The sequence below is a fragment of the Mesoplodon bidens genome (genome assembly GCF_964165515.1).
Source record: "Mesoplodon bidens genome assembly, chromosome: 7".
NCBI lineage: Eukaryota > Metazoa > Chordata > Mammalia > Artiodactyla > Ziphiidae > Mesoplodon > Mesoplodon bidens.
Genome location: NC_138164.1, coordinates 108,213,908 through 108,329,815, shown reverse-complemented (window position 1 = coordinate 108,329,815; position 115,908 = coordinate 108,213,908). Strand labels below are relative to the sequence as shown.

The following is a 115,908-nucleotide window of genomic DNA, read 5'->3' as shown; positions in this document are numbered from 1 at the left end:
CAAGCATGGAGAAGGGGGCTCACTGGTCCAGGGAGGGAAGTTTACCCTGTGGGTGACAGATTCTCTGGGAGGCAGGGATCTCTTCTAACACCCTGGCAACTGCTGTGCTGTCCGCAAGGATGGGGACCTCATTTTCCTACCCCAGGACTGCCCACTACGCTCGCATTGCTGGGAGTCTCTCCTGTGTCATGATGAGGCCTAGAGATCCCAGCCTGGGTCCTGGCTCTGATCCAAGGGCCCAAGCTGTCCCCCCGCCCCACCCCCTTCGCTGAATGGAGCCGTAGGAATAGATCCCAAGCCTTGGGGATGGGTGGAGGAGCTGGTCCTTGCTCCTGAGACCAGTGTCACAATCCAGGCCCCCAGTCCCTGATGGTCATATATGGACTGGGAAGATCCCAGGTGCCCCATCCCAGGACTGACCCCCAGAACCTACTGGCCATACATGGGTTAGAGAAACACCGGGTGACCCCCCCCACCCCGGCTTGGTCCCCGTCCATTAAAGGCTCTGGCTCAACCATTGCTCTCTCCAAACATAGAGCTGTGAGACCTAGGGAGGGGGTCAGACCTGACCCCCAACCCCAAACACACACACCTTCTGGAGTTTGCTACCTCACAGAGCATCTGACACAGAGCTGGTCTGAACCTGAGCTAGGGGTCTCCAGTCTCCCCACTGGCCTGAACTCCCCTCCTGGCACGTCAAGTGACTGCTGGGCACTGAGCCCCAGGGCTATAGGGTGAAGAGACCCCTCCCAGGCCTCTGAGGGCAGCTGCTGCCTCTCTATAGGCTGGTGGGGACTGTCTCCCTACGGTGAGGGTAGCAGCAGGACGCCCCTATAGAGCCTCAGGAAGAGCCCAGTGTTCAAAGAGGAGGGTTCAAGAAGAGGGAGGGGATTTATTTTAATCTTTGCAATAACTCAGCAAGGAATGCCTGCCTACTTCTTTGATGAGGAAACAGGCCCAGAGAGATTAGATAACGTTCAGGGTCACAGAGCCCGTGAACAGGATTCTCAGAGAGGTCTTCTGGCCACCGTCTCCCTCCACTCCCACCAGCCTGTACACTCCATGAGGTGAAGGAGAGGTCACATCTGCTTTATTTGCCTATGTACACCCAGTGCTCAGCAAACAGCAGGTACGCAGTTCATACCTCTTGAATGAATCCTCCAAGATTCAAATCCAGGTCTGAACCCCAAAGTCCACGCTCCTTCCACTACATCAGTGAAATGTAACTGACACTTGTTATAAAGTGTGACATAAATGTTGCTTTCACACGCAGCTGTGAAACTGCTCCCTTTGCTATTCCTATCAAGGTAGTATCTCTGTTACTGCCAGTCACAATAGTAGTTCTATAACTGCTAGGGGTCGCAAAGAGAAATTAAAAATGGGGGCTTTCACGCAAAAAAAGGGGAGAAAGGGTTAGGAAGAGCCGGGCCTGTTCTGGGTTCACAAGGAGCAGAGAGCCCCCAGGGCGGGGGTGGAACGGAGCAGGGTCCCATCTGCCCTTCCTGGGGCACAGCTGTCACCGGGAGCCAGACATCCAGGGCAGGCCAGGACACAGCTGTCGGGGGCGGAGCAACATGGGAGGGTGAGGGCAGGGGGCAGGGCCGGGGTGCTGTCCTCCCCAGGGGGACTCAGCTGTCCTGGCCTAGGCATCCCGCAGCTGGCTGGAAAGGTGCAGCTGCCAAGGCACAAGGAGGCTGTGGGCTGGGGTGGGGGGTGCCCGCCTGGAGCCAGGTGGTAGTTAACCCCTTTCTGCCTGCAGCCCACAGCCAGCGGCCAAGTGTGACGAGCCAGCTCGGGTGTGACTAGGGTGTTGGCTTGGTGAAGGTCCCCCACACCTGTGCAGTCACGGCACTCAGGTCTCCAAGTCTGCCTGACACTGCCCCTACTCCATAGTACAGATGGGTAAACTGTAGACCCACAGAAGGGGAGGGCTGCTGGGCTGGATGACCCCCCCACAAAGAACACCCAAGGTCTCCTTCCCCAAGCTCCCCAGAGCATCACGATGGGCTTGGACCAGGACTCATATGTGGGCAAGAGGTCCAGAGCAAGTGCAGCATTCTTTTGCTCAAGTATCCCACGGAGCATGGCATCCTCACCAACTAGGAGGACACGGAGATCTGCGCCGCAGCTTCTACGACAAGCTGTGTGTGGCCTGGGAGGGGCACTGGGCACTTCTCATCAAGGCCCCACTCAACTCGAAGGCCAACAGCAAGATGAGGACCACTCAGGTCATGTCCAAGACATTGAACCTTCCTGCCACATGGGTGACATCCAAGCCTGTGCTGAGGCTATATGCCTCTGGCCGCACCAGTGAGGACCAGGCCCCCAGTCTCACCCCTATTGTGCTATAACCTCGTGTCCAGAGCCCTCTGACTTCTGGGCCCCCAGCCTGGACTCACTACTCCAAACCCTGGGCCCCCTCTCCACCTCTGGACTCCTGACGTCTGATCTCCAGCCCTGGGCGAGCACCCATAACTTTTCATTGCTCTCCACACCCCATGTCACAGCCAGGCCCCCAGAGGGCCCTAAGGCCCTGCACCTGAGAGCCCCATCCCTGATCCCCACACCTCTCCTGCCACGTCCCCGCCCCTCCTGTTCCTTGTATCCAGCATTCAGGACACGGGTTGTCCCAGGAGTACAGGCCACATCCTGGCGCCCCCTCCCCACCTCTGCCTGAAGCCCCTGTGTAACGCACCCCCCACGCATCATGCTGGACCCCGGGGGCGGCAGCACCCCCATCTGAGGGCTGTGTGCTGCCCCTTGCTGCCCAGCGCCTGGGCCGGGAGGGCCGGGACCTCACTGACGACCTCATAAAGACCCTCACTGAGTGCGGCTACTTCTTTGTCACCACTGATGAGGGGCTGGGGTGGATGAGACACCCCCCCTGCCCACTCCCCGTGACAGCGCCCTCCTGTGCCAGGCCAGGACCACCCAGTAGCACAGGGCCTGGCGCACCAACCTTCTCCTGGGCTCTGGTACGGAGGAGGGCAGGTGGCACCCGCGGGCAGCTGCAGACACCTCCAGGTTGGCTCTCACACCTTGGCTCATGGCTGCACCCCCCAATCCCATTCTGCCGGCGGCTCCAAGCCCTCTCACCTGGTCCCTTTCCTTCAGGGCCTCCTCCCTCCAACCTTGGGGTGGCCTACGCTGAGCACAGGGCAGCCCTTCCCTGCCAGCCTCTAGCAGACGTTCATCTTCTCAGAGCAGGGATCCCGAAGGCCCCAGGACAGGCTTCCATTTCACCTTGTCCACTTCTGCACAGGTAGGATCCAGGCAACGCAGAAACCGTGTGCATGCGCACGTGGCAGCAGGGGCCCCGCGGGTGCTGCTCTTCCACCCTGGGCAGGGGTGGGATTCAGAGGGCCTGGGTCAGAGGGGGCTAAGCTGGGCTGCAGGCTTTGGAGCCAGGGCTCTGGCAGGAGATCATGCGGGGACATGCAGGGAAAGCTGGGGTCTGTGGCCCCGGACTTTGAGCATGATATGACTGTGGCTGCTCCTCCCTTGGAGAAGGCAGGTCATCACCATTGGCCCCACCCCTGTCCTAAGACCCTCTTCCAGCCCTCCACTGTGGGTGAGTCTCTGCTCCCACAGGGCGGACATTCCTTGATATTGGCCTTCTCAACTCCAGTCCTTGTGTTTCTGGGCAGCCCCCTGCATGGGAGAGAAGGCAGGCCTCTCTCAGGAGAAAGCGCCCTTACTGGCCAGGCCCTGAGAGGGAAGACAGGACCTCAAGACCAGGCATGGATACCACCAGGACCAACGAGACAACCCACGACTGCATCGTGAAGGGTGACATCGACATCCACAAGGACCTGGACGTCAATGACGTGCCGTCCGGGGGCATGACCACATGCCAGGGCACTGCAGGCGGATGCAGATCCTGTCCTGGCGCCCAGCACCGTGAAGTTCAAGTGTGAGCGGTCGCTGGCAGAGCAGGGAATCACCAAATGCCAGTTTCCTTCCTCGCCGCAGCCAAGTAACAAGGCGCCTGCACGGGGCTGTCCAGCCTCCCAGCCACCTCTGCAGCACCTCCCCTACAGTCCCAGACCCTTGACCTCGGGCGGTAGAGAAACTATCTCTGCTGCACTTGGAGAGGGAAAAGCAGAAAAAACGAGAATAAGCCTGCTGTGTTTGAACTGACCACTTTCAAAGCCTGGCAGTAGAAACGTCTGGTGGCCAGGTTTCTCACACTGGGGAAACGCAGTCCCTTTCAGACCACCTCAGGCTCTGACCGAAACTGAGGCCCTCTCGTCCGGCAACTGTGCCTCTGGTTCCATCCGCCCACCGAAGGGGTGGCACTCCAGTCAGTGCTGCTTGAGTGACAAAGTCTGAGCTGCAGGTGGAGGGAGGGGTGGGAACAGCCACCTCAGAGGGCCAAAGAGGGAGCCCGCCACGTGGGAAGGTGGTGTGGAGGGCACAGACGGGGCCCCGCAGCGGGGAAGGGGAAGGAAGGGCCCCCAATCCTTCCGCCTCTGGCTGTTCACCCTGCGGCAAGGGGGTGGTCATTCCAAGGAATTCCTGCCTGGAATTAAGACAGCCTTCAAGGAACAAAGAGCTCCGGGGTGGGGAGGGGGCGGAATTCCCTCACACGAGAAGTCTGTTGAATGATTCTGATTCAACAGCATTTGAAATGCTCTCTCCTTTCCCAAGGACTGGGAGGCCTTTCTTCACGCCTCCAAGGTAAGGCAGCTGCACAAACCATGCCCTGGCTGTGTCCCCACCCACGGGGCTGAGGCCACAACATGCTGGCACCCACGAGACAGTTGTTATCCCTACTCCTCTCTCCCCGGATCACTGCCCCATCAGAGCGCGCAGACTCAGTAGGGCTTGGGTCTCCATCCCCGCCGCCCTCTCTGCCTTCCGGCAGATGTGAGCACCAAGCAGGAGCACCAGGAGGCTGGCCCCTCCAGTGTCCACAGGAAGCGCTCTGAGCCCTGGCTCCTGGCCCACTTCCTGCCTCTGCTCCCGGCTTCCCCAGGCCAGGCATGGGCCTGGGAGAGAAGCGCACAGCTCCATCTGTCACACTCGAGGGGCCAGAGCCTCCCCCAGCTCGTAACTTTCCTGCCGTCAGGCCTGACGTGAGTTACCCTTCCTTTGAGCCTTCGTCTTTCGTGAGTGGAGGGAAGAGGGGACTGGAGTCTTTTTAAGAGACACAGAATATCCTGAGTAACCCAATAAAGTAAAAGGGAGGAAAGAAACACCAACACTCTCGTCTGTGCAACTCCCACAAGTGTTCTGGAATTCACCTTTACCCACATATGTCCAATGTCACGCCTGGCCTGGGACTCTCTCCAGCGGCAGAGCAGGTGCCCCTCAGGAGAAGACTTTTGACCTCTACCCAGGGCTTTTGGGAAGTGGCACAAACACATGCATTCGGTCTCAGTTCCCACGTCTGGCTCCTCGCTCCAGACACCCTGAGGTTTTCTCAGCCCAAAGCTTCCTTCACAGGAAGAGGTGTGGGGCGTCACAGCTACGTGCCCCCCAGGGTCTAGGCCCAACGCTGGGATGGTCTGAGCCCACGCTGCCAACGGCACCCCAGCAGCAGGAAGCTGTCCCAGCAGCTGAACAAAGTGTCTTTTATTTGTGACATACAAATACAACCAATGCAAAAAGAGATCACTTTTTCCCTTTGATTCCAGTGATAACAAGTTGCTAAAGGAAAAAAAAAAAAAAAAAAAAAAAAAAATATATATATATATATATATATATATATATATATCAAGGAGTTTACCTTCAAAGTTTCCTCTAAAAAAAAAAAAACAAAGAAAACACACCAGGAAGGGTTAAAAAGAACCATACACATGTCATATACACATCTGACATCAATGAAAATAACCTGAAATAGGGTGGATACAACTAAAAAACAAATCTCAAAATTAATATTTTAACATGTCCCAAACCAACCAAAAAGCCTGGTACAAAAGGCCTGCTATGTTTCTTAGAACCAAGACCTTGGGGAAATGGAGAGACTGGTGGTTGAGAACTGACAGGGTGACCCGCGGGTCTCAGGCAGCGCCTCCCCACCCAGCCCGAGCCCCCAGCAGCCCTTGGGAAGTGGCACAGGCGTCTGGACAAGCAGGGCCCAACACCAAGTGCCCATCTACCAATGGGGCTCGGTGCCAGGTGTCCAATGAGGGGAGACACGCACGCTTAACTCCCTTTATGTGGGATTTACGCTGGGGTCCTCTTGGTCCCCTTGAGTGGGAGGTATCAGAAATCCATGATCTAAGACAATAAATATTTATCATTCTCTGTCCTGTGACAGAAAGCAGGGATCACAGGAGAAGCTCTTCCTAAATATGATTCTGTCATTCCATGATTCTTGGAAGGAGCCCTCCAACGCCCTTCCAGCAATGAAAACTCTCCCCCTTGGGTAAAATCTCCTGGGAGTCAGCAGGGTAGGGGCAAAGGCGGGCTTATTCCAGTGTAAAGCTGCAAGGCCCTCTCCAAGGGAGTGCCACGTCCACTGCTGGCAGGACAAGAGCAACACGGAGCGCCCAGCAGAGAGGCTGTGCGCACAGGCGGGAGCCTGGGCGAGAGGCGAGAACGGCCCCGGGGAGATCGGGGAGATGGCCGGCACAGGCAGCCCGAGTCAGGGCAGAGGGTGGGGCGTGAGCAGACCGAGGAGGTCGGAAGGACGGACAGACCTCCTCCGGAACAACCTCGCAAAGGCAGAACCTTTGAGACGCTCCCTAAGGCAGAGCTCAAGGTTGTCCAGCGGGAGGCGGTAGGTGCTTCTTCCTGGATAAGGATTTGGTCATTTTCTTCCCTGGAAGGGGATAACGGTCTGGGGATGAGGGCAAGTCTGAGCTCTGACCCTGCGCCCTCTCTATCCCAGGAGGGGAGAGGAAGCTTCTCCCGCCCCCCGCCCGCCCGCCGCAGGGGACACCAGAGAGAAGAGCAGTGTCCAGCCAGGCTGGGGAGTGCAGGAAGGGGCTGCTGCTGGCTGGGGGCTCTCCAAAGGGGGCAGTGGCGGTGGGGGGTGCCCACCCTCAGAGAGCTAACAGCACCAAGATATGAGAGGAAACGGCACCGAACAGGGCAGGAGCCAGGGGCCTTCGGGGGGAGACAAGGGGCTCCTGATGCTACTCCCCCGTGAGAGTAAGAACAGGGGTATCGAGTGGGGTGAGAGGTGACGGAGAAGAGCAGGCAGGGCTCCAGCTCTTTCCTGTGAGTAAAAATCTCGAGTCACTGCCATGAGATCAAGAGGCTAAGCTCAGGGTGCAGCCGGGTCCCAAAGCCCAGAGAAGCCCCAGTCCCCACGGCAGGCCCCATTCACACCTGCTCCTGGTCCTCTCGGCCCCTCGCTGACAGCAATGGCGAGAGGGGGCAGCCTTTCTCCCAGAGTCGGCTGGCCCCCTGGGACGACTCCACTCCAACTGGATCCGCGAAGGCACAGCCAGAAAGAGCTCCCTCGATTCCCTGTGTCATGGCACAAGACACCTTCCTGAGGTCTCCACTGGAGCGTCCCATCCACGAAACAGGAGTCTCTCTACGCCCAGATCTTACACTGAGCCCATTCCTCTTTGGGAACCAGCCAGACCCTGACCCAGGGGCTCCAGGACTTTCATGAAGGTGGGAGTAAACACTCCATTTGTCCAGCAGTGTCTGTGGCGGGGAGGGGGACTTGTCAGGAATCCAGCTGTAGGGAAGTCAGAGAACCCACGCTCAGGGCCGAGAGCTGAGTGAGAAGGCAGCCACCGTGAGAGGATGCGCCTCGTGCCCCGGCCTCCGCCGGCTCTTCCGGCAGCCTCCTCTCCTCTCTGCTCCCTCCGGCACCCTGCTCTTCTAGGAGAGAGCAGGAGGGGCGGCGCGGACCACTCCTCCCCAGGGTTGGGGCTGAGGAGGCCACAGCTCTGAGGGCACCTGGCAAGCGGCTTGAAACCGGGGAGAGAACAGGCCTTGGAGAGAGCTTGGGAGTTCAGTGGCAGCAGCCACCACAGTGCCCGCCCGAATGGGAGTGCTGGCTGTCCCCAAACTTGGTCCTCCGGCTCAGGATCTCATAGGAGCAGTCCTCCCCACAGCAACCCGACATGCTTGGGGAAGAGTCGTCGATTTCAAATCTGCAGGCAGGCAGGAGGAAAGGGTTGGCTGTGGGCAGCTGATCGCCTTCCTCCCCAGGAGTCAGGGCTCAGGAGCAGGGCAGGGGACCAAGCCACAGGCGCTCCCACACCATCTCCCCAGTTGCCAACCCCAAGGACCTCAGAACTGAGAGCTCAGTGTCAGGACGAATGGGGCCAGGATGGGGGAAAGGACACTGGGGCAGGCAGCTGCTACCACCCAGAGGGTCCCACGCCGGGGCCCAGCTCCTTACTGCAGCGCTTCTCTGAAGAACTGGTAGGCACCATGATTGTGCTTAAATACCGTTAACATAACTTTCTTCATCTGTGTGCTGAGAAGGAAGCAGAGAGAACCTTCCAGAAAGAGAAACAGGTGCTAAATCCCGCTTGCTCTCTCGTGTCTCTGCCTGCTGTCTCCTGTTTGCTCCTAAGAAGTATTCCTGAGGCCCGACTCTAACCTGTCTTGGGCACCCACAGCACTGGGTGCCGCCCTCTGTGACAGGGCTGATCAGTCCCCCACCCGACCGGCTTCTCCTCCAGGTCCTCTCTGCACCCCATTACGCAGGCGCGGAACAGGCGCTCAGAGGTGTCTGCCTCCTAGAGCCCAGTGTACAAAACCTGGAGTCATGGCAGGGCAGGGAGAAGCTTACGGAGAGGGTTCTAGACACCTATCTTCCAGAACAGTCCCATGAGCCCTGTCCCCACGGGGACGCCCCAGAGGCAGCTCCCTCCAACTGAGCGGTGCACGGACGGCCCTCACCTGTTGGCCACGAGCTGCAGGATCTGTATGAGGAACTTCCCCAGGCCTTTCCGCCGCACCTTGCTCTCCAGCTGCACTTCGTAGCTGGGGGAGGAAAGCAGGGTGAGTGTGGAGCGGCCGCAAGGCCTGCCACAGACCCAGATGGGCGTGCTGGGTTTTGCCACTGGCTGGGGTGCCTCCTCCCCTCGCGCCCACCCCCAGGCCAGGGCCCCTACCAGTACAGGACTTCATCCCCGCACTCCACGTCAAACCGGAAGTGAGAAAAGGCTACGGGAACCGAACTGTTTTCCCAAGCGATGAGGTACCAGGCTCGGTCATCTGTCATTTCCTCGCGTTTCTCTCGGTCCTTCCAGCCCCACTCGCTCTGCTCATACCTGGGAGACGGGGGTGGGGGTGGGGGTGGGGGTGGGGGGCAGTCAGGACAGGGACTCTGGAGCGGAGGGCCAGGCTCCCTGCCCGGGAGGGCGTGCTTACATGGTCTGCATATTGGTCTTGGTCAGGTCGAAGGCCCAGTCCACGGTGGCCGGCTCCAGGCCAGACACTCGCTTACATTCAATGGACACATTTAACCTGAGAAGAGGAAAAGGAGGCGTCTGGAGCCGGCTACAGGCCCGGCACCACCCGCTGCCTTGACAGCCTGACAATGAGGCCCGCCTGGTCTCAGTTAATCTACAGACAAAAGCCGAGCCCGGACGTGACTACAGAAGGTGCCTGTGAAGGAACTAGGCCGTTCAAGCCGAGATTAACAACTGTCATCACCAGCCCACCACCCTGACCACAAGCCCCGTTTCCTGCCTTCCCTGCACAGCCCGTATCAGACTCAGCACTTTGTAAACTTCTGTCCCTCTCTGCTAGCTCTTTGCTCTCTCCGCCCTCTCTTCTGTAGTTTGTTATAAACACTGGAGTCCTCTCTGTTCCCTCAATTCCTGCCCTTAGGCGTTTTTCCAGTGGCTTTCATTTGGAATCAAGTCTTCACTGGGCTCCCAGGGGACCTCTTCCTTCTTATCTACCCATCTTGCCTGCAAAAGCAGCTGGATGACCTCAGGCCCTTCAAGAAGACTATGGCCCACATCCCCGAGGAGTCCTGCCCACTGCTTCCTCTGAGGACACAGTGGGTACTCTCAGCTGATCAAACAGGGTAGATGGGGATTCACCCCATGCTCTGTTTTCCTAAACTAACGAATGATGTAGGTGTTAAGGTATCGACCCTTTTTTTTTTTTTGGCTGCGCCACGTGGCTTGCGGGATCCTAGCTCCCTGACCAGGGACCGAACCTGAGCTGCGGCAGTGAAAGTGCCAAGTCTCAGCCACCGGACTGCTAGGGAGCTCCCTCAATCTGCTATTTAGGTCTAAATGAATTAAATAAATTAGTTAAACTCCTTGGCCAAACTGTGAAATCATATTCTCCAGGTAGTGCCACATTCTGAAAGGACCGACTCGACTCCTCAGAGGACATCATCGCTGGAATCCATGGTCACCTCTGCTGTCTGGTATGTCATATGAGCTGCACATGTGTGTGGCCTTGTGAATTCACAACTTCCTGGCTCTGAACAGCCTTCCTTTCCTTCCAAGAACTGACCATGTAGTGGTCAGAAATGCCCACACACAGCACTGCAACTGTCTTAGCTATAAATTTTCTCAAGGCTGGTTTGCAAGTATAAATTCTCCACTAATCTGAGTTCCTTAAGTACATGAAAGTAGGATCACGGCCACACAAATCACACACAATTCCAGGCACCAAATGAGCCCAGAGTCAGCTGGCAATGCCTGCTTCAGAGCTGGTCCACATTTCTGGAAGTCAGTGGGAATGTGGGTTAGGGAACATTGAGAGAGATCACAGCAAGGAATCTCTAAACTCTGTCAAAGGGCTTCCCAGAGGCTGAATGATGACAAAGCTTCTAGAGGAACCATAATGCATCTGATCACAGACAGAAAGAATAAATTAATATGATACTATGAAATTCAGACACAGCTATGAAAGGCAAATGTAGTATCACCTACTATAGTCTTTCCTTCATAATTCATGCGTTTACATTTGTCTTATCTTGTTCATTAAAATACTCACACCAGCTGCAACTTACAGAGCTGGATATAGTTTCTGTCCTCCTTAAAACAACCCTGCAAGTTTGCCATCATTGTTCCATTTAACAGATAAAAAATGAGGCTTGAAGAATATGTTGACTTAACCAAATACAGTTAATAAGAGGCACTGTTATGATTCAGACCCATATAGCAATGATTCTGTAAAATCATAGCCCCTGTTTTTCCCTCAGCCAACAGCATCTCGGGTAAGACAGATAATGCTACCTATTTTACAAACCAAAGGAACAGAAAGTGGAAGGGGGCTTTAGTCTAGATTCTGCAGTGAACTGGATTAGTAAAAAGAACAGTAGTAATAACAACTAACGCTGACCTAGCCTTTCGTATGTTCCAGGCACTAACACTTTACATCTAATCCTCCTGACAACTCTATGAGGAAGGTACCCATTTCTGATTCGAAAACTGAGACACAGAGAAGTTAAGTAATTTGTCCAGGGTCACAAAGCCAGTAAGTGGCTTTTAACAGTTATACTATAGACCCAGGGAAAGAACGCTGGACTGGGAATTAAAAGCTACCCCACCCCCACCCCCGCCCGCGGCCAGGGAGAAACTCCATAAGCTCAGACATCTCATTCAGCTTCTCCGAGCTTCGGTTTCCCTCTGCATAAAATGAGGGAGTCGGCCTAGATGATTTTTCAAGTTTGTTTCAGCTCTATGGTTCTTTGTCGGAGAGAATAACAAGTCCCACAGAGACATCAGTCTGAGATTAGGCAATCTTTGCACATTTGCAGATTCCTTTGTCTCCCTAACTGGGGGATTTTATACCAACAGGGTACTAGCCATCTTTTCTGCTTTTTCATTAATGAAGAATGAAACAATTTGGGTCTGAGGAAGCCTACTCTGGAAAGGTGAATTCCTGAAGAGACTCAAGGAGACAAGTTAGGAATGCTGAACACTCACCCATTCCGATCATATTTCTTGAACACTGGGAAAGCCTCTAATGGGTCTCCAAGCTGTGGAGGGAAAGAAAAGAGGAGTAGCACAAACATTCACCTAGCAGAGTCACAGGCTCCACCCTGAAGTACCACGCTGTGTGGACCCAAGTGGAGGCTCAGCTCCCAGGGCCAGGAGCCGCCCTTATATACAGACCCTCCATCTGCCTTAGCTCTGAAATCAAATGTAGGAGGGAGGCTCTGGGAAGAAGGCCCAACAGGGTTTTAGCTTCATTTGACGGGGTAAGAAGAGACTTTACTGCCTAATTCTAATACCGGCCTCTGGGCATAAAACCTACTCAGCACCCACCTGACCCAAGAGAGAAGACAGGTCCCTTGCTCCACTCATGTAATTGTTTTTTTAAATGATATATTTTCTTCTGATTTTAGTTTTGGCTACATGCGATAAGATTTTTTTTTAATTAATTAATTTATTTTTGGCTGTATTGGGTCTTTGTTGCTGCACGCAGGCTTTCTCTAGCTGCGGCGAGCTGGGGCCACTCTTCGTTGCGGTGTGTGGGCTTCTCATTGCGGTGGCTTCTCTTGTTGCGGAGCACGGGCTCTAGGGTGCGCGGGCTCCAGTAGTTGTGGCTCACGACTCTAGAGCACAGGCTCAGTAGTTGTGGCGCACGGGCTTAGTTGCTCTGCGGCGTGTGGGATCTTCCCAGACCAGGGCTCGAACCCGTGCCCCCTGCACTGGCAGACGGATTCTTAACCACTGTGCCACTAGGGAAGCCCCACTCACATACTTTTGAGAGGCCCCCAACTAACCTCCCCTGGTCAAAACCCAAAATGAAAAATCATGTCCCTGCGCCACATCCTTTTAAGCGTGAATGTTTACTGAGTGGACTAAAAGAATAACAAAAACTGGGACATGAACCGGGGCAGGAAGGATGACTAGAATCTCTCTGGTTCCACTGGAAAGCTGAGCCACTCCCAGTCAGGCCCACCGGGTGCTCAGAATCTCAGCTACTCCTCCCCCGACTGCAACCCCTCGAAACCAGGCTGCTGCATCCCTGGCACAACCTGTGGTACCTCATGGGCAAGCAATAAATGTTTGAAGGAAAGAATAAGAAAACTATACCACATTTTACCAGGGGCGTTTCCTCCCCAAAACCCTAGGAAAAATTTCTGCAGACCCTCTTCTAGTGTTAAGGAAGGAGACCCACGGAGAGAAGACGCCACTTCCACTTCAATCCACACTTCCCTGCACGCCCGGGCCAATCACTGGCCCTCCTCGCAGCTCTCTGCCAGCCAGGCAGGCTAGTTTTCCCCGGCAGCAAGGAGGCAGCAGAGGTATGGACGCGTAGTAACACAATTCTGCCACAGGGTGGCGCCAAAAGAAATCAAATTAAAAACCAAGTTGCAGTTCCAGGAGGGAGGGACTAGGACGGAGGGGAGAGTCACCCTGTTGGCGGCGTCCACTTTGGCACAGACAGCATCCATGGCTGCTCGCTCCTCCAACCGCTTCTGTTTCTTCTCCTTTGCTTTGCTCGACTTCCTCTGCAACAGGGAAAAGCAAAGTGGGCTGGAAGGCTGTGACCAACCAAAGACTTGACTTTGACTTTCCCTTTGGAGACCCTAAGGGTCAGTCCCCAATCCACAGCAGAAACTCCGGATCCTGGCTGCCGGATCCTGCTTGGTAGGTTAGGAAAGACCCAAGCGCGTCCCAGTCATGAGACCCTGGGACTGTCACTAGACTTCTCAGCTTCCCTATCAGGAAGGGTACTGACCCTTGGGACCACTGGGTCACTGTGAGGACCCAGTGAGAGCACGTGACAACGCCTGAAGCAGAGCCTGGCCCCCCAGCAGCGGCCTAATAAATATTCACTCATTCATTCCCTCCTAAGGTAGGAACAAGTAATTTTAGACACATTCAGGGCAGGTTTCTGGGAGGTGATGGCATCTGAGGTAGCGGCTGACAGCTGTTTCTAAGTATAAATTCATTCAGTAAGCCTGTTCAGTGTCTTCTGGATTCAGAAAACAAAGATCTGGTCTGGGGGCAGCCTCTTTGGGAGCTGAGTCTCCTTTCTAAGTTAGGGCTGGGCACTCTGGCTTAAGGCGACGGAGCTGTTCCCAGAAAACGGCTGCTCAGCCAAGGCCAATGAGTGGGAGACACATGGAGCACCTAGTAGAGACAGGGCAGAGTGAAGGGCCCCAAGGGGTTCACCTGCGGACAGAGGCCATACTGACACGTGGCCAGCAAAGCCAAGTTGCAGGACACATAGGCAGCAGAGGAGGAGCAAAGGGAGGCTGTCCTTACACAGAGAAGCAAACTGCAAACCGCCCATAACTCCAAACGGAGCAGACCCTGTTTGGAGGCTCACGTGAGGTTTTCTCAAATCTAAATGGACCCTCTTACCCTCTTGTAAAGACTGGTAACACAGGGAAAAGAGCCCAAGCTCTGGGGTCCAACAGACCTTGTCCAAAGCCTCCTCCTGCCCTTTGCTCCCTTCGGGTCTTAGGACGAGACACAACCATGCTTTGAGCCTCCTTCCCTCATCTGATGAGCAGGGCCCTTAAAACCTCCTTTGAAGTATTAAGCCCATGAGGGTTACTGTGGCCTGTGCTCAATAAATGACACTTCATTCTCACTCCCAAGGAGGAACAGAGCAGCACAGGCATCCGGAGGTGCCTGCCCACCCAGCCCGAGTCCTGAAGGTACCCCAAAGGCACTGGGGAGGTGGCTCTGCTTTTTACCAGCCGCACCGCCTCTTCTGCCCCCACCCCTCACTTCCCAGACCTCACCGGAGAGAGGTTTTGCCACCTCCGATCCCACAGGAGCCCTGACACTGGCCCAGGAAACGGTGAGTTGAATACCCAGCTGCTGGATAAATTCTACCCTCGGTTCCTCAAGGCATGACACTGCTTAACTCCTATTTCAAGCAACCAGAAGGCAAGAGCTCAGATACCAGGAACTCACAGGGATGGCTCTTCTAGGCATAGACTCGCCCAGCACCAGCTGTTTACTATCTGCAGGCTGAGCGCTGTGTAGAAAGCCGAGAACTAGCGCCCATTTCTTACCTCCCTAGAGGAACAAACAGAAGAGAATAGGCTGTCTTCATAACACTGGGATCTCGCGACGGAACTAGCCCCTCTCCACCACGAAGAGGTTTTAGATCATCCACCCTTTTTCCTCTGGGAATCTGGGTTTCAAGACAACACTGAGAGATACACTCATCTTGCAAAACACCTTCACCAACATTATCTGGTTCAATTCTCAGGGCAGAAACCATCACCTCCCTTTACACAAGAAACTGAGGCTCAAAGGGCTGGCGCGACTTGTTCGAAGTTCCCCAGAGAGTAAGTGGCAGAGGGGAGACTCAACCCCAGCGCTGGGTGCAGATTCAGTGTTTGTCCCACCAGCCACTCTGCCTCCCTCCGGGAGAGCCTACACCAGCGTCCAAGGCCTTCTCAGCTCCGCCAAGGTAAGTAAGGTCAAGACAAGACCTCAGGAGCCTCAAGGCAGCCACTTGGTGATTCACCTCTCCTTACCCTTCTGGCTCAGTAAACAGCCGACGTGACACGCCTGCACAGCGCCACCCCCAGACCCTACGTCCACAATGAGGTAGGGGTAAGGGACAGGGAAACTTGAAACGGAAGGTCGCCAGGGCTGTGCAATGGGGCAGAAAGAATATGAGCTTTGGCATCAAACAGGCCAGGCCACTGTTCCTCCTGCCACCCCCCGTGTGTGAAAGGAACTCCACCTCCAGGAAAATGGGAACACAACTGCTGGCCTCACAGAATAGCCAAGGACAGGTCAGAAGCCAGCACACAATCCCAGTCGGTGCCAGCTGCCTGCCTCCTCCCTGCACGTTAGCTCTATGGCGCAGAGCTGAGGGATCAGAGGTGCTGGAAGGAGAGTAACTCCCAGGACCCAGAAAGCACTGAAGTGTAGGTTCCCTCCATAGCCTCTCATTTCTAAGCACCAGAAGTCATTCCTAAGCACAAGCAGCAGGAGGGCCAAGCCCGGGCCTCCAGGAGATTCATGGGCTCATTCATGCAGGGGAACAGGTGAGTCAGGCAACTCTCAGTGACGCCTGGGGCCGCCATGGCCAGAGACTGCGATAATGAAAGAGCCCCTTAAGCGCTTCACTGCCTGCACACGGGGTATGAGGCAGGCTGCGGCAGGCGGGGCCAGACGGGCAGGGGCCCTCCCTCAAACCCAGCACACGCTAGGAAAAGCAGTCTCCTACTGTTCCAATTAGCTTTGTCCTGCCTTGCGGAGGTAAGACTATCCTGCAGGGACACAGGAAAATTCTCCTAATTAAAATGGGAAATAAGCACAGTGAACAGTAAAGCTCATTGTGGTTAAGTGTCTTTCCCAAGGGAGCTTTATATAATAAAGAGTGTGGGATTCTGAGTCAGGAAACCCACATTTGATTCTCAGCTCTTCCACTTAATAGCTGTGTGACTTTGAGCAAGTTATTTACTCTCTCCAACAAGTTACTCAGTTTCTCTGAACCTTAATTTCCCCATCCATAAAATGGGGCTAACAATGCCTATACCTCACAAGACTGTTGTAAGGACAAAATGATACAATGTACTAGATATAAAAATTCCTTACTGTAAGGACTTCTGTTTACAAGGACCTACTAACGATAAACACTCTGCTAGTGCTTTAATAAAGATGATTTATTTTAATCTTTGCAATAACTCAGCAAGGAATGCCTGCCTACTTCTTTGATGAGGAAACAGGCCCAGAGAGATTAGATAACGTTCAGGGTCACAGAGCCTGTGAACAGGATTCTCAAAGAGGTCTTCTGGCCACCCTCTCCCTCCACTCCCACCAGCCTGTACACTCCATGAGGTAGAGGAGAGGTCACATCTGCTTTATTTGCCGATGTACACCCAGTGCTCAGCAAACAGCAGGTACGCAGTTCATACCTGTTGAATGAATCCTCCAAGATTCAAATCCAGGTCTGAACCCCAAAGTCCATGCTCCTTCCACTACATCAGTTAAATGTGTATGACACTTGTTGTTACAAAGTGTGACATAAATGTTGTTTTCACACGCAGCTGTCAAACTCCTCCCCTTGCTATTCCTATCAAGGTAGTATCTCTCTCTCTTTTTTTTTTTGGCCGCACCTCATAGCTTGTGGAATCTTAGTTCCCTGACCAGGGATTGAACCCGCACCATCGGCAGTGAGAGCGTGGAGTCCTAACCACTGGACCGCCAGGGAATTCCCTCAAAGGAGTATCTCTTTGACTGCTAGTCATAACAGTAGTTCCATGACTGCTAGGAGTCACACATAGAAATTAAAAAATAAAAAACGCCCAGATGGGGGCAGGAGGCACCTTTCAGAAAAAGGATTTGGCAACCCTTAGGTTTTCAGTATCAATGCCTCCATCCCACAAAGAATCCAGAATCCAGGGGAAAAACCCTCAGTTTCTGGCAAAGGGAGACAGAGCTCTAAATTCTAATTCCTAAAACACATGTGGCAGCAAGGGTGAAAGAACTGTGAACAGTGCTCCAGCTGATGCCGCTCTCTCAGCCCGCGGTCAGGCTGTCAACTGGAGCAAGGCCCTCTTCTGGAGGGTAATCATTAGGAACCATGACGCTCCTGACACTGAGGTGGGGAGACCACGGCCCCCACCCATAAGGAATGAGTATGATGAGAGGGTTCCAGCTCTGCTTCAGGGAGGAAAGGTCAACTCTTTTGCAGAGACTAGGTAGGGGCTGTTCTGAGAAACCCATCTGTGAAGTATGAGTAATAAGATCAGGGCCCTTAAGGGAGCAGCAAGGATCGCAGGATCTCTGAGGCCTGCTATTTCAACTCAACCAATGAGGAAGTGTTGAATGAGAATGGCATGTTATGCTTCTTGTGTTCTGCTCAGTCTGGAGTGGCTGATGCTGGGTAGACGTTTACCAAGTAATACCAGGGACTCAATATTTTATTTAGTTTCAACAAGACCTGGGGTCTGGGACCTTTCACTAAAATCTAGGTTAAATATGCCTAAGGTTTCCAGACTTGATTTTCTATACATGAAGTACACAGTATCCAAAAGTCCTTGTTGAAACATGATGAATGTGTTTTGACATGGATTACATAAAGTGCTTTGACATGGATAAGACAACTATTTTTGTCTAACAAGTTGATTTATTCAGTCAATAACTATTTGAGTGGAGAGGAAAAAAATCTAGATTAATAATAGTAGGGGCAAACCCAATGAGTTAAAAATAGCACAAATCTATTTTAGATGACTAAAGGCTGAGAATACAGGCAAAAATAACAGCCACTATTTAAGAGGCACCTATGTAGCTATTTACATCCACTATCTGATTTTATCCTCACATCTGTCCTAAAGGGGAGGTATCATCATTCTCATTACATCGATGAGGAAATTCAAATCCACAAAGGCCAAGTCACTGGCACAATATCATGCCGCTAGCCAGGGAAGGTGGGGCTGGAACTGAGGTCTCTCTGGCTCCAAAGTCAGGACTCCCTAAAGGTGGTGGAAATTTCATGTAAAAACTAAGATACAGGGCTTCCTTGGTGGTGCAGTGGTTGAGAGTCCGCCTGCCGATGCAGGGGACACGGGTTCGTGCCCCGGTCCGGGAAGATCCCACATGCCGCGGAGCGGCTGGGCCCGTGAGCCATGGCCGCTAAGCCTGCGCGTCCGGAGCCTGTGCTCCGCAACGGGAGAGGCCACAACAGTGAGAGGCCCGCGTACCGAAAAAAAAAACAAAACACACACACACACACACACACACACACACAAAAACGAAGATACATGGTACCAGGGAGGGCCAGTTACATTTTTAGGAGAGTGACTGGTGCTACTCTAATTGGGACTTAGGAAGGTGATCTCACTGAAACATGCGAATAACTTCTGCTCGACCCTCTATCAGCACATGCCAGGAAGGGCATAAAACGCACCTCCAGGCTGCCTTGTGCAAAACAGGTGGTCACTATCCATCCCCGGCTGGGGCCGTCACCAGTACTCTTCCATCGTCCCCCTGCTCACCTTCTGCACAGCTTCCCCACCCAAAGCCACCTGAAGTAGGAAGACTACTAACAACCCAAGTAATAAGACCCACTTCGGTGCATCTGGGAGGCCTTGAAGGCAGGCCTCTGTAGAAAGGAAGAGAATGTTTTTGGAGCAGAAGGAACCTGGTGGAAAGATTTCGAAAGAAACTGGGGAAATCAGCTTCGCTGAGAAGCCGAGTAGCGGGAAGCAGGCGGCCGGGGATTCGAGAGCCCTGCGTCGGGGTTTGGCGCCCAGTCACTGCCCGTGTGACCTTGGCTGGGTGCCTTCTTTTCTCTGGGCCTCGGTTCCCTCCAACCCAGTGTAGGCCTAGGATATGGGAAGCCGCGAAGCCGGTGACAGCGGGGTGATGGGTGACCCCTGGGGGCGGGGGGGATACCCAGGGACCGCGCGGGGGTAGAGGGGAGGCCAAGAAGATAACACGTCCTAGAGGAAGGCAAGGGCGGGCACGACGCGAGAGGCGGGGGGCACCAGAGGGAGTGGGACCCGGAGACGGGGCTCCCCAGGAGATTCCCGGGCTGGGCCGGGCGTCGGGACACTAGACTGGGGGAGTCGAGTCATGTGGGGGCTGGGGGTCACGTGAGGCCGGAGGGGTTCGGGGTCACGTGAGAGGGGGTTCAAGGAACAATGGGGGCGCAGGGGACGGGGTAAGCGGGGAGCCCTCCCGGCCCTCGCGTCTCCTCTCCCTCCCTCACTCACCCCCATGGCGGCAACGGCGGCGGTGGCCCTCAGCTCCTCCTTCTCACACTTGCCAGCAGGGAGGCGGCAACGGCGGCAACGGCTGCGGCAGCGATACCAGAGCGGCGGCGGTCCCCGCACGGCGCATGCGCCTCGCGGGCTCCCCCTCGAGCACTGGCGGGCACCGCGCCGGCGCAGAGCCCGGGGAGGGGACGGGGAGTGGGGGGAGGGAAGGCGCGCAGGTGGAGAGCCGGGGAGGCGGGCGGAGGGTCTCGCACCCGAAAGAGGCGGGAGGCGAGGAGCAGCGTCGCTCTAGGAATGACGTAGCCCGGGCCCGCCCCCTCCTCGGTTGGCTGTGTCTGTAGCTATGGCAACGGCCGCGCCGCCCCGAGAGAAGTGCGCCGTTGGGCAGCTGGGTGGGTGGCAGCGCCGCCTCTGCGCTCTGTTCCGCTTCTTCCCCGCCCGCCTGGGTCAGCCTGCGCAGCAGCCACCTTCCCAGACAACCAAACGCGTCACGACCTCTGAAATACCAGTCCCTCCTACAACCCTCTGGCCCAGAGGAAGTCTTTGGAAAATTCCCACCTTCTAGATCGTGAACTCTTGAAATTCCTTTTCTAACCAGAGTCATTCATCCTTCTTCTAACCATTCATTCACCCTCCATTCATTCGCTCTCTCAAACACGGACTAGCACTGACACCTACGCTGTGCAGAGCCCAGGGGGCACAGAAAGGAGCAACATGCCATCCCAGTCCAAAACTTACTGTTTAGAGGTGAGACAAGCATGTAACAACTGTTTACTGGAGAGTGGAAGGTGCTGTGAAAATGAGACATTAGGCGTCCTGAACAATATTAACTTCAGTCTATCCCAGCAGAGCAGTGTGACCCCCACTTGACCCGCATCAGAATCACCTGGGGAGGGGCTTCCCTGGTGGCGCAGTGGTTGAGAATCTGCCTGCTAATGCAGGGGACACGGGTTCGAGCCCTGGTCTGGGAGGATCCCACATGCCGCGGAGCAACTAAGCCCGTGAGCCACGACTACTGAGCCTGCGCGTCTGGAGCCTGTGCTCCGCAACAAGAGGCCGCGATAGTGAGAGGCCCGCGCACCGCGATGAAGAGTGGCCCCCGCTTGCCACAACTAGAGAAAGCCCTCACCCAGAAATGAAGACGCAACACAGCAAAAATTAATTAATTAATTAATAAAAACTCCTATCCCCAACATCTTCTTAAAAAAAAAAAAAAAAAAAAAGAATCACCTGGGGAGCCTGTGCACTGTGCACACCCCGGGACCTCCCCTAGAATCTCCAGGGGTGGAGCCAGAGTCTTCTCTCCTAGGACTTCCCAGATAGGGTCGTACTCATGAAAATCGGAAAACCGCTGCCCAAGACAAGCTTCACAGGCTTTGTCAGGTTTTGCTCATTATCCCATCATCAGTGTTCAGCACAGGGGTGGCCCCCAAACAGCCACTCAAGCAACAATGGCACTAACCATATGCTAGGCGCTGTTGCAGGCAGCAAAGAAAATACCAAACAGAAAAGGCACTGCCGTCACAGAACTTGTATTCTAGAAGGAAGAGGCAGATAATAAACTAAATGAATGAACCGGTAAAATACGTAACACGTTAGATGATATAGGTTCTATGGAGGAAATAAAGCAGGGAAGGCAGATGGGGAAAGTCAGGTTTATAGTTTTAAACTAAGATGTTCAGGGAAGGCAAACAAAAGGTGACATTTGAGTCAAGATCTGAAGGAGGTGAGGCTACCTGGGGGAAGGGCACTGCAGGCTGGGGGTACAGCTAGTGCAATACTCCCCAGCAGGTGCATGATTGGAATGTTTGAAGAACTACACGTAGCACAATGTGGCTGAAGCAGCGTGGGCCGGTGGGAGAAGAGTGGGAGGTGAAATCAGACAAGTCAGGAGAGAATCATTTAGGGCTTGTATGTTTTAAAAGACTTTGGCCAGGGCACTTCCCTGGTGGCGCAGTGGTTAAGAATCTACCTGCCAATGCAGGGGACACGGGTTCAAGCCCTGGTCGGGGAAGATCCCACATGCCACAGAGCAACTAAGCCCACGTGCCACAAATACTGAAGCCCACGTGCCACAACTACTGAAGCCCGCATGCCTAGAGCCCGTGCTCCTCAACAAGAGAAGCCACCGCAATGAGAAGCCTGCGCACTGCAACGAAGACCCAACACAGCCAAAATAAATAAATAAATAAATATATTTAAAAAAAATAAAGACTTTGGCCAGGACTAGAGCAAGCTGGGATGCCATTAGAGAGTTTGGAAGGAGTATTAGGACTGGCTTATGTGCTCATAGGACCTCCTGGCTGCTGGGTTGAGAAAAGAGTGTAGGGGCAAGGTCCAAGGAGAGGCAGTGCAGAGGCCACTGCTACAATCCAGGCGAGAGTGATGGTGCTTGCAGCAGCTGGTTGGCAGCGGAGGTGGGAGAAAGGTTCAGGATGTGGATGGATGCGTGTTGAAGGTAGAGCCAACAGGACGTGCCTATGGACTGGATGTGGGGTGTGAGGGAAAGAGGAGAGTCAAGATAACTTCAAGGTATCTTGTGCTACTGGAAAAATGGAGTGACTTCAACTGAGATGTGAACAACTTTGGAAGGAGCAAGGTGGGTGGGGGAGGGGAAGATCAGGACTTCAGTGTTGGCCCCGTCGCGTATGAGACTTCACACAGTTCCCCGACCAGGGATCAAACCCATGCCCCCTGCAGTGGAAGTGCGGCAGTCTTAACCCCTGGACCACCAGGCAAGTCCCTTGAGATGTCTCTTTAGATATTCACATGGAGATGTGGAGTAATCAGAGTCTGGAACTCAGTGGAGAGGTTCAGGCTGGAGTTACAAATTTCAGCGCCATCAGGTCTGGATGGTATTTAAAGCTGGATGAGACTGGGTGAGACCGCGGAGGGAATGTAGGTGGACTAGAATGAATGACTCTTTGGCCTACATCCCATTCCGGGGTCAGAAAATCTGGTTGCTAGCATGCCGGGGGGCCAGAAGAGGGAGCTAAGGGTGGGAGGAGGGTGGCCCAGGTAGAAAGAGGGGGCTTCTGAGCTTGCCCTTGAAGGAGGAGGAGGAGGGGAAGGAGGCAAGCAGATCCCAGGGGAGGAAAAGGTATTTGCCAGCCAAGGAAGCATGAGGGGTGGGACAAGGGGATTCACAGAGGGAGGAGGGGCAAAGTGCAACTCCCCACCCTATTTTGGCTTCTTTTGTCTCTTCACCCACAGTGAACTTCATGGTCAGCTGTTTCAGGGAACAGATGCCCACCACTGTGATGCCCTGTGCCCTGTCTCTTCTGCCACTCCTCACTCTTGGGTCCATCCTCCCCAGGCTGCAGGGATTTGCTGGACACCAGACAAGGCCCGGGAGGTGAGCCCAGTAGGCCCTTGGGGAGGTGACATCACCTAGGCCCCCGAGAGGCCTGAGAAGGCCCAATGCCCTATTCCTGCCCCACAGCAGTGTCCTTCTCCCTGGGGGCTGCCCCCAATTCTGGACTCTCTCCTGCTCAGGGCTTCCTTGGTCTCATGGGGTGGAGGACAGAGCCTGCTTTGGAGTCAGACCAGCCTGGGTTTAAATGTCCTTTGTGCTACTTCCGTCCTCTGTGACTTTAGTCAAGGTGCCTCGAGTTTCCTTATTTATAAAGTGAGACCACCAATAGCAGTCATCTTCATCATCGGCATCGTCTTCCAGGCGAGGTGGTGAGAATTCATGAGATTAAATGAGATGAGGGAATTCCCCAGTGGTCCAGTGGTTAAGACTCCGTGCTCCCAATGCAGGCAGCCCAGGTTCGACCCATGATCAGGAAAGTAGATCCCACATGCATGCCGCAACTAAGAGCCTGCATGCTGCAACTAAAGATTCCGCACACTGCAACGAAGATCCCATGTGCCGCAACTAAGACCCGGCACCGCCAAATAAATAAATATTTAAAAATAAATAAATAAATGAGATGATGTTGCAAGGCACCTGGCATGGCCTGGGGCAGGAAAGGAACCCCCTCCCTGGGACAAAAGTACATCTCCCACCCCTACACACCCCCCACCCACCCCCCACACCCCCCCACACACGCCCCACACACCCCCACACACCCCACACACCCCCACACAGCCCCACACACCCCCACCCACCCCTACACACCCCCCACCCACCCCCACACACCCCCCCACACACCCCCACACACCCCCCACACACCCCCTTCACCACCCTCCGTCCCTTCTCTGCCAAACCTCTGCCCCTAGTGCCCAGGCTGTTGTCTAGGCCGGACTCATTAGCTACGCCCTCCAGCTCCTGTGCATGCAGGGAACCCAGGCGACCTTCTCCACCCTCCTCTGACCTCTCAGGATGGGGACACTGCCTCCCCTCTCTCCCAGGCCCTGCACCCCTCCCATCTCCTTCCTGGACTCCCCTTCCTTCCACGACAGCCGCTCCCCCAAACACCGTGCTTTGCCTTCCTCACTCCACAGCTCTCAACTGCTCCGGACTATTTATTCACTCACATGCTCGGCGGAGGCCTGGGGGCTGCCTTACACTGTAGTCTTCCGTGCTGGGGAACAGCCTTGGGAGATAGCCCTGCCCAGCAGGTGGCCTGTCACGGCACTCACAGCACAGTGGGGGATGGATGGGCAGACTTTGCACCCTGTGATCAGCTGGCCAAGGAGAGTCCTTCCATTTCCCAAAAAGAAGAAAAGACAAAAAGACCAGAAAAGAATCTGAATGCACTTCACCCTCCCCTCCCTGCCACCTGCAGAGCTGCTGAGCCTCCTCCCCTCAGGGTCCTTCCCTTCAGTCGCCCCGCCCTCCCCCAGCCTTCCTCAACCCTGCTCTCCTGCTCTCCACCTCGCTCCACCCAAAAACCTTTGGAGAAAGCAGCCTTCCCTGTCTCTACCTCCTCCTCGCTTCTGACGCGGCCGCTCTCAAGCCGCTGCAGCTGCAGCCTCGCTTCTGTTCCCACCACCGCCCCAAGGAAGCCTCTCCCGAGGCCTGCAGCAGCCTTGCTACCTGCAAGGGACACGTCCCAGTCCTGATCCTTCGGGGCCTCCTTGCCACATCTGGCCTGTTCTTCTCTCCCCTTTGCTTGAAACACTCTTTTTCTTTGGCACTTGTGACCGCACACGTTGCCCTTTTTCTAACATGCGCATCTGGTGGGCCGGTTACAGCCCTCGAGGCTGCAGGCTCTGTTCAGGGTTAGGGACTGCATGTTTGGTGTTGCCCGCTTGGCAAGGGCCGCATCTCCCCGCCTTTGGAAACTCTTTTTCCTCCTCACCCCTGGGGTCCCAGCTTAGATGCAGGAAGCCTCCTCTCACTCCCCTCACTCCTGCTGGCCCGGGCGCACTCCCTGGGTCTCCTGATGCCTTGTTCTCCCCCTGCTGCACCCTGCCATCTCCCCCACAAGACTGTAGGCTTCCTTCAGTTGAAGGCTGTGCTTCTCTCCCCCGCTGCTGTTAGCGTTGCTAGATACAATACACAATACGGGGGCAAACTGAAACTCACTCTGCATCTGAAATTCAGATTTCACTGGGTGTTCGTGTTTTTGTGTGCTAAATCTGGCAACCTGAACTTCTGAACTCCCAGGACCCAGCTCAGTGCCTGATGTAGAGCAGGTGCTCAGGAAATGTTCATTGAAGGAATAACGGTGCAGTGGTGGTACCAGGCACCGGTGCTGTGGGGCGCAAAGGAGAGGTAGCCGGCTCCCTAGAGGAGGTGACACCCGAGCCAAAGCAGATGGAGATACTAGGTCATGGCATCAACCAGCCCTTCCGTGGGGATGCCTCCTGTAGTGGGTTGAATAGTGTCCCCAAGTCCAACCCCTGGTGCCTGTGAATGTGACCTTATCTGGAAATAGGATCTTTTCAGATGGAATTAAGTTAAAGATCTCAGGATGAAATCCTCCTGGATTCAGGGTTGGCTTCTAAATCCAAGGACCAGCGTTCTTATTACAGAAAACAGAGGAAGATTTGAGACGCACATCCAGGGGGAAGATGGCCATATGAAGACAGAAGCAGAGATTGGAGGGAAGCAGCTGCAAGCCAAGGAATGCCAAGGGTTTCTGGGAGTCATCAGAAGCTAGAAGAGAGGCACGGAATGGAGGCTGTCTCAGAGCCTCTAAAAGGAACCAACCCAGCTAATAACTTGGTTTGGACTTTTGGCCCAAATTAATTGTTGTTGTTTCAAGCCATTCAGTTTGTGGTAATTTGTTATGGCAGCCCTGGGACACTAATAGACTCCCAAGGCTCCATCTTTCCCAAGTTCAATGCGTAAGACTCTTCCTTCATGACCCTTTGCCCCGTAGTCCCTTCTGGTACCAGATCTCTTATCCGGCCTGCGGTAGCCAGCCACCCAAATGGCCCCAGTGACTTTCTGGTATTCATGTCCTTACATAGTCCCCTCCAACACTGAGTAGGGCTGACGTATGTGACAATAAAATAATTCTGAAGTGACAGGGTGTGATTCCCAAGGTCAGGTTATCAAAACTTAAGACCAAGCTTCTGCCTTGGTCTCTTGCATTGCTCCCTCTGGGGAAAGCCAGCCGCTATGCTGTCAGGGTGCGCAAAAGCAGCACCATGGAGGTGAGGAACTGAGGCTTCTCACCAACAGCCAGTCCCCACTTGCTGGCCAAGTGAGTGAGCCACCTTAGAAGATGATTGTCCCACACTAGTCAAACCTTCAGAGGACTGAAGCCCAGCCAACATCTTGGTAGCAACCCCACGGGAGACCCCGAGTCACAACCACGCAGTGAAGTCATTCCTGAGATTCTGACTCCCAGAAGCTTTGGGTCCTTTGTTACACAGCACCATTGTGGCATTACTGATACAAGGCAGTTAAACGTCATACTTGTTACTCTCAACTTCAAGACCCACAGGCCCCACCCTTGGCATTAGAAGTCAACAGAAGGCAACAACTGGTGTCTGGATTTAACAGTGACAGTTGGCCTCATCAGCCTCAGGGCTTGTTAGGAGGCCAGGTAGTCATCTAGTCTGTCCCTCCTTGACAGTCAAGGCCGCCAAGGCCAGAGAGGGGCCCAAAAGTGGGAAGGGAGTGAGATGTCCTGACTTGGAGGCCCACGGCCTCTTAAGGTCTTGGTCCAGGTAAGTCGTGCCCAATCTGAACACACACACCCCTGAGCCCAGAGGCTGTTGCCCCATGTAGTAGTTTTGCAGGGCTGCTGGCACAAGGCACCCCAGGCTGGGTGGCTTAAACAACAGAAGTTTATTGTCTCACAGTTCTGGAGGCCAGAAGTCCAAAATCAAGGTGTTGGTAAGGTTGGTTCCTTCTGAGGGCTGTGTGAGAAGGAGCTGTCCCAGGCCTCTCTCCCTGGCTTGTAAATGGCTGTCCTCATGATCACGTGCTGTTCCCCGTATATAGCTATCTGTTCCAAATGTCGCATCGTAATAAGGACACCAGTCAAACTGGACGAGGGCCCACCTATTGACCTCACTTTGATTATCTCTGTAAAGATCCTATCTCCAAATAAAGTCGCATTCCGAGGTACTGGGGGTTGGGCCTTCAACATATGAATTTGGGGGAGGACACAAGTTAACCTATAACACTCTGGGGTCCCCTCTTTAGGGTCCTAGTCATTCCATAATTTGTTGTTTCCTGGCCTCTCTCCTTCTCTCTGCCTCTTCGCCACTCATTCTGTGCCCATGACAGGCATTACTATCCCTCCTGGCATCCTTTCTGCTGAAGCAAGGTGCAGACTCAGCGTCCTCATCAGCAGTCTCCAGGCAACCTGTCCACCAATATCAGCTGGTTAAGACTTTGTAGAGGAGAGGCAGGAGTCAGAGGAGATGATGGACAATAAACGCTTGTTGAATGAATGATTGCATACATCTAACCTGCAAAATCCATCCACTTGTCTGTCTGTTCCAGGTTATCTGTCTCTGCACTGGACCACTGGGTCCAGTGAGCCTGCTTTCCACCAGGAACTGCAGCCCTCTTTGCTTGTTTTCATCCTCGGAAATGTGGGCACCTGGAGGCTGTGACTTCAGGGCTATAACCCAAGTCTGCCGGGGAAGAGAACCTCCCTACCTGCTTCTTCTGTTTGTAGTTCAGCCAACAAATATCTTTGAATACTCTAGTGCACAGAGGGTGCCAGGGGGATGGGGAGGGCAGCAGAGGGCAGGGTTGCCTGTCTACCCAACAGCCATATTTCCTTCTTCCTTGCTAACAAAGCCCCAACTGCTCAGGTGATGGGTGGAGATCCCTGTATGTCATGGCAGGGGACTGGCTTAAGGGGCACAGGCCTGCTCAAGAATTCCTGAAAAAGGTTTTGCTCTTTGATGAAAGAGACATGCCAAGGAGAAAGCCCCTGCTCAATGTCCCTTCCCTCACACTCTGGAAATTGTCCTCCGAGGGTGGGATGCTCGGAGCAGCTGCAGCCATCTGGGGACCATGAGGGGGAACCTTCTGATGCATGGAAGAAGCAGAGTTGAGAGATGAGAAGCACCTGAGGCCTCGGTGACCACTGAGCACTGTCAGTGGTGACACTGACCTCCACACTTCTTAGGAGAAACAATAAAATGTCCACTTTGCTCAAAGCACCATCAAATGATGGTGCCTCTTGGAGCAGCCAAATGCATCTTAACTGGAAGGATATGGACACAGGGATATAAAAAACAGACTCTGGCATCAGCTGGCTTGAAACCAGTCCCAGTTCTGCCACTTTCAAGCTTTATGATCTTAGGCAGATCATCTTCTGAAGCCTCAGCTCCTCATCTGCAAAATGAAGATAATTAGAATACCTACCTCACAGGGCTACTGCGGAGGAAAATGAGATAATTTCGGCAAGCATTTTGCACACTGTGGTTGGAACCTATGAGCATTCAATTTGTTTGTTACTCAGCCACTAATTTATTCAACAATAGTTATTGAGCATTTACTATGTACTTGTGCTGATCTAGGGTCTGGGGAGTATAGCTGTGAAAAAAGAAATAATAGGCACTCACAGAAGTTGGCATTCTCTATTATTATTGTAAATCTTTGCCTACAAGGAGATCCTAATACGTTGGTAAAATCAGGGGAGATTTGGCAGAAGTGATTTCCTGGGACGTGGCAGTGTAGGTACCTGTGGAGTGAGAGGGGCTGGGGGTGCACAGGTGAGTAAGACAGATGCCCTGCCCTCTCAGGACTCACAGCCTCAAGGAGGAGACAGACAGGTAAACAGGTATGTGGTCACATTAGAGTGTGATCAGTGCTGAGATGGGGAGGAGCAGAGGTCCTAGACAGGGTGAAACTGAGTTTCATTTTGTGAGGCAAGTGGGAATTAGTCAACAAGGAAGGTGGGCATCCCAGGTATCAGGAATCGCATCTACAGACTCCAAGAGAACTAACTGCAGGTTGTTGGGCGTGGCTAAAGCCTAAGTTCAAGTGGGGTAATGTTGAGAGATGTCTTATTTCAGAGGCTGTGGTTGCAAGTGACAGAAAACTGAAATCACCCAGGCTCCAGCAATCAAAGGAAGGTACTGGCTCACGTGACTAAAAAGTACAGAGGTTCAGTGGCTTCAGGTAAAGTTGATGTCACTGGGAAACCAGTTTTTTCCCATCTCTTTGTGGTGCCCTCCAGGCTCAGCTTCCTGGCCTTCATCCCATATGTGTAACATGCTGATTGGGCCAGCTTAGGTCTCTAGTCCACTTCTGAACCAATCAGGATCTCCAGGGCCTTGGGAAAGGCTGACATTGGGGTGGGATCAACTCCACAGCACCACATGGATCCCCGAAGGAGAAAGGCAAAGGGGGAAGGGATATCAGGAGGCCAGATTTTGAAGGAGATTATCAAAGGATAATGAAAAGCAGCGGATTGACTTGATTAGATTGGATGTGAGAAAGATTGCTCTGGCTGCTGAATAAAGAATAGATTAGAGGGGGCCAAGAGACAAGGCAGGGGGGCCTGCTGGGAGGCTGTTTCATTCACGGGGTGAGAGGGAGTGGCCGTGGGGGAAGAGACTGACACACATTGGAGGCTGTTGGACTCGGAAGTGCAGCAGAAGGAGGAGTCCAGGGCGTTCCCTAAGTTTCTGTACTTCGTCTGGGACTGGTGGGAAGAGGTGGGCAGGCAGAGCAAACGGGTAGTCAAGAGGCGGAGCTCCATTTCGGACAGGCCGAGCTTGTGGTGTCTGACAGAAAACTGAGCACAGACGTCCAGAAGGCAGTTGGTTGGGTATGGGGGTCCAGAGCCAGGGGCAGGGGTCGGGGCTGGAGATGGAGGTTGCAGTGTCCACAGCCCGGGGAGTTAAGGATGTAGCCTGGGACTGAAGGATCTACAGCAAGGGTTTGGAGACAGAGAGGATGGGCGCCAGGTGGGAGCTTATGTCCAGGAACAGGGGTAGCCCTCTCTGTGCGTCCTGCCCAGAGGTGGATTGAGTCCAGGTCCGTCAAAAGTCCTTTGGGGGCTTCCCTGGTGGTGCAGTGGTTGAGAGTCCGCCTGCCGATGCAGGGGACACAGGTTCGCGCCCCGGTCCAGGAAGATCCCACATGCTGCAGAGCGGCTAGGCCTGTGAGCCGTGGCCACTGAGCCTGCGCGTCCGGAGCCTGTGCCCTGCAACGGGAGAGGCCACAACAGTGAGAGGCCCGCGTACTGCCAAAAAAAAAAAAAAAAAAAAGGCCTTTGGGTTTAGAGATGACAGCCACTAGTGACCTTGGCAACAGCAGTCTCCGTGGAGTGGCAGAGGGTGACACAACACTGCAGTGGGTTGCAGAGTGAGTGGGAGGTGAGGACAAGGATGAAGGGGTGTGAACAACTCTTTTAAGAAGCCCAGCTTTATCTTTATTTTTTAAGTTTTTTTTTTTGGCTGCACTGTGCGGCTTGAAGGATCTTAGTTCCCCGACCAGGGATTGAACCCATGCCCCCTGCAGTGGAAGCCCAGAGTCCTAACCACTGGACCACCAGGGAATTCCCTAAGAAGCTCAGCTTTTTTTTAATAAAAAAAAAGAGAGAGAGAGAGAGAGAAGGTAGCATTAGCTTTCAGTAGCTGTAGCTGAAAGGAGTAGCTAAAGGTGAAACTTGGGATGGAGGAAGGGGTGTGTGTGTGTGTGTTGGTGTACATGGGGGATGGGAGTGTCTTGGGATGGAGGGCCTTAGGCAGGTTGACATGCCGAAGGGGAGAGAATAATGAGGGAGGAGAGGTAAATGAGGACCAAACGTGTGTGTGTGTGTGTGTGTGTCTCGCTGAGAGATGCAGAGCCTGGGAGGGGGGTTGGCCTTGAAGGGGGATGGTACACCTACAACTGGAGGTGCGAGGGAAGGAGTGAATCTCTGGGTGCAGGAGCAGGCCTTGGAGGGGTTTCCTCCCAGAGGCCTCTATTCTCTCTGGAAGCGGAAGGCAAGGTCATGGGCTAAGAGCCATGCAGCAGATGGGGTGGTGGAGGAGGAGCATGAGGGGGGCAGGTGGGGGGAAGCAGGAAGGGTGATTGTAGCCAAGCCAGGAACCCTGGATGTGCCCTGTCACAGCAGAGCTGGCCAGCAGAAGCCAGCAGTCCCAAGGGACTGGCCAGGTATGGGGCATGCAAATAGGTGGGCCGGGCCAGGGTCTGCAGGGTGGGTGGGGTATCCTGGGGCACCAGGTAGGGCTCAGCAAGTAGTGAGCAGACCTGTTCAGCTGGATCAGATACAGGCTCGAAAGGCCTTGAGTACTGGGCTGGGAGAGGAGAAGCTCCAACTTTGTCTGGAAGGTAACAGTGAACCATGGAAGGTTATTGAGCAGGAGTGAGACCTGATCAAAGCAGTATTTGAGAATCTGTATCCAGCTATGTTTGTGTGTTGGATTGGCGAGATCAGACCGAAGGCAGGAACTTGAAGCGGTAGACAAGTCAGAGGGAGGCTGTCAAGTGTCAAATGTCTCAGAGGAAGAGTTTTAGCTCCAGAGGCCAGAACCAGGAGCTTCAGGTGGCAATGGCCTTCAGCTTGGTCCACAGAGCATGGGCAGCCTCACAGAGAAGTGAAGGGTGGTTTTCTAGCCTAGCTAGGGGTGTTCAAGAGGGGACCCCTGCTTCAAAAGGAAACCAGCACTGATGGAGACTCCAGTTACATTCCATGTGAGATGATGTTGGATCCTCCCAACAATCAGATGAGGTCAGCGTCATGGTTCCGTTTGAGAGAGGGAGGGGCTAAGCCTCGGAGAGGCCAAGTGCCTCACCTCAGGCCACACAGCAAGCAAGAAGCAGAGCCAGGACTCACTCCAGGTCTGAGCTCCTTGACCTGCAGTGCTCCTGCACTTTCCCTGCGGTTCCCCTCTCCTCTGCCATTTCTCTAGGGGTTTCCACTCCACCCGACTTTGTTCTGGGAGGTTCTGGGTGGCTCTGGGCCCAGGAGACGTGCTGGGGATTGGATCTAAAGCTCAGTTGGCCCCAGATGATCTTGACTGCATGCACTTGCCCCAGGAGAATGGGCTCCTCAGGGTGCCGTGCTCAGACTCCCTGGGAGGACGTTTGTGGCCAAGCTGAGGTGGGACCCCTTGGTCCACACTGTCACCACTAGAGGGCGCCAGCTATTGCCCAGGTGAGCGTGAGGGGAGGTTCCTTTCCTGGCTTCCGGAGAAACAGAGGGGGCTCCCAGGTCGTGAAGCTGCCCCCTCGTGGCTCCAGGGAGCCCCTGTCACCTTCTCGTGTCTCCCTGACCCTTCCGCCCTAGCTCCTGCTCCGCTCAGGGAGTCAGCTTTCGTCGGCGTGGGTGACAGGAAGCCTGGGGTCTCCTTGCTGACCTCCCGCCTGCTTCTGCTCTGCCCGCCCCCAGCGCCACTCACAGATGTGCTGGCCTGGGCTCCTTTAGCGCCCCACCCCCCACCTCACGTAGCCACAGTGCTGAGGCGATGCCAAGCACCGGATCGTCACCTCTGTCACCTTCTCTCAGCCTCTTCACAGCCCCGGGTGGGAGGGTGGGCCAGTTCAGGAGATAACTAACTGGGCCCAGGAGGTCAGTGCCCTGGGCCACACAGCCTGCCAGTGAGCCCCAGGGGCCTGGGAGGAGTTGAAGTGCTCTCTGGGCAGGCTGAGGGCGTGAGGGAGCGCCCCCATGCTCCTTTCACACTGTATCCCACCTTCTCCATTTCTCCAGCTTCATGTCCCCCTGGCCTCCAGTCCGACTCCCCCGCTGCTCAGCCAGGTTTCTCCTTAGATCCTGCCACCCTCCCTCCCCCACCCAAGGGCCCGCCTGCCTGCCACCCTCCCCAAGCTGAGCCCCTTGGCTCTGGCCACTGAGGGCCTGGCCGGGGTCCCAGGCACCACACCGCAGCGGCCAGCCTTGCCTGGCCAGAGCTCAGGACAGTCCCAGTCTGTCTGGCAGGGCTACGGGTTCAGGATTGGCTGGAGCTGCCCCCGCCTTTGGGAGGAGGGAGAGGGGAGGCTGGTGGCCTGTTCAAGGTCACCCTCCTTTTCTCTCCCAGCATCCCTGTTCGACCTTCGTCCCCTGTGCCTCACCTCTAGGAGTCAGGAGGCAGGATGCCCAACACGCAGAGGACAGAGGAGCCCAGCGAAGAGGAAGGCTTTTGGGGCTTCTGGCATTTATTTATTCAGCAAATTTTGAGTGGCTCCTATATGCCAGGCACTGAGCACACAGCAGTGAACACAGTGGAGCCAATCCCTGCCATGCCGCCCTGCAGGGAGACAGTCGAGAAATAAACAATCACACAAATAACGTAAACTGGTGTCCCCAGCAGTGTGGCAAAGGCTCTGAGCGCCTTGGTCTGGCTTCCCGGGGGATCTCAGGGGTGAGGAGACCTGTCTGGCCCAGGGGTGGGGGGTGGGGGGAGTGGGGGGCGGTAGGAAGGCTGCAGACACAGCCGGGGGCGTTGGCTTTGTGGAGGCCCGTGCGGGGCCTCGGCCAAGCCTCAGTTTCCTCAACTGGAAAACGCAGGAAGTAAATGTGCCCGGATCACGGGGTTGCTGCCCAGCGGCCTGCAGCCCTCAAAAGGCAGGCACTGGCAGCCTCCCTGAGGAAGGCCGAGGGGGAGCTCCTCAGTGAGAACGGCGGGGAAGGCACTCCCGGAGGCCGGCAGCAGCCCACAAAGCTCAGAGGCGGCCTCAGGGAGGTGAGGGACCTCAGTACTAGTGCTGTACTACTGAGCTTCCCTGGCCCCTCGGCCTAAGGCAGGAGGGGAGGGGCTGGTCCCTGGCTGCCTCCTTTCTCTCCCCTCCCACGCCTCCTGTTCTGGGCCACGTGGCACCTCGGTGCCCCTGGCCTGGGGGAGAATGATTCCCGACCTGGGGCTGGGGGAGCGAGGGAAAAGTGGGTGGCACGTGGGGTACCGCTGAGACCAGGTCCTGTGGCGCACCCGGTCCATCCCGCCCCACAGCCCCAGGGCAGGGAGGGGGTGCTGTCTCTTTAAGAGCCTTCAGGCTGCTGGGAGCAGATGGCCAGGCCGGCCGGGGCCCCTTGTCCTTTGTGTGGCTTTGCACAAAAGAGGGGGCCAGCTGGGGAGGGGGCGGCTGCAGCAGGTGGGAGGGTGGGGCCTTGCCCCTCCCCCTCCTAACCCTGCGCCGTTGCCCCTTGGGGAGGAGGCTGCTCACTAGGAATGTGCCTCCCCTCTCTCTCTGGACACTGTGGACCCCAGAGTCATCCCCAAATTCCTAGGATACCCCTCCCATGTCGCGTCCCACCTCCTAGGCGGAAGCCTCATCACACCAGGGCCTAGGGACTCCCCCCCCTCCTCTCTACGCCAAGGAATAAGCCTCCCCTCCCTGCCCCCTCCTCCAGAGCAGAATCTTCTGGCCCTGAGCTCCAGGCCCTAGGGAGAAGCGAGAACAGAATTAGGTTCTTATTGGGGGGAGGGGTGCTAAGGAAGGAGGGACGCCTGTGGCTGGGGGTACCTGGGGCAGCCCAGGAGGAGGCTGGGGAGGCCAGAATAAGCGTGATGCTGAGGCCTGGGGATGGGGTGAGGTGCTGGGCCCTGGACCCTAAGCATGAGGATGGAAAAGTGGCGAGGGGGAAACGGGGGACCCAGCTGAGGCCCTGCCTCAAGAGGGGCTGGTGTGGGCAAAATGGAAGACTCCATCATAGGAGAGGGCTGTGAGCAGCGATGGCTGCCTGCCAGGCAGGAGGGGACAGAGATGAGAGGCTCCCTAAAGACTGGAGGTGCTGGGGGCAGGGTGGCCACTCAGGAGGAGTAAGGCTGCGGAGTCTCTTTTCCATTTGTAGCAGAGCCCTTAGCTCAGACCTGCCCTTGGCCCACTCGTTCTCCTCTATCCAGACCTCCCCACCCTGGGGCTTGGTGCCCAATCCATGATTTAAGAGGAGGAAAAAGGCCCCATAGCTGTGACCGGAGGTGTGGCGGGCAACGTGGCTGCCAGCTGGGTGGCCCCAGTGTGGCCCCATGTGGCCCGACAGCACCGCAGCCGGGTGGGGTTGTGCCTGACTTTGCCCGGCCGCCCGCAGGAGCCCCCAGGACCAGGAGGCCCCAGCCGGGTCGTGGCCCGACCGCAGGACCCCGGCCGGCTGGCCGCAGGCAGCGGGTGGGGGCGGGGATCCATCCCTGGCTGGGCCCTGGGTTGCTTCTAAATTTAGGAATCTGATTACTGAGTGGCCGAGGAAGGGAAGGGAGAGGAGGGTGCGAGTGCAGGCTCGGCTCAGTCTGGGCACAGCGGGGCGTGCCCGGGTGGAGGTGTGTCTAGAAGTCTGGGGCTCGGGTGGGAGGGGCGACGGGTGGGAGGGGGCTTCGGCCTGTGTGCGCGGCAGCACGTGCCTGCGGCGGCGGGGACGGGCACCGGCGCAGCTTGTCGCCGGTGTGTGTGTGTGTGTGTGTGTGTGTGTGTGTGTGTGTGTGTGTGTGTGTGTGTGTGTGTGTGTGTGTGTGTGTGTGTGTGTGTGTGTGTGTGTGTGTGTGTGTGTGTGTGTGTGTGTGTGTGTGTGTGTGTGCTGGCTCTTTGTGTGCCTGGCAGGGTGGCTGGGTCTGGCTTTGAAAGTCTCTGCCCACCCCCCTCCCCCACCTCCGTCTGTGCCGCTCTACCCGCTTCCCGGTCTGTCACTCTGCCCGTGCTCGTCCTGGGGGAGGGGGATGCTGGTCCCAGCTGGGGTGACAGTGAACCCAGTAGGGAGGACACCCAGCTCCTCCCTCACCCTGCAGTCCAGATCTTTCCCTACACTTCCCACTCCCCATCCCGCAACCCCTTGTGCCACTGTTTTGGGGTGCGCGCTGCAGCAGTTAAAGGGAACTGAGGTGACCCCTGGGGACCCACAGATGCACCAGAAGCCAGGCTTTGGCCCGGTAGCTCTTGGAGGAATTCATTCCTCGCCTGTCCGGCCTCCCATCCGCTCTGGCCCCCAAGGGCGCATGAAGGGGGGGGGGTCCCCCCTGCGGAAGGGGGGCGGGGAGTTCCTTGGCAGGAAGGGAAATGGAAGGAAAAGCTGGGCTCCACCCGGGCGGGCGGGCAGGCGGCCTCAGGGCCCCCGGGGCAGGCGGCGGTAACCCGAGCCCACTGGTGTGTGGGGCTGGTGTGCGCCTGGGTGGGGCTGACCCCCGGCTACTCCTCGGGGGTAGGGGGTGGTCTCCCCCAGGGGCAAGTCTGGGAGCTCGGGGGGCCCGCAGAGGAAAGCGCTCTCCACCCGGGTCCTGACCCCACCCCCTGGAGGTCTAGCCCCGGCCCCCAGGCCCCGCCCCCCGGGCCCTCCCTTCCACCCCAGGGCCAGATGTTCAGCTGGCGGAGGCATCGGCTGGGGGAGGGGTGCTGAGGCCGCAGCCGGCACTACTTCCCTGCCAGCAGCTTCATTGTGTGCGCGAGGAGCGAGCGGCGGCGGAGAGCGGGCGAGCGAGCAGCAGCCCGAGCGCGCCGTGGAGAGCGAGCGCGCCGGGGAGGGTGCGAGGCGGCGCCCGCGGCTGCGCTCCCCCGCCTCCCGGCAACTCTGCCCCAGCACCGCGCGCCGTGCGCGCCGTCCCGCCGCCGCCGCCGCCGCCAGCGCCGGGGCCCCGCCGGCTGCCGTCGCAGGCAGGGGTCTGGTCCGGGCAGGGGTCCCCTCCCGGGGACTGGGGCATCCTGGTGCAGCCGGGAGGCGCGGAGCCCGCCGGGGGCGGCAGTCGCGCCGCAGCGCCCGCTCGCTGAACTGCGTGGGCAGGCGGGCATTGGGGCTCCAGGGCGCTCCGAGGGCAGAGTGCCCAGACTTCTCCGGGGAGCCCCAATTCCGGGGAGCGTCCAGAGCGAGCGCGCCCCAGCCCCACCGGACCTTGCGCTCATCCCCCGCGTACCCCACTTCTACACAAACTTTTCTGACACCCTCACCCGGGGGGGTCGCGGAGAGCGCTGGGCTGCCCGCTGGGCTCCTGCCCCGCCGGACCCTAGCCACGCTTGACCTCCTGCCTCTCGTAGCCTCGGTGGCGACCTCTCCAGGCCGGGCCGGGCACGGCACCCCAGGCGAGCGCGGCAACGACCGCTGCTCTCCGAAGGCTCCCGCGCCCCCCGGGGCAGCTGGGCGGGGTAATGCCCTCGGTGATGGAGAAGCCGAGCGCGGGCTCCGGGATCCTGTCCCGCAGCCGGGCCAAGACGGCGCCCAACGGCGGACAACCCCACTCGGAGGATGACAGCAGCGAGGAGGAGCACTCGCACGGTGAGCCCGGAGGCCTAGGGTTAAAGGCGCACCGGCCCGGGTGGGGCGCGGAGCAGGGCGTGGGGGAGAGTTGCCGACCACGGGGGTATTATACGGATGGTTCCTGCCTTGCCTGGATTGGAGCCTGTGCCTTGCTTCTCCCCCAAGCCGGCACAGGGAATCTGGAGGCTGGGCCCCTAGCTGCCGAGGAGGCGGTCCTGCCTGCCCCCTCCCTGCCCTCAGTCCCCGAGGGACTCAGGCATCCCTCCCTTTCACAGCTTGGGCTCCTCGTACCTTGCCACCTTGCAGGGGACTGAGGTCTGACTGGGGCAGGAACTGGAAAGACACCTCCACACCGAGCTGTGGGGCTCCTGTGGTGGGGAGGAGCCTTGGATTCTCTGCAGGAGGGCTGTGGTCCAGGTCTAGGGGCAGCCCTCCAACCCCCCCCCCAACTCCCCCCCCCCCGTCAGAACAAAGGGCTCTGCTGGGCCTGGGCTTGAAAACCGGCCCCTGTCCTCTCCCCCACCCCCCCATGGCTATGGCTAGGCAGGTCTCTCCCTTTTCCAGTTCCTTCTGTGGCTGAGGGTAACTGAGGGGAAGATCAGGGAAAAGTGAGCCTCCTGGAAGATGGGGGCCCTGGGTGGTCAGGAAGGAGAACTCCAGGCCAGCCACCTCCCCCGCCACATCCTCCCGTCCTCCCTCCCTCCCTGGAGTCCTGACTGCCTCCCCCCGCCCCCCACCGGCTCCACAGACAGCATGATCCGCGTTGGAACCAATTACCAGGCCGTAATTCCGGAGTGCAAGCCTGGTGAGTGGCAGGACAGGCTGTGAAGGGGAGGGGACTGGAGGGCCCATGGCTTGGCCCTGAGCCCCACCTGGGGGAACCCTTGGCTGGCGCCCACTGTAAGGACAGGCGGGGGTGGGTGGCCGGCCCTGTGGCATGGTTAGTTTTCCTGCTCTGCCTTCCTGTCTGGGTCTCTGTCCCTCCTTCCCCTCTGGGCCTCACCTCGCGGGCCCCACTCCTCCGCTGCCCTCTGGCCGTGGGTCCAGGCCAGCGCCACCAGGCTGATGATGGCTTCCCTCCTCTGCTCCGTTGCCTTTCAGAGAGCCCCGCACGCTACAGTAACAAGGAGCTGAAGGGGATGTTGGTGTGGTCGCCCAACCACTGTGTGTCAGATGCCAAGCGTGAGTGGGGTGGGACCCTGGGCTCATGCATACCCTTGGGACCTGGGGCCTGGGGTTCATGCCAGCTGGCAGCCAGCTCTTCTCAGAAGTGGGCTGGAGGCTGAGGTATGTGGGTTCAGCCCCTGCCCTGGGGCTCAGGCTCAGGGGCCTAGCCCCTGGGGGCATACCCCTTTCCGGGCAGGCCGCGCTTAGGGGTTGTAACCCCTCCTCCAAGACCTGGCTCCTCCCGCCCCTGCAGTTGACAAGTACATTGCGATGGCCAAGGAGAAGCATGGTTACAACATCGAGCAGGTGAGCCTTGGCCCCACAGGGATTTGGGGTGGAGACGGGACAGTGTTGCAGGCAGCTGAGCCTGAGTTGTCCCCTCTCCTGGGCCAGGCACTGGGCATGCTCCTGTGGCATAAGCACGACGTAGAGAAGTCGCTGGCTGACCTGGCCAACTTCACCCCGTTCCCAGACGAGTGGACGGTAGAGGACAAGGTGCTGTTTGAACAGGCCTTTGGCTTCCATGGCAAATGTTTCCAGCGGATCCAGCAGATGGTAAAGCCCTCCACCCCCGCCAGTGCTCCTTGGCCCCTTCTTTCTGTTAAGCCTGCCCGAGGCCCAGAGTCTTAGGTGGGCCCCAGCCTCTGGCGTTGCCCCTCCAGCTGCCTGACAAGCTGATTCCCAGCCTGGTGAAGTATTACTACTCTTGGAAGAAGACCCGCAGCCGGACCAGTGTGATGGACAGACAGGCTCGGCGGCTGGGGGGCCGAAAGGACAAAGAAGACAGGTGGGGGGCTCGGGGAGGCTCTGGGTGGGGGTAAACTGAGCTCCTGGGGGCCCTGGCCCCTGCCTTACCCGGCCTTGGCCCCCGTGTAAGCAGTGATGAGCTTGAAGAGGGACGAGGAGCCGTGAGTGAGGGGGAGCCGGACGCTGGAGACCCCAAGAGAGAGGTGAGGTCCCAGAGCTTCTCTGGCCCTGCCCGCCTGCCCGCCCTCTCCTTGGGCTCTGCACCACCCACCTCCTCTCCTTTCCCTGGCAGCCTCTGCCCTCTCGGCCCCTGAATGCCCGCCCAGGTCCAGGAAAGAAGGAGGCCCAGGGGTCTCAGTACCGCCACCATCCGCTGCGAACTCGGCGGCGCCCTCCCAAGGGCATGTACCTGAGCCCTGAGGGCCTCACTGCCGTGTCAGGGAGCCCGGACCTTGCCAACCTCACACTTCGAGGCCTCGACTCCCAGCTCATCTCCCTCAAGCGCCAGGTGGGGGGGCCCGAGGAAAGAAGGGGCCAGGCAAAGGGGACAGTCGGCAGCTGGGAACTATGACTGGGGGCAGCTGAGGCGTAAGGGAGGTTGTGTGGATGCCAAGCCTGCATCTGCCCCACCCTCTGGGCTTCTGGGTAACGTGGCGTTCTTTTCTGGACATTAGAAAAACAAACAAGCCTGGTCTTTGAAAAGGGCCAAACCCCAGTGTCTCCCCTACTGAATGGTTGTGAGGGAGAGATGAGGTAGATGATGGGTGGCAAAGAGCTTTGTTGGGAAGTAGGGCCCTGGTGAGGGTTGGTATTGATGGCCTCCCTGGCTTGGAATTTGATGTCCCTTCCTTGCCTTGCCTTCCCAGGTGCAAAGCATGAAGCAGACCAACAGCAGCCTCCGCCAAGCCCTGGAGGGGGGCATCGATCCACTCCGCCCCCCTGAGGTGAGGCTGCTCTTCAAGTCTGGGTGCAGGAGGGGGTTCTTTCTGGTGGCACAGCAGAAAGGGGAGTTTTTCTTGGGTAGCAGGGCCTCTGTTCCCATATTTTTGAGTCTCAAGGATATATTACTTGCTCTCCAGGCCAACACCAAGTTCAACTCCCGCTGGACCACGGATGAGCAGCTTTTGGCAGTACAAGGTGGGTGAGACTCGGGAGAATAGAGGGCCCCAGGAGTCTCTCCTGCCCTCCAAGGAGCTGGGGCGAAGGGGAAGGATCAGGGAAGTAACTCGTTCTAAGGGGGTATTCACACCTGCTGCCCTTTTGACCCTTGCAGCCATCCGTAGGTACGGCAAAGACTTTGGGGCTATTGCAGAGGTGATTGGGAACAAGACTCTGACCCAGGTGAAGACCTTCTTTGTGAGCTACCGGCGCCGCTTCAATCTGGAGGAGGTACTGCAGGAATGGGAGGCCGAGCAGGATGGGGCCCCTGGAGCCCCCCCGGTCCCCATGGAGGAGGCTAGGAGAGGGGCTCCCTTGCCAGCCCCAGCCCTGGAGGAAGACGATGAGGTGAGAAGGGGAGAGAGAGCAAAACACTTCAGAGAACAGAGGAGAGGAGCTGCCTCCGCCCTTAGACTGGGCTGAGGGTGTGCTTGAGCCTGGTTTCTCACTCTTCTCTCGCCCCTCTCAGGTCCAGATTACATCTGTGTCGACATCAGGACCCCGATCGGGGCCCCCTGCGCCACCCCCTCCTCCGCCTCCCACCTCACTGTCCCAGCCGCCGCCACTGCTGAGGCCACCTTTGCCCACGGCTCCCACCCTGCTCCGCCAGCCACCCCCACTCCAGCAGGGCCGCTTCCTCCAGCCCCGGCTGGCCCCCAACCAGCCCCCACCACCTCTCATCCGCCCTGCCCTGGCTGCCTCCCGCCACGGTGCCCGCCCCGGCCCTCAGCCCGCACCCACCCTGGCTGGAGCCCCCCTGGAGCCTCCAGCACCCTCGCTCTGAGCCCCGAGGCCCTCCGCCAACCGGAGGCTCCAGAACCCCTTTGCCGGACGTCCTCGGGGACCTCCAGCTTCACTGAGGACAGAAAAGACTAGAGCTCCCGCCAGGTCTTTCGAAGACCCAATGCTGCCGATGGGGGCACAGCCTGGACCCCCGCGGGTTCTGCACGTCTTTCTGGCAGCCAGCCTGTCTCCACCCCCACCGCAGCCAGGGTCTGGGGCCTTCTGAGCTGGCCCGAGGGTACTTTTCCTGGCTGGGACTGGAATGGCTGCCTCCTAGTCTGCCAGGGCCTGGCCTAGGGGTCCTGCCCTTCGAGTGTAGGGGGTAGTGACCATAGCCTGGGGGTGGGGGACAGGACAGTTGAGTGTGTTGGCTGTTCTTCCTCTTCCCCTTCTTTTAGCAATAAGTCTGGGGTGAGGTGGGGAGGGAGCTGGAGGGGGGAGTGGGCAGAGAGGTTCCTTGGGGCCTGACAGCAGCAGAGGCTGGAGAGGTGGCTCTCAGGTCTTCGGGGGCCGGGTGGAAAGCGCTGAGGAGCCCTGGGGGTGCCCGCTGTGCCCACTGCCCAAAAGCTTAGAGAAAGGAGGGTTGGGAACATACGCAGACACGGGTTTATTTTTCAATGTTTTTAAAAAATAAATAAAACCTTCAAGCTCACTGAATCCTCTTTCCCTTTTGGTTTAAGGGTCTTGGGCTGCGCTTCCTGTCTGTGCCATGAGGGTGGGGAGGGATCCCGCCCAGCACCGGCCTCTCCCCAGGCCCCAGACGGGAATCGGTTCTCCCCTGCGAGGCAGGCAGGCTGGGCCACATCTTGCCCATGGGGACTGGGTCCCTGCCCGGTAGGAAGAAACAGGAGGAGGCAGCTCAGATTCCAAACATTCTCTTTATTACGTGTTTGATCCAGAGGAGAAACTAAGTGCAGGAAGGGGGGCTGGGTGGGGAGGGGCCACCTTGCCTGGGAGCCGCCCCCCGCCCCCACCCCCTTTGGGAGCCAAGCCTTGCCCTCCCGGCCCCTCGGAGCACCCGGGCTGTTCCATAGGGCAGGAGGCCGGAGGGGAGAAGGGAGGGGGAGCCCTTGGTGGGAGCCGGAGCCCGCATTCAGGGCTTGGGGCAGGAGGGCTGAGGTTGGCGAGGCCCCTTCCTGGGAACCAAGGGCTCGACTTGCCACGGAGCCAGGCCTGGGAGTGGGGTGATGAGTAGGAGTGGAGTCATCATAAATCAAAAAAAAAAAAAATAAAATAAAATAATAAAATAAAAAATAAAACCCATCACAAAAAATGTACAACTCAGGTGAGGGTAGAGGCAGCCTCTGTTCAGGACCCCCTCCCCCAATTTCTCAAGAACAGAAACAGCAGAGAAATAAATTAAGGGATGCAGCGGCTGCCACCAGCCAAGCGCCCATAACCAGCCACTCCCACGCTGGCTGCAGAGGTTAGCAAGCTGGGAGTCACTTGGCCTATCTGTCCCCCCACCCTGTGGAGGGCAGAGGCTCCCGGCCCTGCTGCCCTGTCCAGCCTCCCGCCAGGCGGCCGGCCCCGGGGGCCCCGGGCAGTGTCTCCTGAGAGGAGGGGCGACAGTGTGAGGAAGAAAAGGCAAGGCCGAGAGATGAGTGGTGAGGAAAGTCACTGCTATGGAACTAGCTGGTGCCCAGATTAATGCCAATGAAGGGGAGCAGTGGGGAGAGGGACGGCGAGGGGGGCTGTGCTTTCAGACAAAGGCTCTCCCAGAACGGAGAATGCCCAGCGTCCCTGTTCCGGAGACTAGCAGCCCAGGCGGCCCCCTGGGGGCCGAAGAGCCCATCTGCCCTGCGGTCCCCTCCCCTCTCCCAGCCCTGGGGTCAGCCCCGCCTTCTACCCAGGAGGGGGTGGGAGAAGATGGCACAGACTTTTTGAGGAGGGGAACAAAAGTCCCCACAGCAGCTTGTGGAAGGAAATGCCCAGCCTCTGGGGAAGGAGGGGCAGAGGATACAGTGTGGAGGGAGGCCGAGCCCCGCGCGCCTAGCCTGCCGGCCCCAGAGCAGCCGCCAGTCCCACCGCTTCAGGGCTGTGCGGCACCCCTGCCCCCAGCCCCCAGCCGCCCAGGCCTCCAGCCCAGGGGCCTGAGGTCAGGGGAAGGCCACCTCTGGTGGTTTGCTTGGAGGGGAAGGAGGAGAGGAGAGGGGAGAAGCCCGCAGTGGGCCTGGCGGAGGGCCTGGCAGGGAACTCCACCACTCTTGCCTGAGAGTGTTCCAGCCCTGAGCCACCCTCCCGGGAAACCCCACAGATCCAGTCTCGACTGTCCCAATGGGGCAGGGAGGAAAGGTGGCCGCTGGGATTTTTTTTTTTCTTTTTTCTTTTTGGTAATAAAAAATTTCTTGGTTTAGGCGAAATACTCTGTGCAACCGCAGTACCGAGGGGGAGCCCTGCCCCCCACCCCTCCCTCCCCTTCCTTTGCCTCCTGTGGGAGAGAGGGGGGAAGGGGGAATATCTGGGCAGGGCTAAATGTGGGGGGCGGAGAACCATCTCCCAACCCCCACAAACATGGAAGAAGAAACTGAGAGGGGCGGGGAGGGGAGAAGTGCCAGCAGGGGAGACACACCAATCCACCTCTGCAGTCTCGCCCGGCAGGCGGAGCGCCGGCCCCAGCAGCTAAGTCCAGCTGGCCGCCTCCGTCGCCCCCCACTCCCGGCAGCCTGTTAAAGCTTAAGCTCGTTGGCTATTTTGGAGGCAATGTTTTTGAAGGCCATGGAGGTGCCCGATATCCGCTTAAATCGAACACCGTTGAGAGACAGCCGCGGCAGTTTGCACACCTCCATCTCCCACTGCACGAAGTTCTCGTGGCCTGGCGTGCCATGCATGCACAACAGCATGTACTTCTCGTGCAGCTCGCTCTGGCAGCTGTTTGCGTCCAGCACCTTGCGGATCTCCCGCATCATCTCGTTGGGCTCCATGGAGCTCGTGGTCTTCATGCTCCACGTGAAGCGTAGCGAGCGGGGCTTGGCCTCCCGAAACTCCTCCTTTTCCTTGTCACTGCCGCCGCTGCCCACCACGTGAGGTCTGCGGAGAGGGCAGAGGCGGGCGTCAGGCGCCCCACCCACAGGACAGCCCCCATGGCAGATGGACCCCGAGACCAGAGAGGAGAGCGGGAGGGTGCCCGGGAGGCGGCAGTGCTGGAAGAGGGAGCATTAGACCCGGCCCAGGGAGCAGAGGGAGGGCCAGAGGGGTGGGCGGTCTCATCTCTCAGGGCAGAGAAGGCGAGAAGCCAGCCCCCGGCAGGGGGTGACAAGGTGACAGCTCCATGCTTTCCTGGGAAGAGGGCAGGGTCAGGGAAGAAAGGGGAGCATGCGCTCAGTAGCCCTGAGCAGTTCACAAACTGGACAGAAAGAAGTGCCTGATTCACAGGAAAGTGAGCTTGTCGAGGGGTAGGAGTCTAGAGTCCCAACCGCACGGCCCAGGGCTCCCGCTTCCAGAACACACCAGACCTGAGGAGAAGGGCCCACACCCACTGCAGCGGGGCTGTGGGGGTCCTCTGAGGAAAGGGAGACCCCAAGAGGGGGAGGACAGGGCGCAAGCATGGGAGGAAGAGCCAGGTGGCAGAAGGAAGAGAGGAGCAGGAGGCTCGTGGCAAGGCCGGCGGCCCGGGCAGGGCTGGCGCTGGCTCCGGCCCTCTCTCACCTGAGCGTCTCCACTCGGTCTTTGCTTTCAGGTTCATTCAGGTTCCTCAAAAAACAGAGCGAGGGAGAGTTTAGTGCTGGGACCTCTGTGAGGGCGGGTCCGGGGAGGTGCCGCCCGGTGGGTGGGCGGGACCCAAGCCCAAAGGCCACTCGCCCATCACCTAGCAGGCCAACATGGCGCCTCACACTGGCAGCTCAACTGTCCCTCTCCAACAGGGAGCCCAGCACGCGGGGCCTGCCCCTCCCCACGCTCTCAAAGATGGGTGCCGGGAGGAGCCGGGGGAGGAGGAGGGTGTGGACATGCGGGCACACGCATGGAGCACACAGCCCACAGCCAGGGCTCGCGCGGAGGGCGGCTTCTGCACTAGCGCCCCCTGAGTGGGTCTCAGAACTGTAGTCCTCTTGGAGGGAAGGGGCGGGGTGGGGGGGAAATAGAGGTCTCTCTCAGGAGGCTCAAACGGCCAAGGGCCGGACCTGCTTTGAGTAGGCCTGGGGCTCAGTACCTGGGACCGGGTGGGGAGGCGATGGGCCCTGAGGCCGGCTGTGGACAAGCCCACCTCCCCCATTCTTTTATAACTCCCCTGCCTGCCAGGCCATCTGCAGGTACAGAAGGGAGGACAGAGGGCAGAGCAGGGCAGACACCTTGGGAGGGGGGGGGTGGGGAAGAGGTCTGGCCCCGCTGAGCGGCTTCTCCAGCTCCTGGCTGGAAGATGGGTGCCTGGAGCTGGGAAATTGGGGAGTGCAGAGGAGGGCAAGGATGTAAGGAGGAGTGAGAGAGAGCAGCGGCAGCACATGTAAAAGGAACACAAAGACACAACAGACACACGAATGCAAACAAGTGCACTGCGAGCAGGGAACCTGGGCTGTGCAGGGGAAGGAGCCTGGCTGCTCTCTCCCGCCCCACCTGGCTCCTGCCCTGTGGGTGGAGGTACCCTGCAGGGCAGGCCCCCACTGGGGCCCCATGAGTCAACAGCCAGCCATGCAGTGAAGAGCTGGGTGGCGAGCGGCGAGCGGCTGGAAGGGGGAAAGCCTGAACACCCTGCCTTGGCCGCCGTTCTGTCAGCTGGGGCACCAAAGGGGCTGGGCCGACGGCCTTGGGGAACCAGGGCTCCCAACCTGGCCCTTGGTCCTCAGCTTGGTATTTGGCCCACCCAGGCCACCAGAGAGGATGAAGACAGGGCCAGGGGTGGCAGAGCCAGGAGCTGGCCTAGGAAGGGGGACACCTGAGGGAGGGGGGATCTCCCACTGTTTTGCCAGGGCTTAGGGGCAGACGGCCCCTGCCCTAGAATGTCCCAGCTTCTGGCTCTTCGGAAGTCACAGGCCATAACTGGAGAACACAGCCCAGAGAGGACGCAGCTTGATTCATCCAGAAACGGCTGGAGGCAGGAGGTATGCTGGGGTGGGGGTGGGGTCGGCCTAGTTCTGCAGGAGCTGCCAGAAGGGGGTGCTGTGCCCCACTCGTGAGGCAAAGGCTCCTTGGGCCTGGAGGTGTCAGGCTGAAGTCTTGAGACCCCAGTGTCCCTGTAGTACCTCCAAAGTCCTGCCATCCCATAGGACAGGGGCAAGAGGCCACAGAGCCCTGAAGTTCAGGGCACCAGGGAAGGGGACGCCCAGGAGACCCAGAATGAGAGACCATCCCAGATGCACTTTCGACCCCGGGGGAGCTTCCTCAGAGCGCATGCACAGACACGAGAAAGGGCTGGAAAAGGAACCCAACGCACCTGTGACCAAAACCCAGGGTAGGGGATTGGGGGGAAGGAGACAATCTTAAAGGGAGAATTCCCTGAGAAGGTCCCCCTTGCTTGGGGACAGGCCCAACGTTTTCAGAGTCATTTGCCCTGAGTGGGCAAACGTGGCCTTGTGGGCCGCCCAGGCAGAGGCAGTCTTCATCCCTTTAAGATGGCAGAGAGAGGACCCCACAGACGTGGTTAGCAGATGCAGGAGGGAGCAAGAGCCAGAAAAGGGGAGTTAGTGATGGAGGCAGGACACAGGACACAGACGCACACACAGCGGGCTCAACGCCTACCTTCTGGCAAACCTGAAAGACAGATTTCTAAAAAAACAAACAAAAAAAGACAAAATAAAAAAAGAAATAAAAAAAAAAACCCAACAAGACGGTATGTGGATAAGCAGGTGGGGAGTGGGCTTTACAGGTTCAAGGGTCACCCCACTCGTGGAAGAGCCGCTCAGCGAGACTAGAGTCCCAGATGTCCCAACCTGCTCACGCCCCACCCTGCAGCCCTACACCTGCATTCCGGGGCTGGAAAGGGGCAGGCTTGGCTACTCTAGCTGAGTGGAATGAAGTGCAGGAGGAAGGGCAGGCAAACCTGTTCTCTCCAGGGCTCCTGCTGCGTCCTGAGCTACACTAAGATGGTTGAAGGAGGGGTGGGATGGAGACAGGGAGCAGCCCGAGAGGCCAGATTACTGGATGCACCTCAAGAGTCAACGCTGTCCTTTTGGGTCATCAGGGGCCAGGTGTGAGAAACCTCATGAAGAGAACCTTCACGCTGGTTCCCACGTAGGAAAGCGTCAGAGTGCCTCAGGCAGCAAGGGAGCCATCCTAGGCCCCCACCAGCTATTTCACTTATGGCCTTCATCCTGGCAACCCCCAGCCCCCCAGCAGAGGAACGTGGCAGAGGGGAGTGGCTGCAGCCAGACAAAACCAACTGGGTGGGGAGAAAGGAGGTCAAAGGGGGCAAGACAAGAGACCAGGAGAAACTCTCCTTGCCGGCCCAGCCTAGCTCAGGCCTCATGACTTTGCAGCTGCGTCACCAAATATAAGTTTCCATGGGAACCCAGGAGAGACGAGGGGGGCTTTTATTTTAGCATCTGAGTTCACACTCTCCTAGAGAGGAGGCGGCATCGGCCATCTGCTCGGGCCAGAGAACAAGGAGCTGGGGAGGCCTGAGAGGGACGGATGGGTCTGGGCATCTCAGGTGCCAACAAAGACTCAATTTCTTAGGCTTCCTGAGGTTTCTAACCCTGGGACCTAATCCCAGTTCTAACGCCCAGGTGTCCTCATCCCCACCCCCAGGCAAGGTGGGAAGCCTGGCCTCAGCCTCTCTGTCGCCCTAGGCGCCCCCTACTCACCTGCGTACAAACTTGGAAGTGAATTTGCTGAAGATGCTCCCCGACGCCCCCCGCCGGCCCTGGCTGTTGCCAGAGGGAGAGGCTGGGGTCACACCGTAGGGCAAATTCTGCTGGTCCCGCACCTGCCGGAGCTGCCCAGCGTGGAAGGTGCTTCGACTGGACACACCCCGGGGAAAATTAGTTCGGTCTGGGGCTCCACCACTGCTGCTGATGTTGTGGGCGGAGGGGGAGGCGACAGGGACACGCTGGGGGGCTGTGCTGTGAGAAAAGAGGTGGGGGGCGGGGAAATGCATCAGGGCATGAGAAAGCCATCACCACCGAGCAGCTGGAGCACCCTGGCGTGGGAAAGGGAAGGGGGATGCTAGGGCAGAGGCAGCCATCACAGAGGACACAGAAGGAAGGGGTGTGACCACTGAGGACACCGATAAGGAAGATGTTTGGGTGGAGGGGGAAGGAGATGGTTTGGGGGAGGGAGGGGAGGCAGGGAAGGATACGTGTGTGGAGAGCAGTACAGGATGGAGAGAAGAGGCTCCTTGGGAGCTAGGCAGACTGGAACCTCAAGGGGACAATGTTGACCAACCCTCAAGGATTGAGTCCCTGTGATGCTGACTGTCCCCGGGGTCCCAAGGAAGTCCAGGAAGGCTCAGAACAAAAAGGCTTCCTTCTGGAGCCTCGGGACGGCTTCTTGCATATCTGTTCTGAGAGGGAGAACTGGAGGAAAAGAGGGGCATTAAGCTATTTTTTGTGTCCTCTACTTCCTGGCTGCAGGGGACAGCCATCTCTTGTGGCTAAGATGCCAAGAACAGAGCAGGACCCCCAGGTGGGAAGAAACTGTGGGGGGCGGGGGTGGGTGGGCTGAGGGCAGCAGGTGCATCAGCTGCCCCAGCACACTTGCCTGGGCCGCGGCACCTCACAGTTACTGTCCGTGGGGGGCAGCCCAGTGGCCTTGTTGGGGTGCACGGAGGCCGACATGGATTTCTGGTGCTGGCGGGGCCGGGCCGCAGAGACCGCGGCGGAAGCAGAAGCCGTGGAGGCCCGGGACCCCGGCATGGTTAGGCTAGGAGACAAAAGCAGTGGAGAGGCCTGGGTTAGGGGTGGGTGGGGGCAGGAGGCTCCGGTTAGGAAGCACAAGCAGGGCGGGAAGGGCCAGAGCTGGGGAGCCTCGGCAGGATGCAGGTCAGGCCCAGGAGCAGCAACGGGGCACAAGTCAGAGCCGAGGGAGGCAGGGCTGGGAAGTGGAGGGCACAGTAAGGAAGGCGAGGCAGGCCAGAGCCGAGGGAAGGAAACCCAAAGGGCAGGAAAGCCAACAGGAGGCAACTGTCTCCGGGCTGCACTGGTCTCCTAGAAGTTCTAAGAACAAGGATGTGTCATCGCCAGAAAGAGCAGCGTGTTGCTAAGGGGAATTTTCATTAAGCTCAGAAGACAAGGAGCCAGGAACTCAACATGACGGTCAAGGTTAAGGGGGCTCTGCTCTCATGGGCACAGCTAGAGTCACCCTCAATGTGTACACGCTCCAGGTGGGCATCTCTCGGTTCTGCCCTGAGCTGGGGCCCCTCAGGCACTGATGCCCAGAAGAGTGCAGTTGCCACGCCCTGGCTGCAGTCAAGAAGCAAGGCGGCAGCTGAGATGACCATGGAGTCACACTCGATACACCGCAAGAAGCGGTCACAGGAGCAGAGGGAAGAGGAGGAGGGGGGTGGGGAGAGCAGGGAGGAGGTGCCGGCGTGTGGAAAGCTGGACTGGACAGAGCCAGGATGGGACTCCAGGGGGCAGGAAGGGAGACGGTGCTGCTGACAGACGTCACCGCTGGGAGAGGTGGCTCCCGGGAACTATGGCAGGCAGGGCCCAGGCCTGCTCACCTGTCTTTGCCGTTCTGGATGGAGGCCTGGCCCAGACTGGCCCTCTCCAAAAGTGGGGAATTCCTGCTTCGATTTGTGCTGGTGGAGAGGACGCTGTTCTGTGGAGAATAAAGAGCAGGGTGGTATCACAGAAAACCAAAGTGTTCTCACTGGCAGGTTCACAAAACCTGCTCCCCCTCCCCTTCCACCACGAGCAGTCAGCAGTCGGGCTGGGAAAAGAACCGGATTTTGCTTTTACTCTGTGGGGCAGGGTTTTCTACAGTAAGCAGAAGTGGCCCCGGGGCGGAAGGTCAGGTAGGCAGCCAAAGGGAGCTGAGTCTGGATTAAGGAAAGAGCTGCCTGGAGAGGGCAGGCCCCAGAGCAGGAGCACCGGAGGATGGGAAGGAGAGGTGGGGCTGGCCAGGAGGAGGGAGGGGCGTGGGCGTGGCTCACCGTGGAGGGGGTGGGGGTGGTCTTCTTCCTCTCCAGCCCGGGCAGGGGGCTGGCAGGCACTTTGGCTGTGCTGCTGGCCTTCCGCCCTGACTCCCGGTCCTCCTCAGGCCGCTTGTTTTCTGCGTTGTTACTCTGAGTCTTCTTAGAGTAGGAATTAGAAGTGGGAATGGCAGGACCAGCTGCTGGGCCAGAGGACAGTGGGAATGGGTAAGGGCAAGCTGGAGGGAAGTTAAGTGACTTGCCCAAGGACATGCTACTAATGAGGGCTGAACAGGGACGGAAACTCAGCTGTGTCATCCAAAGCCCCAAGAACCCATCAGGAGAGGGGTGAGCCCCCCACCTGCAGCTCCCAGAAGTACTTACCCTGGTCGCTAAAGCGCCGCTGCTTGGGGTTGGCTGAGACGCTGCGCTGTACCTTGTGGGAGGGGGAAGGGGCACTGCTATTGGTCAGATCAGCTGAAGGCCGGGGCTTCAAGGTGATGGTGTCGCCCTCCAGCTGCAAGAACACAAAAGGGAGGGCAGAAGTCATGAAGAGCTGCCCATGGATGATCCCAGTTACACATTCCTGCCTGACACAAATCCACCCCAGGCTCCCATGAGACATACCCCTGCAAGACCAACGTGCATCTAAAGAAACACTCATGGAGACAAGTCCCAACACAGACCCTGACAAACACAGTCAAAGACACACCAACCTCCCCACAAAGAACCCCGCCCTCAGAGTGGGACACACACACCACACACATAAGAATGCACATTCAGACTCAGAGACACCCCCCAATACCTCCTGAGCAGGCTAAGTCAAGAATCAAGAAAGAGAGTCCAGCACCACCAGGCGGAGAGCAGGACGGGGAGGCCACGAGTGGATGTGGGGACACACAGATGGTGAACGAGACCCTACTCCCACAGAGACCCAGGGATTCAGGCGCAGACATGGGTACCCATACGAGCAGAACAATAATCACAAAGCCTCCAGATGCACAGACGGGAGGATGGACGTACATGCACACAGATACATATACCTAGGCAGAAGCAACACACAGGCTCAAGATTCCTATAAGACAGACACAGAGCACCCAGGAACCCAGACTTCCAGATACAGAGAGACACAAACATACTGAAACAGTCAGAGACTCCTAGAGGCAACACAGAACTGACCCAGCCAGAATGACCTAGACCTAGTCTAACCAACACAGAATGAGCCAGATCTACTCACCCGTATGGAAACCCAGACCCAGGCCCAGACCCCACCAGCTTCTCTATTGAACTACTGATGGAAATTAGTGAAAGCAAAAGCCAGGGGACCTTAGCACCACCAGGGCTGAGGCTTAAAATTAGTCAGTAGAGAGCACACCTACTCAGAGATGAGCTTCTGCCCTCAAGAGCTGCCAGAAGCATGGGGATACTACTGACAGAGAGGCTGGCTAGACAGGGAATGGAGCAGGGGGCACACACCTCGGAGTTCTTGTAGCCCAGGAGCAGATAGGTGGCCATCACCTCGTTGTACCTCTGGCCCACCAGCGAGTCCTGGATCTCTTCCCTTGTGTAACCCATGGACACCATCAACTCTGTGTGGCGGGGGGACATACAGTTAAGGCTGGTCCTGAGTCCTAGGCAGGCTCAGCCTCATGGCCCAGCACAGCCTCACCTGTCCGCCGGGGGTCCTTGTAGTCAGGGAGTGGCTCCACATAAGGCTTTAATTCATCATCTTCGTGACCCACATTCATCCATCGATCTTTCATGATTTGCTGGGGAGTAAAGGGAACGGGAAGGGCAGAGAGGGAGACTCAGCTTGGAGGTTTCCTGGGGAACCCAGGACCTCCTACCAGCTGGGCTCAGGCTGCTCACCTCTAAAGTGCCTCTCTTGCTGGGATTGAGAATGAGAAATTTCTTAAGCAGGTTTTCACAGTCTGTGGACATGTAGAACGGAATACGGTATTTCCCCCTCAGTACCCGCTCCCGCAGCTCCTGTAGGAGGGAAATTTAAATCACCCAAGGCCAAGGGAAGGAACCTAATATCCAGGCTCCTGACAGCTTAAGACTGGCCAGGCAGATATAAATGAAATATGGTAAGAGGCAGAGAGCCTGGGACAAGGCACCTCACTAGAGAGGCGGTGATGTCAAATACCCCACGCCCTCTCGCTTGACCAGCCCGAGGCTTGCAATCCTGAGTACCTTGGAGGGGTGAACAGACAAACAATTTATCCCAGCCCTCAAGAGAGGAACTCAGGTTATTTTGCTGGGTGCAGAGGGCTTTTAATAGCTGCTACCTTTTGCAAGCCCTTCCTTGAAGCTCTGGCTCAGGAAAAATGTAGAAAAGCAGCAAAGGTGAGAGGTCGGGGACAAGACCAGAGGCCAAGAGAAGAAATGAGAATACAGATGATCTAAGCCTGCACTTCACTCCACCTTGAGGTTCTGTCCATCAAAAGGCAGGGATCCGCTGACCAGTGTATATAGAATAACTCCCAGGCTCCACACATCCACCTCGGGTCCGTCGTATTTTTTGCCCTGGAAGAGCTCTGGGGCAGCATAAGGGGGACTGCCACAGAAGGTATCCAGCTTGTTCCCAAAGGTGAATTCGTTGCTGAAGCCGAAGTCTGCAATCTTGATGTTCATATCAGCATCCAAGAGCAGGTTTTCTGCCTGGGAGGCAAGAAGGGAAATGTCAGGGAACCAAGTGGATCACACTACGGCACCGGGCAGGAAGGAGCTGAGGGGAATGGAAGAACAAACAGGAAGTCATCTTCAATGTCAGAACTTCTCCCACCAACTCCAGGGCAGGCCTCCAATCAGTGTGCAGAGGCTGGGCTGGGCTGGAGGCGGGCCGCACAGGCCGCTCCTCACACAGGCAGCCACGTGCGAGCTGGGATCTGAAGGCTCAGAGACGCTGTGAGCTGTGCAAAGCTTCCCTGTCAGGCCTGGGTTAATGGTGGTCACGTCTGCGAGGACTCGGGGGCCAGGAAGACTCACAGGTGGTCTCACGTGCTAACAGCTCCGCGAGGAGATGAGTGTGTGCGCTACACGTCTGCAGAGCAGCTGTGACGCAGCTGTGGAACAGTCAACACTGTTTCCTCGGTCAGCCGCCACGCTGCCTGCGGCCCTCCTGCCATGCCTGGCTGCACCGGAAGGTGAAGGGCTGGGAGGTGAAATGGCAGAGACCCTCTCCTCGCTAGCTGGAATGGGATCCTAAGTCCCGTCATAAGGCCTATGTCAGAAGCAGCCCTAGGGGCTTCCTCATCATCTCCCAAAAATTAAAGGCTGGTGTTTCCTTGAACACTCAGGGTGTAATGGTTATGTCACAGCTAACAGAGGGTGAATGACCCAGCCCTGACTCAAAGACGCTGGAGATGAGCGCACGCTTACCTTTAAGTCTCTATGAACAATAAACTTCTGGTGACAGTACTGCACAGCAGACACTATCTGAAAGGAAGGAAGAGGGGTCAGCTCAGGGGCACCTGAAGGTGGGCTACAGGGGCTGGTGGAGCTGTGATCCTGTGACCGAGTTCGCAGCTGCCACAGAGATAAGCAAAGCCCAAAGGACCCTCCAGAGGCCGCTTACAGACAGGCAGCCCCTCCTTGTAGCTAAACCCCCCAGAGCAGAGGTCGGGCCCACACTCCATGGAGGCAGTCACACCCACCTGGCGGAATTTGGCTCGAGCCTCTTTTTCTTTCATCCTGCCATGAGCCACTAGGTAATCAAACACCTCTCCTGCAAGTGACAGGGGCAGGGTCTACATCAGAGCTTGCTGGGGCTGGGGAAGGTGGGGACACAGTAGGAAGAGGCAATTCCATACCTACCTCCACTAGCGTACTCCATGACAAGGTAGAGAGTTTTCTCAGTTTCGATCACTTCAAATAACTTAACTACGAGAGAAAAGGCCAAGCTATGAGTCAGAGAAGCAGCAGGGGCCACACATCGAGCCCCAACATGTACAGGGGCATCCTAGGAATCCAAGTTTCCTCCTCTCCCATTCCTACTCTCCCAAAGACAGGTTCCTCTCGAGGCAGCCACACCACTAAGGACAGCCCTGTGCTCCAGAGGCAGAGCTGGATCTTGAGCTGGGCTCCCCAGAGGCACCCTTGAAAACTACAGACTCCAGAAGGCCATGTGCCTCAGGGAGAGGGGCCACATGCTGGGAAGTGGAGCCTTGCTGTGGGCAAAGAGGAAAGGAATGATGACTGGTTCTCACCTATGTTGGGATGATTCAAAACCTTCATTATTCTTACTTCACGGAACAGCTGGAAAATAAAATACCAGGGGTCATGCTTGCTCAGCTTGCTCCCCTCAGGTCCCCTCCAAACAGAGCCACTGCTAGGATGCTTTTTCCAAAAGAGAAAACTGGCAGGGAAAAGAAACAGAGTAGCTGTCCAGATCCTCCATGCCCGTCCCCAGTGGCTGAGAAGGACATGCGGGGAAGGAGAGCAAGAAGGGTCAGTGCGAGGAAATCTGGGCTCTCAAGACTTGTACCCTCAGGGGCAGCATCTGGACGAGCCAGCTGCACCCTTGGGTGTTGTCTCCCCAAATCCAGCCCCCAAACAGCAGACGGGTTTTGGCTGCGTGCCTCTGAAAGAGGGAGCGTGAGCCCACGTACATGGAACATTTAGAACCTGAGCGGCTTCTACAGGTCACTGACAAAGCAGACTCTAGCCTGGTCTGTGTGAAGAGGTAGGGGAGCTCTGAAGGGGCCCCTCTGAAGGGGCCACCTTGTGACTTACAAAAGTCAGAGGGCTCTGCACTAGTGGGTACGCCTTTCTCTCCTGGGCCTCGGGGTGGTGACAGAAGAAGCCACTCCTATATATAGCTGATGCCAATTTTAATCAAATCCACCTCCACACACTCACGCTCTCTTTGTGAAACAAAATCAGGGACTCCAAACCATACATTTCCATAAAGAAAGATGACAGAAACGAACTCCATCCCCTCTGCGGGGGCCAGAGAACTGGAGGTGGGGTTTTCTGCAACTTCTAGGCCTCACCGTTTGCACAAGGAGCAGAACTAGTTGTGTTGTGTTTTGTTTTTGTTTTTAAGGAGAGGGGAGGTATGGAGACCTAATCTAGGCTATATTTTACGGGGAAAAGTGAACACATCTTTCTTTTTTTTCCTTTAATGAGATCCCAGAGCTTTTGTGAGCTGGAAAGGAAAAGATGAGACAGGTTTTCTAATCTTCGAGAACTGATTCTGACCTTGGCTCCCTTTTCTTGTTAGAGCACAGGTTTTTCTTGCTTTCTTCCCAGGCCCAATAGTTATCTTGGATGAAGAGGCAAAAAATCCTGGATGCCACCTCAGGGGCAATAATGGGCCTGGAAAGGGCGTTCTCCTAGGAGAGCGTGGAGTTTTCTGGGCTTGTCTAGAACCCCAAAGAGGTTAGCGTCTTCAGCGTTTGTCCTTTAGGGATCATTGCTGGGATCAAATTTAAACAGAGTGATTTGGCCAGAATCAGATTGGCCTTGGCAGTGGAGTGTGTTTAAAGGCTTTAAAAATGGCTATATTTGTCTGGTGCTGGTGCTTCCAGCCAGTCAGGAAGAGGCAGGGAGAAAAAAGAGGTGGGAAGTAAGATGGCCTAGCTGACTCTGGCAGGCTAAACTGCTCCGAAGACCAAATGGCCCACACCGAGCTGGCTTCTCCTCTGTGGGGTCTGAGCCAACATGTCAAGAGTAGCCCTCTTTCCCTGCCTTCCGGAAAGCTCCCAGCAGCAGGGAAGCCCTGGTGATGACAGCCATGTTTCCTTTGAGTCAAAGAACTTTGAGGGGATCCCAGGGGTAACAAAAAATAGGAAACACCTTGGTTTTGGCTGTCAGCATGTCAGGGCACCTCAACTCACACTAATTCTCTGAGTGTCTCTCTCAGTCACAGCTCCCAACCTCTAGTCCCAAGCTTCCCAACCTCACTGTAGTTGGCTGTTAGCATCAGGTTATGCCCTCTCCCAACTCAAGTAACAAATGTGCTCATGAAAAGAAAAACTCAATCTGCCAGAAGATGCAAGGAACTAGGTAGGTTAATCAAGGTCAGAAAATCTGAGCCAGGGTCAGCTGGAGTATGAGGAAATCCGACTGACCTGAATAGGGGCAGCTTTTTGGGAGCCCGACGGGAGATTTCTTCCTTCCCCTAACTGACGGAGCCCAGGGTGGGGGCAGAGGGCAGACAGTTTCCAGTTCTACACCAACCAGGCACTGGTAAGCTGTCCCTCTTCTGCAGATGAAAGCCCTCTTTTCTCACTCCTACATATGTGGTCTCACCTGGAGGGTTCCCTGACCAGCTAAGTAAGACCTCAGTTTTCCACTGCAAGTCAAGAAGGGAAGGAAAAGTTCAACCTCATCTAGCAAAGACTACATGCCAAGGACTCTGCAACTGTTAGTCAAAAGAAGCCTAGAGGGGCTTCCCTGGTGGCGCAGTGGTTGAGAGTCTGCCTGCCGATGCAGGGGACACAGGTTCGTGCCCCGGTCCGGGAAGATCCCACATGCCGCGGAGCGGCTGGGCCCGTGAGCCATGGCTGCTGAGCCTGTGCGTCCAGAGCCTGTGCCCCGCGTCGGGAGAGGTCACAACAGTGAGAGGCCCACGTACCACAAAAAAAAAAAAAAAAAAAAAAGAAGCCTAGAAGTGAGAAGGAAAACTGGGAGGACCTGTCATTAATCTGCACGTACTGTAAGAGGCTTGAAACTGGAGTTTAGTTTCGAAAAACCCCAGCCTTCCATACCTTCTCTGAAATGTAGCTGGCACAGAATCCAGGGGCAGGTTCTTTGCCTCCTCTTATCCCTGTACTTCTAGAGCCACTCCCCTGGTTCATTCAGATCTTACAGTTAACTGCATGTGTTTCTAGTACTGGCTATATACATGTGTTTTTGCATAGGGCTGGTCACAGGCCAGAAGAAAACAAGATGCAGGAAGTAGGTCAGACAGGTAGGCCAAGGGGCAGGAAAGGGGCAGAAAGACTTCTAAAGAGCCAGTGTCTGTGGCCAGGAAGCTCAATCAGGAGAAGCCAACACAGGTGATCCAACCAAAACCCTAAAGATAGCAGAGCCATGGAAAGGGATGGTGGCAACAGTGAAACGACCAGAGATTCTGAATTAGGGGTTCAAGAGGAGGTCCAAATGGGGTCAGCAGATCATTAACTCCTGACAGAGGTTTAGAAAGGGACAGGAGGTACTGTGTGCTTACTTTCTGGAGGCTGGAGGAATTCAGTTGAGTCTTGTCAATGATCTTCACAGCTACCTGAACAAGAGATAAAAAGCCCAAGATTACCTCTTTGACCAGGCTAAACTCAGGACTCGCATCTACTTCCTCCTTTATATTTCTGCCCCCTTTTGGCCCTATCCCTCTTAGCACCCCTATCTGTTCAGATCTCATTTCTGCCTGATAAACAAAAGGCCGGCTGTGGTAGAAGTCCCACTACTACCTGCTGGGGTATCAAGAGTTGGGAGATGCTGCCATGTCCCCAACCCCAGAGCTCACCTCCTTCCCAGTAAGGATGTGCCGAGCCAGCTTCACCTTGGCGAAGTTACCCTTGCCGATGGTCTTGAGGAGTCGGTAGTTGCCAATGTGGGGCTGCTCGTCAGCAGAAGTGGCTGAGTTGCGGCCCCGCAGCATGTTGGACTTACTGCTGGGCTTGGAGTCGAGGTGTCCCAAGGTGGGCTGCAGGGTAGAAACATGTACACCTTTGAGTACGCTGCCCTTCCGGTTCCCCGTACCACTGCCCTTAGCTCTCTGCAAAAACCGCAAGAGGCTGGGGTATGGGGGCCGACTCCAGGAGGCTGGTAGGCACGCAAAGGAAGAATCATAAGGCAGGGGGGTAAAAGGAGATGGGAAGAGCGCCCACCTTCGCTCCAAAAGAGCACAGCCTAAGGTCCAGCGTCAACACCCTGTGGGCGCTGGAGCTTAGGACCTAAGCTGTCCCATCACTGGCTCCACTGCCTGGCAATACATCCCCTGTAACAACCCAACAGTTCCTCCACCTCATGTGGGAGAGCGCCGTCTACCGTCCTCCCTGTCGCCTGTTCACGCTTTGATAAGGCTACATCTCCAAGTCGCAGGAGCATGATCAGAATTACTGCAAAGCACTCACTGCCACCCAACACTTTACATTTCTCTTTATTATGTATCACTTTACATTGATCTGTTGTCTATCCAGCAAGAATGGAAGCTCATGAAGGCAGGCATGTATCGTTTATTCACTGATACATCCCTGCACCTAGACAGACTGCATTATGGTAGATGCTCAATGAATACTTGTGCAATGAAAAAATGGAATGACAGGGTCTGCGCAAGGCCACCCTCTGCCCTCCTTGGATATCCCATAGCTCAAATAAGGGTGTGAGGAAGCAGAAATGACAACGACTGGCACCAACAGGTATACAAACATAACACAAAAAAGGTACGGTCCAGATGAAAACATACATCTGCAGGAAGACCTGTACAGTCCTCAGAGGGCTAAATGTAGAGTTCCATGTGATCCAGCAATTCCACTCCTAGCTACATACCCAAGAGCAACTTGCACATTAATGTACATTTGTAGTATCACACATTCATAATAGCCAAGAAGTAGAAACAACACAAATGTCTGTCAATTGATAAGTGGATATACAAATTGTGAAACATCCACACAGTGGAATATTCGTTGGCAATTAAAAAGAAAAAGAAGGGACTTCCCTGGTGGCGCAGTGGTTAAGAATCCGCCTGCCAGTGCTAGGGGACACGGGTTCCACCCCTGATCCGGGAAGATCCCACATGCCGCGGAGCAACTAAGCCCGTACGCCACAACTACTGAGCCTGCGCTCTAGAGCTCGCGAGCCATAATTACTGAGCCCACACGCCGCAACTACCAAAGCCCGCGCGCCTAAAGCCGGAGCTCCACAACAAGAGAAGCCACCGCAATAAGAAGCCCATACACCGCAACAAAGAGTAGCCTCTGCCTACTGCAACTAGAGAAAGCCCGTGTGCAGCAACGAAGACCCAACGCAGCGCGCCCCCCCAAAAAAGAAAATAACTTAAAAAAAAAAAAGTACTGACATATGCTACAACATGGATGAACCTTGAAAGCATTATGCTAAGTGAACAAAGCTGTTCACAAAGGACCACAGGTTATATGATTACATTTATTTGAAATGTCCAGAGTAGGTAAATCCATAGAGACAAGAAAGAGATTACTCTAGGGCTGAGGAGAGCTGAAGAGGGTGAGGGGACTTAGGGGTAACAACTAAGGGCTGTGAGGTTTCTTTCTGCAGTAATGAAAATACTCTAATGGAATGTTGACTGTGGTGATGGATACACAGCTCTGAGAATTTACTAAAAGCCACTGAATTGTACACTTTAATGGGTGAACTGTATGGGATGTGAATTATATCTCAGTCAAACTGTTAAGAGTCTGGTCTAGCTCTGGTCAAGAGCACTGATTTGCCTCTTCCAGAATACCTGATGCCATTGCTCCAGCATAATGGGGATAAAGTGCTGCCAGAGTCTCATCCCAGAACCATCCAGAGCTGCCTTGAAACTTCAAGGAAACAATCTGGGGGAGCAGGGTGACCAGAGAAGTGTGACTCAAAATTCTTTCTTTCACGGTCCTTTTCTGGCTCTAAGTGAAGCCCTCAAAAACCACAGAGAAAAGAAATGACTTGCTACCACCCAAGGAACTGTCCAGGGTTCCTTGGCAAGCAGCGTGCTTCCCCAACCTGTTGCTTTTCAGCCCTCAGGGGCTACGAATAGGAAAACACTTCCCTCTGCCCCAACTTCCAAGATAGGAAGATGAGTGAAAAGTTTCCTTGGCAACCTCTAAATCACCTCCTAAATTTCTTGTCACTCTCCTGTTTTCTGAGGATATGAGCCAAAGGCAGCAGGGTCTTGACAGTCCCCAAGTCCTCAAAGTTTGCAATGAGAATTTAGTGTCTACCTGAGGCTGTGGGTCCTTTGCTCCCTGAAGCCAAATCTGGGAACCCTGCTGCCTATCCTGAGCTCTGCTCTGCCCATCCCTCGCAACGCTTCCCGCTCCAGGGGCTGCTCTGTGCTGTGCAGCAGGACAGCATCCTCCCCCCACCCCGAGGCTCAGCTGCACACAGAACTTCAAGGAACAGCAACGACCCTCCTCCTTACTGGGACAGAGAGGGGTGCTTAAGAGTAGAGATGCAGAGACAAACCACCAGGGTTCAAGTCCCGAATCTGCCACTTGCTCAGCACATGTTAACTTTATTATTATCACAACATCCTCATGAGGCAGATGAGATTATTACAAAGCAGGAAGGGAACCACCTAAAAGATGACCGACGTGGGACGATCCCACACACGGGTGTCAGGAGACGGCCTAGTGGGTGCTGAGGAGCTCTGTCCAACAGAACGAGGTTCCAGTCCTGGCTCCCCCACTTACTAGCATTAGTTTCCTCATCTGTAAAGCGGTGATAAAGCAGTCCCTATTTCACATTCATTAGGTGACAGAAAATATGTAAAAATGCCTTATCCAATGCTCAAAAAAGAACCACTGTGAATGCCATTATTTTTAGTTCCTAAATACTACAAAGCCTATTTGCAAAGCCAGAAGTCTCATTGTCAGCAAGACTTCTGCATCTAAGTCAAGCCCTCCTAAGCCGGCTGCAGGCTAGCTGGAGGCCGAGAGATGCTATGTATGGGCCCTCCCGGCTGGGGAGAGGTCCCGGCTGAGCATCAGCCACCTGGCCTACACCAGCACCTTTAGCCTTCACAGGAGGGGACTCGACAGGGCAGCTGTGAAGGGTTGATTCCAAGCTAGGTATCCAGGACAGTCAAAGAGAGGGTTCTGCTTGTCCGGGACCCAGAGAAGCAGAGAACTGGTGTGTGCTCTTTGATCCCCTGCTCTAAAAGTCACACACTCCCCTCTCAGGGCCGAACTACCCAACTCTCAGGACTCAAAGGACACAGTCCTTCTCTTACCCCCTTCTGCCTCTGCTATGTTGTGAGATATTTCCCACAGCAGGGATGTGGGACAGGGTGAGGAAGCAGAGAAAGGAGAAAGTCTCTAGTAGGAAATGTTCCTTGGACCAAGGCCCCATGAGAGGCAGCTTCTTTGAAGGCTGAAGAGGAGGTAGGGGTGTGGGTGGCTATCATGGAGAGAGGGTCCCATCCCTGGTTCTCGACTAGGCCCTTGTAACCTGGACCCAGATCTCACCAACAGGGTGGGGGGCTGAAGACTAGCTGCCCTTCTGGGCCAACTAAGCAGGATCTAGCTAGAGCCATGCTCTGCCCCCCACCCCCATCCTCCTTGCACACAGGAAGACATGGAACACCAGACATCCTTAAAGCTCTGGCTGACATCACACCATAGGCAGGCCCCAAAGCTCTGAGGCCAGTCTGCTGAAAGCAGACACCACGGCTGTCAGGCAGCTTTCAGAAAGAACAAGGGGTCACCCTGTGAGGCAGTATTTGGAACCAAATGGCAGAACACACAGGTTACTAAGCAGGCCTGATTCAGAATTAGGGCCTAAACAGCTTTGAGGTCCTCAACCGAGAGGAGAGAAGGCAGGAGGACATGAGGATGAAAAAAAAAAGTCTTATATCCAATGGGCCCTTCAACCTGGATCTCAGAACTCAGCCTAGGCGTGTTGCCACGTTTGCCCGGAAGACTGCCTCCACCCCGAGAGGCCCGGCGCTGACTCAGGTAGGCAGGGCCCCTTCCCTAATGCTGGAGGCCCTGACCAACAGTTCTCCCCTAGAAAAGCTCACGCTTTGGGGCTCTGCACTCAGGTTTGGCCTCGAGTGTCCCGAGACTTCCCTGGGGCCGGGAGGGGGCCAAGCTGGGAAGGGGGATAGGCAGGTACTCCCTGGCCAGAGGCAGAGTGCGCCTGGGCACTGTGGAATGGAGGAAAAGTGTCCCTTGGGCATCGGCCCTGGGTGGCCGCCCCAGATCCGTCTCCCCTCACTGTAGCACTCGTGCGCCCTCCCTGGGCCTCTGCCTGTCATCAGCCTGTTCCCTTCACTCGGGCTGGGCCTGCTCACTCCACCTAAGGGGAGAGTCTTCTCTGGGTATTTGCCCCCTCTTCCTTTCTCAGCCAACGCCTCTTCCCAGGAGGAGCACTTCCCTGTGCTAGTTGCTGCCTGGCTCCATTTAGCAACTCTTCAAAGATCCTGTGTTTGGGGTGAGACGGATGAAAGAGGAGGGGGCAATTCCACAGCAAAAAAAAAAAGGGGGGAAACATACCCGGCTGGAGAAAGGGACAAGGACTACCAGCGACTTCCATTCAGCAGAGCCCACGGCAGAATCTGTCAGGCAGTGAGGGCAAAGTACAGAGGCCGGGAAGAGCCAGGCCCAGGGCGGGGGCTCCTGGCTCCGTCAGCCACCCTTACTCAGCTGAAGCAGGCGACACCTTCCACCACCTCGTCAGTGAAAAGGAGCGAAGCAGCCAGGCCAAGCGGCTCCTGCCTGGGAACCTGGACTGTGTCGCAACCGAAACCACCACTAGCAGAGAGAGCCCAGGCTTGGCAAGAGAGCAACGGGGACAAAGCCCTGCGGCTTCTTGTGGGCCAGGGTCTGGTAGCCAGAAAATGCATGCAGTCCTCGGACACTACCCAGGAGAAAGGTGGGAGGAAAGGGGCAGGAGGCTAACGGGAAGGAAGGGAGACAGAGAGAGAAAGAGGCGGGTTTAGATCAACTTCCTTCTCCCTTCCCCTCCCCCTCTCCGGAAGTGGGCTGCCCCACCCTCCCCAAGGTGCTTTGCTGGGTAACAGCTGGGAGAGGGTGAGGAGGAGACTTACTCCAGCCCAGGTTGTCATAAAGCCATTATCTCACCTGCAGCAGGTGGGACCTGGGTAGGGGCTCACATCTGCGGGGGTGGGGGGGAGGAGTACGTGTGAATCAGACATGCTGACCCAGAGAGCGCCAGCAAAACACCCATGGGGCGGGGTGGGAGCAGAAACCAGCCATCCAACAGTGGCAGATGGACCTCCTACTTCACAAAAAGCAGTGTTTAACCTTAGAAAAATGCACACTCCACTTATACAGATAGTATTCTGGACATAGTATCAGGAGATTCATGAACCCTGTGAAGCCCCTTAGGTCCATGGGTTCTAGACTAAGAACCTTTGTCACTGATAGAGAATAAGATGCTTTATCCTAAATTTTGCCCAAAGGCTGGGAACAAACCAAATGCTTCTCTAAATCCGTCCCAGCCCTGATTCTGGGAGTCTATCTCCAGGTTCCCACCCACCTCCAAGTCTCCATCACCACCCCCCCCCCAATACTGCTTTCTTTGGGCCTTGAGGGCCTGGGGGCAGCAGGGGAAGCCATTTCCTCACACCTGCCTCCAGCCAAGCCCCTGCTGTCTAGGCATCTGCTGTCCTTGTGGCAAACTGGAGCCCTCCCCGTTTGTGTTCTGGTCTCGGCCTTTCTTCTGGCTGCCAGATGAACTTCACATTCACTCCACTACTCGAGGCTAGGGTCTTTCCCACTAGGCAACTCTTTAAAGATCTCATGCTGGGAGGCCATAAACCCCTCTAGGGAAGGGCAAAGCCTCCCACTGACCTCACAGCACCTGAGCACAGACACCTGGGAGACCATGCTACTCAGTGTTCACCTTATGTATGAACCCTGGTCAACAGATTCGGCATTTCTGGTACTACCATCTGCTGGCACGTACTTCCCATGTTCTCCACACCGTAAACCTACAGGGTAGGGAGCGTCTTCATCTTACAGATGAGAAATTTGAGCGCAGAAGTTAAGAGACTTGCCCAAGGTCAGCCTCCCGGTGCAGAGCTGGGACTGGAGCCCAGGGCTTTCGCGCCCACTCCAGCACTCTGCTGTTCCTCACGGTCCCCTTCACCAGCTCCTCTTCAATGCTTCTGAAGCCTAATCTGCTCTTACTTCTCCCAGAAGAAGAATGAGTCCCTCGCTCTTCCTCCACAGACTAGGAAGAGGGGAAGGATGTGAAGATTCCGGAAAGGTGCCTGGGACAGCAGGAAGGCCAACAGCTGGGTTAAGGCCAGTGGGGGGCAGGGGCTGTTTTAAAGGCCTACCCAGGTGGTCCCACAGCACCCCCTGCTCTCACTCCTTCCCAAAGTGGGCCCTCATCTCAGTGGAAGAGGTCAGGCTTTATTCTGGACCCTGGGCTCAGGCTTGCCCCTCCACTCAGACGCCAGAGCGGGATCAAATGGCTTCATTTTCCAGTCTCCAGGATTTTGCAATGTGACAGGAGGATTGTTTCCTCAATCTTATTTGGGGGGGGCAGTAAGGGGCTTTGCAAACTGAGCAAGTACCAAGCAGTGACCTCAGAGAGGCTGGGGAGAGACAGGATGGGACTGAGCTGAAACGTCACACGGCAAATCGCTAGTTCTTTAACCCTTCCGCCTTCAGTTCATCCATGAGCCTTCTTTGCATCCTTTGATCCTGAGCAACTGTCGCTCTCAACTGCCAAGAGTCAATACACCAGCGGAGCATTCTGGGTAGGAGAGCTCTGGTAAAGCTCAGTAAGCAGTGACCAGTGGAGAGTCTGGATGTACACCCCCAGCCCCAGAATGAACCGTGATGTCTCCACCTGGGGAACCCCCACCATCCCTTAATACTCCGTCGCAGAGCGGAGCTGGGCTTGTGTAAAACTGCCAAAGGGCTGCTCCTCCCTTTTTCCAACCAGGGTAGGTGCCTTCCTGACAAAGGAGGCCAGCAGAGCCTGTGACTGAAGCAAAGCCAAAAGCAAGGTGGTTCGCTGCCCTCCAGCTCCCTAAGCTGCAAGTCTCACCCCAAGGCTGGGAGACCAGCACTGCAGCCTGGGCCATGCAGGGAGCCCGAGTGCCTCAAAGCAGCCACAGCAGAGCCAGTGCCTGCCTGGGAAGTCCGGCAGGCGAGAACTGACCTGGAGTGAGGTCCGAGCTGAGCCACCTACAGCCCCTGCACGCATGGAAGCTGCGGTGCAAGGAGCACCCCTCAAATCTCCTGTCTTCTGAGCCACTTGAAATGCTGGGCTCCTCTTCAAAAATGGTGGATTCTACTGAGCAACCACGGCTTCAGAAGCTTCCACACCACTTTATCCCTGAGAATCTGCTCACTGGGGCCTGGTCTCTATCTCAGTCCCCAATTACTGTTGCCCTGTTCAGCAAACTTTCATTGAGCGCCCACCTCTGGAGCCTGTTGCAAAGTACGGAGAGATCTGGTTCCTGCCTTCTAGAGACTGAGAGGAGGGGAACCATACACGAGACTCACGACGGTATCTCTGCTTACTTGTTAGGCAGGCAGGATAGCACAGCAGAGCTCTGGAAGCAGCCGGAGGCAGTGGGGGCCCTGCCTTCGCTCCTTACCAGCTCACCGAACACCACCAGCAAGATCACTTGGCACCTCCAGGTCTCAGTTTCCTCACCCGGGACATGAGGACACTAGCTGTTCCCACTTCACAGGATAAGTGTGAAGATGAAATGAGAAAATCCACGCCAGCGTTGACCACGGTCACTGGTGCGCAGTAAGGTCTCGACCATGTTTTCTATGATCTCTCTTCACTTTCAGGTAGGGACCTTTGTTTCCCATCCACAGGGGTTCTCTGAGCCCTGACAAGAGCTATAATCTCTAAGAACTTGACTACAAGTACCAGTGTAGCAAAGCTGGTATTCCTTCTAGAATGAGGAAAGTCAAATTTCTACCATGGCCGGGCTGTCAGACAAAAAGGACCCTCCTTCCTAACATCACTCCTGCCAAGAGAAGTGGGTGAATGAGAAGGCAGCCACGCCTCTGCCCGTGAGCAGCCCAGAGCGGGAGGAAGGTGTGCCCACTCTTCCCTTTCTCATCATTTCCTTAACTCCTTCCTCTCAGAAAAGGTCCAAGAAACGGCCAACATACCAGTACCACATGGTGCCAAGGGCTGGGGGAAGCTCACATTGCCAGCCTCGCACTCCATTCGGCTCCTCCCTACCAGTGGGTTACCGTAACCATGGAGACCAACAAGTTCCTCCATATCACAGGAGAGCCTGCCTGCCAGCAGCCCAGGGCTCTGGGGGAGGCAGAAGGCAGCCTGCAGCAGGAAGGTCTGGCTCGCTTTACAGAGGACTGTGGGGAGCTGATGGGAGACTAACCAGTGAAGCTGAGGTGCCTGGGCCTCCCTCCAACTTCCTTTTCTTTGCCCAGTAGTTTGTTTTTAGCACATTCATTGTCTGGCTGTATGTGGTGTGGTAGTGAAGGGTGTCACTCTGGAGTCAGACAGACCCGCGGTGGGACCCCAGCTCCACCACTCTGGCTGCTGCGTAGGGAATGGACTGGAACTGTGGTATGAAGAGCTACACAGATCCACACACACGAAAAGGCTCCAGATCTCATGTAATACCTTTTTTTAAGTGATCCAGGTAAGTAAACGCTCTTATCCCTTGTTTATCCCAAATCCCTTTGTTCAAATAGTTATCCAGACCCCTTCTTAGCTGAGAGTGACCTCTCCCTTCTCTGACTCTCCCCGCACCCTCTCTGTATCCATTCAGCTCTTCTGCCTTTGTGCCTCTATGCCTTCACCCCCCTTTGAGCTCTGAGAAGTCAGAGGTCACCGCTGTATGCCCTTAGGGCCTAACAGTGCCCCACGTTACAATACTTCCGGAATATTTACAGAATAAAAGTGGTAAAACTTCTTCATCCCTAAAGTTGCTCCCTCCTCCCCCAAGGAGATAAGCAAGGGCAGAGGAAGGAAGATCAACACCTCTGGCCAGAAGACCCCTTTCCCCTCTTTCAGGGCATTTACTGCCCTCTGAAGTTGGCTGGTTACTGTCTGTCCCTCCCACTAGACTACACCGTAAAGGGAAGGCCCCGGTCTGTCTGATTCATGGCTCACAACAATGTCTATAACACAGAGCGGAAGTATTCAGTAAGGTAATGAGTGAATAAATGTGAACGAATGAATAAATAAGAAAACATGTTGGGGCATCTTCGTGACGGTCTCTGGGATACACGCCAATAACCCGTATCAGTGGACTCTGCACACAACATCCATGTGGGCAGTGGGTCATGAGATCCTCTCTCCCAAAAATGGATGACATCCATGGAGCGTCAGTTCTACTAACAAGCTTTCTCTCAGGTGGTGACAAGCCCCTTGGAACTCTCCATCTGTCACAAAGCTTGAGGCAAAGGTGGTCACCGAGGAGAACTGAGGCAGGCTCAGAATACAGGCACAGCTGAGGGCCAGCAGCCCTGGCTCCCCTCAATCAAGCCTAAGCCCTCCTTTCATCACAGAGGGGGATCCCTGTCCTCGAACTTCCTGCTGCCCAACGACCCCCACGCCCCCCCACTTCACACAGGTCTGCCTCCCCACATTCAACCCCTCCACAGCTCTGCTACCAAAACTACTGTGTCTTGCTGTGACAATGCAATGCAGCTTGAGCCATTCTAGGAGCTACTGATTTGGGGAAGTGACAGTGACTTTAGGACACATTTGCTCACTGTTTGCCACACTGAGAGCTGCTATAGTATTTCCCCTTTGAACCAATGTACTGATTGCAAGGCCCTGTCAACCCTGGAGAGCCAAAAGATTCACCCATATACACCTGCCTGCCTTCTGTCCACTGCACAAACAGCGTTCCCACCCAGCCGCCACCCTCCCCAAACTGCCTCCTGTTCCAGAAAAGCAGAGGGACTAAAAACGGCAGCTGGGGAGCTCAGGTGACTCACCCAGCATAATCACCTCCTCCCAGAATCTCCCATCTTCTCCTGGGGTTTTTGCCAACACAAAATAAAAAAGAAGCACGAGATCTAAAAACAACAACAACAACAACAAAAAACCCCTCTCTCAGCGTTTATGCAACAGCCTTTCTACCTGGGTGCAGATTTAACCCTTGGTCTCTGCGCCTTCCAATGCAGTTTCCTTAAAATGTTCTTATGCTGAGGCTGGGAAACAGGCCTTCCAGGTCTTATGTGGTTCCAGCTCTACACTGGAAGGTGCTGAGTAAGACATGTGCCTCTTTCCACTGCATCTTCCTCTGGAAGTGGAAAAACTACTACCTTCCTACTCCTCCAGTTTCAAAGAGGGAGTTGAAGAAGGAGGAGGAAATATCAGAAAAAAGATTGGGATAAAGTTTGCTGCCCCAGAAGTCACCATGGTCAGAGATCAGAGCTCAAGCAGGACAAGAAGTAATAGAAACCACCTAAGGCCGGCACCACCACTCTCAGAACCTGTCTCCACCTGGCCGGGCTGCAATGTGGCTCTTCCACTTACGTGACCACTCGAACTCCAACTGGCTGCTCTTTCCATGAGCAAACCCCCATTGAGCTGTTCCTGCTCACAGGGAGAGGTGTTATCTTCCTCCTACAACAGATCATTAAAAACCCAAGCAGGTGAGGACACATGAGCTGTGGAATGAGGGACACCCCTGTTTCCGGTGCTACCTGACAATGGGTCGATCAGTCAAAATTGAGAATTCAGTCTCACCTGTTCCTAGAACAATCACAGGAGCTGCACATAGCTCTCTAGCAAACTTTCTGGGTAGGAAGTGGTGTGTGCGTGTTTATCTTTGGCATTTGGCATCTAGAAAGACAACTTATTTTTGTGATAGCTGGTGCTATGACTACAAAGTAATGAGAATGCTCCCACAAGGCACATGCAAATCTGCTGCAGCATATTAGTCAAGAAATCCCCAACTTGGGACTTCCCTGGTGGTCCAGTGGCAAAGAATCTACCTTACAATGCAGGGGACACAGGTTCGATCCCTGGTCAGGGAACTAAGATCCCACATGCCATGGGGCAACTAAGCCCGCACGCACCACAACTACTGAGCTCGCACACTTCAACTAGACAGCCTGCGTGCTGCAAACTACAGAGCCCACGCGCTCTGGAACCCGCGCACCATAACTATGAGCCCAGGCGCCCTGGAGTCCATGCACCACAACTAGAGCGAAGCCCGTGCACCGCAAGGAAGAGCCCGCACTCTGCAACAAAAGATCCAGCATGCCTCAACAAAGATCCCGTGAGCCGCAACTAAGACCCAATGCAGCCAAAAATAAATAAATAAATACATAAAAAATCTTTAAAAAGACAAAAAAAAAAAAAAAAAAAAAAAAAGAAATCCCCAACTTACCAAAAGTTCTGTTCTGAGAAGGAACTATTTTTCCATAGAAACATGTTACAAATGATGGCTGCGTTCTCAGGCCAGCCCACCCCATCAGGGCCCACCACTGTAACTGAAGTAGTGTATTAACCATACTTAACACTTAAACCAGAGTTCAGAATAGGAAAATGAATTCAGTGTTCCAACATGGGACCTCGGAACGTATCTTTGCTCTCCAAGGAGCATGGGCCGTAGAAACTGGGGTTTCTTAACCTTCAAACTTGAAATAAAAGGGCATGAAATAAAAGGACTTGAGCATCTGGGGGTGGCTGGGTAGGAGGGAGGGCCTAAGGAGATATGAACCTAGGTGGAGATGAAGAATAAGGCTGGAGGAAAGGAATTCTGAATGGATACTGCCTCACAGGAGAGAAGGGCTAATTAAAGGAAGACCAAGTAGAACTTCCAGAGAGAAGGGAGCCTGGGACAGTCCCCTGACATATCAGGGGAAACACTCTTTAGAACTGTCTTCCCTGCTGGGTACCTCCTTTCTACCTCACTGGGCCCACCGCTACCACTGCAGTCTCAACCCTCGGCCAAGGGCAGAGACTGCTGAATCCTGTTACTAAGTGGCCATGACCTGGGCAGGTGCCTTGGCTAGCTTGTCGGATAAACAGAGGAGGGCTCATTTGTCAGAAGCTGGGTGGAGAAGATTGGAACGCACAAGTTTCTCACTGGGACTGAGTAGATGGCAGCTTGACTTGAGGCTTAGGTTGCCCCTGAAGCCAAACACTGTTCGTTTTCTGGTAGCAACGACAGTTCTCCTCCCTAGCTGTTTGTGTGCATGACTTAGGAGCAGAGAATATGGTAAATGAGATAACAGCTGTTTTCCATTATAAGTGCCTTCTTAAAAAACACTTTTATAGTTAATTCATCTTCTCAGAGACACAGTCCAAGGAAGAGAGTCTGACTGTACTGGTTTCTAAGAGAAAGGAGTGGTCCAGAAAAGGCCAGTTCAGCCCTGGCTAAGGCAACGGGGAGATGTGGGTTCAGACTTCATTGCTGGAGGTTCTGAGCTTTCTAACGTCTGTGATTTGAACACGGGAGCAGGGCCCTTTGGTACAGATCAACTCATGTGCTGGTGGAAGCCCTCAGGAACTAGATCCACCAAATGACCGGTGGTGCTGGGGAGGAAGGGGGCCACTTTGGGGCATTGTTAGATGCACTATTTATTACACAGACTGCAGACAAGAGAATGCTGGTTGTTTTGAAGGAGGCAAGCAGCCAAGTTTCTAGCTCTCCACCTCTGAATTCACTCAGAGAGAGCAGGGAAGAAAGGATGCCTGCAAAAGGAATACAGATCCTCCCCAACAAATCCTGAAGGGCAGCTCTAATTGCCAGCAGGCATGGTGGCTTAAATAAAGGCCGGAAGATGGAGAGAAAAAAACCCACCCAGGATACCTCCGGTCAGAAGAATCTGGCTGCGTAGCAGGAGGTCACTGCTACCCATCCTGTTGTTCTATCTAGTCCATGCAAACACTGAGTACAAGGACAAAGACCCCATAGTCATAAAGGGGTTTCTATCACGAGAAAACAAAGGGGTAAAGTCAGAAATTATCCAACACCATCCAAAACACTTAGAACAATGCCTGGCATATATTAAATGCTCATGACATGCTAGCTATTATTACTATAATTCCATACACTTTCCCAACTTATTCTGTAGGTTGTTAGAAAAAGATACGGCTTTTGCTTAAGTTTTTATATTTTTTAATATGATTTTTAAAAAAATAATTAATTATTATTTATTTTTGGTTGCATTGGGTCTGTTGCTGCGCGCGGGCTTTCCCTAGTTGCGGCGAGCGGGGTCTACTCTTCCTTGCGGTGCACGGGCTTCTCATTGTGGTGGCTTCTCTTGTTGTGGAGCACGGGCTCTAGGCACGCGAACTTCAGTAGTTGTGGCTCAGGGACTCTAGAGCACAGGCTCGGTAGTTGTGGCGCCTCGGCTTACCTGCTCTGAGGCATGTGGGATAGTCCTGGACCAGGGCTCAAACCCGTGTCCCCTGCATTGGCAGGTGGGTTCTTAACCACTGCGCCACCAGGGAAGCCCAGATATGGCCTTTGGCTTTAACTTCTTTACCTACTGCTTACCACTAATTCTCTCTTCTCCAAAAAGAGGTGGATCTTTCAAACCGGCCTAGGACAGCGCTAGAGTCGAAGACCAAGTTCTGGTCACCTATTTGCACAGCTCAGACTTGGACGTGGGTTTCTGGCAGAGCCAGAAAGGGCTCCAGCAGCTCAACTGTTCTATCCCCTCCATAAAAGGCCACTCTACTTGTCCCTGATAAAAAGCACTTTAAACACACACATCCAACCCTAGGAAAATCCAGAGAACACACCACAGCTCCTGAGACACACAATGTCAATAATCTTGCCAAGATTTTCTAGGTATATGGAACTGGAAACTTTGCAAATTAATAGTCACAATGGGAAATGTGACCGGTATTTAAGAAACACACACACACTCACACAGTGTGGCTAGAGTCCCTGATTGTTATGTACTGAAGAGCACTGCCTCTTCCGTAGTGAGACGAGGGAAACTCAGAGCCAGGGTAGTGGGGGTGAGTGTGGTGGTGAAAACTTAGCTGCACTCCCAGCTCCTGAATGTCTCTGGCTTGGAGACTCAGCAGCCTTCCGTGGCAGTCAGGCTCCCACCACCAGCTGTCTTTCACACAACATAACAAGATCACTGTTTGGGAAGATGGGATTTTCGGTGTTGGGTTTTGTATCCCATAAGCTGGCATGCATCTGTCTCAGGGGCAGTTTCCTGAAACAGCTGCATGTCATGGGCCCTGGCAGACAGGATTTGAGATACAGGAGAAAGATAAATGAGATACCAGAAGTAGGAATTCAGGGATGATAAAGGTAAGAAGGAATGAAACTGTCTAGCTGTCCTTTTCTCACTTCTGTCCCACAAGAGCTGACTTTTCCTACCTGGTCCTCACTAAGGAATCATAAACACTCCTGTTTCCCTTTCTTGACAGATCCAGGCTTCCTCCTGGCACCTCCACATTTTTGCCCTGACAGCTCTAACACATCAAGTGACTGTGGTATCTAAAACTGATGCTGCGGCTTCACTGGTGGCGCAGTGGTTAAGAATCCGCCTGTCAATGCAGGGGACACGAGTTTGAGCCCTGGTCCGGTAAGATCCCACATGCTGCGGAGCAACTAAGCCCGTGCACCACAACTACTGAGCCTGCGCTCTAGAGCCCGCGAGCCACAACTACTGAAGCCCACGTGCCCAGAGCCTGTGCTCCGCAACAAGAGAAGCCACCACAATAAGAAGCCCGCGCACCGCAACAAAGAGTAGCCCCCACTCGCTGCAACTAGAGAAAGCCTGTGAGCAGCAACGAAGCCCCAGCACAGCCAAAAATAAATAAATTAATTAATTAAAAAAAATAATTTAAAAAATAAAGCTGATGCTGGCTACCCCATTAAGAGATAACCAAGGTCATGTGAGCTGGCCCGACATGTTCTGCTGCACTTGTTTATGGGCAAGAGGATTAAAACAACCTGTCAGGGGAGGGAAGGGGGCAAACCCTGTACACAGGGCCAGCACTGGGAACACCACACAGAGGCCTCCTGCCAAGAGATCTTCTGCTCAAATATAAAGCAGAAATCTCTCACCAAACACCAAACCAGCTAACTATGCCAAATACCACTTACGATCCAGTGACTTTGAGGCACTGCTCCATTTTTCCAAAGTTCTTCGTATAAAAGGTTTGGGTTTTTTTGGAGGGGGTCCAGGAGATTAGAAGGATGAGCAACATAGGGCCCCATTAAGAGTCCCAAATTAAAATAATACTCAAGCAAAGGCTCTCTGTCTCACCAAGAAATATATGTGGCATAGGGCTTAAGAAAGAGGGGTGTTTCCAGGGTACTTTTGCATAAAGAAAGCACTCAGGGGCTTCCCTGGTGGTGCAGTGGTTGAGAATCTGCCTGCCAACGCAGGACACAGGTTCGAGCCCTGGTCCGGGAAGATCCCACATACCATGGAGCAACTAAGCCCGTGCGCCACAACTACTGAGCCTGCGCTCTAGAGCCCGCGAGCCACAACTACTGAGCCTGCGAGCCACAACTACTGAAGCCCGCATGCCTAGAGCCCGTGCTCTGCAACGAGAAGCTGCCTCAATGAGAAGCCCTCGCACCGCAATGAAGAGTAGCCCCCGCTTTCCACAACTAGAGAAAAGCCCCCGTGCAGCAACGAAGACCCAACGCAGCCAAAACTAAAATAAATAATAAAATAAATAAAGTAAAAAAAACGAATCTGTGCATTTAAAAAAAAAAAAAAGAATCTTCCTGCCAATGCAGGGGACACAGGTTCAAACCCTGGTCCAGGAAGATCCCCCATGCCGCAGAGCAACTAAGCCCGTGTGCCACAACTACTGAGCCTGCGCTCTAGAGCCCGCGAGCCACAACTACTGAAGCCCACACGCCTAGAGCCTGTGCTCCGCAATAAGAGAAGCCACCGCAATGAGAAGCCCACGCACCGCAATGAAGAGTAGCCCCTGCTCACTGCAACCAGAGAAAGCCTGCGCGCAGCAACAAAGACCCAAAGCAGCCAAAAATAAATAAATAAATAAATTTATTTTCTAAAAAAAGAAAGAAAGCACTCAGTTCTCAGATGGCTAAATGCCCAATCAGAAGTCAAACTATCAAAACAAAACTTCCTATGACCATTTCTTGCCCTATACAAAGTCAGAACTGGGAGGCCATTTAGGTACAGCTCCAGGGCAGAAGGGCTCAGGCAGCAGGGAGTCAGGGTCGTCCTCTCTGACCAGAGGGTTAACCTCACAATGACATCACTAGCCACCAGACACAGGAAGGAAGGGAGAAGGCAGTCAGCACCTGAGCCTGTTGCCCTGTGGTTCCAGGCCGTCTGGGCTCTCCACAGGGTTACTGTAGAAATTGGCCCCTGGCTTTGCTAAATTAGATCCTTTCTCCCCTGCTCTTCTGCAAAACCATTTGTCACAGCCCCTAAATAACCAATCTTCCCCTCTTAGCAGGCCTGAGCTGCTACCATCTGGTCTCTGCCTCAGGCACTCAAGCCTCGGCAGAAAGAGGATGTTTCCATTTGGGTGCTCCCTTGGCTGTCTGGAGAGGTCGGCAGACGGGAACTAGGGTGGCACCCTTCTCCAGCCAGCCAGAGGGGGATGCGAAATACCTGCTGGCAACCTGTGCTCCCTCTCCAAGCTCCCCTTCTAGCAAAGGAGCAGCTACCCCTTCCTAACCTTCCACCCACAGTCTCACCCCGGCCAGGGAGATGCACTCATCCTACAAGAAGTGAAGGTAGTTAAGTCCAGCTTAGGAGCTAAAGAACCTGGCTTAGGGAAGAAAGGGATATTGTGCTGCAAAGGATTCCAAGAACAAACTCCCTGAACCGCCCACCAAGCTCTTCGGAAGAGCAGGGGTATTTAGAAGCGCTTTCCATTTCCCCACGTGTTAGAGAGGAGGGTGGCCTCAGACAGACACACACCTGGCTGGGTCATCATCTCCCCTCAGGAGCCCTGGTCTCCCTAACACCAGAATAAATCCACACCTGCCAACGAGGACCAGCCTGAGATGGTAACGTGCTCCGGGGTTCACATACTCACGCGTCCATTAATCTTCCTCCAGATCGCTGCTGTCGTGCAGAGCAGTGAGGCGGGCTGAGTCCCGCTCTGAGCCCCTGAGCCGGTCACTCCAGTTTGCTTGGTGTATTGTGGGGGGAGGAGGGGGGGCAGGAGAAGGAGGAGGAAGGGAGATTATGATTCTCTAGTTTCAAGCCCTGCCCCTAAAACCGAGGAGGGAAGCAGCTGGGTTCCCACTGCAGGAGAGCTCCGATCTCTGGGCACTACAGCTGCATATGGAGAACTCTGGGGAACATGCACATCCAACACGCTGGGAAAAGGAGGGGAAACCAACCCGGAGAGAAGTGAGCTGGTCTCCTGCCAAGAACTCTGAATGGTACTCCTATCAGAACTAGAACATAACAGGAGGTAGGCAGGTTTATGGTCTCTGGGGAAAGGCAGGAGGGGAAACAGTAAAAGCCGGACTAGCATGGGAACAAAACTTGCTCCCTGGCAGGAGAGCGGACAGCCCAGCTGTCTGCAAGGCAGCAGCCACATACAGTCAAGTGAGACACTGTCCCCGTTACACCTTTTGGAGGCAGACAGTCTACACTCTAACCTCAGGTCGGTTTTCACATGCTTTGGTTTTGCCGGCTGTGCCCTGAGCCCTGCAGTTTGGAGCATGGTCATTTCTATGACCCTGTAAGTTAAGGTCCACCACTTAAGGACCTGTGCCCCTGACTGCCAGTGGCAGGAGGGAAGGGGGACTCTCGCTGGTGTGCTGTATAGGGTCGAGCAGAAGCCACAGATGGCCCCTCTCACGGAGAGGAAATGCTCCTCCTTGGCCAGAGCAGAGCCCAAGGCTGCCACAGAGAGGTGCTATTTAGCGACAGAAATGTCTGTCAGGAGTGGCAGGAGAAATGGCCACCAAGTACTTCTTTCTCACCAACTGCTACCATCAGCCGCCACAGGCTGCCTCTGAAAAGCCTGCAGAACCTCCGGTGGCAGTAACGGCCTGTGAGTCACTCCCCCCATGAGAAGAGGGAAATCGGTCCTGTCCCTGGGCCTGAAGAAGCCCCACAGTGTCCTCAGCCAGCTCTGCCCCAAAGCTAAAACCAGTCCCACCTGCCAGGACGAAAACCTCAGACAACCTACCCTCCACCCACACCTGCATGTAGAGAAACCAGTCCTCTTACTCTGCCACATGTAGGGGGCATCCACAGTCACCTCAGCACTGGGAACAGGAAGTGATGGCTTCATATTCAAAGCTCCCCTTAAACACATACACACACACACGATTTATATGTATACATACCCATACTTGGGGTAAATGTCTATATACATATATATATACACACACACTGTAAAACTGATTTGCAGACCCAAATCGTTTCTGGATTTTTCTTTCAGCGGGCAGCTAGCTCCCTTTCCCTGCCTGCAGCTCCAGCCTTGCCCTCGTCCCTCCCTAGAGTCGCACTCTGGGCTCCTGCCACCTGTCTTCAGGTGTTCTCTCAGACCTCCAGGCCTTCACCACGGCCTCCTGCTGTCTGGAACGCTTTGCCTCCATCCTCCGTTCCCATTCTTCTTCCTGGTTAGCCTCAGCTCAGACATCACATCCTCCAGGAATTTCTCCCTGCTCCACCTCTCTGACTTCGCAGGGTCCCTGACACGTCCCTCCAGGTGTCCCAAAGACAGCCGTCTTCTTGCACTAGGACTTCGCTCTTGCGGAACGGCCTGCCTCCTTCCCAACTCTCGGTGGCTGTCTTGTCCGCCACTGCACAGGAGTGGGAGCGATCGAAGAGGAATTTCCAGGGCTTAAGTCACCTCTGTGCCCTCAGTGCCCAGGCACAGTGCCTGGCACCTAACAGGCTTTCAAGCAATGCTTTCCTAATTCATGAGAGAAGGTCAGGGTCTTCCTGCTTTTTTCGGAGTGACTCTTTACCCAATAGCTCTTAGCACATGGCTGCTCCACGTGACTACTTCACCCTGGGCCAGGGCTAGAATGCTGGTGCCCACTGCTTTTAATCCATTCTCGAGGGCCTTCTGGTGTCTCTATGGACGCAGACTCTGGCAGGATTTCAGAGCTCATGGCCAGTGTGTGGAGCTCGGGCCTACTGCCCTTTCACCTGTCCTTCCCCAGCCTCCCCTCTGCCATGAGGGCTGCAGGTAGCCCCCGCACAGGTCTTCTAAGCAAGAGGACTGCTTCTGAAGTGGAAGCAATGGGGGATACAGCTCCAAGTCCTCAAGAGAGAGCAAATCTAGATCCAGCTCCACCCAAACAAGTTACATATCCTGAGCCAGTCATTCACCCTCTTGCGACCTGTGTTTCCCCACTTGTATAATGAGGGGCTGGAGATGAGCTCTGAGGGTCTGTCCTAGGTGGATGTGAGGGCTCTCAGTGCCTCTGTGCTCATAAGCCTTCCAGCCCTGTCCCTGAGACCACATTAGGAAGTGAGCATGGTCTGCACACCCTGAAGACCACATCCTGACCTTGTCTTATATTGAGTCAGCCTGCCAGAAGTCTGGCTCCATAAGTAAACCTCACCTAACATGTCTTGGACACCAAGCTCGCACACTGGAAAATCTCTTCCACCTAGGGCTGAGAAAATTAAAGTTAAGCTAGGTGACAACTCTGGACTTAGAAACATTACAACCCTGAACTCAGTGTGCCCTAGGCAAGAATCCTCTCCCTCTCTAGACTTCATTTACCCACAATTTACAAGTTCCTCACCACTCCCAGCCTCTCTGCATACGACGAATGTGGCCACAAGGTGCAGGAAAAGGTACCGTGACACACAGTCTACTTCCAGCAGGCCCCAGGGCTCTGCAGCCTTAGTCTGAGCAGCTCTTGAGTAGGCACAGCCCCTGGTAGGCTAGGTGGCCTAGCACCTGCCCCCCCCCCCCCCCCCGCAGCATGACTCCCTAGCAGCCTGGCTCCTTGGAGGGCTCCTGGATGGGGAGCTGCCTGCCTGCCTGCCATGGTAGCCGATCCATGAGGAGAAACCAACTTGGCAAAGCCCAGCAAGCAGCAGTTTCAGCCTTGCTGCCCAGAATGGGGGAAGGGGGAGGCGGGTCCAAGCAGACCAGTCCAACAGGTCCTTTTTCCACCATCCTACACAGCTGGTGCCTTCTGCACTGGTTCAAAAACAGGAGCTTCAAAAGTCAGTTGGAGGGCTTCCCTGGTGGCGCAGTGGTTGAGAGTCCGCCTGCCGATGCTGGGGACACGGGTTCGTGCCCCGGTCCGGGAGGATCCCACATGCCGCGGAGCGGCTGGGCCCGTGCGCCATGGCCGCTGAGCCTGCGCGTCCGGAGCCTGTGCTCCACAACGGGAGAAGCCACAACAGTGAGAGGCCCGTGTACCGCAAAAAAAAAAAAAAAAAGTCAGTTGGAGCTCTCACACCCTGAGTCACAAAGACCAATGAATCAAGAGGAAAGTAGAAAATGGTCATCGCATTCTTGCCCTACCCATAATGGTCCTGGAAAATGTGGTCCCCGACACCTCACAGCTCTTGGTCAATTCAGAAAAGCACCTGATCTCCCCCGAGATGCTCAAAGAGAAATCTGGGTCCGCACCACCACCAGGTGCTGAGGTGGTGTGAAATCAGTTCTTTCTGTGCCATGCTCCTTAGCTTCTCTCCCACTATAAATAACTCCAGCCTTCTGATATAGACCACATGATCTCTCCAGCTCTGGATAAAATTCCCAACACCCTGTGTACCTCTGTTCACCCATTGCAGAAGCAGGAAAGATGAGGCCAATTTAACCAAAAGCAACAACATAGCCAGAGATGCTGTGTATCAGGGGCAAGAACAGAATTCAGCAAAACCGGGAGGGCCTGACTTTTCCACTCTGTTCTCTACTTCGGGAAGCCAGACAGGGTTTCCTCAGCAGTGCACTCCCCCGCTGTGGCTTCCTCTCTTGAGTTCTTAACACAATCCAGTAATAGAGTAAAACGTCCCCCTTAGGGCTTCCCTGGTGGCGCAGTGGTTGAGAGTCCGCCTGCGGATGCAGGGGACATGGGTTCGTGCCCCGGTCTGGGAAGATCCCACATGCCGCGGAGTGGCTGGGCCCATGAGCCATGGCCGCTGAGCCTGCGCGTCCGGAGCCTGTGCTCCGCAACGGGAGAGGCCACAACAGTGAGAGGCCTGCGTACCGCAAAAAAAAAAAAAAAAAAAAAAAAAGTCTCCCTTATCCTCTCATCCTGAAAAAGTTGTTCTTTTTAGTCATTATTGAACCTATTAAGACACCAATTAAGACTTGTGACTTATATGGCCCCAAATTGGATAGACAAATGTCTGATTCACAAATCAATATGGACACACTTCCCCAAGGGTGGTGGTAAATGAAGAATAATACCCATGTTGTCATTTTTCTTATTGTTTTATTTCACAAATAATTCACTGAGAGATGATCATGTGCAAAGCACTCTAATAGACTCTGGGGGAGGAAGGGATACAGAGAAGGATAAAATACAGCCCAGCCTTCAAAAAAGTTGACTACCTAATTGGAGAGATAAGCACAAATCACACTGTCCAACGTGGGACCAAATCCAGGAGCTAACTGAAGTTACAGTCTGCCTATGCTCTCCAATTTACTAGAAGTCTGTAGCTTTTGTTATTTTTCAGAGGAACCATGCGCTGAGAGATTTGAAGATCCCAGGTCTCGCTTCTAGCTACGACCATGAGTTCTACCAGGATCTATCTAAACCCTGAGACTTGGGACTTCCCTGGTGGTCCAGTGGTTAAGACTCTGCGCTCCCAAGGCAGGGGGCCTGGGTTCGATCCCTGGTCAGCAAACTAGATCCCACATGCCACAACTAAAAGATCCCGCATGCCACAACCACGACCCGGAGCAGCCAAATAAATAAATAATAAATATTAAACCCTGAGACTTCAATGAATGGGGATGCCCACCCACTGAGTGGACCATGATGAGAGTTGTGAGATGCTGGTATGAAAGCAAGTCAACCCGGGGAGACTCACTGAAGAATCGATCATTTAGCCTTCCTTGTCTCATCCCCATCTAGAAACCAGAGACAGGCCCAATATACAAGCAAAGATGATACAGGAAGGGCTTAAGCACAAAGTCAGAAAAGTTGCTCAGGGCTAAGGTCATGGAAATGAAGTCAAAAAAAGACCTTAGCATTAGAACAGAAGAGGGTGCTCTTGGGGAAAATCTGGAAGGGCTTCGTAAAGCTCTGCATCCAGAGGCCCATATCTCAGTGCTGGCTTGACTATGGAGGCACCTTAATATACTTTTCCTTTTCTTTCCCAATTATTGGTTGTCAAGCCTGGTCTCCCTCATCAACTCCCATTCAAGCAGTGCTATAGCTTGATGTATACACTAGTACCAGTTTTTAAACTGTACCCTTACTCAGCAGGCTACCAGCATTGTCAGAGTTCTTCTGGAAGGTTTCAAGAAGGAACGAATACTTATTCCTGAAAGTACTTGGAAAGAAATTCCCTAGACAAACAGAAGATTCTATGCCATCCTAAAAAAAAAAAAGGTAATTCAGGGCCTAAGGATAAAGATTAAGGCCCCAGTCTTCCTCTGTTGGGGGAAAAATAATTCTGAAGCTAGTTCTATTTTTTTTTAAATTGAAGTTTAGTTGATTTACAATATTGCAGGTGTACAACAAATTGATTCAATTATATATATATGTGTGTGTGTGTCTGCACACACATATATACGTATTCTTTTTCAGATTCTTTTCTATTACAGGTTGTTACAAGATACTGAATATAGTTATATTGTTCCCTGTGCTATACAGTAGATCCTTGTTTACATATTTTACATATAGTTCTAGCTTAAAAATGGTAAAGCTAGTGAGACTTGGTCCAAATCACCTCCAAAGAAAATCATTTTCTGAAATTAAAAAAAATAAATAGGTAGGTGAAGGGGAATGGGAACTGTTTTGTTGAAAACCTTTCCTACAGCAGATAGCAGATTAGCTGCACAACATTCTTTTGGAATGGTTTACTATGCAGAATTTTATAATGTAAAGCATTCCAAATGTTAAACTGGGAGTTCAGCACCTAAACATTTATTAATGAGAAAAACCCTCACACCCTAATCATAAGGAAGGTTTAACATCAGTGTCTGATATTTTGTCAGTTAAGGGTTGGTTTTAACAGTGTGGATTTGGCAGCTTGCTCTATCGGCTGTTTCACAAGCAGTTTCTGTGGTTTCAAGAGAGGCAGGGTGTTTGCTTTTAAACACTATCTTAAAAATATATTTCAGAATAGGGTTCAACCACTCCAAGACAGGAGGAGAGAATGAAAACCAAAACAAATAAAGGAATCTGGTGCTACCAAACAGAAAGGAATCACACCAAAGGCGCAGGAGAGGAAAAGACACTGTATGCCACCGGCACCAAAATGGCAAGAAAAGCCAACTTAGTGCTTCTTACTACCAAGTTAGAAGATAAGGACACAGAAATGGCACTAAAGAACCAGGAGGTCTGGGACTCCCCTGGTGGCTCAGTGGTTGAGAATCTGCCTGTCAATTCTGCCTGTCAATGCAGGGGACACTGGTTCGAGCCCTGGTCCGGGAAGATCCCACATGCCGCGGAGCAACTAAGCCCGTGCACCACAACTACTGAGCCTGCGCTCTACAGCCCGCGAGCCACAACTACTGAGACCGTGTGCCACAGCTACTGAAGGCCACACACCTAGAGCCCGTGCTCCGCAACGAGAGAAGCCACTGCAGTGAGAAGCCCGTGCACCACAACGAAGAGTAGCCCCCGCTCGTTGCAACCAGAGAAAGCCTACATGCAGCAATGAAGACCCAACACAGCCAAAAATTAATTAATTAATTAATTAATTATTCAAAGAAAGAAAAAAGACAGTCTGTAAAAAAAAAAAAAAAAAGACACGAGGTTAATAAAGGGAAATCTTTATCTCTTCAAAATAAACTTACCTGGCTCCAATCTATTTTATTTAAAAACAAAACAACCTCAACAGTTCCACACCAATGCAAAGGACTGTCATCTAATCGATTAGCAGCCACACCTCTCTGCCAGCATGATGTGGTAATTAAGGTAGAGATTTTCCCCCCCAGGAATACAAGTACAGAAGGGCAGAGCCCCTGTGGACCTAACCCATTATGACAGCCTTTTCATTAGCAAGAGAACACTGCCATGCACTCTCCAAGGAAGCAGTGGCCTGCATCACTAAAGAACACCTGTATGTGACAGCAGCCACCTCTGAGGAAAGATAAAAATGTGCTGGAGGGACTTCCTTGGTGGCGCAACTGTTAAGAATCCACCTGCTAATGCAGGGGACACGGGTTTGATCCCTGGTCCGGGAAGATCCCACATGCCACGGAGCAACTAAGCCCGCAAGCCACAACTACTGAGCCTGCGTTCTAGAGCCCGTAAGCCACAACTACTGAGACCACGAGCCACAACTACTGAAGCCCAGGCACCTAGAGCCCATGCTCCGCAACAAGAGAAGCCACCGCAATGAGAAGCCCACGCACCACAACGAAGAGTAGCCCCCGCTCGCCGCAACCAGAGAAAGCCTGCACATAGCAACGAAGACCCAACGCAGCCAAAAATAAATAAATAAAATTTTAAAAAATGTGCTGGAGGTGGGAAGTGGGGAGGGGGAGAACCACTCATAAGAAACCCAACAGGCTGTGCTTCTCAAAGTAATTCACATGGACCTTGGTTTTTCCACTGTAACAAAAAGATGGATTCTAAAGTAATTTAGAAATGGCATGTAACTGTGATCTTAGAGAAGTGAATCAGGTTTGAACACAAATACAATCATATAAGTTGAATTCCTCCTCTTTTTCTGCTAGGGCAGCAATAGGGGCGCAAGTGGATAAGTGATGCTTGAATCAAGGGCAGCAGCTCACCCCCTTTACCCATGCCCCATGCTAGCATCTTTAAATCAGCTCAAAATTTCAGAATTTTGCTAATAAAATCAAAACCTCTAACAGTATAAAAGAAAAGGCACTATATTGCCAGGGGTAGACAAGCAAGTAAATCAAACCAAAAACTCATAAACTCAAGTTAACTGAAATTCCACAGAGGTTCACTCTCACGAAGAAACAACTCCAGATGTCTAGGAGGACCACATGCATAGCTTCAGGAGAGAGAAGTGAACCAAAAGAAAGACTGACAAATGCAAACAGGAAGTAGTGGCATATTACACAAGCAATGGGATAAGGAGACGCAGCAGGACGGACAGAATTCAGCTCCCAGGATTGGACTGGCAAGTCCCACACACACACAGAGGCCTGGCACTACCAGCTGCAGTGCTCTCAGTGTCCTTGGCAGCCAAGGCTAAAAGCAAGTAGCTCTGGGCTTCTGCGTGTGTAAGTGTACATAATGGTATATAAAAAGAAAATATTAGTTTCGTAAGGATAAAATGTACATAGTTAAGATCCACAAACAAAAGTTTTCTTTTTAGGGGGTAGTGAGGTGCTACTGAGCAGGACAGTCAAATCTAAGAATCCAAACTGTCCTATGCTGTGAGGTATTTACTTGTTGGTTACCAATATCAGATCTCAAGACTCTGGTTTTTCTAAAGGAGTTCTTGGAATTCCAGAAGGTAAGAAGAGATGAAGAGGGAAACCAGAAGCCAGGATTAAACAATAAGGTCAAAAAACTGTTTCCAACAGCTGTTAAGACCAGGGAGCTAAACCCAAAGAGCTGCATCTCCTGCACTGTGCCACCTTTACAACAGGCCACAGAGGGCAGAAAGAAACAACGTGGGGCAGAGGAGAGCACGCACAACTCTGAAGCCGGCCTGGGAGCCATGTTTTGCCCCACACTGACTGTGAGCTAATCCTAAGGGATCTATCTTCTACTGCCAGGACACAACTGAAGCCAGAGCCAAAGTGCTCTCCACGGTCAAGAAAGTCTTGTTCTGACACCAGCAAACACTCTGAACCACATGAGTTTGTTACCTTAAGTTACTCAACATTTCTGGGCGTCTGTTTCCTCATCTGCAAAGTGGGGAAAATAATAAGACCTACTATCTCGCAAAGATTAAATGAGTTAATGAATGTAAAACAGCTAATTAAACAAGTATCTGGGACAAAGTTAAGTGCTCAATAAATGCTGGCTATTATTATGTCTATAGCTGAAGACACTAGCCTCAGGGAAAACTGTGCCCCGTGAGAATGGGTGTGTGAGAATGGGTGGGGGCACCGTCTTCCCAACCACTGGGAACAGAGTAATGTACTTAGAGGGCCATCCAGGAGGCACTGTTACTGAGTCACTGCCTTAGCTAATAGAGTGAACAAATCTCCTTTGAAAGCAAGTCTATCTTCCATACAGACCAGTGGCCGAAGAGAGAGAAAAAAGCACATCAAGTTGAATTCTGGAAAGAAATATGCTTTGTGTAAAAAGCAGAGGCTTATGGGACTTGCTGAGTGATGGGAAATGGAGCTACAATCCTGCAAGTCTATATGTAGACACAAATTGATATAAGGTAAGCACTTGATTAAACTTTTTTTTAATGATTCTGATGAAAAGTGATTCTGAGCAAATAAGATGAGTGTAAAAAGCTTTGCTTTAAAGCTGGTCTGAGTGACTACTAGAGGAGGCCCAAAGGTCTACTATTAGTGGTACTAAGAAGAGCTTTTAAAAGTATCCCTGGTGGCGCAGTGGTTAAGAATCTGCCTGCCAACTGACATATATACACTAATACGTATAAAATGGATAACTAATAAGAACCTGCTGTATAAGAACATAAATAAAATTAAATTAAAAAAAAAAGAATCTGCCTGCCGATGCAGGGGACACGGGTTTGAGCCCTGGTCTGGGAACATCTCACATGCCATGGAGCAACTAAGCCCGTGCGCCACAACTACTGAGCCTGTGCTCTAGAGCCCGCAAGCCACAACTACTGAGCCTGTGTGCCACAACTACTGAAGCCCGGGTGCCTAGAGCCCGTGCTCTGCAACAAGAGAAGCCACCGCAATGAGAAGTCCACGCACCACGACAAAGAGCAGCCCTCGCTCGCCACAACTAGAGAAAAGCCCGCACACAGCAACGAAGACCCAACGCAGCCAAAAATAAATTAAAAAAAAAAAAAAGAGGCGCTACGTTAACTGGAGAATGAATACAAGCAAAAGAACAAGGTGGAAAATAATATAGTAGTTTAGAAATATATTTACTGCAACTGTATCTCTTAAAGACTCTTCAAGCAAAGATAAAGTTCCCACGCTGTTACATACACAACGAATCTGCTTACCTCTTCCAGGAGAAAATAAAGTGCACTTAACATAAAAGCAGGATTTGGTAGGTGTGTTTCACTAAGAAACAGGACTAACAAAGAGTTAAGTACAGAAGAAATAGGAACAAAGTGTGTAGGCTCTGCAGCCACCCTGAGAACAGACTGTTGGGTGTTCTGGCCTCAGTGAGTGCCTGGAGCCTACCAGCCTTCAGCTATTATAGGCACCAAGGTTTTTCAAGGATAGAGACTAAGCAAGCTTTGCAGTTTTCAAATTTGGAATTGACCAATAACCTACAGATAAGCTTAAAAAAAAAATCTACTGTCATAATGAAATCCAAGTAAGCCAAAGGATTTTTTAATGGGGAAAAAAAAAAAGCCAGTGCTCTGTATTAGAAGGAGGAAATAAGCCAAATTTTGTTAAAGTCCCTCAGGTCACTGAGAACCAGCTTCCTCATACAGATACACTGCAAACCAAGGCAGCAAGTGCCTTCCTGCAGTTCAGCCAGGACTCTGGGAATTGCAAAACAAAGGCTCATTATGAGGTCACAGCAAGTAACCAGCCAATCAAGGACAGGGATGATCCACAAAAGCAATTCTCACACTCCTGTGTGGACAACCCTTTATGCCTTAATTATTAAGGACCTCAAATAGCTTTTGTTGATGTGGATTATAGCTACTGTTATTATAACTAAAACTGAGGAGAAAAAGGGAAAACGTTAATCTATTAATTCACTTAAAATAATATTACTAAATCCATTAAAACTATGTCTTAATAACTATATTTTCCAACATATCAAGTTAATACATACCATCACAGTAAAATCCAGGTTAACTTTTTTTTTTTTTTTTCTTTTTTTTGCGGTACGCAGGCCTCTCACTGCTGTGGCCTCTCCCATTGCGGAGCACAGGCTCCGGACGTGCAGGCCCAGCAGCCATGGCTCACGGGCCCAGCCGCTCCGCAGCATGTGGGATCTCCCTGGACCAGAGCACGAACCCGTGTCCCCTGCATCGGCAGGCGGACTCTCAACCACTGCGCCACCAGGGGAGCCCCCAGGTTAACTTTTAAAACGTAATTAAAGCTATAACATAGATGAACGTTGAAAACATTATGCTAAGTGAAATGAGCCAGACACAAAAAGACAAATATTGTATGATTCCACTTATATGAGGTGCTCAGAACAAGCAAATTCATAGAGAAAGAAAGTAGAAAAGAAGTTACCAAAGGCTGGGGGAAGGGAATATGGGGAATTATTGTTTAATTGATATAGAGTTTCTATTTGAGATGATGAAAAACTTCTACAAATAGTGACGCTGGCTACATTATGAATGTACTTAATGCCACTGGACTATGCACTTAAAAATTTATTAAAATATAAGTTTTGTGTTACGTGTATTTGACCAGAATGAAAAAATAGAATTAAAGCACAAGGCCGTGAGAAAATTTCAGACTACCACAACTGAGGAACATTCTATAAAAATAACCAGCATTCTTCAAAACTGTCAATGTCATGAAAGACAAGGAAAGACTAAGGAGACTATAGAGACAGGAGAACTACATGCAATGTGGGCTCCCAGACTGGATCCTCAACAGAAAAAGCACATCAGTGGAAAAACTGATGAAATCTGAAGATGGTTGGTTAACGGTATGATACCAAGATTAATTCTCAGTTTTGATACATGTTCTACGGTTATATAAGATGTTAATATAAGGGGAAGCTGGGTGAAGAATGTACAAAAACTCTTTGGACTATTTTTGCAACTTTTCTAAGTTTAAAATTATCTCAACATTAAAAAAAATCAAATTTAACTGTTTAAAAAGAAAATCACAAGGTCAATGTTATGTATTCAGAGGAGGAAACGAGCCAACCTTGGTCAAAGTCCCTCTGGTCACTGAGAATCAGCTTTCTCAGCTAGAACAACAGCAAACCAAGGTAGCAAGTGCCTTCTTGAGGCCCAGCCAGGACTAAATAGGGGCTGGGAACTGCAAAACTCTTTTTTTTTTTTTTTTTTTTTTTAATGAAATTACCAAGAAATCAACCAAACAAAGCCAGGGAGAATTAACCCAGGTTTTGCCTACAGCTGTGGTTCTTATTACACTTTTTGGTTTCAGAAAGCCTTTGCAGTATTAAAAATAACTGAGTTCCCCAAAGGCTTTTGTTTATATGGGTTATATCTATCAGTGTCGCCATTCATTTAAAAGAACATTAATAAACCCATTACATATAAACATAAGTTACTTATTTTTAGTGAAGAAACTATATTTTCCAAACCACAACTTCACACATACTAAAGGAAGTCCACCTGATGAACTGATTTTCATAATGTAATTAAAACACAATGCCAGACCTCCCCCCCAACCAAAAAAACCTAACAAAGAATAAAAAAAAGAAAAAATGAGAAAAATAAAAGAATAAAGAGAAAGGGAAAATGAGAAAAAGAAGAAAAATTAGGGAATAAAGAGAAAAAACAGGGGAAATAAACCACAGACAAAACAACAACAACAAAAAAACCTCACAAGGCCAATGCTATATGTATTAGAAGGAAATAAGCTCACTCGGGGCAAAGTCTCTGAGGCCCAGGCAGGGATTATTACAAGGGCTGGGAACTGCAAACAAGGGCTCCCTATGAAGTCATCACAGGTAACCAGCCCAAGACTGAGGACAATCAACTCAGGTTTTGTCTACAACAAAGGTTTTCTCACTTTTCGGTCTCAAGAACTCTTCACACTCTTAAAAAATTTATCAAGGACTACAAAGATCTTTTGTTTATGTGCATCATAGATATCAACAGTTACCTTATTAGAAATTGAAACTGATAATTTTTAAAATTATTTTTATTCATTCAAAATAACAATAAACCTATTACCTGTTTACACAACTAACCCATTTTTTAAACGAAGAAACTATTTCCAAAACAAAATGAAATTTGCAACAAGAGTTACATGTTTTATATTCTTGTACATCTCTTTAATGTCTAGCTTAATGGAAGAGGGCCAACTTCTCATATCTGCTTCTGTATTCAGTGTTTCCACATGCTGTTTTGGTTGAAAGATATAAAGAAAATCTCATTTCACACAGATGTGTAGTTGGAAAATGGAGTTTAATAGCCTTTCAAATATTGAGGATTTTCTTCTTTGATACTAGACCAAAACTCCACAAGTAGTAGTTCTTAAAGACTAGTTGCAACGTGCAATCTGAAATGTTATCAATGAAACTTTTGTGTACTTTTACATTAAAATCCACTGGTCATCCTGCGCTTTGAATGGCTCTTTTACCCACTGACAATCTAGGAAACATTCCTTCACCAAATTATGCAGAATTTCCAAATACTGGCATTTCATACAACATCAAAAAAATCACATTCCATCAATCTTATCACCGATCTCATCAAAAAAATTCTGACAAATACAAGTTTTCCAAAATTCTAAATTTTGCTTGAAAACTTGAATTTTATCACTGGCAATGGTGACAGGCTTTGTTCAATTTCAATAAAACGTCCACTAAATACTACAGTATGAACAACTATAGTTTGTCCATCAACTGTTATTTCAAGTAAAAATGATGATCCATGTAGATGGTTCGGCTCCAACACACAAGTGCATTTTCTCCAGACAGCTGGACTACGGTATACAGCAGCAATGCTCCATGAATACTTTGCATTTCTTCACTTGGAACATTAAAGACCTTTATTATTGGAGGGTTGAGATTAAATTAAAAAAATAATAATTTTTAGTGCTTCATCCAAGGCATTCTTAAGTGAAAATGGCTTTTTTTTTAAACCACAAGTGTGTAGCAGGAAAGTCCATGACTACGACCACCAGCAGTTTTGTGCCACTGCCCTGATTCATGTTATGGCACCAGCAGTTTTCTCTGTCACTGCTTCTGCACCAACAGTGCAAATGGAAATGAAGTTGTTCCAGGATAAACCATGAGAGCCAAAAAAGTTATTCAGGGCTTCCCTGGTGGCACAGTGGTTGAGAGTCCGCCTGCTGGTGCAGGGGACGCAGGTTCGTGCCCCGGTCCGGGAGGATCCCACGTGCCGCAGAGCGGCTGGGCCCGTGAGCCATGGCCACTGAGCCTGCGCATCCAGAGCCTGTGCTCCGCAGCGGGAGGGGCCCCGGCAGTGAGGGGCCCGCGTACCACAAAAAAAAAAAAAAAAAGTTATTCAACCCTATGCATATTTATCACAACTTGTGTTTGTTGTTGAGCATTCACATAAAAGAAAATATTTTTTGAAGCGTACCTGGTGCTGATACAACTTGAGCCATGTCTATAAATCTGCTCATTTGTAAGGTGAAAGTAAAATTTTATAAATAAGATATTACCTCAGTCTTCATGTTTGCAGCTAAATCTTTAATTCGACAAGTCATGGTAACATATGAAGTGGCACTACCCTGAACTTTACTGACTTTTCATTCAGTGGGCATTCAGGAACGTCAGCTGTTCAAAACGTCACTAGTCTCTCTATTGAGTGGGCTATTCCAGCCAAAGCAATAACTCATCCTGTAAGAGGCTTCAGTGACTTTGTCATTTCTAGGTGGAAAAGCTGGAAAAAATTTTGGCTTTTAAAGAGACCATGGTGTGTATGCTTAAAACACGTAATTCCTTCTTCTTTAAACTCTGACTGATTGGTCTTGAAATGATGCTTCAACTTAACTGGCACCCTAACACTACATGAAAACACTCTGTTGCATAAGATACAATAAAGTACATTTTTTGCATCTATAAAGCTGAGAAGGTAACTTTCATTATGATTTTCATTTCTTTTTTTTTTTCAGTTCTTGTCTACAGTTTCGCCCAGTTTCTTCAGAGTAGATCCCTCCCTTTCACTTGTTGATATGTCCAGTTGCAGTAAACAGAGCTGGCAGCTACGTTGAGAAAGCAAGACTTCCAACCTCCCTTTTTTAGGCCAACAATTAATCCTTAAATATAAGAGAAATACTATAAATTTTCTTCTATTTTAGAATAAAACAGAATTAAGTGCTAAAATAAACTATAAATAAAAATTTAAAAATTATTAGTTTTCCCAAAAGTTTTTACAAGTAAGTGTTGCAGGTTGTACTTCTTGTGTTTCTTCAAAGGTGAAGGAAAATGCTGGGATTTAAAAATAACTACTTACTGGGGCTTCCCTGGTGGCGCAGTGGTTGCGAATCTGCCTCCTAATGCAGGGGACACGGGTTTGAGCCCTGGTCTGGGAGGATCCCACATGCCGCGGAGCAACTAGGCCCGTGAGCCACAACTAGTGAGCCTGCGTGTCTGGAGCCTGTGCTCCGCAACGAGAGAGGCCATGACAGTGAGAGGCCCGCGCACCGTGATGAAGAGTGGCCCTCGCTCGCCACAACTAGAGAAAGCCCTCGCACAGACACGAAGACCCAACACAGCCAAAAATAAATAAATTAATTAATAAACTCCTACCCCCAACATCTAAAAAATAAATAAATAAATAAATAAAATAACTACTTATTGTACAACAATGAGGTTTACAGAGATTAGCAGGTATAACCGAAGAAAACTAGTAAGAGTACAGGAGAAGTACTGAGAACAAATCGAGTTCATCACTGAAAACTTCCATATTTTTTTAATAAATTTATTTTTATTTATATTATTTATTTTTGGCTGCATTGGGTCTTTGTTGCTGCACACGGGCTTCCTCTAGTTGTGGCGAGCGGGGGCTACTCTTTGTTGTGGTGCGGGGGCTTCTCATTGCAGTGGCTTCTCTCGTTGCGGAGCATGGGCTCTAGGTGTGTGGGCTTCAGTAGTTGTGGCACACAGGCTCAGTAGTTGTGGCTCTTGGGCTCTAGAGCGCAGGCTCAGTAGTTGTGACACATGGGCTTAGTTGCTCCGCAGCATGTGGGATGTTCCCAGACCAGGGCTCGAACCTGTGTCCCCTGCATTGGCAGGCAGATTCTTAACCACTGCGCCACCAGGGAAGTCCCAGAAAACTTCCATATTTATGCCTTAAAGTACTACCTTAAAAATTCTAGCAAACACAACAATAAAGAAGTACACATTCCACTGGCCAAGAGTGATGACATCAACACACATCATTTAGCCTCTGGAAAACTCCACTGTACACTGGTGAGAGAATGAGAGTGAAATAGGCAAATACTGCATTAATGTTACAGTGAAAATTATTTTGACTTTGTATAGCACCAAACAGGTCTTAGGGACCCCAAGGGTCCCCAGACTACACTTTGAGAACCAAGTTCAATATTGTGCTACCAAAATTAGTAAGTGCCTCCCCAGATCTCTCCCAAGACAGGATCTAGAGTTATGGCATTCCTGATTGGTCAGAGGAAACAGCCTAGAACTAGCTTAGACCCTGTCACCAGGGAAACTGGGATGCCATCCCTAATAAGTTGTCAAGTTGCCAAGCCTGGATTTACTGAGGAACGTGGCTCCAGAGACACAAAAATAAAATGTTTTCTAAAGCAGTGAGTCCTTAACTTTACAGAAACCAGAGGAATAGGAGAAAGAAAGGACTGGGTGGTTCTGGGATTTTATACATGAAGGCGATCTCAGACTAGCAAAATTCCTCTCCTGAGCCATGCCACAAAAGAGGCATACAGGGCTTCCCTGGTGGCGCAGTGGTTAAGAATCCGCCTGCCAACGTAGGGGACACGGGTTCGAGCCCTGGTCCAGGAAGATCCCACACGTCACGGAGCAACTAAGCCCGTGTGCCACAACTACTGAGCCTGTGCCCTAGAGCCCGCAAGCCACAACTACTGGGCCCGCGGGGCTACAGCCCATGCTCCGCAACAAGAGAAGCCACCGCAAAGAGAAGCCCGCCCACCACAACAAAGAGTAGCCCTCACTTGACGCAATTTCAGGAAGCCCGCGCGCATCAACGAAGACCCGATGCAGCCAAAAATCAATCAATCAATCAATAATTTTAGAAGTTCCCTTAAAAAAAAAAAAAAAAAAAAAAAAGAGGCATACAGGCGTACAACCAGGTAAGGCAGTGGTACATGGAGATGAAAACCCAAGATGGACAGTGAAAAGGAAGGAACAGAGTTCAAAGAAACCAAACAGAAAAAAAAAAGGAAGTGAGACACAAGTCAGCAGAGGGGTCAAAAGGAAGAGGAAAATGCACTGACAGAAACATTCCCTGATGAGCTCTGCGGCGACACTGTTACCTTTCTCCCTGGCCACAGTGGCAGTGTGAAAAAAACTGAGCAACTTACTTGCTGTTCTGATAAGGCATTCAGGCTCTAGAAGTGGCAAGCAAGGAACATCAACAGGAGCCAACTGAGACTAAAATCTCGGCCCAAGATTCAAAGTCCACAAATCCACAGGAGCTGCTGAGAAATGACTATCACTCTCCCTCCCAGGCCTCACAAAGGGGAGGCTTTCTTTTCACTTCAGAAAAGCCAACAAAGGTAACAAGAATCTGCCCTTGAAGGCCCCTCTGCTAGTGAAAAAGGAACCTAAAATCATCAGCTGCTAAGTTCCCATGTGGTCTTTAAGAGAAACAGGGAGCTTTCTCCTGTTGCCAAAGGGTAAATACTGCACGTGAATAAAGGAACACAATGAAAGAGATCCTGGCACTAGGTGGGGCCTCCTCTAACACCCGGATCCCAGCAGCTCAGAAAAGCCCATGCTCCAGAAACTTTGGATTTGGCCTTCCAGCCAATGAAGAGACTGCACATCCACCACCACCACCACCACCACCATTCACACCACAGGAATAATGGGCAGGCAGAGGGTGGTGTGTTTCTTTTCCCCTTTAATCAATAAAGTTGCCTAATATTGATATCTTGTAAATAAACGAAGTATCATTTTTTAAAAAGTGCTTTCAAAAGTACATAAACCTCTCCAACAGCATCCTATTTTCTTTTAGATATCTGATTTTAAAAGAAAACTAAAATGAACAAACAAATTAAAAAACCCAGAAATGCTAGGAAAAGCACCTATGGAACCCCAATGGCTGGAAGAGGCCAAGGTTCTTCCAGTCATTACAGAGACATTCCAAATTATGTCCCTTATACTGACCTGGAGCTGTGTGGCGCTCAGAGAAAATTCACTAAGTTGCTCAACTGAAACAACGATGACGATAATTATTACGTCCTGCCAGCACTATTGTTAAGTGCTTTATATTCATTAACTCTTTTAATGCTCACAACAACTATATCTCTAAGATAGGTATTATTATTACTCCTTTTTCTTTACAGGCCTAGAGGGATAAAATAAGCCCAAGGTCACAGTAGGGGCTGACCCAAGATTCCAATACAGGGACTCTAGCTGCAGAGCCTGCTCTGACCACAGTGACACCATTTATTGGAAGTTTGAAAGTGCTGGGATCTCCTTTCAACTCTGCCATAAGCTCAACTCAATCAGAATGCTAATGCTAGACCAAGAGGGCCTAAGGGACCCCACTTCCTGTGACTGGAGAACCAGTCATTCAAACTCTTTTGGGCAAAAACAAAGCAACAAGCCAAAAATGCTCCCAATGCTATGTGCAAAGGCAGTCAGAAAGAAGATGGCCATCTGTGGAGAGGAGGTGAGGAAGTGACGGGGTAAGGGAAAACCAGCAGACATTCGGGTCTAAAGAAGGTGAAGGAAAAAGGGGGCCACCCTGCATATAGAATATGAGTAACCAAAACAAAACCTTCAGTAAAATGGTCCTCAGGAGAAGCAACGAGTAAACCATTGTAGCAGCAACAAGGACATAAGCTAGAGCTCTGCCTGCAGGTAGCTGCACTCATTAATCACCAAGCTTTTGGACTTGGGAGCTTTCTGCTTAGTGGGAGACTGAGAAAACAATCCTGCTACATCAGCAGCACCTGCAGTCTAGTCGCAGGGGGCTCAGAATCCTGCTATGTCCCCTCCCTGAGAAAGAGTCCCTCCTGCGCTCAGGAAGTACCAGCACGTGGTGACTGAAGGCTCCCACCTTTCCTACAGGTGCCTTGATCAGGGACACTCAAGCTGTCCCCCATGGCTGAAGTACCTGTTGAACTGCCAAAGATCAAAAACTATTCTCTCTCCTTTTTCTTCTCCAGCGGGTCTGGACAGACAGTACCTATGTACCGATCCAAAAGGTCTGGGGTCTGGTTGGATTTAGCAGCCAGATCACGACAGCCAGGAGTCAGCAGTCCGATTCCCTTCCAGAGCCACACGTGGGGAGCCAAGCACAGACCTCCTGGCCAGGCGAAGGGCCTTTTGCCAAGCTGTGAACTGCAAAGAAAAGGAGCTCTATCTTAGAGCTTCCAGTGAAAGGTGTGTAAGACCAAGCTGCTTTGAGTAGCATGAGGTGTGGAGAAAGCCCACTCACTGGAGAGGCCCAGCTCAGAGACCCATTCAGAATTAGGAGGGAAGGTGGCTGTTTACAGACCTCCTCCAAACTCATGCCTCAATGAGCAGAGCCCCAGAAGAGGCAGACCTTTGTATTGCCAATTTCCCAAAGAGCACAGAGGAAAAGAGGCCGAGGCGGCTCAAAACTAGCTTGACTGGTTCTACAGAGAAGCCGCTGGTCTGCTCCGCCTTCCTTATGTTAAAAAAGAAAAAGGTGGCTTGGAGCCAGTCGTTGAAACACCCCCCACCCCCCACCCCCACTTCACTGTCCCACAGGATCCACCTAGCCACCAAGACCAGTGTCCATCTCACCCTCCCTCCTACCTACTTGTGATTCTATGACTTCATAAGCCTAAAATCAACCATTTGCTGCACAAGAGGAAATATATTTGTTTTTTGCCCTTTTCCAATGAGAAGGAATAAATGAAAGTAAGGGGGAATGAGTGCCAACCCAAAGACAGACATCTGTGGAAAGAACTCCCCACAGGGACCAAAAAAACTTCAAACACTCTAGACAAAACGGACATTCAGATGAAGGGATCTAGCCTATTTATACCCGGCAAAGGAGAAGCAGGTCGAGTGGGCCAGAGAAGGCCCTGGGACCCCTCCTCCTCTGAGAGAGAACTGGAAGCCAAGGGGGCCAGATGTTCTCTTGGTGCTTTTTCAGAACCAGATGTACCATCTCAAAGTCTAAGAAACAACAAAGACACTCAATAGCCCGCACTAAAAGGGCTGTGGCGGGGTAGTGACGCTCTGCTCCGAGAGCTGGAACTTTCAGAGTTAACACGGCGATAGACAGCCTCTTCCCATGCCACAGGTGGGAAATGGGTGGTTTCCTCCCCCACTAGGTTTGTAAAGCCTTACTCTTCCCTTTGCTGAGACAGAAGGGGAAAATGCATATATAACACTTCAGTGACTCACATCTGATGAAAGGCTGGGAGAAAGCCTGGAGAATCCAAGCTTCAGGTGCAAAATGTACAAATACTGGAATCTACCATCAAGAAAAGGAAACCCAGCCACCTATCTGGTTTGTCATTTTGCTGAACTTCCGCTGAAGGAGGAAGGGCCAGGTTTAAACTCCACCCACCCTTTCCACAGCCCTCTCGATTTTTGCTTTGACGCAGGAAGGTGGCGAATGTGGCAGCGTCACTATGGCTAAGAGAGAACCAAACCCTTTCCACGTCTCCTCCTAAAGCAGAGGCCTAGTGGTCAGTCTACAGCTTAACCCAGCTCAAGGAGCTGGGGCTGGACCTGGTTACTACAGGAAAGCCTCATCAGGCAGCCTCAGGGAAGGAAGGATGACCACCCTCCTTGTCCTTTCCATCTGCTGAGGTTACTTCATCCCAATCCATTAATGAGCTTCAAAGTGCTGCTGGGGGGAGTCCATTTAGCAGAGACGCTATCATGGGGCCAAGGGTGGCGCCCAGCCCCCACCTCACTTGTCGATAATGGGCCACAAGGTCCGACGCTTAGCTGCACTCTAGGCATAAAATATTCATTTAAGTTGACATAGTACATATGAAGAAAGTCACGGAAGCTCCTGGGAGAAGAGGAATGCCAGCCAGGTGGCTAAGTGCTCAATGGGAAAGAGTTCATGAAGGCATGGGTTAGTCCTGGTCAAATGCCCACTGAGAATTAGGCTGTTCTGTCCAAAGGGGAAGCAGTCTAGTCTGAGATGTTTTTGACTCCCAAGAGCTCTAACCATGCAAACCTCTCAGAAAATAAATTCTCAGTCTTTTCCTGCCTCACAGGCATCAACTCTATTTAAGACATCTATGCTGAGGAAAACTCAAGCCCAATCATTGGTCGCCATCCGAAAGATTCAGTTATCCCTGTGCAAACTTGATTTTAATCTGAAGCAGGCCGAATTTCAATGACTGCCTTGTATCCATCTGTTTAGCTACTTCCCAAAGTCCACAGATTAGAGAGAAATTATTACAATTCACTAGGTAGCTACCTTTACCAGGTTCAAAGGTTGTAGTATGGCAACTCTATGAACTCCAGGGGCTCCTAGAGCCCTTGGTCTAACAATACCTGTTTCGAGGGTGAAGCAGAAAGTAAGACTATATGGTCTGACATTCACCCACACCCCTGACCAGAAGGCAGAACCACCAAGGAGCCCCTGGCCAGGGTCAAAGGGCAGAGGTCGGAGTCAGCACCCAGAGCATGGGGCTTGCTGCACAGCCTGCAGGACAGGGAGTGAAAGGAGAGCGAACCGAGCTCTCTACAAGACAACACTAAAACCAGATTACTCAGTGAAACATTCAGCCAGAATCAACAATGGGATCCAAGGGATATGTGTGTTTGGAGTGGCTCAGTGGTTCTGTACAGGATTCTAAAAGCTAGATTTGCTCTCTCACCCACACTTCCAAACTCCTCTTCCCAGAATCATCTGAGAGAAGAAACAATGCCACTTACTCCTTGGAAGGACAACAGCAGCCCCCTCCCTTGCCCACTGCAGCAGAGGCAGAGGTGGGTGGGCAGTGAAAGCCTCTTGCTTTCCCTCAGGTGCTTTCCCTCAGGAGCCCTCTCTTGTGGTTCCTGAGGCCCAGAGGTGGGGCAGGTATGAAGCCAATGTAGGCCCTTGACCAGGTGTTACAGGAAGCTTTCGCCAGCGGCAGGTGGACTCTGCAAGTTGGACCCCTCTCCACTTGCCTATTACTGCTGCTGCTGGCTGGAAGACAAACAGTCATCTTGCTGATTGCTTTCACCACTGCCAAGCCTCCAGGCCAACAGAGCCATTTGGAAAAGTGAACAGAAAGCTCAGCTCTCAGATTAAGAATGCCCAAAACTACCAGCCCCAGGTCACAACCCTCTTTCTGCAAAAGGAAGAGTCTATGACTGTGAAAAAGCACCTCTGCAATCAGGTGTCACAAAAATCACAATAAAGACAGGGCTTAACTTTCTTTTTATCTCCTACTTTCACTGTTAGAAGCAGAGTCGACAACAAACAGGCAATCTCTCTGCAACACGAGGTTTATTTTTATGCTTCAACGTTTTGTGTGTGTGTATGTCTGTTTAATTCAGATGTGATCAAAGAGCTCCTAGAAACAGCTTCTCATCAGCCACATGTTTTAAAGAAAGGGGGAGAGAAAGAGCAAGAGATTGGAGCTCAAAGACAACCAGCAGAGTTTGTTTACCTATTTTCTTGTGAAACCAATTAAAATAATTTAAATCTAAATAAGATAATAGAGAACCTTTGTTATTTTTTTTAATTTATTTTTGTTTTTTGCGGTACGCGGGCCTCCCACTGCTGTGGCCTCTCCCGTTGCGGAGCGCAGGCTCCAGACGCGCAGGCCCAGCGGCCATGGCTCACGGGCCCAGCCGCTCCGCGGCACGTGGGATCTTCCCGGACCGGGGCACGAACTCACGTCCCCTGCATCGGCAGGCGGACTCTCAGCCACTGCGCCACCAGGGAAGCCCAGATAACAAAGGACCTTTGGGGGAAAGAAATCAAACCAACCAAATCCCTTGCTTTTTATTTCACAACATTAAGGCTTATGCAATGACCCCTTTAGCTAGAATCGCAACAGGACCAAGAAGAACTTTCTGGTCTCACCCAGTGGCATGATCTAGCCCAAAGGAGACCAGTGCTTCAGGCCTCTCTAGCCGTATGACCAGAGGAGCTGCTACTTGTCTTTTTTCTTGTTTTAAAAAATACTGCACCTGCCCGTTATGTTTTTCGAAATCCACACTTTTACTGGAATGAGACTTAATATCAAGTCAATGGTGCGGCTACCCTGAGAATGACAGAAGAACCAATGAAGCGGCTCAGGGGAACCGGAATCCACGGAGTGGAAACAGGATGAGTAATTCACAGTTTGGAACAGGGTGACAATGTATGCAGCCAGTGCTCTGGTCAAAGTTATCAAGGAGCAGCTTACGTTCCCAAGTGGCTCACAGAGTTCTGCTGTCAGAACATCAGTAGGCGTGCACCGAGTTCCTACTACGCGCTCAGCATTATGTGAGGCTTGTAGGGAAGAGAGGAAATCAATGCACACATCACAAGAAAAAGACCAAGGCAAGAATACATGTACATGGAGTAAAGAGCACAAAGAAACCACACTGAGGCACTCTGTTACTCTACTTTGCTGAATACAATGCCCCCCACAGCTTTGCTGAGAGAGTAGGCACTCCACGCCACTCCCCAGATGCCTGAGGGTGCCAGTCAGTCACTTGGCCTCCTCCTACCAGCTCAGAATCAACAGTCTGGGAAAGTCCTCTGGTTAAGCAGGGTTTACCTGCTAAACAAAGGCTGTGATAGGAAAAGGAATGGAACAGGCAACCTCAAGAGGGCCTCGAGAAAGTGGTTCCCAGTCAGGAGAGAAACAGCTGGCACTGGAGGGAAAGACTGTGAGATACAGACCGTGCTCCAGTTTCCAAACACCTCAGTCCCATACAGAACCAGCTGCCAAACCCGCTGATGAAATGGAAATCAACCATCACTCCCTCTCAACCCATTTCAACCCCAGAAGCAATCAGTCAATCCATCAGTAATGAAAGGGTCAACCACTGCAGAAAAACTTATCCAGAACTCCTCTTGAGTTCCTGACTGCCCAGATGAAGAGAGTGAGGGGGTAACAAAAGAGAAAAACATCAGAGAAATGAAAAGAGGGTAGATTTTTCAGAGAAAGGTGTTAATATGCAAGAGAATATAACAACAGTTCTACTGCACTAAGGAGAAAGAAGGAAACAAGATGAAAACATAAATAATGTAGTGAGGGAGAAGGATGCCAAAAGCACTTCAAGCCCCACAGGAGAAGAGCTCTTTTTTCAGGTCAAGTTTTTTTGGCCTAGTAAAGTTCTCCACCAAGGTATGACAGGCAAGAGACTCTCCACAGAGCAGGCAGCAAGGGACACTAGAGATGGTGAAAGAAAGGGGAGGGGTGGAAAGTGGACGCCTCTCGGCTAAGAGGTGAGATGACACAGAAAAGGCTAAGGCTTGGGTGACAGATGATAGCAGTGATTGCCAGGATGAGGGGGAAGTGTGTAGCTCAAGAAACTAGCGTGCAAAATTCCTGGCCCGGGGGGGTTACAAAGACTAGCCAATCACAAGGGGATGGATAGGGGCATATGCGGGAAACATAAACATGATGTGAAGAAGGCAGGAAACTAATATGGAGATGAAAGGCAATCCTAATTAAGAGGCATAGTAAGTAAGATGGGGTGAGGGCAGAGAAACCAGAAGGCAACAAGCAAGGGGGAAGAAACTATGTAAAGTGACAGATCCAGGAGTGAAGAAACAAGAAAGCCTCACGGTTTGTGTTGCGGTGTAAGAGGACAGAAAAGCAAGGACGGGGATGCGGCAAGCCCTGGGAAAGGACCGAGCAACAGGTTGTGTAAATGAAGTGGGGCTGAAATACTGAGTGTCTTTCCCTCGGTAGGAAGAGCCCAGGGAGAAGGCTGGTACAGCACTCACAGTGAGAAACAGGAGGCCAAGACTCAGAAACCCAAACCCCAGAGGAAGAGACCGTGAGGGATCCAAAGACTCTGAAGGGAGTGAAGACTGGAACCCCAAAGACAACCTGTGGGAAAACTATGCGCATGACAGCTGTACGGGAAAACACGGAAGCAACAAATGCCAGCGCGAGGCACCAGGGAGCTCCTGGAGAAGAGAAGGGAAAGTGATGAGCAAAGAGTAGGCGAAAGATTTGGAAAGGTGATGAGGGTGGAGCTGGTGGGTTGCAAGCAAGAGGGAGAGCACAATCTGGAAAACTGCAAGAGGCAGGGTAGAAAGCCGGGGAACTGGAAGGGGATAGGGATCGAGAACACACTCCGGGGCAAGGACCCTGAGGGTGATAACTGGGACTGGGAGAACCGGTGCGGGCGGAGGGGAGGCGAGGCTGGAGGGATGGAGGAAGAGGTGGACAACGACCTGGGGCAAATCGCAGGGTGCCAGTCGAGGAACAGGAGGGTGGCTGCTTTAAGCGTGGGTGGAGGAAGACCAGAAAGGTCCCCGAGAGAAAAAGGGAAGGGAAGAGGAAGCTGGGGAGGTAACACGGAAGAGCGCAGGAGGGCGGTGAGGGGAGAAGGCGGGGGGGGGGGGGTCGGCAGAAAGACAAGTGTACAGCTTGGAGTCTGGACGAGGTGGGTCCCAGGAGAGGACTCGGAAGGGAGATGTACGGGGCCAGGAGCCAGATGACAGGGCAGCCGAGGCTTACAGGATGGCAGCAGGGGCACGAGGGGAGCTGAGGAGGGAGGAGGCTCTGCAAGGGGCCCAGCCAGAGAATTCGGGGAGCCCTTAGGGCTCCTTACCTGCTCGGTGTCCCTCTCGTTCAGCGTGGGTAGGGGGGTCCGGGCGCTGGACATGGCGCCGGTATCTCAGGGGAGGGAACCGAGAAGCTCGGAGGAAGGGAGGGAAGGGAAGGCGCGGAGCCCGGCCGGGCGGGGCTTCTCACAGCAGGGGCACCCGCCGCATGGGCCCCGGCCGGGGGTGCGGGGAGGCCGGACTGCCGCTCACGCCAGCCCGGGGATGCGCCGCTCGGGCTAGGCCGCGCCGGCTCCGAGCGGCTCCGGACCGCACCCCCCCGACCCCCGGCTGGGCTGTGCCGCCTTTCGGCCGGGCCGCGCCGCTCCGCCTACTCTCTGCCGCCGCAGCCGGCCGCCTGCCTCGCTCCTCCCCTGCCCTCAGCGGCACTGCTCCGCGCCCGGCACACAGGCTGCCGCCGCCGGACCTGCTGCTCCCAACATGGCCGCCACCACCGCCGGCCCTCGGCTCTTTCCGCCGGCAGCAGCCGGAAACATCCGAAGCGGCTAGAAACGGGAGGGGGGCGCGCCTTCTCCTCCCGGCCACGGACTACTGGTGAATTCCGGAAACACCCGAAGAAGGTAATCCCGGGGACGCGCGCGCCTCCTCGATTCCGAAGACCAAGCTTCGGCTCTGTTTGCGGAAATCCACGAAGGGACTCCGGGTACTCCAGCCACGCCCACAGGCCTTTCCCCGCCCACTTCAAACTGGCTCTCGGCAGTTTCCGGAAACACCCGAAGCCACCCCGCTTGCCTTGAGCCGGCCCCGCCCGCGTCCCGCCCCGCCGCCGCCGGCGGTCGTCGGCCATTTCCGGCAACACCCGAGGCCGGGCGAGCCTCGGGTCATTCCCACGGGTGGTACCCAAAGTCTGACTCTTCGTTTCTTTCCGTCAGTTTTCGGGTATTTTCAAACCTTGAACAGGGAACGTGGATCACGTGTGCGTGTTACCATTTGACTAAATAGAAAATAAGGCTGTTAGCTATCCCTGCTGTTGGCATCCTTTGATTCTAAGGCAACTTCCTGTGTGTGTGTCCTTTCGTCTCTCAGCTAGCTCATTAAATACATCTCATTTATCATCCAGCCTGTCTATCAACATGTGTGTCACCTGTCAGATGCAGCGTTAGTCTATTACCTGTCTACCTACCGTTCATCACCTGCTGTCATCTATCTTGGCTTCTATTTATCTATCCATGCACCCCACATCTAGTCCACAGGGCTCCTCAAGGTCCCAGGCAAGCACCAGGTAAACGTCCTTGGCTCCCAGCTGCTGGAAGCTGCACAGATCTCCCCAGCCCTGCATTCCACCTCCAGCTGTGTGTAGTGAAAATGCTGTGTGATCTTGGAAAAATCACATAACATCTCTGTTTAGACTCCTCAACATCCTTATATTGACAGAATCCATGCCTTTGTTCCAGTGATGACATTCTAAATAACATCTTTGAATTTGTTACCTTCTTTTTCTTTCAGAAAAAGTCTTTTGCTTGTTCAAAATAGCACAAAACGGCATTGCACTATGACAATGAATCACACCAGTTCCCTTTTAACTATCCCTGGGAGGTAGAGCAGGAGAGACATTATCTTAATTCACATTTCAGTTATCCCTTCTAAGACAAGGAACTCATGGGAAAGAAAAGAGAAACTGGTTGAAAATGAGGATTCCTCAGGATGGCACAAAGAATGGACACCTAGAGAGGCTCCTTTTCTTCTCTGGCCTCAGTTTCCCCATCAATGAATTGAGGTCATTAGATTCTTGAGCTCTGAGGTCCCTCTCATCTCTGGAGAGCCCCTGACTTTAACAGGAAGTCCATGTGGCAACCTGAGTTCACTCTTCACTTCCTCCTAGACTGTCTCACCAGGGAGGGGCAGTAGGCTGACTGGTCTGATTCCTCAGGCTCTAAGCGGCCCCCACCCATTGTATCCTGGACATGTTGAAAAACCACCACTCCCAAACCTACCCTAACTTCAACAGCAGATAAGGTAGGCAGAAGCCAGAGTCCCCACAAGAGCCAGAGACCAAGCTCAAGTAACAAGTTCCCAAAGGTACAGGAGGAGAGAGGCCCAAGGGCTTGTGGGGAAAGAGTGCTGGTTGGACCTCTCACACTTGACTTCCAACTCCAGCTACAGCTTATTGAGCAGAGCCCTTGGCTAAGTCAACCAGAGAAATAGGCAGCCAGACAGAAGCAATGAGAGGATGGTATGAACATACTTCCTAAGGCAACAGGTATGACCTACAGTCCTAGTAAATGCTCGGGACTCCATGACAGCTCCTCATGCCCCACCTCAGCTCCATTCAAGCATCCAGCCCTTGAGGAAGAAGTTGGCGAAGGAACACAGAAGGAGGTGAGGGGGGAAAAAAGAGGAAGAGGTGAAGCCAGAGGACATTCCCCGACCCCAAATTCATCCGGAAAAATCCATGAGAATGATGTGCCCTCTGGTGGCCAAAGGGAGCCTCACTGTTGATTCCAGTGCCCCGTGTAACCTCCAAGGCTTGGGTCCCTGGAATAAGGGAAAAGGGGAGGGGGTTGGAGGAGTAAAGGAAGGTGCACTCAGGGGTCTTCCCTGGCCCCTGTCTAAGCAAACTTGACTAAGCAAACTCTACATCCTCCATGCTTCTACTCACTGAAGTTCTCATCCCTGCACTCTGCCCCTTAGCCCCTGCCTCCATCCTACCTGTTCTCTCCTCTTCCTCATAAGGCTGTCTAACAGGTCTCCCTGCCTAGAGTCCCTCCAACCTGCCCCACCAGCCATGCCAGAATAATCTTCCTAAATTCCAGCTCCAGTTACATCTCTGCCCTGCTAGAAGGCTCTCACCAGCTCCCTTGTGGGTTAGGCAGGCTGATTTCAGGAGCCTATGACCTGTGCAGTCACATAAAGCCCCACACTTAAGAAGGGCCTTGAGCTTGATTTAATGCTCTACTGTCACCGCTCTTGAAATTTTTACCAAGGGGGCCCTGCATTTTCATTTTGCACTGGGCCCCACAAATTTTGTACCTGGTCCTGGTGGTAGGAAAAGACTTTGGCCTGCACTGAAACCTTTGCACAGTCTGGCCTCAACTTACCTTGTGAATATCCTCTCCAACTAGGTATCACTGGTTGACACCTCCCTGCAATTCGTGCCCTGCCACCAAGCTCTCTCACCTTCACGCTTCTGTTCAGGCTGATCAATTGCCTGTCACCTACCTCACCTGGAATTCTAGATGTCCTTCAAGATCCAGTTCAAATATTGTCTTCTCATACCCACCTAGTCCTCTTCAAAAATTAATTATTACCACACATTTACCTCTCTCTAATCTGCAAATTCATTCATTCATAAATCTTTATTGAGCATCTACTATGTGCAAGGCACTGTTCTAAGCTCTTCAGATATATCAGTGAACAAAAGGTCTCTGCCGTTGGGGAACTTACATCTCGACTGGGGAAAGACAGACAACAAACATAATACATGAGAGTAAATATTAAGTGCCATGGGAAAAAACTAGTCAGCTAAGGGGGATCAGGATTGCAAAAGTGAGGTGAAGGGATGGAAAACAAGTTGCAGTATTAGGGTGGTCAGTGCAGGCTTCACTGAGAAGTTGACACTTGAGCAAAGACTTGAAGGAGATGAGGGAGTGAACTCTGCCGCTGTCTGGGGGAAGAGCATTCTAGGCAGAGGGTGTGGCCAGTACAAAGGCCATGAGGCAGGTGCGGGCCTGGCTGTTTGAGAGTGTGGGGGTAAACAGTAGGAGAAGAGGGCAGAAAAGTGATGTGGAGCCAGGCCTGGTGGGCCACTGCTTTAGCTTTTTCTTGTAGTGAGGTGGGGAGCCACTGTAGTGACATGACCTGACTGGCTGCTAGGTTGAGAATAGAGAGAAGGGGCAGGGCAGGGTTTCCTTCTGGAAACCCTGAAGGAGGCTTTCATGACAATTCAAGTGAGAGATGACCATGGCTCGGAGCAAGGCAGCAGTGGTGGAAGTAGTGAGAACTGGTCAGATTTGTGATAGATACAGCCGACAGGATTTCTTTCTTTCTTTTTTTTTTTTAAATAAATGTATTTATTTATTTTTGGCTGTGTTGGGTCTTCGTTGCTGCGCATGGGCTTTCTCTAGGTGCAGCGAGTGGGGGCTACTCTTCGTTGCGGTGCGCGGGCTTCTCACTGTGGTGGCTTCTCTTGTTGCGGAGCATGGGCTCTAGGCACGCGGGCTTCAGTAGTTGTGGCATGCAGGCTCAGTAGCTGTGGCTCACGGGCTCTAGAGCGCAGGCTCAGTAGTTGTGGCACATGGGCTTAGTTGTTCCGTGGCATGTGGGATCTTCTCGGTCCAGGGCTCGTACCCATGTCCCCTGCATTGGTAGGCGGATTCTTATCCACTGTGCCACCAGGGAAGTCCCCGGACAGGATTTCTTTTCTTTTTAATATATAAATTTATTTATTTATTTTTGGCTGCATTGGGTCTTCGTTGCTTCTTAGGGGCTTTCTCTAGTTGTGGTGATTGGGGTCTACTCTTCGTTGAGGTGTGCGGCCTTCTCATTGCAGTGGCTTCTCTCGCAGAGCACGGGCTCTAAGCGCTCAGGCTTCAGTAGTTGTGGCTTGCGGGCTCTAGAGTGCAGGCTCAGTAGTTGTGACGCACGGGCTTAGTTGCTCTGCGGCATGTGGCATCTTCCTGGACCAGGGCTTGAACCCATGTTCCCTGCATTGGCAGGTGGATTCTTTTTTAAAAAAATAAATTTATTTATTTTATTTATTTATTTTTGTCTGCGTTGGGTCTTCATTGCTGTGCTCCGGCTTTCTCTAGTTGCGGCGAGTGGGAACTACTCTTCATTGTGGCACGTGGGCTTTTCGTTGCGGTGGCTCCTCTTGTTGCGGAGCATGGGCTCTAGGTGCACGGGCTTCAGTAGTTGTGGCACGTGGGCTCAGTAGTTGTGGCTCGCGGGCTCTAGAGCACAGGCTCAGTAGTTGTGGCACACGGGCTTAGTTGCTCTGCAGCATGTGGGATCTTCCCGGACCAGGGCTCGAACCCGTGTTCCCTGCATTGGCAGGTGGATTCTTAGCCACTGCGCCACCAGGGAAGCCCCATCATGCACTTTATCGCCATTACCATACACCATATTGAATTTAGGACATTTCAGAGACGTTAGAGTGTGGGCAGATGTGCATCTTAGAACTGATGGAATAGAATATGTTTATTATTCCACCAGGATGTGAGCTACACTAGGACAGGAACTCCCAGGCTCCTTCCCTTTTCTCAGGGTTAACCCACATGGAGAGCTGCATCCTATGTGGATATACTCACACTCACAAGTGGGAGGCATTGTTACTTCCCTCATTTTTCTCAGAAGGAAATTGAAGCATAGAGAAGCTTGGTCCCATGCCAGTGAGAGTGGGAACAGGGGAATGAACTTTGGGCTTCTCCGCCCATGAGAGGTGGGTTGTGTAGGGTAGTGGGCAAACACACAGACCCTACTGCCAGGCTGCTCCTTAGCAGCTATGTGAGCTTAAGTAAGCCTCTTAATGTCTCTCTGCCTTAATTTCCCCATCTGTTAAATGGGGATAATAAAAGTGCCTACCTCACAGTGCTGATTTGTGAGGCTATAATGAGACGATACATGAAACAGGCCAGGACAGAGCCTGGTGGACAGCCAGCGCTTTGTGTGGGCTGTTGTTATTATGAGGCAGACTAGCCAGCCTCCCTGAGGCTTCTTTTAAGTCTCTCTACTATATCTTCCCCACGTCCCAGAGCATAACACTGGATCAGATGTAAGAGAGTCCATCCTGGCCCCAGCTCTGTCACTAATGGATCATGTGAGCCATTAGGTAACTCCCTTGCCCACTTGGGGCCTCAGGCTTCTTCTTTGCTCTCTGTGGGGTCTTCCATAATGCTGTCGACTGAATGTGTGTCTGCCCCCCAAGATTCATATGTGGAAATCCTAATGCCCCGAGGTGATGGTATTTGGAGGTGGCGCCTCTGGGAGGTGGTTATGGCATGAAGGCAGAGCCCTCATGAATGGGATGAGGACCCTTATAAAAGAGACCCCACAGAGCTCTCTGGTCCCTTCACCGAGTGAGGACACAGCAAGAAGACAGCTGTCTATGAACCAGGAAGTGGGCTTTCACCAGACATTGAATCTGGTGGCACCTTGATCTTGGACTGCTCAGCCTCTAGAGATATGAGGAATAAATTTCTGTTGTTTATAAGCCATGAGTCTATGGTATTTTGTGACGGCAGCCTGGACAGACTAAGATAATCTCCCAAACCCTAACCCAGTGACAATGTCACTCTTGTCTTTCTTCGCCCATGACTTGGCACTGTGCCTGGGGTGGAGGAGACAGTGTTCCTGTCAGCCTTGCTCATATGTGCCTAGCGCAGCAGGAAAGTCCAGCTGCCCTTGGAGGTCACTGTATACTGACTTAGGGGGAAGGGGGGAGGAGGGGAGAGGGGGAGAGGAAGGGGCATCAGGCAGGGAGGCCACCTTCAGTGTCTGTTCTCCTGGGAGGAGGTGCCACTTGGATCAACTCACATTCCCATACTGGGTCACTGTCTACAGGCAGAGTTCTGCCACCTCCATCGCTAAGAAGGTTGGGCATTCTGGATGGAAAGCCAGGCTGCCACGTTGGCAGAAGCAACGTCGGTGGGAGGCAAAGGGGAAAGCAGAAGTGGGCAGTTTTTACTGGGGCTCAGAGGGGGATACCCAAAGTGGATGATCTGGGGCCTGTGGGAGCATGGGGACTGGAAGAAGCAGCAAGGAAGGCTTCTTAGAGGAGGTGATGCAGAGTCAGACCCCAAGGAGAAGCAAAGGACTGCAAGGACTGGCAGAAATAGGAGCAGCCCGTGGAGGCATGAAGGCGGCCACTCTCAAGGAGTTCCCATCTCACGGGGATGGGCCAAGAGCAGCCTCAGACTTGGAGCTGGCAGAGGGGAGTCGGTACCAGCTGGCTGTAACTGGCTTCCTGGAGGACGAGGGGCGGGGGAGGCCGGCCAATGACTCATCAGTGTCTGAGATGATGTCCCCGCGTACCCAAAGCTGCATGGTTGCTCCTGGCTGGCTGGCAGCAGGTGTGTCTGGGGGAACACTTCCACTTCCCCTACCACCTCACCATCCTCCCTAGGGAGGACAGTGCCTGAGGTCCCCAGCCCCAAGGACAGCAGGGACACTTTCTGGCCCTGGCGGTGTCCTTAGTGGTTCCGACAGTGCTGGGCACGTAGCAGGTTGTCTGTGAATCCCTGGGGAACGAAAGCCACAGGACTTTGGCCCTCCTTGTCCCCTTTGCCCTGAACTCCCTTTCCCTATGTAACTGCATGGCTCTCTCTGTGCTTAAATGTCTCCAGAGGAAGCCCTCTCTAGCCCCCAACTCATCCCTTGACGAATGAACATGCCAGGATATCATGGGAATGCAATCAGCCAAATCCAGAATGGAGGAAATTCTGTCCACAGAACAAGCCACTGTATTCTTAAGAAAAAAGAAAAGAAATAGGGAAAAAGAGGAAAGAAAGGCTGTTACAGGTTGAAACCCATCAACCAAATGCACTGTGTGGAATGTACTTAGACCCTGATTCCAAGAAATCAGTTGTAAGAAGATTCATGGCAGAGTTCTGGAGATCGGTTGCGCAACGGTGTGAATGTCCTTACTATTAAACTGGACACTTGAAAATGGTAAATTTCATGTTATGTGTATTTTCCCACAATTAAAAACAGGTTGGGCTTCCCTGGTGGCGCAGTGGTTGGGAGTCCGCCTGCCGATGTGGGGGACGCGGGTTTGTGCCCCGGTCCGGGAAGATCCCACATGCCGTGGAGCGGCTGGGTCCGTGAGCCATGGTCGCTGAGCCTGCGCATCTGGAGCCTGTGCTCTGCGGGAGAGGCCGCAGCAGTGAGAGGCCTGCGTACCGCAAAAAAAAAGAGAAGGTTTTTTTTAAAAAGATATTCATGGGCCAATTGGGGGATGTGAACACTGTGTGGATACTAAATGACATTAAGGAATTATTAGTCTTTAAAGTGTGATATATATTTTACTCAAAAGTCTGAATTTCCTAGAGATACAAACAGACCTATCTGCAGATGAACTGATACAATGTCTGGGATTTGCTTTTAAATAATCCAGAAGGGAAGGAGATGTGGGGAGATAAAGATAAACCAAAATTGGCCATATTTGTTGAAGCTGGGATACATCAGGGTTCATTGCTCCTCTCTCTCTCTCTGTCTCTCTTCTTTTGGGTGTGTTTGAAAATGTCCACCATTGGGAATTCCCTGGCAGTCCAGTGGTTAGGACTCCGTGTTTTTACTGCCGAGGGTTTGATCCCTGGTCGGGGAACTAAGATCTCACAAGTCGCGCAGTGTGGGGAAAAAAAAATGTCCATGATCAAAAGAGAAAGAAAAGAAAAAAGAATAGTGCCCTTCCATCACGCCCAGTGCTCTTGCCTGCTGGACACACTGAGAAGCTCCTAGTTTGCTGTCTGCCTCCCCTGGAATGGGTGTGTGGGGAGAGCTGGGGTGCTCTCTCTCTCGTTCACAGCTATATTCAGAACACCTGAACCGTGAATGCCTCTCATCCAGCTGGCAGCTGTGAGCCCGGGTCTGCGTGGCCCCTTGAGCCTGAGCTTTGAGCAGCACAGTGACCTTAACCTTGGAGGGCCATGGATTAGTCTCTCTGAGGCAGTTGCTCACCCAGGAAGATGTGGGTGCCATGGTGGGCAAGTGGTCGGGTCAAGGAGAGGGAGTGAAGGGACAGGGCAGGGTCTGGAAAGGAGAAGCCCCTCCCTCTGCCCTGTCCCCTAGGGCAGCCCAAGCTCATGTGGACATCATCATATCTGGCACTGCTTTTGTAGCCTCCAAGTACCAAGTCCAGCCTGAGCCAGGGTCAGAGGTCGCTGAGGGAGGCCAGGGCCAGCAGGCGGGACCCACCAGGGGCTCAGAAGCCTTTCAGGAGAAAGAGGCAAGTGAGGAACAGGACTCCCTACATCCTCAAAACCCTCAGCTTGGTTCCCAGACATCGTCACCTGAGACAGGTGTGATGAGCACCCCTCCACATTGCTGTGAGCCCCTCCAGCGGGTACTGCTAGGCACAGGGCATGATCCCAGCAGAGGCCAGGCCCTGGAGGGCTCTGGAAGTTGGCAAGGCAGGGGCACTGGGCACCACTATCATGCTCCTGAGCAAAGGAGGTGTGAGCGCTTGTTGTCTCGGATGAGCTTCCTGACTACCATCTGTGTCCACTCCAGCCCCAACCCCTGAACCTACCATGGGTCCCCAGGCTCTGGAGGGAAGGTGTGTCAGGGTCTTCCTAAAGCACAAACAGGCCATGGCATGCCAGAGACAACAGCTCTGCAGTCAGACAGACCTGGGCTCAGCCAGGTTCTGCTCCTTTAGCCGCTCTGGGATGGCAGGCAAGGTACCACATGCAGCTCAAGGTGCCTCGGTTTCCTCACCTGTATCATGGGCACAAGGTCGGGTGACCCACAGTGGAGACCAGGGCAGGTGTCCTGTCTGCACCCCACAGCTCCCAGCACCGTGGCTGCCCAGGGGCCTTCATCCACGGCTGTGCGAGCTGACCCTGCAGGGTGCTTGTCTCAGCCCCTGCTTCCCCGGGCCTCCTAGATGCAGGGCCTGAGGAGACCTGAGGCTTTGCTGTTGGTGTTAGGGAGGCCAAAAAGGTGGCTCTGTTTCCTTTCTCTTCCTTTCTCGTGGTGCACTCTGTCCACGGAGTGAGGCTATTTGCTCGAGGGAAGAAAGGGACTGGCCAGATTCGGTGATATGAAGGTACCTGGTTCCGGGAAGGTGGGAAACAGACACACTGGTGTGCTGTGGAGTCACCTTACCTGTCACACCTGCAAGCAGCAGCCTCCATCCTGCCTTGGGGAGGTCAGCTGGGTGCCCCCTTCCCAAAAGACCCTCCGTGGGGACAGACGCAGAGGCTGCAGTCCCCTCAGAGACACTCTCCCACCCCAGACCCCAGCCTCCTCCACACCTCAGGGGTGTGCAGGACTTCACAAGGGGCCCTGAAGGCAGCCTCATTCCAGCCACTCTGCAGCCTGGCTGTGTGTGTGGGGGTGGGGGGCCCCTGGAAAGGGAGAGTGGGTTGGAGGAGACGCGGAGTCCGGACCAGAGCAGTGACAGGACTGGGCGCTGCGTGGGGGCCCAGCCAGTGACCCTCCCCCTTTTCCAACCGTGCTCCCCCCTTTCCAACCACGGCCGTACACACTGCAGTTTCTCTTCAAGGAGGGAAGGGGTTGCTTCTTCCCTGGTCTCGGACTGGCTTTGCCCTCAGGGCTGTTACTGGTCTCCAAAAAGAGCTCCCTGACTGGACCACAAGGAGGGCAGTTGTGAAGGGTGGCAGGTGGCCGCCTTCAGAGCACAAAGGAGTACTGGGGACTAGGGGCGGGGGTACGGCTCAGGGGTCGGGCGGCGGCATCCTCTTCCCCCCGCTCCTTCACTTGGTCGTGGCTGGACTTCAGCATCACACCTGGAGAACGTCACCACCATCAGCCACTCGGGTCGCTGATATTTGCAAAGGAGGTTTGATTGGTGTCACAGGCTCTAGGACTGTGGCTCTGGCCCAGGTGGCGGACCCCAAGCAATCCTTTACCTATGTTCAGAAACTCCCTTCTGCACTCTGGGTGGAGCCACGCCCCGGGCTCCACTCTCTCGGCCTCTCCCTGGAAGCCCAGAGATGCCCACAGGCAGCTCCCAGCCACACATGCTCATGGAGTCCCTGGGGTCCTGGCCGAGGCTGGGCAGATCCCTGACACCCAGGATGTGGGGCTTAAGCCATGGAACAACCACGTCACCAGCAGTCACCATGGCAGCCACCTCGTGCAGAGGACCACACTGCAGGGACCGGCCTGCACTGCAAAAACGTCGCATAGGAATACACACCAAGAGGGCACCAGACAAACATTTATTAAGCACCTACTATGCACCAGACCCTATGCAGGGAGCTAGGAAAATGAAGTCAATGCAATCCAGCCCTCGCCCAGAAGGAGCTCACAGTCTAGCGGGCCAAACCTTCAATCATAATTAACAGCCGCGAAGGTGTATTTAGCTTCACAATTGCACAATGAGCTTTTATATAAGTTCTCCCAACTGTCGACACCCAGCAACACAACCACATTGTTTTAAAAGCACATTGGCATAAATGTAAACACAGTCACACGATTGAAAGGACGGATAGCGACCACCTGTGACAATTCATAGTCTGTGTTTCAGAGCCAAACTTTCAGCATTACTTATTTCTTCCTAATCGGAAGGATGCAAGTTTTGCCAATTTGCAGAAATGGTGGTAGAGATACAGGGTAGTTCTATGGCCCCCCGACATCACGCGCTGGTGCAGCCGCCCTAGACACGAGGGGTCCTGAATCCTTGCCCTCTTTCCCCCCACCACACCACAAATCTTCTGGTCTCCCCTGGAAGAGGGCCCCAGATGTCCCTAGGCTCTTTCTCCCGAGCTCGTCAGATGGGGAGAAAGGACCACTTCCCATGAGTCAACCACGCTGAGATCACTCACACCTGGCTGAGCCCACGGGTGACACCCGCTCAGACAGGCACACAGCACAGCGTGCTCAAGCCCAGACCCTTCCTTATTTAGGGACCAGCTCTCTGGTCAGTCTCAAAACCTGATGGGGTTGGTGTCACACAGGAACAACTGCCCTGTGAGCCCTGCCCCTGCCCCGCCTCTCCCCGGCTGCGCGGGATCCATCAGGGGCAGTGGGGCAGTCCAGGTGCAGAGGGTGGATGGCCCTATTTACCTCACTCACCCCTGGATTCTGAACGGGACAGTGAAGTTTGGGATATGAGAGCCCCCTTCACCAAAGAGGAAAAACACAACCCTACACAGATTTGGCTGTTGACAGTTAATTTAGGAGGATAAGGGGTTAGGAATCTGGTGAAGAGATCCAAGTGGACCCATCTCCGAGTCCGGGGAACAGGAAAACCAGCCAAAGGCTTGGTGTAATTAAGCCAAGGAGAGGGCGGGCAGACCATGAGGCTGAGTGTTCAGCGCTGAAAGGTTGGGGGCGTTCAGGACCCCACCGCCTGCCTCCCTTTCCTGGAGCAGGGGGAGGGGAGGCTTCTCTTCCCCTGCACGCTGGCCACAGCCAGGGCACTTTGTAAAGGTCATTACAAAGTGAGTAATTACAAAGGCTTACCACGTGAGTCAGAAGGTACATGTTAAAGGTGTTTCTGGAGAGCACGGGTAAGGGGAGGGGGCGAGGTGCCCTGCTGACCGACTCAGCCTCGGTCTGCTGGCCCAACAAAGCCTGCCCTGGCCCTGTTCCAGCCTCTGGGGCAGCAGCTTTCTGGCTCACACCCAGAACCACCCCTGAGCCCTCCTCAAGGTCGCTCCAGGCCGCCAGATATCCTGCTGGCAAATCCCCTCCCCCAATGATGGCCCAGACGGAACTCTCTTAATAAAAAAAATAATTTATTGTCAACAAAGGAGATATATACAACAGGAGAAGGGGTGAAGAGGGGAGTGTGAGTGACGGAGCCGCCAGGTAGGCTGCTTCAGCCACCTGCAGGGATGGAGCAGGAAGAAGAGGTAATGGAGGCCTCCTGGTTTAGGGGCCAAAACGGGTGGGGGAGGAGAGGCGGCCCCCGAGGTAGTGGGACTCAGTTCAACACCGTCACGACCACCTCTTGCGTAAGGCACTGTGCCGAGGGAGAATGGTGGGGGGCTGAGAAGGTGGGAGGAGGTCAGGGGGACAGAGAGGTCTGGGTCAGCAAAAGGGTCGGGTGGGTGTTCTCCATAGGCCCAATGCCCTACCGAACGACAGCCCTTGGCACCCCCGTCCCCCCTCAGGGCCTGGCCTCACGCCTCACCTCGGGGAGACTTTTCCAGCGTCCCCGAGTCATAGCGGATGCTGCCCACCTTCCTCTCCTCCATCCTGCCTTGGCACCTAGTTCTACTCTCCCCATCAGGTGGCCGAGCTGGGCAGCTCTGAGTGATAAGCCGAAGGCAGACAATGCCTCCTCTCCCTGCCCTGAAAAGCAAGAACCTACAGGCCACTCCCTGCCTCTGGCTGCCCCCCGACAGTGGTGCTGGATTCCGACAGAACCGCAGGCCAGTCTGGGCTGTCACCTGCTCCCACACCCTTGGTGCCCTGGGGATGCTTGGACCAGTCTTGCAGGAGGCTGACCGCCGGGGGCTCCTCCAGCCGCACGCGGATAACCTGGAGATCCAGTGTCCCGCGAAGCCCCGGAGGGGGAGCTGGGCAAGGATGGGAGCAGAGAGAGAGTCAGGGTCCTCCAGACAATCTACCTTGAGGATGTCCCCCGAGGGTCTCTGTAAACCACACCCCCATTTCCACAGCCCACGACCTGTGGTCTGAGGAGAAGCCTGGGGACAGTGGGAGGCTGTGCTCCTAGTTCATCCAAGGACCAGCACCAACCACAAGGGCATCACGCCTCCGCAGGCATCAGCGCAGGCCCTCTGCAACCCTCCTCCCTCACGTATTCTGGCACACGGATGCTTAGTGCTGTACTCCGCTCCCCTCAGCTACCTTCAGCTGACTCTGTCTCATCTAGAACTTACTGGGCACCCTAGCCTGATGGGTTCTGCCTTGTGTAGGCAGAGGTGGTGGGGCGGGGAACATCCCAAAGCAGAAAAAGACATGACTGTGCCCACAAAGGAGCTCCCAGGTGAATATGCAGGGCGGAGGAGAGAGCACTGGACGGAGAGTCCTGGGTTAACGTCCAGCTCTGCTTTGGAACCTCAACCAGGCTCTTCATCTCCCGAGTCAATACCTACCACGCAGGGGTCAGATGTCCACCTTAGCAGCGTGGAGAAGCTACTCACAATGGGCAAAACCAGGCCTTAAGACAGGGGAACATGAACTGCTGACAGCCACCGTTCAGGTACCAAAATGTCCGGTTCGGCATGGGCATGTGCAAAAGTTACATCAAAAAACAAAGCCAGAAAACGGTGATTGTAACTGCTGCGGTGTCTGTATTATTTGTGGTTTTCTTCTGCACTGTTTCTAGAGACCCAGTGATTTAAAATCTGGCAGAGAAAACAGGTACAATTTTGCTGTACTGTTTGCCGAGATTTAAAATGACTCAACGGCGGCCACGGGGTCGTGCGACCTAACAAACTCTGCTTTGTAGTCACATGAGCTGGTTTGTCTCCCTGACAAACTCTTAAGCTCCTTGAGGGCAGGTGGAGCCTACTCACTGGCTCCTTAATTCAACAATAACTTACTGGGCAACTATACTGTGCCCAACACTAGTCCAGTTGCTGGGGGTTCCCCAGAACGAGGAGCAGGCCAAGTGGCCTTCCTGGAATTTACATTCCAGTGGTGAGAGCCAATAAACAGGATGAACAAAGCAAGAATGCAATGTAATATATACAGACAGAAGCAAAGTAAAAAAGTACACCAGGGAAGGGGACGGGGTAGCAGGGAGGGCCTCACAGAGCTGATGTGTGAGCAAAACATACAGGAAGCAAGGAGTCAGCGGCGTGTCTAGCTGGGGAACAGCGTTCCTGACGGGAGGAAGAGCAAATGCAGATGCCCTGGTGGGCAGGAGAGGTGAAGATTCTGGTTTGAGGACCACCGGTCTCCACGAGGACTCTGACTTTTATCTGAAGTGTGACAGCGATGGTGCTGGAGGGCTCTGAGCAGAGCAGTGCCAGGATTCCACTTGTGTTTCAACAGGGGCTCTGGCACAGAGGGCAAAGATCAGAAGCTAGGAGACAAGTTCAAAGGTTGTTAAGGAAGCTTGGATGAAAGTAGCAGCAGTAGGGGTAGTGACAGGGGGGTCAATTCTGAGCATCTTGGAGGTGGGGCTAACAGGATTTGCTGATGGACGGATGTGGGGTCTGAGAGAGACAGAAGATGACTGAGGGTTTGGTCCAAGCAAACTGAAGAACGGGGCTGCCAGCTCCCTGGGGAAGGGAAGACTGGGGGCGAATAGAGTGGCTGGAGGTGAAGGGAGGAGACTGGGGGTTCCGTTCAGAAACGCCGTCAGAAACTCCGAGTTTGGGGGATCTTTTAGGCAACCAATCAGACACGTCATATGGGTAAGAGAGAGGCTGGAACCGAAGGGAGAGGTCTGGGGTGGAGGAGAAAGGCGGGACTGTGAGCACAAGAACTGTCCTTCAAGCTGTGAGCCTGGAAGGGATCACCCAGGGCGTGAGTGCAGATCCTGACCCACGGTTGGGTCATTCATTCATCCACCAAATACAGAAGGAGCACCTATTCTGTGCTGGGCACTGGGGATATTACAGTAAATGAAACAGGCAAACATCCTGACCCAAAGGAGCATATCGTCTAGAAACGGGAAGAAAAATAAACATAGGATCCCACTTGGGGAGCTAGGAAAGAACAAGCAAGAGAGGCAGGTGCAACCCAGGCATGCTGCTGCCTGAGAGGCCAAGGGCAGAAAGAGTCTCCAGGAAGGAGGGAAGGAGGGAGGGGTTCCTTGTTTTTGCCAGGTCAGGAAAGATAAGGACTGAGAACTGACCGCCAGATCTAACTTTATGAAGTCAACGGCAATGTTGCCAAAAAAGCCATTTTGGTGTCGGGTGGTGAGCATGAGTTTGACTCAAGTGGCTTCTACAGACAGACTGGAGACAGTATAGAAGAGCTCTCCAGCTTTGCTGAAAAGGCTTGGGGATAAATGGGACAGTGGCTACGACAGGAAGAGGGGTCAAGAAGGGAGAAACAACAGCTTTGCGTAGGCTGATGGGGAAGACCCAGAGAAAAGAACAGCTCCTGGTCTGACGGAGAATTGATTCCTGGCCC

At 53.2% G+C, this 115,908-nt stretch overlaps 4 protein-coding genes across 26 annotated transcripts in view; 1 reads left to right on the top strand and 3 right to left on the bottom strand.

Annotated features, from left to right (window-relative positions):
- Positions 1–5,562: 5,562 nt before the first annotated feature.
- Positions 5,563–19,803, bottom strand: NAA40 (N-alpha-acetyltransferase 40, NatD catalytic subunit). The gene is made up of 8 exons (XM_081239272.1): positions 19,541–19,803; positions 13,259–13,354; positions 11,820–11,872; positions 9,295–9,390; positions 9,036–9,194; positions 8,821–8,904; positions 8,315–8,392; positions 5,563–8,063 (listed from the first exon to the last, which is right to left on the bottom strand). Exons 1-8 carry the CDS (start codon positions 19,544–19,546, stop codon positions 7,922–7,924), a joined length of 714 nt encoding a protein of 237 aa, XP_081095398.1. The 5' UTR covers positions 19,547–19,803; the 3' UTR covers positions 5,563–7,921.
- Positions 19,804–36,427: 16,624 nt separating this feature from the next.
- Positions 36,428–41,541, top strand: RCOR2 (REST corepressor 2). 4 transcript variants are annotated; one of them, XM_081239875.1, is made up of 12 exons: positions 36,428–37,056; positions 37,787–37,843; positions 38,140–38,220; positions 38,459–38,511; positions 38,599–38,760; positions 38,868–38,992; positions 39,086–39,155; positions 39,245–39,460; positions 39,819–39,896; positions 40,032–40,089; positions 40,226–40,341; positions 40,580–41,541. In XM_081239875.1, the coding sequence occupies exons 1-12, from the start codon at positions 36,930–36,932 to the stop codon at positions 40,892–40,894; spliced, it is 1,458 nt and encodes a 485-aa protein (XP_081096001.1). In that variant the 5' UTR covers positions 36,428–36,929; the 3' UTR covers positions 40,895–41,541. The 4 variants fall into 4 exon arrangements, with proteins under 4 accessions (XP_081096001.1, XP_081096000.1, XP_081096002.1 ...); XM_081239874.1 differs by having other exon boundaries at positions 40,226–40,458; XM_081239876.1 differs by lacking the exon at positions 39,245–39,460 and having other exon boundaries at positions 40,226–40,458.
- Positions 41,542–41,752: 211 nt separating this feature from the next.
- On the bottom strand, positions 41,753–100,939 carry MARK2 (microtubule affinity regulating kinase 2). 15 transcript variants are annotated; one of them, XM_081241149.1, is made up of 20 exons: positions 100,215–100,938; positions 57,372–57,551; positions 57,078–57,131; positions 54,112–54,160; positions 53,720–53,785; positions 53,560–53,630; positions 53,285–53,341; positions 52,328–52,564; positions 51,770–51,889; positions 51,570–51,669; positions 51,377–51,489; positions 50,285–50,417; positions 49,922–50,103; positions 49,490–49,587; positions 48,526–48,687; positions 47,631–47,888; positions 46,567–46,593; positions 44,542–44,586; positions 43,677–43,923; positions 41,753–42,066 (listed from the first exon to the last, which is right to left on the bottom strand). In XM_081241149.1, exons 1-20 carry the CDS (start codon positions 100,266–100,268, stop codon positions 41,776–41,778), a joined length of 2,544 nt encoding a protein of 847 aa, XP_081097275.1. In that variant the 5' UTR covers positions 100,269–100,938; the 3' UTR covers positions 41,753–41,775. The 15 variants fall into 15 exon arrangements, with proteins under 15 accessions (XP_081097275.1, XP_081097282.1, XP_081097285.1 ...); XM_081241156.1 differs by having other exon boundaries at positions 49,922–50,100; positions 100,215–100,933; XM_081241159.1 differs by lacking the exon at positions 100,215–100,938 and adding an exon at positions 74,525–74,691.
- Positions 100,940–112,561: 11,622 nt separating this feature from the next.
- The window catches only part of SPINDOC (spindlin interactor and repressor of chromatin binding), a 12,380-nt gene continuing 9,033 nt past the window's right edge, over positions 112,562–115,908 (bottom strand). For 2 of the 6 annotated variants that reach the window (XM_081239164.1, XM_081239166.1), the window contains one exon: positions 112,565–113,375. In XM_081239164.1, coding sequence (XP_081095290.1) covers positions 113,164–113,375 — 212 coding nt within the window. In that variant the 3' untranslated portion in view covers positions 112,565–113,163. Of the gene's footprint in view, positions 113,376–115,908 lie in introns of all 6 variants that reach the window. The other 4 variants (XM_081239167.1, XM_081239165.1, XM_081239163.1 and 1 more) reach the window with 4 other exon arrangements.

Coding starts and splice junctions, on each gene's coding strand:
- NAA40 (XM_081239272.1), bottom strand. Junction 9,195..9,294: donor AAGACCAATATGCAGACCAT/GTAAGCACGCCC, acceptor CCCGTCTCCCAG/GTATGAGCAGAGCGAGTGGG. Junction 8,905..9,035: donor GGGGATGAAGTCCTGTACTG/GTAGGGGCCCTG, acceptor TTCCTCCCCCAG/CTACGAAGTGCAGCTGGAGA.
- RCOR2 (XM_081239874.1), top strand. CDS start 36,930: ATGCCCTCGGTGATGGAGAAGCCGAGCGCGGGCTCCGGGATCCTGTCC. Junction 38,221..38,458: donor CTGTGTGTCAGATGCCAAGC/GTGAGTGGGGTG, acceptor CCGCCCCTGCAG/TTGACAAGTACATTGCGATG. Junction 40,459..40,579: donor CCCTGGAGGAAGACGATGAG/GTGAGAAGGGGA, acceptor CGCCCCTCTCAG/GTCCAGATTACATCTGTGTC.
- MARK2 (XM_081241149.1), bottom strand. CDS start 100,268: ATGTCCAGCGCCCGGACCCCCCTACCCACGCTGAACGAGAGGGACACC. Junction 52,565..53,284: donor TTGTTCATAGAGACTTAAAG/GTAAGCGTGCGC, acceptor CTTGCCTCCCAG/GCAGAAAACCTGCTCTTGGA. Junction 48,688..49,489: donor ATCCAGAACGGCAAAGACAG/GTGAGCAGGCCT, acceptor TTTGTCTCCTAG/CCTAACCATGCCGGGGTCCC.